Source organism: Trichomycterus rosablanca, chromosome 3 (genome assembly GCF_030014385.1).
Source record: "Trichomycterus rosablanca isolate fTriRos1 chromosome 3, fTriRos1.hap1, whole genome shotgun sequence".
Classification (NCBI taxonomy): Eukaryota; Metazoa; Chordata; class Actinopteri; order Siluriformes; family Trichomycteridae; genus Trichomycterus; species Trichomycterus rosablanca.
This window is the reverse complement of record NC_085990.1, coordinates 28736634-28858529: the sequence shown is the minus strand read 5'-3', so window position 1 is coordinate 28858529 and position 121896 is coordinate 28736634. Positions and strand designations below refer to the sequence as shown.

The 121896-nt window shown below is 38.8% G+C and overlaps 3 protein-coding genes and 1 long non-coding RNA gene across 5 annotated transcripts; 1 reads left to right on the top strand and 3 right to left on the bottom strand.

Annotated features, from left to right (window-relative positions):
- Positions 1-290: 290 nt before the first annotated feature.
- bdh1 (3-hydroxybutyrate dehydrogenase, type 1) lies at positions 291-16779 on the bottom strand. Its single transcript, XM_062992034.1, has 5 exons — positions 16552-16779; positions 14404-14514; positions 8257-8398; positions 7037-7189; positions 291-878 (listed from the first exon to the last, which is right to left on the bottom strand). Exons 1-5 carry the CDS (start codon positions 16765-16767, stop codon positions 412-414), a joined length of 1089 nt encoding a protein of 362 aa, XP_062848104.1. The 5' UTR covers positions 16768-16779; the 3' UTR covers positions 291-411.
- Positions 15659-17267, top strand: LOC134310442 (uncharacterized). Its single transcript, XR_010011308.1, has 3 exons — positions 15659-15733; positions 15922-15994; positions 17178-17267. It is a non-coding gene; the product is annotated as an uncharacterized LOC134310442 (long non-coding RNA).
- An 8623-nt stretch (positions 17268-25890) lies between these two features.
- Positions 25891-83483, bottom strand: gyg1b (glycogenin 1b). Of its 2 annotated transcripts, none has more exons than XM_062991142.1 (7): positions 83360-83483; positions 68342-68477; positions 62689-62863; positions 61841-62003; positions 37869-37995; positions 30811-31033; positions 25891-26818 (listed from the first exon to the last, which is right to left on the bottom strand). In XM_062991142.1, the coding sequence occupies exons 1-7, from the start codon at positions 83364-83366 to the stop codon at positions 26651-26653; spliced, it is 999 nt and encodes a 332-aa protein (XP_062847212.1). In that variant the 5' UTR covers positions 83367-83483; the 3' UTR covers positions 25891-26650. The 2 variants fall into 2 exon arrangements, with proteins under 2 accessions (XP_062847212.1, XP_062847211.1); XM_062991141.1 differs by lacking the exon at positions 83360-83483 and adding an exon at positions 83098-83148.
- Positions 83484-94998: 11515 nt separating this feature from the next.
- On the bottom strand, positions 94999-113682 carry LOC134310439 (carboxypeptidase B-like). Its single transcript, XM_062992033.1, has 11 exons — positions 113618-113682; positions 113457-113532; positions 111600-111724; positions 109900-109999; positions 109711-109812; positions 104010-104114; positions 103523-103633; positions 102941-103031; positions 98889-99091; positions 95933-96017; positions 94999-95244 (listed from the first exon to the last, which is right to left on the bottom strand). Exons 1-11 carry the CDS (start codon positions 113680-113682, stop codon positions 95060-95062), a joined length of 1248 nt encoding a protein of 415 aa, XP_062848103.1. The 3' UTR covers positions 94999-95059.
- Between the last annotated feature and the right edge of the window lie 8214 nt (positions 113683-121896).

Below are 121896 nucleotides of genomic sequence, written 5' to 3'. Positions count from 1 at the left end.
GAGGGGTTGACTTGGCCTCCAAGTTCAGTCAAGCATCTGTGGGATGTGCTGGACAAACAAGTCCGATCCATGGAGGCCCCACCTCACAACTTACAGGAGTTAGAGGATCTGCTGCTAACATCTTGGTGGCAGATACCACAGCACACCTTCAGGGGTCTAAAGGCATCCATGCCTCGATGGGTCAGGGCTGTTTTGGCAGCAAAAGAGGGACCAACACAACATTAGGAAGCTGGTCATAATGTTATGCCTGATCGGTGTATATGGGAGCAGCTAAAAGAAAAAACAATATGTTTTTATTTAAACAATAGTGATTTCAATATGTGTTAATAAACATAGAGATCATATTTGTAAGTTTGACATTTTAACTGTAGTTTTTAACATACAATGTTAAAAAGGAATATGAAATGCTTTTCAGAAATAGAGACGGTCTGAAATGGCTGCTGGGAGATGTGTCATGACCTGCATGCGGATCCACCAGTAAGGCTCCATGGGATTGTAGCGTGTGAATGGATGTTTGGATGTGATGGCATCTGTGATGTCATTCAAAACAGGCATCACATCATGTTCGCCGCTGTTGCAGTAGGACCGCATCAGAGCCATGTGCTGCTCAAAATGAGCCTTCCCATAATCCTCCTGCACCTCTGTGGGCGCCTCCTTCCACAACTTCTCAGCCATGGTAGATACAATGTCACGCGTCAAAATCCCAGTAGCCACGATGAAATTGCCAGGCTCGACAATTGACACTTTGACGCCCCAGGACTTCATCTCGTGTCTGAGACAGTCAGAGAAGGCTTCCACTCCAAACTTGGTGACGCAGTATGGTGAACGCAGAGCATTTCCCATCCGGCCGTACATGCTGGCAATGTTTACCACACGTCCTGTAACAGTAAAGAACAGAGCTGTTGTCAATTTACTTTCCCAAAAGTCAGCTGCATTTAAGATCATGTATAGTCCAAATCATAATTAATTATACAGCTCTTAAACTGCTCCTTAAATTGAGTTGAGAGTCTTTTAGTCCAAAAGTCTTAAGCTGTTACTAGTCAAGTCTAAATTAATTAAACTGCTTTTGCACCTTTCACTGATAAAAGTCTGGATGGTCCTTTTCATCTCTGGCAAAAAGAACTGGATGTCTGTTTGACTCATCTTACCACAGAACACTTTTCCACTGTCTTTTGGACCATCTGAGATGAGCTCGGGCCCAGTGAACTCTGAAGCGTTTCTACATAAAATTAGATGTACAGCTTTCTCTTTTTTTGCTGATGCAGCTGCAAACTGTGTTAAGAAATAATGGTTTTCTGAAGTACTCCAAAACCCTTGTGACTATATTTATCACAGTAGCATGACTAAGCTCTCAGATGTTTGTTTGTTTGTTTATTGGGATTTTAACGTCATGTTTTAGACTTTTGGTGACATTCATGACAGGAATGGTAGTTACTCATTACACAAAGGTTATATCGTACACAGTCCTGGACAATTTAGTGTCTCCAGTCTCACTTGCATGTCTTTGGACTGTGGGAGGAAACCAGAGCACCCGGAGTAAACCCACGCAGACACGGGGAGAACATGCAAACTCCACACAGAAAGGACCCAGACCGGCCCCACCTGGGGATCTAACCCAGGACCTTCTTGCTGTTAGGCGACAGCACTACCCACTGAGCCACCGTGCCGCCCCGAGCTCTCAGATGTCATTGCATGAGAAACAAAGGTCATGCAGATTCAAGACTGGTTCCTAGCTTTGCCCTACACAGACTGAGATCTCTCCATATCTCTTCCTTAATATTTTCACTATGTACAGTAGATGGTGAAAGACTTAGTAATTTGCAATGATTTGTACTGAGAAATGTTCTTTTTTTAAACTGATTGGCAATTTACTCCTGAAATTTGGCTCAAAGTGATGAGCCACAACCCATCATTTCAAAGACTGATCCTTTGGTATATATTTTTTCATACCCAATCATGATTCCCTTACCTGTTCACCTGCATATTATGAAACACTGTAACTTAAATGTTCTATAAATTTTCACTCTTATTTTGCATCTGTTTTAGTATGTATGTTTTAGGCTTTAATTTTAACTGTCTCTATTTACAAAATACATAGAGTGCATGTATAAGGGAAAACATATGGGACATCTTTTCTTTTGACTTTTGTCAGTTGAAGAGACTAGAGAAATAAATCACATACTCTTCTTTTTATTGTGATTTACAAAACGTCCAAACCGGCCTTTTTCAGAAATGGGGTTTGTACATTGTGCCTACTGATTTCAGGAAAGCTGGACCCACCATGACCCTGACCAGGATAAAGCAGTGGTAAACAAAGAAAGATCATCTTCTTTGATCAGGGGTCGCCATGGCAGATAATTCCTCTCTATCTTGCCCTGTCCTGAGCATCCTCCTCTGGCACACCCACCAACTGCATGTCCTTCGTCATCACATCCATAAACCCCCCTTTTAGGCTTTCCTGTCCTCGTCCTGCCTTGATGGCTTCAACCTCAGAACCTTTCTCTCGATATAACACTCATTTATTCTCTACACACGCACATGTCTTAATCTGTCTAATGACAATGAGTACACCAATTTTCACAACAGACAAATTTTTCACCTCTACTACATTGCTGGTGTACACTTCTTTTAATATTACTCCTACCCTATTTCTCCTCCCACCTACACCATGGTAGTACAATATAAACCAATCATCAATGCTCCACTTGGTTCCTTGTACATACAGCGGGGAAAATACGTAAGTATTGAACGCATCAACATTTTTCTCAGTAAATATATTTCTGATGGGACTATTGACATGAAATTTTCACCAGATGTTGGTAACAACCAAGGTAATCCACACATACAAAGCAGTCAAAACAAATAAGTCCAAAAATTAAGTTATGTGTAATAAAGTGAAATGACACAGGGAAAAAGTATTGAACACATGAAGAAAAGGAGGTGCAAAAAGGCATGGAAAGCTAAAACACCAGCTGAAATCTGTCAGTGTTTAGAAAGCTATCCTGCCCCTATCAGTGCAAATTAATATCAGCTGGTTTAGTCCTAATTGATGGCCTACAAAAAGGTTTTTCATTACCAAGGTGTCACACAAGAAGCATCTCATGATGGGTAAAAGCAAAGAGCTCTCTCAAGACCTTTACAACCTTATTGTTGCAAAACATACTGATGGTATGGTTTACAGACGTATTTCTAAACTTCTGAATGTTCCAGTGAGCACCGTTGGGGCCATTATCCGGAAGTGGAAAGAACATAATTTCACCATAAACCGGCCACGACCAGGTGCTCCTCGCAAGATTTCTAACAGAGGAGTCAAAAGAATAATCAGAAGAGTTGTCCAACAGCCAAGGACCACTCGCGGAGAGCTTCAGAAAGACCTGGAATTAGCAGGTACAGTGGTTTCAAAGAAAAGTATAAGTAATGCACTCGACTGCCATGGCCTTTATGCACGCTCACCACGCAAGACTCCATTTCTGAAGAAAAAGCATGTTAAAGTTTGCTACACAGCATTTGGACAGGCCTATAAAATACTGGGAGATTATAGTCTGGTCAGATGAGACCAAAATTGAACTCTTTGGATGTCATAGCACACACCATGTTTGGAGGAGAAAAGGCACTGCACATCACTCCAAAAACACCATACCAACAGTGAAGTTTAGAGGTGGGAACATCATGGTGTGGGGCTGCTTCTCAGCATATAGTGCTGGCAGACTTCATATAATTAAAGAAAGGGTGAATGGAGAAATGTACCGAGACATTCTTGATAAGAATCTGCTGCCATCCACCAGGATGCTGAAGATGAAACGAGGGTGGACATTTCAGCAAGACAATGATCCCAAACACACAGCTAGGAAAACTCTCAAGTGGTTTCAAAGAAAGAAAATAAAGCTGCTAGAATGGCCCAGTCCATCACCTGACTTAAATCCAATTGAAAATCTATGGAAAGAACTGAAAATCAGAGTTCATAGAAGAGGCCCCCGGAACCGTCATGATCTGAAGACAGTTTGTGTGGAAGAATGGGCCAAAATCACACCTGAACAATGCATGCGACTAGTTTCTCCATACAGAAGGCGTCTTGAAGCTGTCATTACCAACAAAGTCTTTTCTACTAAATATTAAATACATTTCAGTAAGTGTGTTCAATACTTTTTCCCTGTGTCATTTTACTTTATTTCACATAACTTAATTAATGGACTTATTTGTTTTGACTTCTTTGTATTTGTGGATTACTTGGGTTGTTACCAACATCTGGTGAAAATTTCATGTCAGTAGTTCCATCAGAAATATATTTACTGTGAAAAATGTTGATGCGTTCAATACTTATTTTCCCCGCTGTATAGTATGTCAAGCCTCCTCCTCTTCATAATATAAGCTGTCTCGCTTTTTTTTTTTTATTACCTGTAAGAGTGCCCATGTTCAATGGTCCAACTCTCACCTCCACCTTCCTACTACCTTCTGTGGTGTAGAACATTGTTTCCCCCTCTCCTTCTCCTTGACCCAACATTGGTATAGTTTCCACCAGTACCCTGCTGACCAGCATTACTAGAGGCAGGCCTTGTTAACCTGGGCCTCAAGTGATCCTGTATGTAAATGTGACTTTTGTTCCCCATATTTGTTTTGGTACAGTTTTTACACAGGATGCCCTTCCTGATGCAACCCTTCCTTATTTACTTAGGCTTGGGACTGGCATTAAGAGTGCACTGATATGTGTATGTCCAATGGCTAGGTTTGGTAAAACATGAAGATAAAATGAATTCGTTTTTTTATGTTTTAAATTGTATTGGGTATGTACAGTACAGTTTAGGACAGGGTTTTTTCCCCCCAAACAACCCACATTTTATCCATGATTATTTACGCGACCCCAGGCAACACAAACAATGCATATTACTTTCTCTGTGCTTTACAAGATGTAACATAAAGGCTCCACAAGGGGGTGTTCGCGTACAAGTTTATTTAATTATTATTATTTTTCTCTGCAACACATTTTTTGCCACCTGAGGGTTTGAAAAATCCTGATTTACGACATACACTATATTGCCAAAAGTATTCGCTCGTCTGCCTTCACACGCATATGAACTTGAGTGACATCCCAATCTTAATCCATAGGGTTTTATATGATGTCGGCCCACCCTTTGCAGCTATAACAGCTTCAACTCTTATGGGAAGGCTTTCCACAAGGTTTAGGAGTGTGTTTATGGGAATTTTTGACCAGTCTTCTGAGCGACCTATTCTTTCACAAATGTTTATAGAAGCAGTCTGCCTTCCTAGGTGCTTGGTTTTATACACCTGTGGCCATGGAAGTGATTGGAACACCTGAATTCAATGATTCAGATGGGTGAGTGATTACTTTTGGCAATAGTGTACGTTTCCAGACTCAGGCCTCCAACAAGTTTGCAACAGAGTGTGTAGTTGTGAACTTAACTGGTAATACATGTAACTGGCAACACTGTACTTTTAAGCATTTAAGGCAAATATTTTCAAAACAGCTTAAGTTAATTACAACCACATTTAAATGGATTGTTGCCAGTGTTTAAATTAAATTTTAAATTTAAATTTAATCAAATACTTATTAGTATGCAGAACACATAATGACTAAAGCAGGACGGGAGGAAGATTATCAAGGATTCACGATTGGTGGTAGAAAAATCAATCATATAAAAAAGTTAAAAGTTATAAAAAAGACAAATGACAAAGTGTGTTGTGCTGGTATGAGTGAATCAGACACAGCAGCGCTGCTGGAGTTTTTAAACACCTCATTGTCACTGCTGGACTGAGAATAGTCCATCAACCAAAAATATATCCAGCCAACAGCGCCCCGTGGGCAGCGTCCTGTGACCACTGATGAAGGTCTAGAAGATGACCAACTCAAACAGCAGCAATAGATGAGCGATCATCTCTGACTTTACATCTACAAGGTGGACCAAGGTAGAAGTGTCTAATAGAGTGGACAGTGAGTGGACACGGTATTTAAAAACTCCAGCAGCGCTGCTATGTCTTATCCACTCATACCAGCACAACACATACTAACACACCACCACCATGTCAGTGTCACTGCAGTGCTGAGAATCATCCACCACCTAAATAATACCTGCTCTGTGGTGGTCCTGACCTTGGAAGAACAGGGTGCAAGAAGGCTAAAAAAGTATGTGGAGACAGATGAACTACAGTCAGTAATTGTAGAACTACAAAGTGCTTCTATATGATAAGTGGAGCTGATAAAATGGACAGTGAGTGTAGAAACAAGGAGGTGGTTTTAATGTTATGGCTGATCAGTGTATAGTCCAAGCAACTGAAGGTTAAGGGCCTTGCTCAAGGGCCCAATAGAGGCAACCTGGCAGTGGTGGGGCTTGAAACAGCGATCTTTTAATTACTAGTCCGATATCTTAACCACTAGGCTACAACTGCCCTTGTGACTTGTCTTTCCAAACAAAGATCAAAGTGCCCAGACTACATTCCTCTCTGTGTTTTCTAATGGATGTAAAAGCTGGAAAATAAAAAGCAGGACTGAACCAATATCAATGCTCTTAAACTTTGGTGGTCTCAAATACTTCTAGTAGAACCTTGGATGGCAAAGAAGACAAACATGGATTTTTGACCAATTTAAATCAAAACGATCAGTCAAAGTCTAGAAGACCAAACTGAAGCTGTCTAATTTTGGACCCACTATGGGAAGAACTAGTTCATTGGAAAATATAATTATGCTCGGAAGCGTTGAAGATAAAAGAGGAAGAGAGCAGCCACGAACAAGATTAATTGGAGGAATAATTAGAGGAATAATAAATGAGCCATTAGGAAGCCTAAGGTTTTTAACAGAAGACTTGATGGTCTGGAGAAATGAATCAATATGATAGACAGCATTTAATAACACACAAATAACATGGGCAGGGTGCCAATCTATATCCAAATTTCAACCACCCCCACCCAATCCCCCCCTCCAGATAAAGCCAATATCGGTGTAGAGTAGACTTGACATTAAAATTTGTTTTTAGAAATTCACAGGCCAACCTACTAATCTATTCTCTTTTAGACTTTGTTTTACCTTTTGCTTTGCGGATAAGAGGCAGAACAGCTTTGGTCACTCGGATGGTTCCCCACAGGTTAACCTCTGCAAGCAGCTTGTATGTCTCCATGGTGGAAAATTCCACCTCTCCAAATGTAGAAATGCCAGCATTATTCACCACAGCCCACAGACCTGCAGGATGATTATGTATTCTCAATTTATCATTTTTACATATACAAATTATACAAATGCATTAATAAGGTTGTGCTAAGGGGTAAAGTTGATGTGAGACAATGTTCATAGTAAGAGGCGTTATATAAATAAGTCTGACTTAACTTGACTGATACACATAACTTGTGCATAATCTACCTCACCATTATTTACTCAGTACCATGTACTAACCAACACTTGTCTCTAGTCTTGTCTTCCTTTATTTATTTTAAGCATTCTCGTATTATTGTAATGTTGTTTACCTGCACTGTACTGTACTGTCTTGCACTTTTTGTTCTATGTTGCACCTTGGACCTGGAGGAATGTTGTTTCGTTTCAATATGTACTTGTATATAGCTGAAATGACAATAAACCTCTCTTGACTCTGAATATTACAAACTTCCTTTTCTTTTGTGGATTTCATTTTATAGCCAATTGTATGAGGACACCCCTCCTATAAAATGAGCTCAGGTGTTTTATCTAAACATAGTATAAAATATTATTGGTGACATACCTGTTTTATCCTTAGCTGGTGTTGATTCAAGACATGATTGTCGCTCTGGTTCATGACTGAGTCGCCAGCAACTCACATTTTGTGGTGCTGTACCTTCTACCACATTCGCCATTTTTAAATGCAATAGAGGGGTGCTCATGTGGCGCTCGTAGTTTCGAATCTTAGCTCTGCTATCAAGCATAATATACATAAACAACGATTGGCTGTTCATACAGGGTGGGAGCCGGACGGGGATTCCTCATAACTGATGCAATTACGACCTCTACTGGCTGATTGATGGTGCCAGCACAGAGACGAGGGATAATGCATTGATCAGGGTGTGGCTCTCCGTACACAAAGCTGATCCGCATATGAACCCGGCTCGTTTTGGAATTCAATATCCAGCAAGATTATTGGCAAGTGTCCACATACTTTTGGCCTAATTGTGCATTAATTAAATAGTAATTTCTAACAGTAGCCAAATCACTAGCATAACGTCTCGTTAATAAGACCAGTATTGCAGAATGAGCACAAACTGCATGGCGTGCTCCCTCACCTTTTTCTGAATCACTCAGGTTGGCCTTGATAAATTCTACAGCTTTGGAGACCTGCTCATCACTGCAAACATCCAGCTGTATCACCTTCAGCTTGTCAGATTGCATGTTCTCCAGCCCCACTGCCCCCTCACCACCCTTGTCCTGCAGATCCAGAGCACCAAGAAAAATAGTCCATGTTTGGCTGTGATAGCAGGAACTGTATACATTAATTCATTTTTTAACTCAAGAAGAAAAAAAAATAGTTTACAGACTTTTCATCAATGTTAAAGGAATGTCCAGTTCCTGGTTATGTCCCTGTTGTGCCATATTTTATACACTTGTTAATTACCATTTAGTTTGTTCCATGATATACACTGATCAGCCATAACATTAAAACCACCTCCTGGTTTCTACACTCACTGTCCATTTTATCAGCTCCACCTACCATATAGAAGCACTTTGTAGTTCTACAATTACTAACTGTAGTTCATCTGTTTTTCTGCATGCTTTTTAGCCCCCTTTCACCCTGTTCTTCAAAGGTCAGGACCCCCACAGGACCACCACAGAGTAGGTGTTATTTAGGTGGTTGATGATTCTTAGCCCTGCAGTGACGCTGACATGGTGGTGGTGTGTTAGTGTGTGTTGTGCTGGTATGAGTGGATCAGACACAGCAGCGCTGCTGGAGTTTTTAAATACCATGTCCATTTACTGTCCACTCTATTAGACACTCCTACCTAATTTGTCCACCTTGTAGATGTAAAGTCAGAGACGATCGCTCATCTATTGCTGCTGTTTGAGTTGGTCATCTTCTAAACTATCCTCAGTCCAGCAGTGACAGTGAGGTGTTTAAAAACTCCATCAGCATTGCTGTGTCCTATCCACTCATACCAGCACAACACACACTAACACACCACCACCATGTCAGTGTCACTGCAGTGCTGAGAATCATCCACCACCTAAATAATACCTGCTCTGTGGCGGTCCTGTGGGGGTCCTGACCATTGAAGAACAGCATGAAAGGGGGCTAACAAAGCATGCAGAGAAACAGATGGACTACAGTCAGTAATTGTAGAACTACAAAGTGCTTCTTTATGGTAAGTGGAGCTATTAAAATGGACAGTGAGTGTAGAAATAAAGAGGTGGTTTTAATGTTATGGCTGATCTGTGTATGTAATGTCCTGGAAATGTTTGTGACTGATACCATTTAACAATGATCCTCATGATACTTTATAAGCTCTTTGTGGACCATGACTTTTGCTGTAAGTCAAAGTAAAACTAAGTAAATGTCAAATCTTACCAGAAGAGCTGAACTTTATATTGGGTTAATGATTAATATACTGGGACTATGATTGGTTAATTCTGACCACAGCCAAACTTATGCAACCACCTTGTTTTAGTTTTTTTTTTTAGTTTTCAATTTAATTGTACATTTTACAGGTCACATTAGATCACATGGAAATACATTTAAAATGATTTATCTTGGTCCCATTTTTTACATCATAAAAATATGGTATTTTAAAAGTGGTGTGTATACTTTTTATATCCATTGTACTTCAATTTTGTCTTGTTAATCGTTCTTATTTATTTAGTAGTTTCATGTTGTGCTTACACCATGGTTATATTTACTGTAAGAAGGGTAGATAATTCTAATGTCAGTCTATCATCCTTGTCAAGTGTTGTTATGTTGTTCTTTAAATGTGCTTTATAATATTGTTTTTTAATAAATAAATAGGGATGTCCCGATCACGTTTTTTGGTTCCCGATCCCGATTATTAATTTTGATCCCGATCCAATACCGAGTCTCAAACCGATACTTGTATTTTCTAGATATTGTCTAGATAAGAACTAGATAATACTGTTCACACAGTGCACACTTCAAGTACATTACAGTTATTCAAATTAATCCAATGTATATGTTTAACAACTGAATAGCTCTGCAGTGCTGTAGGAAAATTGCTTAATGTTGTATTGTATTGCTTAATGTTCTTTTATATTTACAAAATAAAAGTAAACAAACTAAGTGCAGCATTGTAGTAGTAAAACTAGAACACTCAAAATGAAGTGAAGGTTCTTTTTGAGGAAAATCAGCATCTCTGCCGTGTTAGCGGTTCCTCTTTTCATCATATAATAATAAACTTGCTGTATTCGACCGAGTGTTTATTTTTTAGGTGCCATATCAAATTGGTAGTAATTGTAGATCGTTTGGTTAAATGATATCTGGTTTGTTTCTTATGAGCCACCGTACTTGTATGCGTGTTGTAACTGTAACAAACTTTTCTGTGGTTGTATTGTTACAATGGTTTGATGGACATTTCTACACAAAGTGAGTGTGTTTTGACCCTTTGGGGCTTCCATAGTGCATGGGATAGCGTGCTTGGCTAACGCGATGACTAGCTGTCCGCTATTCGGTACCGTAACAGAAGAAGTTAATAAAGTGTTATGCTCCCGACAATTTGTGAATATACCGTGTATTTATTTCTTTATTAAGCAAGTGCATCACTACGACGCTCGGTTACATAACTAAGCCAATCAGAGTGCTTGATACTGAGATGTCAAAGAGACAACATCATGAAGCAATTGTAAACAAAATAGTAAAGGTTGTACATTACAGATTTTGAGCATTTATATTAAAAAATAAACATGTTTAAAAACTGCAGACTGAAAATACATCTAACCCTTAAATCTATGCTCTATCAAGTAATCTACATATCAGTATTAAACCACTTTTCTTTTGTAACGCAGACGTGTTAATAATGTATGGAATGACGTGTATGAAAGCTGTAAAATGTAACATCACTTCATTACTGCATCCCAACTCTCTCACATCTACACTTTACAAAGTCAACTACACTAATGAACAACTTTCTAATGGAGTTTATTTGGTCCAACTTAAAATGTGCAACAGTCTAGATGGCACTTGGAAACCAGAGACTGAACAGTCTACTAAATAAATACACATTTGTTTGATTCATCTATTAATGACGATTATTTTAGAAAAAAAAAACATCTTAGATTTTCTTTAAAGTAAACTATCGATAATTACATTTGATTTCCAATCACTTGCAATGCCTGTTTAAGTCAAAGCTCCTGATTCTCAGTGTTTCACATGACAGTGATTTATATACAGTGTAAGAGACGAAAATCACTGTCAGATGTGTGTAATGCCAGGTCTATGGTCAGTGTAATGGGAGTATGGTTGCCAGACATCTATGTAAGTCATCTCACAGATCAGGGCTCTAGAGTGCGACCAATTTGGTCGCACATGCGACCTAATTTCTCAATGGTGCGACTAAAAAAAATCTCAGGTCGCACTGGTGCGACCAGGCGTCCGAGGGAAAGAAAAAACAACAGACACACATTAGGCCAATATCATGGTCTAAACCAATCAGAGATGGTGAAGGGCGGGACAATATTGTAGCGGTGATATGTAAACAACATTCAGCTCAGCCAATCAGAATGCAGCACCAGGTTTATACACGTGCGTTCGGACGTTCTGCCGTAAGTTTAGTTTTGTATACGAGACTCGCCGGATGTCCCCAGAATGGAAGTTCGGGTTCTGGAGCTCGGCGGTGTAAAGTGTTGTAACGCTCACTTAAGTCCTGACTAAACAGTTAAAGTGACTCGATCCTGTCGTGTGTCTTTATTCCCACACCTCCACCACCGCACAGCAAAAGACCCGCAGCATCCCCACCGGACAGCGGCTAGGTGAGCCGACCCTCTACAGTAGCAAGGGGCTAATGCTAGCGGTAAAGTGCTGCAATAGTGAAAGTAAAAACACGACAATATTTTCGTTAAGTAAAATATAAAAATAACTAAAAGACCAAAATATATTACAATACATGTAGTCAAAATACGCTGTGAGTGCACCGCAAGCGATTTTGGGAATCTGTGTAAAAGATCCAGTAAAGCCGATAATATAATGCACTGCATTTAAGATTACACTCTAACACTCTAGAGCCCCCCCCCCCACACACACAAACATATACATATAATTTTAAATATACACACACATATAAATAGATATACACACATACATACACATTTACTCTATTATTTTTATAATTTTTATAAGTGTGCTATAATTAGTCTGTAATACTATAATTAACTGTAAAGAAGACATTGGCCGGCAATAGTATATTTGTGACTGGTTCTAATACATTTCGAATTGAAAGGCTGAAAAAGCCCAATGCATCTATAAAACACATTACATGCCGCAATAAATGCACTGCCCAAGTGTCCCCCTCTCCCCACTGCCCTTCATTGTCAGGCAGCAGCAAACAGATCATCAGACGAGGCCATGTTGACCAGATTGTTAGTTATTTCCAAGTCAATATTGCCTGTATGGACAGTGATTAAAAAAAAAAAAAAAAAAGTGAACCTGTAAAACTGCGGTGTTAAATGCGATGCGGTCGAAAATTTGGGTGCACCTAACTTTTGTGCTGGTGCACCTAAATAAAAAATGTTAGGTGCACCAGTGCAACCAGTGCAAAACGTTAGTCTAGAGCCCTGCAGATGGTAACAACAAATGAGCTTTAATAACCAAAACTAAAAAATATTAACTACTTTGGAATTAGCTAAACACTTAAAGCAAACATTAAGAAAACGTATTTAATTTAATATAATCCATTGTCATTTTATTTATCACTGTCACTTATCAAACTCACATTTTATTGCAGACTTGGCAACTCTGAATATTTGGAGACACTCACACATGCAGTGATAATGAGCTATTATTGGATATATTTAAACAGACTCACTTGAATACAATTTTAACTAGTAAAAATGTAATTCTTACTAGTAAAAATTTATTTTCTGATATCAAGAATTAAGTTTTTACTAGTAAGAATTCAATTCTTGATATCAAAAATTACATTCTTGATATCAAGAATTGTATTTTTTTATATCAAGAATTGTATATCAAAAATTCATAGTTAAATTTTTGATATCAAGAATTGAATTCTTACTAGTTAAAATTAAATTTTTGATATCAAGAATTGAATTCTTGATATCAAAAATACAATTCTTGATATCAAATATTAAATTTTTACTAGTAAGTAAGAATTCATTTTTTACTAGTAAGAATTTAATTCTTGATATCAAAAATTTAATTTTTTACTAGTAAGAATTTAATTCTTGATATCAAAAATTGAACTCCTGATATCAAGAAAAGGAGGATTAAAAGCTAAAACGGCTAGCCATAGGTCCTGAAGTTTTCATACTCGGATTAAAAGATATTGTTTTGTAAACCGGTGTGATCCTTGACTCACACACCATATAAATAGTAAAATTCTACAGTAATGAACGCAGCTCTGCTCCTACCGCCTCGTGAAACACTCGCATTGCAGACATTACACTTCACTGTTGGACTTGTTTTACTTTCCAATTTAAAGTATTTCCACACAGCGGACATGCTGACGTAAAACAAAGGATCGGGTTTAGGATCGGCCTTAGTAAAGCCGATACCGATCAGTTAAAAAATGCCTTGATCGGCCCCGATTCCGATCTTTGAGATCCCTATAAATAAAGGATTGTTTTCATTTAAGCTTGATTAAAGATTTTTGTCATAGTCTTTGGTATTGCTAGAGATTGTCATTCCTGTCAGTATTTAGTACATTCAGTCAAGTATTCTGCAGGTATCACAAAGTGGGGAATACTCACCCCTTACAAGATATGAATGCATTGTGTGTCCAATGCGGCATCTGGTATAGATCACCTGATCAAATTGTTTCTCTGCTTGTGCATTTTGTTTGTGGAAAATATCAGGACATATTTCATAAGGTTTATTTTCACTTTGTGTGTTGCATTCTCATTAATCTTCTCGGTAACATCTAATTTGTCTATTTTTGTATTTAACTTAGGATCCGGGGGCATTTTATAAGTAAATATTTTAAAAGGTTCTAAAAGGTTTAACATTTTTTTTTATTTTTAGACTACTTTCTTGTGTCATGGGCTAAGAAAAATAATTTCAGGTAGGAATTCTAGTAAATGTTTGTATTATGTAAAACCAATACTGTAATGCAACACCTTCTGTTAAACCACTGTTCTGTTAAACGCTCAAAATATTATGCAACAGTATTGCTAATGTCAGTGAAATATAACACATTGCCCACACTTCCTGCTGTTAAAGAAAAATTGACTCTGTGGCAAGCTGATGTGTAATGCATTACCTTCAGCAGACATCCTGCAAAAACAGTAAAGCCCAGTTTATGTAGGTGCTTGGCTAAAGCATGGCCGAACCCACTGTCACATCCTGTAATTAACACAGCTTTACCCTCCACCTGCAACAGAAAGATTAACAGAATAATACTTTAGATAAGCTCACATTATATTTTTTATAATTCTGTTAGATCACAAAGTCTGACTCGTTTCATGTCTAATAATGATTCTGAACATATTTATCTTTACCCTCACTTAACCTGCATTAAGAATTTTAATGAGCTGTTTAGAGAAGGAGTTCTAACAAAACAGGATTGGGACACCAGTTTTAGTGTACCAGCAACTAATAATAATTATAAGAGGGTTCTTCAAAAAGTTTCCTACACGGTCACCTTCTGATGCATTTTTTCCAGCGTCATACCAACTTTTTAATGTCATCAGCAAAAAATGTTTTTGGATGAGTGTGTAGTCACTGATGCACCGTTGCAATCACATCATCATCACATGGAAATCTTCTTTCCCTTAAAGCTTCTTTGAGCGGTCCAAAAATGGTGGAAATCATATGGCGGACTATAAGCTCTCTCTCAGTCTCTCAGACACGACCAGTTACTACTCCTCCCGGCCTCACCGTTTCCAACAAAAAATTTAAAAGTGCAGAAACTTTTACAAGATCCCTTGTATTTTAATATTACAATTTAAGCAGATCCGTCTTGTTAAGCTGTGTGCTAGAACAGAGCTTTACAAAATCATTGGAAAATGAACCAATCCTTGCAATATTTGCAATTTAGCTTAAGTATTGTTTTGTTGTTTATAATACTGTAAATCAGCAAATGAACTCACAACAAAGATTTCACACAACTAGCAGTTATCGTGGTGAACGTAAATGTAAAGTATTGTAAAATTCTCAAAAGAAATATTGGGATATGCGAAGAAAGAATTTCATTGTACTGTACAACTGTATACGTATATATGACAAATAAAGTATATCTTCTTCTTCATATAAAAATACATTTAAAATGATAAAGTTCCAAATCCATAGCAAATATATTTAACAGCAAAACAGGTATGATTATACCCAAGTAAAAGGAACTACAAATCATTCAACAGTGCCCCCAAAAGTAGAGCTGGGCGGTTCCCGAATCACCCGGGTTAATGATTCGAATCTTCGTACTGAATCAGGAATCACGAGTCCGAAGTCTCAATTAACCCGGATCCTCAATTATCCCGGAGTCCTCTGACTGGCTGTTGCTAAGTACACAAGGCGAGTAAGCAGGCTCACCGGAAACACCGCAGGCTCAGCTGATTTGGCTGAACCGGCTTCACTCCATTCCGTGAATCTAAGTAATGTGTTCGTTATGTGGCTGATTTTAGTAGCAGTAATAGTGTTAGTAGTGGTATAGATTAGTACTGTAGCATATTTTTTGTAAGCAAAACAACAACAAAATATAGTTATATTATTATTAAAATGTAAATGCTTACAGGCCCCCATGGTAATTTATTGACTGTTTGTTTTGGTGCCACTGTGCCAGGTTACCATGGCAGTTTGTTGTTGACCATCCCCCTTGAACCCTTGACCCACTACTATACCCATCTGATTTGTAGGTGAGTCCATAAATCATTACATTTTGTGTGAAACTACAGGGTGTCCCTAAAGTCTGGACACAGACACAGGACTAGTAAACAGAAGGTTCCCGGTTCAAGCCCCGCTACCACCAAGTTGCCACTGTTGGGTCCCTGAGCAAGGTCCTTAACCCTCAATTGCTCATTGTGTAAGTCGCTTTGGATAAAAGCGTCTGCTAAATGCTGAAAATGTTAATGTAAAATACATTTTTAACAACATTTTATATCATTAGAATATTATTTAATAATATATTCAATGTGTTTCCACTATTTGTGATGTAATATGTATGTGTGTGTATTTTAGTAAACATATAGTTAGTAATATTTCCTATGTGTCCAGACTTTAGAGACACCCTGCAGTTCATGCTACACATTAGGTGTAGACAGCAGAAAGTACAGTAACTTACACTGCTACAGCTCTGTACTGACACACATGTTCCCTCACAGTTAAATGAGCTTTGAGAAGCAGCTAGATTAATAATCCAGCAGCAATTTAATTAGGATGAGTGCCCCATTGCAGTGTGATGAATGGTTGTTACCTGTACAGACCCCCGGGGAAGTCTGGGCAGAGCTACATAGAACACGAAGAGCAGGTAGAGCAATGCCAGGCTCTGCGCAGGTCCGGCTTCCTCATTGAAGCCGCAGTACTGCGCTATAAAAGCCACAACCGACGGGAGTCCAAACCCCAAAAACAGCGTGAAACATGCAGAGAACCCCACCAACACCACCGCTTTCATAGACACCCAAGAAGCCATCTTTATCCACGGAGAAGGCTGGACTACAATCGCGTCTCAAACACAGGACCTTCAACTGATATTAGTGCACAGCACAGAGAGATTTATAGACCAGCTAGTGCGGATCTGTAGGGGAGGGAGAAAGGAATAAGACACAGCCCTCATAAAACATATGCACATATGTGGTAAACAAGCGTGTATTCTCACAAACTACCAAGTTTTACCTACATCATGCTTTTTGTGCTTTTAAAATTTTGAATGCAAGAAAAAAAAATGAAAGACCAAAAAGTTGTGGTTCTTTATTCGCACACTCATTCATTATACTTTTACACTTAGGGGCAAATTGTAGTAGTCAGTAGGTCCGTGTAAGCACATGCACAACCAAGGGGAGAACCTACTAGAGTTAAATTCTGTTTTTGTTTTCATTACAGACCAGGAGACAGGAGATGGGCAGTCAATTATGGCAAGACAAAACATTATTTTTTGGCAAACTTATAATAAATAAAAATACTTTAAAAAATATTTAAAAATACTGTTACTGTTTTAATTGTACTTTATACATTTTACTTATAATTATAATAAAGTTTATATATTTTACAGAGTATTTTCATAGGTAATATCTCAAAGTGCTTACAAGAGATGGACAAACACTGAGTGCTTAATGTGTGTAAATTTTTGCAGTGGTGTATAAAGTACTTGAAGGCCATACTTGAGTAAAAGTACAAGTATCTTACCAGAAATTTACTTAGATAGAAGTAAAAGTCACCTTTTCAAATATTACTTGAGTAAAAGTCTAAAAGTATCTGATGTTTAATGTACTTAAGTATTAAAAGTAATTTGATATTAAATGTACTTAAGTATTAAAAGTAGAAGTAAAAGTAAATGCTGTTAGTATAAACTGAAGCGGTCATTTAGAAAAATATAAGATTGTTCTTTTTAGCCTGTAAACCACCTTAACAAGCTTTTTTTCTCCTTCCATCTGAACATGATCTGTGCCAATTTGTGATTATAATCAGCTGTTCACATCACCTATTTGAAATCACGTCATTATTTAGTTGTTTTTTAACCTTATTACGAGGACTAAATTGCCATGTTCCAACTTTTTTTAGAATGTGTTGTCGCTTAAAATGCATGTATGTGTATGTTAAGAATGAAGTTGACCAGACAAAACATGAAATATTTTGGGTTCATAAAAGATGGATTAAGAGTCGATGTAAATGTAAAAAACACTGCATCTATTTTATTTGCATTTTCTATACTGTTCCTAAAACAACTGAATATTGGCAGAATTAATTTAAAAGCAAAACTCAAGCAAGTTTAACAAAACGTGTGGCATTTTTAACCCTTTAATGATCTGCTCAACAATTAGTTTAAATCTAAATAGCTGGGTAAAATAAGCTGTATTTAATAATAATCTTTTTTGGGCTGTATCTACTCCCTGATTGGCATGTGTTAAACTTTTAAAAATATTGGTATTCTTACTTTAAGAAAACACCATTTCTAACTTATGTGTCAACCTGAAGCAGCAGCTGAAAAATCATCCATAAAATGTTGAAAGTTGAGTTCTTGTTGAGACCATTAAAGGGTTAAAGACGTGCTGCATGTTCCTCAGCATCATGAATCTTTCCTCTGTCAGTGTAATACAGAAGTTATCTGAGGAAATATTTGTCTGTAGGTGAGTTTTTAAAAATGATGGGACACATCATGTCTGCACTGAATTAATTACAAACTAATGTAGTGAAACGTTTTATTTGTGGTTCGAATGTAATCGGTAGCTAGATATCTGAACAATGTTAATGCTAATAATAATAATAATAAAAACAATGGTGCTGTGGCTTTACTTTGTTTATCATTCTTAACTTACATCAGTGTGTAGGACGGGGAGATTCTGAAATGCCTATAGTATCTTTGGGTGAACGATGCGCTTTTAGAAAACAATTGCATCTGCGCATTAATGTGTTTAACCGCTGATGTAATTTACAAGCGCAGATTCGCCAAACTAGCTGCAGTCTGTCACACATCTCACATTATTTAGCTAAAACAAATTCTTGTCGTTATATTTTGTAGTAACGAGTAACGAATTCGCATACAGCAAATGTATCGGAGTAAAAGTACTCAGTTTCTTTAGGAAATGTAGTGGAGTAAAAGTGAAAGTTAACGAATTTTTTTATACTCCAGTAAAGTACAGATACTCTAAAAAAGTACTGTAACGAAGTATTATAACGAAGTACTGTAACGAAGTATTATTATAGATGTCTGTTATTATTACTTCGTTACTACACACCACTTTTTGTTACTATTATTCTTATTATTCTTACTCTTCATCTTTGTCTTCTTATTATTACAGACATCTCAAGTGTCCCGGAAGATCCGGGAGTCTCCCGCATATACATAGCGGCTCCGGGGGTACCTCCCTGAAATGAGTTTTTGCAACTTGGGATGTCTGTTATTAGTAGTTGTACTTATTAATTAAGAGCAAGAACAATTGTAGTAGTCCCAGGTTAAATATGGTTGGGGAAAGCCTTTTAAAAATCTACTGCAGGCCAGAACTGGGCCATTATTGGCCCGATAATGGTTGTTCTGGCTAGCAGGTGGTTAAGTGCTGGCTCTGGCAGTCATGGCTGGGATCCGGGCAGCCGTATACGGGCCACATTCATTTTGACACCGGGCCATACATTTTTTGCTAGCTGGGCACGTTTGAACTTAAGTCCCACTTAGCCTGACACTGTGTGGCTTTTTAAAACGTTAATCAGCTAATGTAGCTCACAATGAATTCATGTTTAGCAGGTTACACCTATTGGTGCTGTTGTAGTTTTTGATACTGTATCCTGAATATGTATCTAAATAGTACAAGCTTGACGTGTGGTTCATGTGTTCCATCCTTACAGTGTAAAATGACTTTTAAAAGGTTCTTGAAGGTTTTGGTGTAATGAGGGGTAGGGCTTGGTTTAAAAGTTAACTTGCTGTATAACAAAAATAACTTGCATTTAAGGTTTTTTTAAAGTTATTTTGCAAGCACTCTGTTTCCTCTCGCATTATAAACAATAAGTAAGTTAATACAATGCAATTAATAATAATTGTAACAATTAAATGTTAATAAATTATCAGTAATACACAGTGATGTATAAAGTACCGGAAGGCCATACATGAGTAAAAGTACAAGTATCTTGCCAGAAATTTACTTTGATAGAAGTAAAAGTCACCTTTTACAATATTACTTGAGTAAAAGTCTAAAAGTATCTGATGTTTAATGTACTTAAGTATAAAAAGTAATTTGATATTAAATGTACTTAAGTATTAAAAGTAGAAGTAAAAGTAAATGCTGTTAGTATAAATGGAAGCGGTCATTTTAAATATAAAGATTGTTCTTTTAAGCCTGTAAACAACCTTAACAATTAACCTGTTTTCTTCCTTTCATCTGAACATGATTTGTGCAAATTCATGATCATAATCAACTGTTGACATCACCTGTTTGAAATCATGACATTATTTAGTTTTTTTTTTTTTTACTTATTACTAGCCCTAAATATTCCTGTTCCAACGTTTTTAGAATGCGAGTCGATGTAAATGTAAGAAACACTGCATCTATTTTATTTGCATTTTCTATACTGTCCCATTTTTTTATTTGGATAATATATTCCAATAACAAAAAAATTATTTTGGCATAATTAATTTAAAGCAAAACTCAGGAGAGTTTAACAAAACGTGTGGCACTTTTATCCCTTTAATGATCTGTTCAACCATTAATTTAAATCAAAATATTTGAGTAAAATAAGTAAGTAAAAAGTAAGTAAAAAGCTGTATTTAAATAATATTCTTTGGGGCCATATCTACTCACTGAATGGCATGTGTTAAAGTAACGGAATACTGTACAACAATTTTTTTATATAAATGACAATACAAGTAAATACAGGATACAGCTTTACCCAACCCAACCCCACCCCACCCCACCCCAAACCTAATATCTGCTTATGCCACCATTGGCAGTAACAACTGCAATCAAAAGTTTGCCCTTGCTCACTCCTAGTCACCATCAAAAGCATCACAATGGGCTCGCAGGCATCAGCTATAAACATGATAGCAATTCCAGCAGTAGACTAGCCAGGCAAGTTCCATTTTTCAAAGATTATGCAGATTGGACCTGCTGATATTATCCTGGTAAAAGATACCACATGACTTCATGCAGTCATGTCTTGACAGGTCAGAGCTGTTTTGACAATATACACTGGCTGGCCAAAAAAAAATGTCACACACTCTAATATTTCGTTGGACTGCCTGTAGCTTTAATTAAGGCATGCATTCGCTGTGGCATCGTTTCCACAAGCTTCTGCATGTCATGTCACAACATCTATCTCTGTCCAGAGTTGCATTAATTTTTCCCCAAGATCTTGTATTGATGATGGGAGATTTGGACCACTGCGCAGTCTTCCCCAGCACATCATAAAGATTCTCAATGGGGTTCAGGTCTGGACTCTGTGGTGGCCAATCCATGTGTGAAAATGATGTCTCATGCTCCCTGATTCACTCTTTCACAATTTGAGCCCGATGAATCCTGGCATTGTCATCTTGGAATATGCCCGTGCCATCAGGGAAGAAAAAATCCATTGATGGAATAACCTGGTGGTTCAGTATATTCAGGTAGTCAGCTGACCTCATTCTTTGGGCACATAACGTTGCTGAACCTAGACCTGACCAACTGCAGCGACCCCAGATCATAGCACTGCCCCCACAGGCTTGTACGGTAGGCACTAGGCATGATGGGTGCCGCCTCTCTTCTTACCATGATGCGCCCATCACTCTGGAACAGGGTAAATCTGGACTCATCAGACCACATGACCATTCCATTGCTCCAGAGTCCGATCTTCATGCTCCCTAGCAAATTGAAGCCATTTTTGCCGGTTAGCCTCACTGACAAGTGGTTTTCTTAAGGCTACACAGCTGTTTAGTCCCAATCCCTTAAGTTCCCTTCGCATTGTGCGTGTGGAAATGCTCTTACTTTCACTATTAAACATATCCCGGAGTTCTACTGTAGTTTTTCTACCATTTGATTTCACCAAACGTTTAAGTGATCGCCGATCACGATCATTCAAGATTTTTTTCCGACCACATTCCTTCCTCGAAGATGATGTTTCCCCACTGTCCTTCCACTTTTTAATAATGCGTCGGACAGTTCTTAACCCGATTTTAGTAGTTTCAGCTTCTCCTTAGATGTTTTCTCTGCTTGATGCATGCCAATAATTTGACCCTTCTGAAACAGATTAACATCTTTTCCACGACCATAGGATGTGTCTTTCCACATGGTTTTTAAACAAATGAGAAGCTACTCACTGCATCAGTTAGGGTTAAATAACTTGTTGCCAGCTGAAACATAATCACCCATGCAGTAATTATCCAATAGGAGGCTCTTACCTATTTGCTTAGTTAAATCCAGGTGGTGACCTTTTTTTTGGCCAGGCATTGTATTAGACAAGTGGACCAAATGTTTTGGTGTATCACTGTGTATATGAATTAAAACACCTACCTTTTAGCTATAGCCTACAAAAATACAGTAGTTGTTTTGTTGGTCATCCTTTAGCTATTTATTAGTTATGGTTTCTAACCACAGGAAACTGTTGACTGGCTGTTTTTGGCTGTGCATTCAAGCAAGCTTTATACCACCATGGGCATAGAGGCTACTGCATAGGAAAGAAGACTCTTCTTATTTACACCTTAGCCATAGTGCAACAGATTTTTGCTGATTACATTAAAAAGCAGGAGCAGGGCCTTTTTATTGTGCAGCAGCCTCTAAGACAGAGTAAAGCTCACTTGACTGTTGACAATATCACCTAAATTCAAGCAGCTTCTAATTCATGGCAGACTTGTCTTTAGGTGGTTCCTGAACATCATCTGATCATTCTGACAAATTTTTTTTAAGCACAAACTTTGGGTTTGCCCAGCTTTGGTAAGAGACTAGTTTGCAATTTTAATTTAGTCAAATTCGACTTACTTATATGGGGACATAAGTCACCAGTTGTAATCAAAAGTTGTCTATTTTCAAGTGTGTTGCAGGCATAAGCCTGCTTTAAAGCATGAATAGAATGGTGATGTATTACAGTGGTGATGATTTGGGAACTGAGGACACTAACTGTTGCAGTTTTGCAAGTGAAACATTTCTCCACTCTTGCTTGTTCCAAGACATCAGCTGCTCAACAGTCCGTAGTCACCGTTGTGTGAGTCAACATTTCATGATCCACCATATGTATTCAATAAGAGACAGATCTGAAATGCAGTGCCCACACTCAGTTCCTACAGAGCCACATTGTTAATGTGCAGGCAAGATGCGATTTGGCATTGAATTGTTTGTTTTTTAAATATATATTTCATTAAATATTTTTTTGTTTATTTTTTATGCATTTTCTCCCTTTTCTCCCCCTTTAGGGCGTCTAATTGCCCAATTTGCATCACGCCTCCTCTCTGTCTGTGCCGACCCATGCCCTGAGAGACACACCCTAAGAGCACTCCCTCCTCATCACCGTGCAGGCGCCTCTAATCAGACAGCAGAGGTCGTAACTGCACCATTCTGACACAGAGAGAGAGACCCACTTCCGGCCTTAGTCCCGCCCATCTGAACAACAGGCCAATCGTTGTTCATATAGCCACTCAGCCTCGGTTGGTAAGGCAGAGCTGGATTCGATATGACATACTTGAGATCCAGCTCCGGTTGCAGCGTGTGTTTTTATCGCTGCACCACCTGAGCGGCCTATATTTTATTATTAATATATATTTTTTCCTCCCCTTTTTTTCCTTCCCTTTTAGCACGTCCAGTTGTGTCATGCTTCCTCTCCACCAATGCCGATCCCTGTTCTGATTGAGGAGAACGAAGCTAACCCACGCCCCCTCCGACACGTGGGCAGCATGCTGTATGCATCTTATCATCTATACTTTGACGAGTGCAGTGCAGCTCAGCACTGTGTATGGAGAGACACACCCTGAGAGCACCTTTTTCTCATCTCTGTGCAGGCACCATTAATCAGCCAGCAAAGGTCATAATTGCATTAGTTACGAGAGAGAGACCCCATCCGGCTTAATCCCACCCATATCTGAACAACAGGCCAATCATTGTTCATGTGGCCGCTCAGCCTAGCCAGCAGGCAGAGCTGAGATTCAATACAATGTATTCGAGATCCCAGCTCTGGTTGCAGCGTGTGTTTTTACCACTGTGCCACCTGAGCGGCTGGCATTGTATTGTTGAAATAATCATGGACCTCTCAGAAAAAATGGAAGCATATATCTCTCTTCAAAATCCCGCTTGGCGATACCATTTCTGCACAGAACTGAAACTTATGAAATATTCTGTAAACATTTTCCCTGTCCCAACTTTTTTGTATTGCAGGCATTAGAAAAATTATTTATCTCTACAAAACACAATTATTATTATACAAGTTATTCTGCCAAAATGCTTATTTAACTGACAAAAGTACAAAGAAAGTTTTTTTTTATTGTATTTTTAAAATTGTCCCAACCTTTTTGGAAATAAGGTATGTACATTTGTTTCCTAAACATTGTTTGAAAACTAGTTATGTTTGTCATTTTACAGCACAAAAGACAATGTGATATTAATTTTGTGTATTAAAAATTAAATAAGGCACTTGGGTGGTGCAGTGGTAAATTATGCTAGCCCACTATCGCTTGGATCCAGAGCTTAAATCCCCAGCGGTGCTACACAAATGTTGGTTTTCACAAAGTTTGCTGCTTCAGTTTTCATGGTGGCAATTTGCATTAACTCTAGATCGTTATGAAGAATGATCATATAAATGTCAATAAAGTCACAAAATACGATTCCGAGTCAAGTCAGGAGTCTTTAGGCTAGAGTCAAGTCACGAGTTTTTAGGCTAGCGTCCGAGTCAAGTCACGAGTCAATATAATATACACAAAACATATCTTGGAAATGTAGTGTAGAAATAAACAAATAATATGCAAGTTCAGATAAAAAAACAACAACAGATTAGTGACTGTATTTTGCTTCGTGCCTTTACTTTCCTAGGTACCAGTTAAAAGCTTAAACTGACGTGTTGTTTTCATTGCAAATTACGCACAGCGGCCAAACAGCAAAAAATCCATAATACTGCTTACCTTACCTTGTTCCAAATGTTATTACATTCATAAGCGTGTGTCCCATTAGGAATATAATCCGTTATTTTGTAAATGTGCTTATAATTAAAAACCTCCAAACACTAACTCGTTAGAAAGCCAATCAAGTGTTTTATTGACACATCATCTGTGTGATGCTGCAAACTTAATACATGCAAATAATAGCATTTCTTACTAACAATTAAAATCAGAAGGTGTGATTGGTTCAGAAAGCGGTTCGTACAATCATTAGTGGCAATTCTGTAGGAGAGTTCCATTCACATTATCTGTTACTGTGAAGTGCACTACATAGGGTATTCCACCATTTTAAGTAGGGAGCGACACTTCATCACTATACCGGAAGCTGGCTGTAACATTTACACATTGCGTGCGTTGTGGTTTAAAACAGCCGGAGCGTTATTAGAGAGCAGAAATGACACGATCAAAATTATGTCGGATCAAATATATATGTCGAGTCCCCATCTCTGACATGAGGAGATCGTGCCTCCAAGCACTGATTAGGCAAGAACTGGTTGCCATTAATCATGATTTAGCCCAGAAGCTGATCAAGCATGTCAGGGTGAATTGCAGATATCTTAAAAAGGAGTCTTTCCTTGATGTATTTGTCAATAAAAATAAATAAATAAATAAAAAAAAATAAAAAAAACTTATGAAATGCTTATAATTGTACTTCTGTATACCATAGAAACATCTGACAAAAATATCTAAAAACAGTGAAGCAGCAAACTTTGTGAAAACCAAAATTTGTGTCAGTCTCAAAACATTTGGCCATGACCGTACGGGCATAACTGGAAAAAGGGCCGAGGGATGGTCCTGCGATAGATTGACAGATAGGTGTATTGCTGCATTGAACCCAGTGATTTTTGGGGTAAACAGACCCACTGCAACACTGACCAGGATAAACTGGTGGAAAAACACACATGAAATTAAAAAAATAGAAAACAATAAATAATGCTAGTTGGTCAATTTTAGATCAGCTTAACCCGACAAGCAAACAAGACTCAAAGCATGTAGTAATCTTACCAAATTTTATTTTACAGGTGAAAATGTAAGACAGTGGAAATTAGAGAGGACAACATCATTATGTAAAGTGACATGAGAGATCACCTCACAAGTTTGTCAACATAAAAAAATGCAGGCAATCGCATCGTGCTACACACGCAAGTTCGACAAAATCGAAGAGGTTGGAGTCATTTCCATGATCAGCTTTTCTACAACCTTGTTTGAAGGCAAGAGTTTGGGGGAAAATGCCTACATTTATTGCTAACAAGCTAAATAAAAGGTGCAGGTCTCTACTGAGTGATGAGGTTGATCAGCCTTAGCAGAATTCAAGACAGCTCATGTGTGTGAGATAATAAAATCTACGCCTTCTACATTCAGTGCTCTATGAAGCTTTACAACCTCTGTACACACAAAAAAGATACTTGTTATAGAGAGGGAGAAAAACAAGCAAACGAAAAAGTCCCATTTATAAAAGTCAAACATTTATAAATGAACCAGATATTTCCATGAACCAGTGCGAGTTTGTGACTACTGAAGCAAGCGTGCTTTGTTTTTTGTTGAGTGTTTGCCCATGACAAATAGTCAGTTTCACAGTGGGCAAAAGTCTTAGGGAACACAATTGGTCGCAAAGTTGGCACACAGCATCAACAGTTCTGCATAGCTGAAGTAACCCACTCCAAACGGCACCACATCTGAGGATCTACACCCACATTTAAAGACCTTTACTCTGTGAAACTGTAAATGAGCCCTTTTAAAGGGCCTCCCCTTGGCCTTATTTTAGGAAAGCAGCAAGTTTTTTCTCTATGTTGTCGAAAGAGTCTATTCCCATGTAGTCAGCCTGGCCCTGTTCCCAGCGCTGCTTACGCTCCACTGATGAGAGAGGAGGTGGGGAGAACTGGGCCTGGGGTGTCGTCTGTACCACCTCCTCCTCCTCCTTTTCCTATCAGGATACAAAAAAACAAGTACAGATATTTAACACACGCAGCGCTAAATACAGATGTATTATTTATTTATTTATTTATTAGGATTTTAATGTCATGTTTTACACGCTTGGTTACATTCATGACAGAACAGGTAGTTACAGGTTACACAAGATTCATCAGTTCAAGTCTTTAATGTCATTCACAGTCATGCACAATTTTGTATCTTCAATTCACCTCACTTGCATGTGTTTGGACTGAGGAAAACAGCTCCCGGAGGAAACCCACGCACACATAAAGGACGCAGACCGCTCCACCAGACTGCGAATCGAACCCAGGACCTTCTTGCTGTGAGGTGACCGTGCTACCCACTGAGCCACAGTGCCACCCAATACAGATGTATAAAGCATTATTGGGGCCAGAGGTAGCTCAACAGCATGAGTGACTGGCGGTTTTGAATGTACAGTTAAAGTTTTGCCGATTTCCCCAATTATCACACCCAAATTGAAGTAGGCAGGTATTTCAATGGTCACTTAAATTTACAAGTATGTGCCAGAAAAAAAAGGTGTTCACCATAATAACCTAGCTTTACTACATCCTTTTCAAAAGCTGCAGCTATAGTTCAGTGCATCGTCAAGACTATGTCTAAAATTTGTAAGATGATAACAAACAGGGCTTTGAATCCAGAGATCTGGCAACCCTATTCACCATTCAGCAGGTGCATCCATTCCTTTCACAGGATATTAACTAGCAATTGATAAATTTTTTATAAAGAAACACTCCTACAGTTATAACCCATTAAAATAATGAATTCACTTGTGAATAAGTTGACATGCTATTGTGTATGTTTACTTTTTATACACAGTATTTAGTATGGTAGTATACACTGAGATACAGCACAGTGGTTTAAAAAAAATACAGTCCTTTCTAGCATGTTATCAATATGATCCAACAAGTCATGTTATGTTTAAATATATTGAAAACAGCAGACTTTATGTTAACACTGGGAGAAATAAAAGACATATAACTATGCAAATGAGGAGCAATGTAGAGATAACCAATCATAGCTGGGCACAAAGTTCAATTTTTATTCAGTTTGGTCATATTACTGCCTTCATCACTGAACCCAGCACAAACCCAAACCCAAAGATTTTGAAATGTTTACTCTTACCTGTGTTAAATTCTGCAAAAATAAACAATACATTAAATGTATTCCTTAAGGGCACTTAAGTGGCATTGCAATTTAATACACTAGCCTACCAACTTGGATTGGTGCTCTACAAGCACAATTGGCCATCTCTAAGAGAGGGAAGGCCAGCTTACAATTCACGTCATTGGGAGTTTGATGAAATCTGGTTGAGGCGCCAGTCTGAGCAGTGGAAGAATACTCCAGTGTGGTGTGTTTCTTTACACGTCACAGAAATTCACTGCTAGCAGGTTAAAAGAAGTATCTGATGGCTACATGTGTTCGAGGGGGCGTGTGTCTTATTGTCTAATATGCTGGTGGTTCAGGATTGGACATCTTTAAAATTATGCGTATTAAAATAAATATTTGGCTTATTAAACCAACATATGTTTTCATTATTATAAGAATCAATATGTGGTCAGATTTCTGTCAGCTCAGCTTGTTTCAAATCTGATTAAAAGCAAATTCCCGGAACTGCGACTCGGCCTGATTTGCATCACTGGACTTTGTGGGTTTTGAAGCTTCTGCTAGCAGGCTGAGCACAACTTAAACAGACTGCTTTGATCCTTTTTCTAATAATTTTAGAAGTGTCTGTGGCTTGATCAAAGGCCTTATTGTAAGATACTGGAGCACCCCCATTTGGCTTAAAACACGAACCAAATCTCTATCACAAAGGAGCCCTGTTATGCCACTTCAAGATGGTCCTTTGTGAAAGCCTAGCAAACAGATGTTCATGCTATCAGCTGACATAAAGAGGGTCATATGGAGTCCTAGAGAACTGTAGTATAAACAGTGTCTTAGAATAAAAGGCAAATCATCAAATTAAACCTTGCATACATAGTATCTAACCAGTGTACAGAACACTGTGAACTTTAGAATAACTGAATAGCATATTAGGGCTTTAGGTATACATTTGAGTTAAAGTGTGCAACAAATCAAGAGTTCTTAATACACTTTATCCAGGTACCTCATTACAGTTTAGTTGTGGATTTTTAAAAACATGCTTTTAAAGTTTTTTTTTAAATAATTTAAGCTATTTAATTATTATTAAAGGGATTATTAAACATTTGACTTTAGCCAAATCAAGAGTTAGTTTGATCCCCATAGTAAATGAAGCGTATAATGAAAGAAGTAATGAAATGGTCTTGGTTTTGTCAAGATTTAGCTCTAATGCTACAACGATACAATACTGTTTAGCATTAGACACGTTCGTCTGGGTCCCCCTAAGACAATCGTTTTTTGTCGTCAAATCTGAAACAAGGCCACTAAAACGGTTTACACTGTGGTACTAGTCCTAAACAGTTTTGGAAAACAGAAAAACTTCACCATTAAAGCCCTCATCTTTAACAGTATCACTTAAAATTGATATTTTAATTACTGGTGGGAATTGCATGGGTGATACTTTTAACCAACACTTTACATCAAGTCAGGACATGTCCCTGCATCTACAGTTCAAAAGGTTTCAAGTAATTCGCTTTCCTGTCTTATAGTTTCAGTTTAGGCCTCTGCGTCAACTCTGCCTCATGCTGTCAGTCATAGATTCTCGCTCAAGACCATGGGGACGGTGTCCTGAGTGACCTCCTAAAAAGCCTGCCGGGTAAGATGAGCTGGATCCATTCTACACAGCTCCCAATACTGCTGCTACAATTAAGTTTTTTTATGTAATTTATCCATTCATAATGATCAAAATACCAACAGAGCAGATTTGTTTGATCACCATTCTTAAAAAGAGTTTGCACAACAACAATTTACCAAACCTGTTATGGCCTGTTTCCAAATTTCCAAATCTGACTATTCAAACCACTGGTCCTCAACTACCACGGCCACGGACCGGTATTGGTCTGTATTGGTGCATCATTTATTATCGGGCTGCACAGAAAAAATAAATAATTAGAGATCGCTACAAAAGTAATGAAAAAACTGCTTCCATTTCCAACACACTTCGGGTGTTATTGTCACCCATCACCCCTAGGTGGGAGCGTTTCAATGCAGCGATAAAAGCTCAGCGTTCCCATTGATTTTCCATCATTTGTGAGTAGTACTGTTATTCTATTTTAAATCCCCCCATCCCTGCTGATCCGTTAAATTATATCTTATATGAAACTAGTCCGTGGTGCAAAAAAAAAAAAAAAAAAAAAAAACGGTTGGGGATCGCTGATCTAAATGACTATAATATTTTGGTCGATATACAGTCAGGCTTTCTACTAGGTTATGGTTGTGTTAGTGTGTTTTTAAATAGTGTGTCTTAAATAATATTTTGTCTGTATTGATGCTAAACAACACTGTGCTGCAATATTTATTAACCTGGCTAAAGCGTTTATTAACCTTGCTAAAGTATTTGATTGTCAATTCTCATTAGCAGACACAAAAAAAGGACACAAAATGTTCCAGCAGTACACTTGTTTAAATACATGGGTTGATTGAGCAGCAAGAGATTTTAAATGTAAATATGGATGCCCCTGCTGAAAAGCTGAAATGGTTAGGTTGTAGAATATAAGCAATGAGTCTAACAAGAATAACATGAGTATATTCTGTGCTTTTATATGGGCAAAGTAAACTGGACCAAGGGCTAAATACAGGGGTCCCAGTAACCAAATTATGTTTCTTATTTATTTACATGGCTACCACATTAGATTATTCTCAAATTTTTCATGTGAAATTAGCTAGCCAGTTAAGTGAGCAGACACCTTTTACTCATCTTAAGTAAGGGTGCCAAACATTTCAGAGATGACTTATATAAAGTTACATTTACTAATTATATCACAAGTCGTATTACTTATGTTGCATTACTACTACTAGTTATCCATAACATGATACAAAACTCACCTGACAGCTGGGCTCGAAAAAGTTAAAAGGCTGGTCTTTGTATTCCTCCTTTAGCATAGGTACCACACAGCTGCTATACAGACTCCACCACTGCAGTAGGTAACTGGGGTGTGTGGTACCCTCCTGTACGCCCCCCTTTATTGTACTCTGTTTGGGGTCATATGCATAGTTCCAGGGCTTCATCTTTCCAAGAAAGTGAACCACTTTGGCGTTTGCACCGTACCTGAGAAAAAGATAGAATTACATCCACAAATTCTTAAAATGACATTAACAGACTACATTTGCACATACAGTTGTTTTTTTGTATTTAAAAGTGTTTCTTCCCTTTCTGATTATAAGGGACAGATATTTACCTCCACACTAAACAGACTTAAATAATATTTAATAAAATACATGGTGAACACTAGAAACACCAAATTTATGAAAAAGAATTACAGCATCTTCATCTCTGCTATCTCCAGTTCAGTCTCCTGTCTTGTCAGTGCCACCACCTACAAGCCATAACATAGCAGGCCTCACCACTGTCTTGTAAGCTGTCTCTTTTACTGTGTCATATCCCTCTTATAGCAAGCAACCACTACACACCACCAGCTCTCTTCTTCACCCTTTTACCACACTCGACAGTAAAATGTCTTTCACATCACTGACAGTTTTGGCTCTTTCGTGCAGAACTGAATTAATTTAGCCATATTGTGGGGCTTGTGCTCATTAAGGTCCAACCAAAGCCTCTAAATATCAAGAATTTGACTGTTTGAGGCCACAAAGACAAATTGCAAGTTTTAGATTATGGCCTGATGGCCAGACATTACTCTACTGGATCTTTTGGTAGAATAAAGCAATAAGCCACGAGAGACAGTGCGTTACTGCAATTTTCGTGCGTTCACGTCTTTCCCCATGATAAAATCGTAGCAGTAACGCACCGTCTCGAGTGGCTTATTGCTTTTATAAAACGGCGGTCAACATAAAATATAATAAAATACAACAATGTTCAATTTTTAAATGTTTTATTTACAAAAACACTTACAAAAAGCATTCTTCCGCAAAATCAGGTGATCCACTAACAGTGTTGCTAGGCAACATGAGGGCGAACATAACATTCGCAATAAACATTCCTCCACAAACACTATTACACTATTTCTTGGACGAAACACCCGCTTAATGATTAGGATTACTGTTTATATTAATCTGAAGTAGTACAATAGTACATGCCTTAAAATAGTGTTCAACCAAGTTTGTACTTTTTCTTTTCAGTGGCGTATTAATATGGAATGATGTGAGGTGGTCATAGGTGCGCGTATATCGGGGATTTTACAACGGCTTCAGCCAATAAGATTTTAGGACCGGAACTATCCGTTTTATAATGGCTTTTTGATCATCAACTGTTTTCCCTAAGTATTTTTCTAATGGTAAAATCATGAATGCTGACCCTGTATTACGAATGCTGGAATTCTCCTGTATTATGAATGCTGTAATACTGAGTCTCACTGTAGTTTATTAATGTTTGTTAAACATTACAAATTATGCTGAGAAGAAATTCGAACAGTTGTTATACGTTTTCCAAGAATTAACAAAACAGGTTTATCATTAATAAGAACCAGCTGGATTATGAATTATACTGTCCAAAGTCAAGTGAGTCATCTTTTCACATTTGTGATATTCATGGTAGGAATCGGTGTTTTGTGCTTGTTTTATTGGTCTTATATTATTGATTATTTCTGTATTATCTTTAGTGAGGAGTTCTTTTAATGTTTTGGGCAACTGTTGTCTTTGTATTTCACTGTTGTACTTTGGGCAATAATTCAGGATATGTTTTATGGTGATGGGTGTCTGACATTCTTTGCAAAGTGTGAGGTCCTCTCCTAGTATTAGGTGTTGGTGTGTCAGCCTGGACTGGCAAGTGAGCTTGCTAGGAACCGCACCTTAAAGCTCGACCTTACTTGACCTTTGTTACTGATTACATGGACAAACTATGGTCATTTCTAGCATTCCAGATGAATGAAATTAAATGAAACAACCTTAAGAAATGTAAAACATTAGTCAGTGTAAGAAACACCAGCCTTAAGAGATACAGTATCTGTATCAGTCTACACATCAGTCCCATTGAACACAGTCTATTCATGCTAGCCTATACAACACGAGGGTCAGCTTTACTTTGTGTGCGTGTTGCATACATTCATTTGATGCATGTATGCTGTGTCTGTCTGTCTGTGTCTCAGTAGGTCTTTCTGCATGTCTGTCTCTTTCTCTCTGCCTTCCTGCCTGTCTCTGCCTGTCTGTCTATTTTTTCTGTCTATCTGTCTGTCTCACTCTCTGTCTATCTTTGCCTGTCTGTTGTTATCTATCTCTGTCTGTCTCTCTGTCTGTCTGTCTCAGTATGTCTTTCTGTATGTCTGTCTCTCTCTGCCTTCCTGTCCGTCTCTGCCTGTCTGTCTTTTTCTGTCTCTCTGTCTGTTTCACTCTGTCTGTCTTTGCCTGTCTGTTTTTATCTAGCTTTGTCTGTCTCTGTCTCTCTCTCTCTGTTTGTCTTTCTGTCTGTCTGCCTCTCTCTCTCACACACAGACACACTCACACACACTCACAGCAGGACATGATGTAGGACAGAGTAAAAGGACACACTTTTATACCTGCGGGTTCAGTGGACCTGAACACCACATGTGTAATATAAGTGTGTGTGTGTGTGTGTTTGAAAACGGGTCCCACAGACCCAAACCGCACACAAGGGTTAATTCATGTTGCACCAATTTTTGGTGGGTATTTTTATTACATTTGACAATTGAAATTTGTCAATTTAGTCTTTTTTCATTAGCACAGCAAATACTAGCAATAGGTCAATCAATTACTAACAAAATGTTTCATGTAACAAAATAAAGAATCTGTTGTGGCATGATTTTTTTAAAATTATATATGTTACTGTATGTATTTTTGACTGTGATACAACTAAGCACTCTTTGGGAGTCGGAAAATAGTATTAATTATCATGTTCAAGTGTCTGCATCATTTTGGCCATATAATCCAATTGAATGGCCCATTTCAAAACTCATGTTCCAATTAATTTCCAAAGCATTCAATGTGGTTAAGTTCTGTGCAGGCCAATTACGTTTGTCCACACCAGACTGTGTTTTTATGGATCTTTTTGTGCACCTGTCCCAAATGGTTGCCACACAGTTGGAAGCATAAAGTTTATTTTATTAGTCTTCTAACACACTGATATCAAGACATCTGATACCAAATTATCAACTGGAGAACAGTGTATGAAATCAACAAGCAGTCAACAGTTACATGCTGGACATTCTTCCAACCTTTTGCCAGGCTCCCATTTTAAAATCCATGCCTGTAAGGTATACAATATCCAGATGTGTCATTTAGTTAAGACATGCAATCATTTGACTGACTGAGTGTCTTTTAAACAGAAGTGTTTTAAGCTTTTGATCCTGGTAGTGTTGTTGAGGGGGAGTCCCACTTCCTCATATCCATGGATATTACACAACAAGTCTGAGGTCCTTAATCAGCACCTTTATTTTAGTCTGGTGGAGTCAGTCCTAGATGGCGGATATTTAATCTCCGACTGGTCTCTTACTCCATCTCATCATACATTACAGATATCACTCGACTGGTAACCTGATGTTATTTTGCCATGATGTCACATGACATTCATGTGATCCAGGTTTCATGTAACTTTACACCCTGAGCTGTACAAACTGTGCTTGTAAATACGGTCACAAAATCTACAATACTATAAGAAATGACAGCACTATTAGAAAAGTGGTGACTAAGGTTTCTAATACCATCTATTTATTTATTTATTTATTAGGATTTTAACGTCTTGTTTTACACACTTTGGTTACATTCATGACAGGAAGGTAGTTACACAAGATTCATCAGTTCACAAGTTTAATGTCAAACACAGTCATGGACAATTTTGTATCTTCAATTAACCTCACTTGCATGTTTTTATACTGTGGAAGGAAACCGGAGCTCCAGGAGGAAACCCATGCAGACACAGGGAGAACATGCAAACTACATAGAAAGGATCTGGACTGCTCCATCTTGGGATCGAACCCAGGACCTTCTTGCTGTGAGGCGACAGCACTACCCACTGAGCCTCCGTGTCGCCCTCCAATACCATCTAAATAATAAAGGTTATTCCATTTCAAAATCAACCACTTTGTCCTGGTCAGGATCACAGCAGGTCAGGTTCCATTGGGAAACACTGGTGCAAGGCAGAAATACAGCACCAATCAATGGTAGGCCTTGACCATCCACCTCTCAGACATAGCCAATTGTGTGTGAAGACACCTGTCTGGTTGATGATACCTCTAAGATTCAAACCCACATCTCAGTGGTAGTGGGTTAGCTTAAATGGTTATTTGCACCTCAAATAGCTCTTTAAAATTTGCAGCAAGGACACTGTTTTTGAGTTAATATTCCCAATAATCAACTTCATTTGTATTTTCTAAAGAAACAACACAGTCCTTGTACAATGTTTTAGTGTTTATTTTATTTAACACATTGATTATTCCAATGAGTTACTTTCAAGGCAGAGAAGATAGGTGGGATCTTTTGATCAATTTTGTATTTGTGAGAAAGTTGAGTATAATTTTTGCATTGCTCTGGTTAAGGATCTCTCTCTCTCATTGAGTTGGAAGGGGGTTGCTACAAAAATGCTATGATGTCCAAGGTGGTTGCTAAATGGCTGCTATTGGTTTTCGGGTAGGTCCTAGGCTGATATAAATGGACCCTAGGATGTTGCAACTAATGTGGTGTCCCAAGAATTTGGTTGGTCCGTTGTTTAATGTGGTTGCTTTGGTATTCCAAGCTGTGATTAAGATGTTGCTAATGTACTCACGTTCCTTTTGAAAAGAAACACACTAAGATAAACATTTTTAGGTTCTTAAACTTCTCTCTAGTAGCCATGTCACGGTCAGTCCCGTGGATAACATTTCCCCCTTCTAATGTTTAACCCTGTGCAAACAATGGAAGGTGAGAACCAGCTGATGTTTTTCATTCTTTCTCTCTGGTGGGCATGTTGCTCCAATATATAGCACTGTTCTTTCACAGATAAAGTGAAGCTTGCAGCCAGAAAGTCAATTTAAGAATACTAATATCCTGCTGTTTATCCTGCTTTAAATTTATTGAAAAGTCTTAATAAAACCCAAAGGAAAGATACAACACAGCTGTTATTTGTTTTTTCTTAACAAACACAGTACAGTGGAGCTGAAATCAGCATGAGACAGTAGCTGCAAGACACTCACATAATACGAATGGGTAACCTGATCTACTGGAGATGGTCAGTATGTTTTAGTGCCAAACAGTCATTGCTAATTTGCATAAAATTAAGGGAATATCAGTTTGTTGAAACAACGCTGTGTCAGTTATTGCTGTTAATAACCTAATCACATGCTTCTATATAGCATCTTTTTTTTGTTTGTTTTAGTCAATTACTAGTGTGAATGCAGTGTACTGTAATCGATCACACATGAAAAAAAGCCAAACCTGACATGGAGCAGTGGTCAGTTTTTAGTGTGTGCAGTCATACAGACATGGGTGTAGTCACCTCATGCTGAGCAGAAAGCTGCCTGGATGGTGGTCAGAATTCAAATTCAAAAACCGCAAATGAATAAATATATAAATAAAGGATGGGGTGTCTGGCATGAATTGCACACTACTGGCACACAGGACACAAAGAGGCTTTACAACACAGGACTTAGGGGCTGCTATACAAGGAAAAAAATTATCTAACTCAAATGTGTTTTTGTATATAATCTTTCTGACAAGTAAATAATGGTTGCTCTCTAATGCTATAAAACTGATAGCTCCCACAGAGATGCAAGACATATGCTTCAGTTATTATTTGTTAATTAATAACAGTCAAATGTCAAAATATTCCATAGACACGTCAGTCTGTGCATGCGAATTGCAAAGTTTAAACTAAAATGAGTATTTCTTCAGTTAGTTGGTAATAGGGGTGCAATTCTGTTAATCTTCTTTTTAACCAACACCCTACTGTAATCAGTTGACAGTTAACAGCGTAGAGTCACATTAAAATATACAATAGTGTTTAGTCTGAGTCTTTATCCTTTAATTAATAAAACTGTGAAACGTATCTAGTGTGGCAGTAATGTAGAACAGTTAGGTGAACATAAAACACTAAGCAGAATCAGTTCATCATCAGAATGTAGATTTTATAGGGATGACCAAGAACAGTTTATTATATTCATAATAAAGATGAAGTGACTATATTAAAGATGTTCATACAGGAGCATCATGCAAAATACCCATTTTATTTTTGGAAAATAATAATAATAACCTTACAGATCCATTCATTCACTGTAACATGCATTCAGACTTCATATCGACACTAAAAAGGTTCTCTTAGTTGTTTATTGATTTTTTCCCCCAATTCTCTCCCCGATCTAGTCGTATCCTATTACCCCGATTGAGTTACGCTTCACCTCTACTAAAAAAAACCTCCACTGCTGACTGAGGAGCTTCGCAACTGACACATGCCCCCTTCGACACGTGCGCAGAACCAACTGCCTCTTTTCACCAGCACGAGGAGAATTCGTATGTAGATCAGCCTTGTGCACGGAGAGCCAAACCCTGATCAGCATCATTCCTCTACATTGTGCAGACGCCATCAATCAGCCAATAGAGGTCGTAATTGCACCAGTTATGAGGAACGATGTATTCGAAATCCCAGCTCTGGCTGTTTGTTATTTTAATGTTTAACAGTTCAGTTTATGAATTAAATATATATAACTCCATAAAACCCCACATTTTCTGTTATGATTAAAAAAAGCATCTCAGTGCTGCACACTGAAGATGTGAGGGTTAGTCTCAAATCAACAGTTTAAACTTTCACTGGCTTTCTTCAAATCAAGTATTAGCGTTAACCTGCATCATTAATCAAACAATGATTGTTGATTTGTTGCTTAATTATTAACATATCAAATGGGTAAATGTCCGTTTATGCATTCAAGTGGAAAAATAACAAAAAAGGTTGTAGGTTCTCACTGAAGTGGGCTGTGTTAAGTGATACTGTTAGATGTGGTACTTACTGTTTGAATGCAGGAAGGTAAGTATAAATTGCTATGCTGCTCATGTTGTAGATAAAGGGAAGATGTTTTCTGATATCTGCTGTGGCCCAGTCTTTAAAGAAACCATTTAGGACTCCCTGATCCCCTCCTGCAATAAGAAAGAGCACATATAACCTGTCCTTTTCATGCCACGCTGGCACATCAGTTAATTTAGCCATCATATTTAGATCTTTTACTCATTAGACATTGTTAGTGAAGTGACAATAAGATAACATGATCAACATTTCAATCACCTCTATTATCCGTTCTGCCTCAATATAACCTGCATCCGAAAATACTTGAAACTGTGCCCAATAATGGGGCATATCCAGCACCATACTTCAGCCTCAGCTGCTCGTAAAGTATGTCATTGCTTGGTCAGTGTTGCGAAATGACAAGTCAATCAGAGCCAGTTGTATCATTTTTAGAATCATTAAACACTTACTAAAATCTTATGTTTTCCCTTTGCCAAAAATACAATCAACATGTCAGATCACGCTGATATAATAAATCTAGAACTTCTTTCAAATGTATAAACTCTCAGTGGGTTCTTGTGCTTACAACTGCAGTGGATTGATAAAGTATTCAGCCCCCTAAATTATTTTAGCTCACATTATCTCAGGTTACATATTTTACAAAAATTGTTTTCTCCCCACCCATATTGATCTATAAAAGTGTGCCGTCAAATCGTCAAATGTATAATCCTAAAACCAGCAATGAAAAAAAAATAAAAATTGGATAATAATTTTTTATTTTTATACTGATCTGATTATCCATCCAAAAATAAATAAATAAATAAATAAATAAAAAGATTTTATACTGCCCACTAGTAGGGCTTGGCAGTATGACCAAAAATTTGTATCACTGTATTTTTAAGATTTTGATCATGTTTTTTTTGTATTACTGGGACTTTTTATATGTCTGTGGCTTATTCTAATGTCATAAGTACATAGAATATAAAAGTTTTAATTTCACTTTAAGCTTTAAAATGACAATATATGATGGAATCAGTATAAATACAATTTTCATTGTTTATTTAATATTTAAGTATTGTACAATTACCCTTAGATCTCCCTTTAACAAATAAAACAACGTTTGCAATCTCTACTATACAACTTGACCACTAGTCTGCTGTAGAAAAGTGGACGACTTCAAATATCTCCGCTTCCAGTTTACTTCTAACGATGGTTTAGCAATTGACCCCGTATTTTCACCCCGTAAGACATACCTGGAATCCACCGTTTGAATTATTGCTCTAAAAGCTTCTTTCTCGACTGTATATAGAGGAATATTGTATAATTTGCTGTTTACTGAAGCCTACAGCTGTTGTATTAACTACAACCCCTGGCAAAAATTATGGAATCACCACTCTTGGAAGATGTTCTGTCAATTGTTTAATTTTGTAGAAAAAAAATAAATCACAGACATGCCACAAAACTATCATTTTTCAAAATGTCAACCTTCTGGCATTAAGAAACAATAAAAAAAAAGAAACAAATATAATAGTTGTGGTCAGTCACAATTGCTTTTTTTTTAGATCAAGTAGAGGAAAAAAATATGGAATCACTCAAATCTGAGGAAAAAATTATGGAATCACTCTGTAATTTGCAGTTTAAAAACAAAACATCTGCAGCAGATTAGATTTGCTAATTATTCTTCAGTTTAAAAAGAGTGCTTACACCTCGGAGAGCTGTTGCACAAAGCAGATTGTCATGAATCATGGTTCCAACACAAGATATGTCAGTTGAAACAAATGAGAGGATTATAAAACTCCTTCAAGAAGATAAATCATTGTGGAATGTCGCAAAAGATGTTGGTTGTTCCCAGTAAGCTGTGTTTAAAATCTGGACCAAGTACAAACAAAATGGGAAGGTTGTAAAAGGGAAGCATACTGGTAGACCAAGTAAGACATCAAAGCATCAAGATAGAAAACTTAAAGCAATATGTCTTGAAAACAGAAAATGCACAACAAAACAAATGAGAAACAAGTGGCCGGAAAGTGGAGTCAACGTCTGTGACTGAACTGTAAGAAATCACCTAAAAGAAATGGGATTTACATACAGAGAAGCCAAACAAAAGCCATCATTAACACCTAAAAAGAAAAGAACAAGGTTAAAGTAGGCTAAAGAAAAGCAATCGTGGACTGTGGGTGACTGGATAAAAGTGATCTTCAGTGATGAATCGCGAATCTGCATTGGGCAAGGTGATGATGCTGGAACTTTTGTTTGGTGTCTGTCCAATGAAATTTATGAAGATAACTGCCTAAAGAAAACATGTTAATTTCCACAGTTGTTGATGATATGGGCCTGCATGTCGGGTAAAGGCACAGGGGAGATGGTCTTCAATAAATGCCAAAGTCCACATTGAAATTTTGGACGCTTTTCTTATTCCATCAGTTGAAAGGATGTTTGGTGATGATGACTTCATTTTTCAAGATGATAATGCATCTTGCCATAGGGCAAAGGACGTGAAAACTTTCCTTCAAGAAAACATATAATGTCAATGGCATGGCCTGCAAATAGTCCGGATCTCAATCCACCTGAAAATCTCAGGTGGAAATTGAAGAAAATGGTCAATGACAAGGTTCCAACCTGCAAAGCTGATCTGGCAACAGCAATAAGAGACAGTTGAAGGCAGATTGATGAAGAATACTGTTTGTCATTGATTAACTCCATGCCTCAGAGAGTTTAAAATATTATAAAAGCCAGAGGTGGTGCAACAAAGTAATAATGGTGCAGTGTTTTCTAATGATTCCATAATTTTTTCCTCAGATTTGAGTGATTCCATATTTTTTTCCTCTACTTGATCTAAAAAAAAGCAATTGTGACTGACCACAACTATTATATTTGTTTCTTTTTTTATTGTTTCTTAATGCCAGAGGGTTGACAGTTTGAGAAATGATAGTTTTGTGGCATGTCTGTGATTTATTTTTTTTCTACAAAATTAAACAATTGAAAGAACATCTTCCAAGAGTGGTGATTCCATAATTTTTGCCAGGGGTTGTATGCTATGGTATGGCGGAATTTGAAAAATCCATAAGGTATGAGGAATCAAAGACATTATAGCGAATGTACCATCATACCACCCAGCCCTACCCATTAGTATAAACTAGGTATTTTGAGACACCAACTGTATGTCAATCTCACATGCAATGTTTAATTTGCATTTGTGATCACTTAACTGTCATCTTCTTTAAAAACAAAATCACCTGGCAATATGCTAATAAAATTGCCTATTTTATACAAGTTGCCAACAGTTTACTCTGTTTCCTTCAAAGATGTTCCTCTATTTGGCTGCATTTATTTCAGTCTGTCACCACCATGTTACAACATAGGAATGGTATTAGCCTCATGTTGCCAGTCATTACTCCAAGCAAGCAGCCTGTCATGCCTTCTACTTGACAGTGACCACTCTTGCCACTTTACAGCACTCCAACATAGGGCTTTTATTGCATATATGGTTGTCCAGGGGGTTATTCGATGTCTGATCTCTGGATGTCAGAAGTAGCTTAGAGGTTAAGGTACTGGACTAGTAATAAGAAGGTTGCCAGTTGAAGCCCCACCACCACCACCACCACCACCAAGCTGCCACTGTTGGGCCTCTGAGCAAGGCCCTTAACCCTCAATTGCTTGAATTGTATTCAGTCTCAGTTATAAGCCATTTTAGATAAAAGTGTTTGCTAAATGCTGCAAAACTAAATGTAGGACTTTTGAAGTTCATTTAAAGTGACTGTTGGATACTCACCTCCCTAACCAATGCCCTTCTTGTCCAGATTGCCAGCTCTAGAAAGGACCAAGGTTGTTCCAAGCTTCTTCCAATTAAACTTTACTCAGGCTCTGATCTATGCCTTACAACAGCTTGATCACAGAGATACCATTTTTTTAAACTTCATGGCTTTTTTGCTGACAGTGTAGTGTTAATCAAGGGCCCTTATAGAACCAGGTGTGTGTTCTTCCAAACCATGTTTAATTAATTAACTAGAAACTCCAGAGTCTAAGACATCAGGTATAATTAAAGCAAAAGGGATGCAAATTAAGGTACACAATACGGAGTGCCAGCAAAGAGCCTGAATGAAAGCTGCAATATTTTATTTGCAAATGTAATTTTATTTTCACTTTGACTTACAGGTGATTAAGTGTAGCTTGATAGGTAAAAATGGTAATTAAATTAATGCAAATTTACAACAAAAGTCCTCAAAAAGTCAAGGGATTGGAATACTTTCTGAATACTTTCTTACTCCACTGTAAGTCCACTAAACATGGTGTTACAGAGTTGTGTGGCAGGTATACAAGACACTTCATATCTAAATACTTAATTTTTGCCCTTTAGAGGCTTTCTTTTTCCAAGACCAGTCACTAAAAGCCAGTACTTTCTAAACCAGTGCTCATTCTCTCTGCATAACTGATGTGAATCTGGAGTTTGTCACTGTGATAAAGCTCTGAACAAATCCTAGGAGCAAGACTTCGTTGATAAGCACTCATGAGCACATACACTGCTGATACTATTTAAAAATAGTTACATACATATAGACTTGATCTCTGCACACGTGCTATATAGGGAATCATATTTCTGTTAGAAGTGGCTAGCAACACATTGTGCATGTCATGTACAGCTGTACATTGCTCTTTACTTACACATCCTCCTGAGCAAAGGTTAAATATTTACAGCATGTGCTGCTAAATGATAAAGAGCCAGTACATAGTCCAACAAAAGTGAACAAAACACCTTCATGTTTAAATTAGTTTCCATTTCAAACAACTCTGATTACAAAAACACAACATAAGCACAATTAAATACTTCAATAATAAATAGCATTTTATTTTTGTAAAAATCCTGTTCCTGCATTTGTGCCTGGATTTAAACGCTTTGTTTTATTCCTATACAAATATACAACAGTTTTTTTAAGACAAACTGGCTTGAAATTACTGGGTTATGTATCCCGATCAGGCATAACATAGTGTTGGTCCTCCTTTTGCTTCCAAAACAGCCTTGCAACTGTGATGCACTGTGTATTCTGAAACCTTTCTCTCAGAACCAGCATTAACTTTTTCAGCATTTTGAGCACATTGGATTGATCCACACAGGCCAGCCTTCGCTCCCCACGTGCATCAATGAGCCTTGGCCGCCCATGACCCTGTCGCCGGTTTACCACTGTTCTAATAGATACTGATCATTGCAGACCGGGAACACCCCACAAGAGCTGCAATTTTGGAGATGCTCTGACCCAGTCGTCTAGCCATCACAATTTGGCCCTTGTCGAACTTGCTTAAATCCTTACGCTTGTCCATTGTTCCTGCTTCTAACACATCAACTTTAAGGATAAAATGTTCACTTGCTGTTTAATATCCCACCCACTAACAGGTGCCGTGATGAAGAGATAATCAGTGTTATTCACTTCACCGGTCAGTGGTCATAATGTTATGACTAGTCGGTGTATGTTGTGTTTGTTTTATTTTTGGGAAAAAAGCCTGGTCCCAAGAATCCTTCTAGCACTAAATCCCATGGACAGCTGGGCATATGTTCATTGTTTATTTGCAGAAGCAAATAGTGAACAAGAATGCACTAAGACCTTGCGACATACTGAACTTAAAGAATATGCCTGAAACGTCCTAATGGTTCTAATGTTTTGACTCATCAATGTTGGAAGGGATTTTATATGTTTTCCAGATATAAAGAGACCACTCCAAATTGTTTCATTCTCAGTGTCTGTTGAATCAAACGCAGACACAATCTATTTAATAAGGTACTGACTGATTAAATCATCTGAAAAGACCAAGCTGTGACAAAAATAACTATTGCCAATAATGTGTGTTACATAAAAGTGTGTGACATGAGAGTTACAACAGCACATGAGACTAAGAAATGAAGATACATGAGACATGAGAAATTAAGATACAGACCGACAGATGGCAAAAACAACTATCCACTGAATTAGATGACTGCCAACTTATTGAAATGTCACTCAACAACTGTATGATGACAAAGTGATCTAAATAAAAAAAAAATAAAACAAACAAAAAAAAAAAACGAATGGCAAATGGCAGCTAAGTGTTCCTACAAAAAAAGTCCTTTAGCAATGAGAAGCAAAGAGCGGCCAAGTAAAGGTTTGTTCAAGACCATAAGGATTCAAAATACGGCGTCTTTATTTGGCTATAAATGGACAATATTTCATTTGTAATTTGGGAGAAATTTTGTAGTTCCTCATCAATTTCACTATGCATGAATCTGTGTGTGTGTGTGTGCACATGCATGCCCTAAGTGTTAAAATTACTGATGAACATGCTGTAATTCTGTTTACTGGTAAAGGCTCCTGGCAGGAGTATGTTGGCTTTTGCACTTTTCACAGATAACAGTCTGGATAGTCCTTTTAATCTCTAGCTCAGAAAATGTTGAGAACAACTGTTCCCAAAAACAAGCTGACATGCCCTGTAAACTCTACAGGATTTTACTCCCAAGCCCGCTGGTCCCTACTCCTGATTGGGGAGGACGAGGCTGCTCCACACCCCCTCCGACACGTGCACAGCAATCAAACATCTTATCACCTACACTTGACGAGTGCAGTGCAGTACAGCGCTGGGTATGGAGAGCCACACCCTCTACCACACTCCTTTCCCATCTCCGTGCAGGGGTCGTAATCGCACTAGTCTGAGAGAGAGTCCCCATCCGGCTTAAACCCGCCCCTATCTGAACAACAGGCCAATTGTTGTTCATGTGGCCATTCAGCCTCAGTCGCCACCTGAGCGGCAACTTTACAATCTTGAGTTGAGAAATATTCTTTTTAAACCGATTGACAATTAGTACAGAGTGGTGAGCCACGACCCATGTTGTGGCTCAAAGACTGGGTATAAACGGAGAATCCACCAAGGACTCAATCATGATAGACTATAAACACAATAAAAAGGTGAATTGGTAGGGAGTGAGGCTGACTATAAACCTCTCTTTCTCATCAAGTACATTGGATTTTGTATTTAATTATTTATTTTAACATCATGTTTTACACTTTGGTTACATTCATGACAGAAATTGTAGTTACTCGTTACACAAGATTATCAGTTCACAAGGTCAATGTCAAACACACTCATGGACAATTTTGTATCTCCAATTCACCTCACTTGCATGTTTTTGGACTGTGGGAGGAAACCGGAGCTCCCGGACAAAAACCACGAAGACACAGGCAGAACATGCAAACTGCAAACAGAAAGGACCCGGCCGGCCCACCTGGGGATCGAAACCAGGACCTTCTTGCTGTGAGGAGACAGTGCTACCCACTTAGCCACCGTGCCACCCCACATTGGATTTTGTAAAAATGAACAAATGTTGGACAGCAAAATAATTGGACATAATTTCTTTGTACTTATTTTTTAAAAATGAGAATGAACAAATTCTTGTTTTTACAGCATTTTACCAAAATTTCCCAACCTTTCCAAAGATGGGTTTGTACAATGTCTGGATCTGTTTGTCCCAGCTGAAATATAGTAAATCCCTCAGTGACAGAGACAGTGTGCTGCAGTTTAAAATAGTTATGCTATCAGCAGAGATGAGTCAGAATATCCCCTGGATACAAACATTTGCACAGGTCTCACAGACTTCATTTTGAGAGGGTTAACAAAGCTTTGTAAGAATGTGCCTCGCCCACTGCAGCTTTACCCTGGCACAGGATGAGAGCAAGATCATGTGTACCCATGTAGGAACAAAAAGAAGATTCATTTTTTTCTGGATTTACCTCCTGAATGAAAAGATAAATGTGAATAAAAACTTATTAAATGTTCTTTTAGCACATAACCTGGAATAAAGAAAGCAATCCAGATAGTCATATTCACTTTACAACACCAAAGTTTTCATATAAACACAGCAAAAGCATCATGATGAAGAGAAAACGTCAAAAGGTTAAGCCAGATCACCTCCATCGTTTACCACAGAAAACAATCTAGCTAAAAACACACAACAATTCCAAGCGTCATCCACATGCCATTAGTCTATTTTTGTATCATTCCCACGGGACAAAAATGTAACGGGATCCTTCAAACTCCTGATACAAGCAGCCATATTTAAATCACTAATCTACAACAGCAACAAGTCACAGTACTTATCACAAACAAAATACCAACAGCCAGCTTAAACAGGATCAAGTCCCCATATATGTGGCAAGAAGTCACTTTTGATTTTCAACATGCAATTTGAGTTTCACCCAACTAACACCACTTAGCAACCTAATGAGGCCCTTGGTAAAACCATTCAATGTTGCTGCCAAAAACACAACAATAGAGTTGTTGTAAAAACGGTACAGAAGCAGTGTTGTGGAATGGCATCAAATAAAGTCTGGACTTGTAGTGCTTGGGACTAATTGATTTCTGCAAGACTGACTTTGTTTTGATCAGATTTTAAATCACATTCACCAAAATAACTTATGGGGGGGGGGGGGAATTGCAACGTGAAAATTGCATGATGTGGTTATCTGACCTTGTGTTTACAAAAAGTGTGTGTGTCTGTGTAATTTGTTTATTTATTAAGGTTTTAATGTCATGTTTTACACACTTTGGTTACATTCATGACAGGACGGGTAGATTCTGGTTACACAAGATTCATCAGTTCAAGTCTTATTCTATTCTGTATGATCACTGATATTACCATTAAATCTGCAGGTATATATTTGGTTTATAGTTCATCCAAAGGCAAATAAACTAGGCAAACTAGGCTAGCAAACAAAAATCTGAGAGAAAATGATAACATAAGTGTATCCTCAAACAGACTAAACAAATTAAAATAAAGCACTGAGCTAATTTTACTGATCTTTCAAATAAAAAAAATAACAAAAACCTTTTTATTTATCGTTTACTGATAGACAAACAGGGTGGCACGGTGGCTCAGTGGGTAGCACTGTTGCCTTACAGCATGAAGGTCCTGGGTTTGATCCCCAGGTGGGGCAGTCCGGGTCCTTTCTGTGCAGTGTTTGCAAGTTCTCCCTGTGTCTGTGTGGGTTTCCTCCAGAAGCTCCGGTTTCCTCCCACAGTCCAAAAACTTGCAGTCAGGTTAATTAGACACACTGAATTGCCCTATAGGTAAATGGGTGTGTGTGTGTGTGTGTGTGTGTGTGTGTGTGTGTGTGTGTGTGTGTGTGTGTGTACATATGTCTGTCCTGCGATGGACTGGCGCCCCGTCCAGGGTGGTACTGTGTGCCTTGCGCCCATTGAAAAGCTGGAATAGGCTCCAGCACCCCCCCCAGTCCAGGTCCCATGTTCAAATACCTCCGAGGTGATGTTTCCCAACACTTTAATAGACACTTTTACATGAACTGGGAGCAGCACACATTGCAGATAGTTAATAAAATATATGAATCATTTATGCAGAAATTCATTCTAGGGATTTACATTCTTTTTTTTTTTTTTTTTTTACCTTTCATGGTAAAGGACACAAATACTGTAAACCTTGTGTGTGCTTATGTATTCTGAGGAACTATATTTTGCTGTAGCCATGCTTGTTGACCTTTATCTCTCCTCCCCTTGGTTTCCGCTCACCCCGTATCTTGCCGTGTGTGCAGTGTTTAACTACAGCCAATAAAAACTAGAGATGCATGAGTACCGATACTGGTATCGGGTATTTGCCCGATACCGCACTCATTAACTTGTACTCGTACTCGCAAACGAGGCTCCGATACTAAACATCCGATACCGTGTGCCTAGTGCACGTTGCTGCGTTATGCCTAGTTCACACTACACGATTTTTGCCCTGTTTTTGGGGGCTAGATTTGCCGGCTCGAGAGCAACTCGGCGTTCGCTCAGCGATCAAAACTCGGCTCTCGATCGCCAAGTGTGAACTATCCAACAACTCGATTCGACCAGCTCGCCGAGCGCTCGGTGACCGGATCGAGTTTTCTAGCATGTCAGATATCTGATCCAATAGGTATTGGTATCGGTATCGGCAAGTACAAAAATACATGTTACTTGTACTTGTACTCGGTTGGGATTTTGAGTCTCCGACAGATCCATATATTTAGCATGCTAGATATTTTTCTTGTACCAAGGGTACCAACTTTTTAATAATGTGTTGACTGTCCACAGACTTTTGGCTATATAGTGTATTAGTGAGTATTAGAATATACTGGTATTTAATAAATGTAGAAAGTTTAAAAGCAGAAGCTCAACAGTAAATATTAACCCATCTATACTGATATGGAGTTGCAACTCTGTATTAATGCTAATGATCCAGGATGTGATCCTTGAGTGTTGACTGTCCACAAACTTTTGGCTATATAGTGTATTAGTGAATATTAGAAGATACTGGTGCTTTTAATTAAAGTAGAAAGTTTGGAAGCAAAAGTTCAACAGTAAATATTTGCCCCATTTGAAATTACATGGAGTTGCAACACCTATATTTGGACACCAACTCCATATCAATGATAAGATGCTAATGTGTTAGGTGTCCACATACTTTAGGCTATTTAGTGTATTAGTGAATATTAGAAAATACTGGTGTTTTAAATAGAGGTAAAAGTTTAAAGCAGAAGCTCAACAGTAAATATTAAACCCATCTGAACTGATGTGGAGTTGCAACACTTAACAAAAGGGCACCAACTGCATATCAATGCACACAATCCAGGATGTGATACTAATGTGTTAGGTGTGTCCACATACTTTTGGCTATATAGTACATTATTGAATATCCTGGTATGTTTATATGTAAAAGACTGAGCCCAGCAGTCTGTATCAGGCTGCTCTGTACTAAGGCTGAGCTGAGATGACATCACAGAACTTGTACGGAATTGTGACGCATCACAAGATCCATCTACTGAAACCTCCAGTTTATTTTCCTCATTTACACTCAACACTCGCAGCATTCAGACGCTTCTCTCATCTCTCTGAGCTTTTAGTTTCAAACAACCAACGAATGATGGTCCAGATGTCTTTTCCTGGACCTAACCAGATGCCAGTTGACCGAGATGTCACTGAGCTCATTTCTGCGTTCTCCAGTCTGTCTCTCGATGAGAACACTGTCGAGCTCACTGAGCTCATTTCTGCGTTCTCCAGTCTGTCTCTCGATGAGAACAAAGTCGAGCTCACTGAGCTCATTTCTGCGTTCTCCAGTCTGTCTCTCGATGAGAACAAAGTCGAGCTCACTGAGCTCATTTCTGCGTTCTCCAGTCTGTCTCTCGATTCGACCAGCTCGCCGAGCGCTCGGTGACCGGATCGAGTTTTCTAGCATGTCAGATATCTGATCCAATAGGTATTGGTATCGGTATCGGCAAGTACAAAAATACATGTTACTTGTACTTGTACTCGGTTGGGATTTTGAGTCTCCGACAGATCCATATATTTAGCATGCTAGATATTTTTCTTGAACAGTTCTTGAGCCGTTGATCGAGAGACGATTTTCGAGCCCCAAGAGAATGATTTGCCTCCATTCTGGCGCCTCTTTTGGCCAGATCTGTGTCGGCGAATGAAAATCAAGGCAAAATTATGTAATGTGAACTAGGCATTACTAACATTTACTGAGCCTTGTTGCAGATGTGTTAATACTTCTTAAAATAATAGGTGGCAATGTTCCCTTTTAGTTTTCTTCAACCAGATGCTAAACTGAATTAATTCACTTCTAAAAAGGATACATATAAAATACATAAAAAAAACAATCAAGTTCTGGACATTAGAAAGGGTTCCATAAAGTTGAATCAGTTTACCTGGACACAAGTTTGTTGTAGAGATACGTTCCGCCACTCAACCAGAGTGACTTCTTCAGTCTGAGCTGGTGGTGAATACTCCAACCTTATATGCAGCCGATTTGCATTAAGACTGATCACCGCCCATTGCATAACAATGAAACCGGTGATCAGGTCCATATGCAAATCACAATGACCATTAACTACAATGGTAATGTGTGCCTTTCACACATGATTGGGGTATAGCTCCTATTACGGCATTGTAAGATGGTGAGAGATGTACTCTCAGGCCCCCTCCACGGTTCAGAGATGGTCGTTCCCTCTTCACATAGATGGCCTCTTTGACTCCACGTTCAAACCAGCGTCCCTCCTTGTCAAGGATCTGTACATCTTCATCATTAAATGAGTGGCCGCTGGCTTGCAGGTGGGTGTAAACTGCAGAGTCCTGTCCAGATGAGGTCGATCTTCTATGTTGGGCCATCCTTTTCGCCAGTGGCTGTTTAGTTTCCCCGATGTACAGTTCCAGTCAATCCTCTCGGCACCTAACAGCATACACTCCGTTACTCTGTGTCGAGGAACCCGGTCCTTAGGGTGAACTAATTTCTGGCGAAGCATGTTCTGGGGTTTGAAAGCAACTGAAACACGGTGTTTGGAGAATATCAATCTCAATTGTTCCGATAATACCGCCACATACGGAATCACCACTGGTTTGCGCTGGGTTAGAAAGGGTTGCATGTATAATCATCATACCAACAGTACAGACATGGGAACATCACTGTATGGGGTCCCATTTCTGCAAGTGTTAATGGGGCATTATACGTATTTAAAAAGGTAAAAGCTGGAAAAGTTTGGAATGTGGATAAAGGAAACTGAACAGATCCAAAAACTTTGGTACACATGGGTGTTGATTCTGAGGAAAGTCACATGTTCTAGCATATATTAAAGGAGACATGAATCTAATGTCAATATATACAGATTTTATTTTTCGACTTATGGCACCACACACACACACACACACACACACACAGACAGACACACACACAACATATAGCAACTAAATTTTAATATTAAAAAAAATTGCTAGTCCTTCAACTGGTCCTTCAGGTTAAAACAGGAGACCGATTTCTACACTCAGTGTTAGGCCCCTAATTTGACACAACAGGGTACCAACTTTTTAATAATGTGTTGACTGTCCACAGACTTTTGGCTATATAGTGTATTAGTGAGTATTAGAATATACTGGTATTAAATAAATGTAGAAAGTTTAAAAGCAGAAGCTCAACAGTAAATATTAACCCATCTATACTGATATGGAGTTGCAACTCTGTATTAATGCTAATGATCCAGGATGTGATCCTTGAGTGTTGACTGTCCACAAACTTTTGGCTATATAGTGTATTAGTGAATATTAGAAGATACTGGTGCTTTTAATTAAAGTAGAAAGTTTGGAAGCAAAAGTTCAACAGTAAATATTTGCCCCATTTGAAATTACATGGAGTTGCAACACCTATATTTGGACACCAACTCCATATCAATGATAAGATGCTAATGTGTTAGGTGTCCACATACTTTAGGCTATTTAGTGTATTAGTGAATATTAGAAAATACTGGTGTTTTAAATAGAGGTAAAAGTTTAAAAGCAGAAGCTCAACAGTAAATATTAAACCCATCTGAACTGATGTGGAGTTGCAACACTTAACAAAAGGGCACCAACTGCATATCAATGCACACAATCCAGGATGTGATACTAATGTGTTAGGTGTGTCCACATACTTTTGGCTATATAGTACATTATTGAATATCCTGGTATGTTTATATGTAAAAGACTGAGCCCAGCAGTCTGTATCAGGCTGCTCTGTACTAAGGCTGAGCTGAGATGACATCACAGAACTTGTACGGAATTGTGACGCATCACAAGATCCATCTACTGAAACCTCCAGTTTATTTTCCTCATTTACACTCAACACTCGCAGCATTCAGATGCTTCTCTCATCTCTCTGAGCTTTTAGTTTCAAACAACCAACGAATGATGGTCCAGATGTCTTTTCCTGGACCTAACCAGATGCCAGTTGACCGAGATGTCACTGAGCTCATTTCTGCGTTCTCCAGTCTGTCTCTCGATGAGAACACTGTCGAGCTCACTGAGCTCATTTCTGCGTTCTCCAGTCTGTCTCTCGATGAGAACACTGTCGAGCTCACTGAGCTCATTTCTGCGTTCTCCAATCTGTCTCTCGATGAGAACACTGTCGAGCTCACTGAGCTCATTTCTGCGTTCTCCAGTCTGTCTCTCGATGAGAACACTGTCGAGCTCACTGAGCTCATTTCTGCGTTCTCCTTCTGCGTTCTCCAGTCTGTCTCTCGATGAGAACACTGTCGAGCTCACTGAGCTCATTTCTGCGTTCTCCAATCTGTCTCTCGATGAGAACACTGTCGAGCTCACTGGAGAACGCAGAAGGAGAACGCAGAAATGAGCTCAGTGAGCTCGACAGTGTTCTCATCGAGAGACAGACTGGAGAACGCAGAAGGAGAACGCAGAAATGAGCTCAGTCTGTCTCTCGATGAGAACACTGTCGAGCTCACTGAGCTCATTTCTGCGTTCTCCAGTCTGTCTCTCGATGAGAACACTGTCGAGCTCACTGAGCTCATTTCTGCGTTCTCCTTCTGCGTTCTCCAGTCTGTCTCTCGATGAGAACACTGTCGAGCTCACTGAGCTCATTTCTGCGTTCTCCAATCTGTCTCTCGATGAGAACACTGTCGAGCTCACTGGAGAACGCAGAAGGAGAACGCAGAAATGAGCTCAGTGAGCTCGACAGTGTTCTCATCGAGAGACAGACTGGAGAACGCAGAAGGAGAACGCAGAAATGAGCTCAGTCTGTCTCTCGATGAGAACACTGTCGAGCTCACTGAGCTCATTTCTGCGTTCTCCAGTCTGTCTCTCGATGAGAACACTGTCGAGCTCACTGAGCTCATTTCTGCGTTCTCCAGTCTGCCTCTCGATGAGAACAAAGTCGAGCTCACTGAGCTCATTTCTGCGTTCTCCTTCTGCGTTCTCCAGTCTGTCTCTCAATGAAAACAAAGTCGAGCTCACTGAGCTCATTTCTGCGTTCTCCAGTCTGTCTCGATGAAAAAGTTGAGCCTGTGGAGCTCATCGATCCGGGTGAGCAGACTGAACCCATGGAGGTGATCGAGCAGGGTGAGCAGACTGAACCCATGGAGGTGATCGAGCAGGGTGAGCAGACTGAACCCATGGAGGTGATCGAGCAGGGTGAGCAGACTGAACCCATGGAGGTGATCGAGCAGGGTGAGCAGACTGAACCCATGGAGGTCGATGCTATGCAGGTATCCCTGCCATCCCATTCGCTTCAGTATGAACCCAAGAACGTCGACACTCCACAAGTATCCCTGCCATCCCATTCGCTTCAGTATGAACCCATGAAGTTCGACGGCCCACAAGTATCCCTGCCATCCTGTTCACTCCAGGATGAACTCATGAAGGGCGACGGTCCACAAGTATCCCTGCCATCCTGTTCACTCCAGGATGAACTCATGAAGGGCGACGGTCCACAAGTATCCCTGCCATCCTGTTCACTCCAGGATGAACTCATGAAGGGCGACGGTCAACAAGTATCCCTGCCATCTTGTTCACTCCAGGATGAACTCATGAAGGGCGACGGTCCACAAGTATCCCTGCCATCCTGTTCACTCCAGGATGAACTCATGAAGGGCGACGGTCCACAAGTATCCCTGCCATCTTGTTCACTCCAGGATGAACTCATGAAGGGTGACGGTCCACAAGTATCCCTGCCATCTTGTTCACTCCAGGATGAACTCATGAAGGGCGACGGTCCACAAGTATCCCTGCCATCTTGTTCACTCCAGGATGAACTCATGAAGGGCGACGGTCCACAAGTATCCCTGCCATCCTGTTCACTCCAGGGTGAACTCATGAAGGGCGACGGTCCACAAGTATCCCTGCCATCTTGTTGGCAAGAAAGACGACATGTTATGAGTAAGCTGATCAGAGCCACACCATACCAGTCAAAAAAACCAACCAGTGAAGTGCCTCTGCTTACGACCACCAAAAAGATCTAAGTGGTGAATAAGCAATACTGGACTTCTATTTTTTTGTTTTTGAATTTTGATTTCTTTCTTTAAATTGACTTGAATTAGTTTTTATTTCTGCAACTCCTCAAAATGCAAGTAATGCCTGACGTTTCCATCCAAATGCGTCTCACTGATCTTCTTTTAAAATTCTGCTTAGACTTTAGGCTTCTCCACCTGAAGATCTGATAAACCCCAATACTTGGTAGCTATCTGGCAGAGGGATCCTGAGAAATGAACCGACCAGAGCCAATAAAGTTCACTGAACAAGGCCTAAGTTGGGTCCAAGGCACTCCAGCCTACTCCAACTACTTGTCATTCTGGCTTGCTGTCCAAGAAAAGGCATCCTCTGAGACAAACTGATCAGAGCCTATAGAGCTATAGATATTTATAGTAAGGATAAACTCTTTATAAGATCAATGCTACCGGGTAGTCTATGCTCTCCTGATGATTCCTGCTAGCGTTCCAGGAGAGATACCCTGAAAGCAAACTGATCAGAGCCCTTGGAGATTGATAAACAAGGCAACAAGGATGAACTCCTTTATCAATGCTCCAGAGTAGTCCATTCTCTCTTGGTCATTTCGATTAGGTGTCCAAGAACTTTTTGGAGATCAGTGCTCCAAAGTAGCTCATGCCATCCTGGACGAGCTGACCCTTGGGAACAAACCCAAGAGGTTAATCTTCTCCAGTTCCCCGAAACCCCACAGCGATTTAAGAGCAATACTGTGAATCCTCCACTCTAGAACTCCACAAACAAAGTGAGGAGGTAGAACACATGTACAACAGAAAAAGGTTCATTCTATCATCCTGCGGTTGCAAGTTCAAGCCCTGACGATGCTAGGAGTCAGACGCTGGACAAAGACCCATCAGCCTTTTTGGTGAAAGGGATGGCATTCTCTTCTCCTTTACTAATCGCACTTCACTGATCAATCTTGGACGTCTGTGATCTCATGTACTTGTCCGAGAGCAGTTCACACCCTCAGCCAGGGGTGTTGATCAGCCCGGGCACATGAGACACAGCTCGTGCAAAGATTGGTCAGTGAAGTGTGATTAGGAGACCCGAAAACGTGGAAATCAACCAATGCTCAACCAGGCATCCTGGTCGTTTCAGAGATGTACCCTTATCAGCGAATCGATCATACCACACCACGCTAATCAAAACATCCAATCTCGGTGGCGGTTGCCAATCTTCATCGTAGTGCTGGACAATAATTCGATATCGATATATATCGCGATAGAAAATGTTTCAATAACGGTGATATGATTTTTAAACAAATTCGATCCATATGCATACGTCAGTGCGTGATGACGTACGCCACAGGCATGACGCCAGTGCTCAGCGTCACCGCTCAGATTACACTCCGCTACAACACGGTGGATATTAGCAAAATGAGTTCAACAGCTGTGAGTGAACGAGCATCCACAGTTTAAAAAGAAGCAGTAGAAATAGTTGATGAGAGGAAAAACTATACTCTTTTTTTTTTTTCTGTAGTCTTCAAGCACAATACCTGATGTAGCAAATTCTGCAGCAACTCTAAGTACTTTTGTTCGAAAATGTTTACATACAAATAATAATCAGTCCATGTTGTGGATTAAAGTTGGGACCAGAGGTGGAAAGTAACATTTACAGAGGTGGAATTACATTTACCCGCGTTACTGTAATTGAGTAGTTTTTTTGTGTACTTGTACACAGCCTGTAATTTTACTTTTACTTCGGTATGTTTTGTATTAGGAATTGTAATTCGCTACATTTTAAATAAGATCCGTTACTGAGTAAAATAAAAACGCTAAAGAAATCGCGTCTGGGAAACTACTGCAGTGAATTCTGCGACGGGGAGTCGAATCTTTTGTCTCGGTTCCTTTAAAGAGCCGTATACATACATAACGACTCCCAGAAGCGGTTCCTTTATTTCAGTTTAAAGGGCCGTTCAATAGATTCGAATCATTCTACGACACATCACTAGTGGTTATACAGTTTGAAAAAGTTTTATGGGACTAAAATGACACATTACACATCCCTAAATGTTTTAAATGTTGTATCAACATGTTTCTTCTATTATATTTGAATTAAAAACAACTATTGTGAGATTTATATCCACTTGTCATGTTTGCATTACACAGAAGAGACCTGCTGTTAATAAAGTAACTAAGTAACGTTTACTCTGAGTACATTTTAAATTAGTTACCTTTTACTTGAGTAGATTTTTAGACTAGTAACTTTACTCGTACTTAAGTAAAAATTAATTAAAGTAATAGTACTTTTACTTGAGTACAATATTTTAGTACTCTTTCCACCTCTGGTTAGGACATATGTTAATACATTATATTATATATTGTCAAAGCTTATGTTTATTTGAGAATGATGTCGTGTTTTTGTCTGTATACAAATGCTGAATACAAGTAAAAGCTAATTTATTTGTATTATTATTATTATTATTATTATTTCTAGAATATTATGTAGTTGTAAAGGGTGAGATTTCATAGACTTTGCAAATAAATTTTTTCAGAGGTTTGCAGGTACAGCCTTTCAATGTTGGTGTTCCTGGCAGTGTTTCTGACATTTGTATTATTCATATCGATATCGGAATTATATCGTATCGACCGAAATTAGGAGTTATATCGTGATATAAATTTTAGCCATATCTACCAGTCCTACTTCATCGTCAGGGCTTGAACTTATTTCTGTTGAGCCTTCATGTGTTTTAACTTCTCATCTTGATTATTAACATCATTGGTCTCAGTTTCTAGAATGGAGAACAGGAGAAAATACGCTAGCACACCATCTTTCGGGTTCGCATCTCGGCTCTGCTAACTGTTTACCTCTAGCAGGCATATATTCAGTCGATTATACACCCTCCTTGGACACCGTCGGGGTTCACAACAGCAGATTGGCTACGCTAAATTTGGAGAATAATGGGGTAAAATTTATAAAAAGATAATCCAAAATAAAGATTAAAAAGAACATTTTGATGACCAATTCTGTACTGATTTTTTTTCCCTTTCCTTTTTCTTTCTCTGTCCTTTTTATTTCTCTTTAATCCATACATTTATTCTCTTGAATAAAAGAAATATTGCAGCAGTTCTTTGTCTGATTTTTTTCTTATATGTTAATGGAACTGTGGATGTGCTGTAACAAAAAGGTTAAAATACACTTTCACTTTCAGAGCTTTGTAAACTGGCAGCTATAACTCACTCACACGTTGGGCAATCTGGTGAAGCCGTTCCATGTTTTAAGAAAGTGGCAGGTAAGGATGCTCACGCAGTGCTGCACCAACACTCTTTGTTGAGTCACCAGACAACACTGTGTAGGGAACTTAAATCAATTGTCTAATATACTGTCTAGTGCACTATGTAGGGAACATAAATACATTATCTGATATACAATTTAGTGCACTATTTAGGGAACATAATTGATTATGTAATACACTATCTAGTGCACTATGTAAGGAACACAAATTATCATCTAGTTATACTTTTTTTAGTGCACCATGTAGTGAACATTAATGCGTTATCTAATACACTATCTAGTGCACTATGTAGGGAACATAAATCCGTGATCTGATATACAATCTAGTGCACTAGGTACAAAAACAAATTCATATCTAAAAATACTATCTAGTGCACTATGTAGGGAACATAAATCCGTTATCTGATATACAATTTAGTGTACTATGTAGGGAACCTAAATCCGTTAACTAATACGCTACCTAAAGCATTATGTAAAAAACATAAGTCTACTATCTATTAAAGAACATAAATTCTTTTCTAATATAAAATCTAGTGCACTATGTAGGGAACATAAATCTATTATCTTTCACACTATCTAGTGCACTATGTAGTACACAATAATGTTTTTGTGACGCGATCAGTTAGCTTAGTAGCTCAGTTAGCAGTGGACGATTTACTGAAGACGTGTACTTTGAAATTACACTAAGATTTTTAAAAAATGAAAGAAATGAGAACATGTCAGATCAACACACATTTCCATTCAATCACAATTTCTATTCATGTCAGAGTGAACGTAGATCATCCTTTACTTGCCCTTCAGTGCTGGCACTCATCCAGAGACATGAGCATCTAAGCCTCGCTCTCCCACCAGGTCCCATCATGCCTTGCAAAAGCTTACCTTTTAAACTAGTAAGCACCTCCTGCTTGTGGAGAAGAGATCTTAGTTACTTGTACTGTGCTATACAGAGATAAATGATAATACTGTACAATGGGGGAAACATTTATTTGACCATCTTTGGCTTTAGTGTTTATATATCATAATTCTATCATATTTTTTGGTCAGATGTTTTACCCACACCCATGGCTAATAAGTATATACAGAATCAAATATTAAAATAAATTATATGCTTCCAACTTCATGGAAACTATTTAAGAAAGACACTTTCTTGTTCTAGATGTCTATGATAATGTGTGCAAAGCAAGGTCTATAAAGATATGGTCTGACAAATTTAAAGTGGAGAAACTGTAGTGAGGTTAAGTTCAGGGCTTTGTAAAGATATGAATTGAAGTACCCACTATGAGCTGTGACTTCTCGTCCAACAATGGTAATCTGTGGTCATTTAGAGCTTTTGTGAGGACAGATACTACACACACATGCCATATTAATTTGAATACATTCAAAATGTGATGTCCAAGAAGCTTTCCTTCTTATGTTCAAATAATGAAGGATAAAGGTTGTATTATCTACCTTTATGGCACATTTATGGCACTTAGCAAACACTTCAATTCAAAGCAACTTACAATCGTGACCATATACAATCTAAGCAACTGAGGTTTAAGGGTCTTGCTCAAGAGCCCTACAGTGAAAACCTGCTAGTGGTGGGGCATAAACCAGTGACCTAATTTTCTTATCAGTCCAGTACCTTGACTGCTCAGCTACCACTGCTCTGGTTTTAAGTTATACTAATAAATAAGGTTTCATTATGTTATATATTATATTACACTGATCAGCCACAACATTAAAAACTCCTCCTTGTTTCTACACTCACTGTCCATTTTATCAGCTCCACTTACCATATAGAAGCACTTTATAGTTTTACAATTACTGACAATTCTCTGCATGCTGTTAGCCTCCTTTCATGCTGTTCTTCAATGGTCAGGACTCTCCCAGGACCACCACAGAGCAGGTATTATTTAGGTGGTGGATCATTCTCAGCACTGCAGTGACATTTACGTGGTGGTGGTGGTGGTGTGTTAGTGTGTGTTGTGCTGGTATGAGTGGATCAGACACAGCAGCGCTGCTGGAGTTTTTAAATACTGTGTCCACTCACTATCCACCCTATTAGACATTCCTACCTAGTTGGTCCAACTTGTAGATGTAAAGTCAGAGACGATCGCTCATCTATTGCTGCTGTTTGAGTTGGTCATCTTCTAGACCTTCATCAGTGGTCACAGGCGCTGTGTGCTGGATATATTTTTGGTTGGTGGACTATTCTCAGTCCAGTAGTGATGGTAAGGTGTTTGGATCAGACACAGCAGCGCTGCTGGAGTTTTTACTCATACCAGCACAACACACACACCAACACACCACCACCATGTCAGTGTCACTGCAGTGCTGAGAATGACCCACCACCCAAATAATACCTGCTCTGTAGTGGTCCTGGGAGAGTCCTGACCATTGAAGAACAGGGTGAAAGGGAGCTAACAAAGCATGCAGAGAAACAGATGAACTACAGTCAGTAATTGTAGAACTACAAAGTGCTCCTATATGATAAGTGGAGCTGATCAAATGGACAGTGAGTGTAGAAACAAGTAGAATCAGTTTTAATGATATGGCTGATCGGTGTATGTATACTTTAAAATAAAATTGAAAAAGTTTAGAAATAAATAGTGCAAAAAGCCACAAAATCTCAAAATGTTTATCTATCATGGCAACAGTAACTGTCCAGGTCATGACAACCCAACTTTCTGCATGCAATGTGTTTATTTAAGCAAACTGAACTGGAATACATTTACACGACGAGCATACTGACTCTTTCAGCAAGTGCTTGTAAAAAGGTGTTATAAATACTTCCAAACCAAGGCAACCACACTGATTAAGCCAGATACTAACAGAACAGCATGAAAAGGCTTTTTGTGTGCACATAGCCTCTGTGCCAAATTCTCCATGTGCTGTATGAACTGTTTGGAGAGAGACAGTTGCTGCCTGAGAGATCCAGGTTGTGTAATACACGTAAGGAACACACAACTATAGCCATTTATTAAAGCTGGTGACAGGTATGATTTCCATGTCCTGTCACCATTAGACAGAAAAAAATGCTACAACAGTTTAGAGAAAAGAAGGTCATACTTTTACAGACCAGTTGTAAAAGTCTGTGGAGAAAACAGGCGCCTTCAGGCCAAGAATAGATCTGCAGGGCAAAGATGGCTGTAAGACAAGACTGGTAATGGGCATGAAAAAGCTGGTGAACAAAGAATCGACAGCAGTGTGAACATGTACATACGTACTTCAAAACCCCTAAATGTCAAACAACTTCAAAATACTGAAATGCTTTTGGTTTACACAAAGAGTGCATTGATGGAAAGCCATGCCGGAACTAGCAACAACAATACTGCATATTGACGTAGTGGGTATAATCATACAAGCCGCTTGCACATCCACTCCAACAAACTAAAGCAAGTCAATAGTTAGGAGAACATCTGCTGCAATCAAGTACTTTTTAAGGTTTTTATAGATTTTGTGGTGCAGGAAGTCTAAATTTCTGCATGTATATTAATAAATGTCAATAATCTTAATAGAATAGAATGCCTTTATTTGTCATATATACATATACACGTGTACAGTACAACGAAATTCTCTCTTAGCATATCCCAGCTTGTTTTGGAAGCTGGGGTCAGAGCGCAGGGTCAGCCATTGTATGACGCCCACGAAGCCAAGAGGGTTAACGGCCTTGCTCAAAGAAAGGACACAACAGTGGCTGCCTGGCTGAGCTGGGATTCGAACTCTCAACCGATCAGTTGATAGCCCAAAGACCTACCCACTAGGCCACCACTGCCATAATCAATCACCCAACATCAAGTTATCAAGAGACAATGTGACAGTTTCATTTGGATGTCCAGGAACACACACAAACACACTTTATACACACACACAACCTCCAACTGAGGTTTAAGGGGCTTGCTTAAGGGCCCAACACGGGCAACCTGGCCGTAGGGAGTCTTGAACCAGCACCCTAATAAATTGTAGTCCAGCATTTTAACCACTGAGCCATCACACACACACAAAAGAAATATAATAACCAATAACTGAAAACAGGTTTTGAGCTTTACTTAATAAAAGCCTATTTGGGAGCAATTACAGCTGCAGGGCTTTTTGCAGGCATCTCTACAAGATTTGCACAGCTGGGTTTGGGCAACTGATCCCATCCTTCATAACAGATCATCTCAAGCTCTTTTAGATCGTATGGCTAGCATCTAGTTCTTGAGATGTTTATAACAGTATAAGCCTGGGCTTTGGTTGGATCATTCAAGGAAATTGAAAGACTTGCCCAGAAGGGAACTGAATACTTTCTGAATCCACTGTAGAATAAAAACATGTTTACAAAGGTATACCAAAATATATTGTCAGTATTTATGGGTAAAATATCAGCTACATAGTGATAAGTATTTAAACAACTAATGAAACTGGGTGCATATAAATTTGTATGTATTGGTTTTCACTAACTGACAATTTTAAAATGCTATAGGATCAATTACATATTTTCTTGATTAAATTATGTAGACACCCTGTTTTATTATTGTGTTCAGCCCCATCTATTGCTAACAGGTATAAAACAATTATTTAAAATAAAAAAAGTCTGCTTCTGATTTTGTGGCAACAGCTTTGGAAAGGCCAAATTATGTTCTAGCATGATTAGGCACCATGCACAAAGCTAGGTCCGGTCCAAAAAGACATGGTTTGTGCAATGTGGTCTGGAGGAACTTGAACCTTAACAGTCACAAGTACCCATAAATACACTCCAAAATCTTGTAGTGCCTTTCCAGGAGAGTGAACTTAAAGAAATTCTAAAGTTGCAAAGAAAAAGCAGAACTGGCAACTCCATAATAATGCTCCCAGTTTTGGTACAGGTACAGTTTTTCCTCTTCACACTGGTGCTTTGCATCAATTACTTTACAGATTCCCTCTGTAAAATAGCATAGCGTACCTAGCTAAAAGTTTCAAATAATTCACTCAATGCATATTAATGTTACTCACCATCAAAGCTGCCATGCTCTGTACAGTACTGAAGCAATTTGTTATAGGTCTCATTGGAGGGTTGGAAGACAAACACACCAGAGTTAAAGCAGTCAGGCCAGCCTGGATCAGGAGCTGCTGAAAGTTCCTCCCTGTCAAACAGCTCGTCAATGTTCGTAACCACCTGAACACACAACTCTACATTAATCAACTGGTCATCAATAATACATTTATTTAGTTTTAGACACTGCAAAGTAAAGTGTGGTGCACCACAGGGGTCAGTGTTGGGGCCTCTATTATTTACACTGTACATGCTACTGTTAGTGGAAATTTATGTTTAATTTTTCCTGTTATGCACAGAGCATTATCATACATGAACCCCTAGGTTTGGAATAATCTCCAATCTTCAAGTTCAAATTAAATGCATACTTATTTATTCAGGCTTTTAATTAGTTTTTATAAAACAGTGTTGTGTGCTAAGACTCCAGAACCACCAGGACCAGTTGTGTGTTCTCATAGTCTGTCTCACCTGTTTTGTGATACATTAGGTTACCTGGTTGTACTTCGGGGATTATGGCCATAAAAAATTATTGGTGATCAGGGATGTTGGGTTACTATTATTTTTGTTTGTTTGTTTTAAATCTTTACCAAGGGTGTCAATATTTCTGGTGTCATCTCCAAAGCTAAATCCCACTAAATGCATGCATTTAAACAATCTATATAAAATATAAACTAACTGAAAGTAGTAAAAACACCAATACAAGAATCTGATGCACGTCTTGACAAAGCCCTGTGCCAACCCCCTCCACCCCCAGCTTTCACAGCCATGTTTCATTTTTCCACAGCCATGAGTCACTGCTTAGACTTACCATCGTATCTGCATCCATGAACACACATTTTGAGTAGTGTGTGAGTGTCCAGCAGTAAAGCTTGGTGAATGTTACTCCCAGGTCTGGTCTCTTCATCATAGCTAGGTGTGCCGTGTCCCCACTGTCCAACACATCCACCAGCCTGACTTCATCATACAGTTTCTGAAGCACTGCTCTGTACAGAGATTTAGGTAACTGTTTATTCACAAAGCACTTTAACATTCTATCTTAAGAATAAAAATTAAAATAAATAAACCTCAAGAGAGCTAATCAGAAATGTGTCAGTTCGAAAATGTTGTGCAATAACAAGAGGGTAGTTTCTCATGTTGTTATGTGGATTGCAGCAGATACAATAAGCATAAATAAGGGCTGAATCGTTGTGGCAAGATGACCGGTCACTGATGGTGGGTACTAACAGACCCTGAGAAGGGACAAGACACGAAAAGCTAAAAAGTCCGCTGATGCTAGAGGACATGAGGGATAGGGTGTCCGGTTTTGACAAACAAAAGAGCTACTGTGGCTCAAATTGCAGATCAATTTAATACTGGTGATAAGGTAAATGTGTCTGACACATCACTTTTCTACCAAGATCAATGTTTACCCGTGGAAGAGAAGGCAAAATGATGTGCTGTATAACAATGTGTCTTGGAACATACAGAAGTGCTGTTAATGTCCTGGTACCAGAGATCTTGTGAAGTCTAGGTGGTTGTTCCTAATGTACTGGCTGACACACACCCAAACACATAATTATTATCATTACGATATACTGCTTTTGTTTACCTTGACTAGGCCTAATCTACAACCTCAAATCAAAAGTTGGGACAGTATGGAAAATGCAAAAAAAAAAAAAAAAAAAAAAAAAAAAAAAAACTTTCTTACATTTATTTTGACTTTTATTTGATTGCAGACAGGATGAACCTGAGATATTTCTTGTTTTGTTTGATCAACCTCATTTCATTTATTAATAAACATCCATTCCTGCATTTCAGGTCTGCAACACATTGGACACATGAAACAGTAAAGCATTCACCACTTTGTAATGTTGCCATTCCTTTCCACCACACTTAAAGGACGTTTTGGCACCGAGGATACCAAGTAATTTAATGTTTCAGGTTGACCAGACAAAACATGAAATATCTCAGGTTCAAACGGTCTGCAATGAAATAAGTCATTAATAAATTGTAAGAAACTTACATTTTTATTATTTATTATTTGCATTTTCCATGCTGTCCCAACTTTTTCTGATTTGGGGTTGTAGTCAAGTAGCCTTTGGTAGATGCTCCTTTTATATTCAGTCTTGATGACCCCACCTGTGACCAGTTAAACTGCTAATTGTGGAACCTCCCAGAACAGTGTTTATTGTATAACCTTAGTCTTATCTTGCCTCTATCCGAGCCTCACATTTTATTTATTTACTTTTTTAATATTTACAGATGTCAGTGAACCAAAAGAGATTTAACAAATTACATATTTGTTTTTAATGCATTTAAATTTTTTTTTTTTTTTTTAATCTAGTCGTGTCCAATTACGCTGATTGCGTCCTCTATACTGATTTGACCCTTCACCGCTGACTGATGACGCCTCTCAACTGACATATGCCCCCTCCAGCACATAGTCAGTACATACTGCATTTTTCACCTGCACGACTCGAGTTCATACACTTGACAGGCACTGTGTATGGAGGGCCACACCCCCCATCAGCATTATTCCTCAGCCCTGTGCAGGCGCCATCGGTCAGCCAGCAGGGGCCGCAGTTGCACCAGTTATGAGGACCTATGATCCGACTTTCTTACCCTCTAACCCTGAACAGCCAATCGTTGTTCATGCTGCCGCCCAGCCCAGTCGGAAAGGCAGAGCTGAGATTCGATACGAAGTATTCGAAACCCCAACTCTGGTGCGCTAGCGTACTTTTTACCGCTGCGCCACCTGAGCGGCTTTTAATGCATTTTTAAAAAGTGTCCCAATTTTTCTGGAATTTATTAAAACGAATGACATAGACTTTATGTTATTACTTAATTTATTAGGATTTTAACGCCAGATTTTACACACTTTGGTTACATTCATGACAGGACAGGTGGTTACAGGTTACACAAGACTCATTAGTTCATGTCTTTAATGTCAAACACAGTCATAGACAATTTTGTATCTCCAATTCACCTCACTTGCATGTCTTTGGAGCTTTCAGATGAAACCCACGCAGACACGGGGAGAACATGCAAACACACGGAAAGGACCTGGACCGCCCCACCTGGGGATCGAACCCAGGACCTTCTTACTGTGGGGTGACATTGCTACCCACTTAGCCACCGTGCCCCCTTATAGACTTTATGTAATTACCCTGTCTTGAGAAAATAATTTACAAATATAAGTAACATCAGCTTTACCTGCCAGAGTTTTCAAATAGAGCAAGTTTTCCCAATGAAAGATTATGTCTAAAATATAGTACATTTGTTACGTTAAAACCTAAGATAAAGTAGATTTCTGTTAAAGATTTTAATTACCTTCTTTATGTAAAAATACTACTAAGCTAAAAAATTGGTACAGTTTTGACCAACAAGGGTTTTCCCATGATCAGATTACAGGTTACATGTGCATTTACTCTGTTAATGAACATGAGCTTTGCAACACATTGGAATGAAACACATAATGTAAATGCCACTTCCTATGCATTGCCCAACAGTAAGTTTCATTAACCTTATTGAGAAAATCGATACTGCAGAGCCAGATTTATAGACGGTTAAAAGCAGTTCCCTTACTGTAATGTGCAAAAGCAGCCACTCCCTGCACCTGACAAGTATGCAAAAAGAATTAGTCATTCTCTTGCAAAAAGGCAACATTTAGAAACATCCTATTTACTGTAGAAAAGGGTTGTGCAACTCTTGAGAAAGAAATACCCCAATAAACTTAATAACTGGCTGTGCAGCTTGTAGATGCAACAACTGCAACCAATCACATCTATTAACAGAATATCAGTTTTTATAAGATATGGGGAAAGGGGGAAGGCAAAATTTCTTTACAGAATTGCTTTCATTTAAACACACTGGAGAGCTTTTGAGTGCAAACCTTCTGCTAGGACCAACTCTACTTACAATTTAACTTACAGATGTATAGGTTAAGAGCAGTGTGATTTATTTAGCTCCAAAGTCTTAAATAATTAAGTAATTTGTTGACGATTTCAATATAACTTAAATTGTGACATGTTCTGCCTGATGACACTTTTTGTTTAGCAAAATGAGTTAAATGTTCCATTCAAATGATGTTTTGATTTATTGGGGATCACAGTAATCAAATCTGGATTGTCAAGTCTAACTGAACCAAGAAAATTAATTGAAGTCATTTTTGTTGAATTGTTAACCAAGTACAGAATTAGGAATTAGATTATCCCAGGCTCTTCTCTGGGGCCAGATGGTGTCATTTATGTTTTACGTTTAACAAATTATTAATTTTTTTTAGTGTCTTCTTTTAGTTTAAAAGTATAAAATAACTTTGTATTTTAGTAGATTTAAAATCCTGTGGTATACATCACTGGACTGTATTGCTCTGCAGTGTCACCATTTTACATGTGTAGCTTTGAATGTACTGTACATGTTTAATCTAGTCCTTATTAGGTAAATTATAACAAATAGGAAACATTGTCTTATTTAGTATGCAGACCATGTCCGTGTACAAAATAAAGGGGAAAAAAAAAAAAAAAACATTGAGTCTATTTGTCATGAGTCAATTTAAATGGGTCTTTTATGCAAATGTCATATGAGTGCTGAATAGGGCTGGGTATCGCCACTAATTTCCTGGATCGATTCGATTCCGATTCACAAGGTCCCGATTCGATTCGATCTTCAATCTTCGATTCAATTTCGATTCAACACATTTAGGCATATTTGAGTTACATTAACAGGTTTTGTTTAAATATGTACAGATGTACAGAAAACGAATGTGATAATTGTACAAAGAACAGTCATTATTAAAAATATTTGTTTTTACATAAATAAGTAATCCACAACAAAAAACAGTAACATAAATTTTTTTTTTTTATTATTATTTTATATGTCTGACACGCTACAACAGTGTATGTGTAATGTAAACATACACCTGGCTGTTGCACAGCTTATGCCAAGTTCACACTACACAACTTTCTGATTTGCCGGGTCGCTGTACAGTTCGCACTGCACGACTGATGGGTGATGGGGGGGTTTCACATCTACACCATCTATCACCAGGAGGAATCTCAGATGAGTCTGTCTGGTCTCCCAAACTACGTTTTGTCACAAAAACACACGTGAGAAGTGACGAGGGGTTTAATGAAACCACGTCCTAAAATACACTCCAACAAGTAGCGAGCGATCAAAGTTTGTGCGCTGATGAGCAGCGTAATATCAAAGAGAAAAAAATAAAGAAATCTGAGTGGATTTGGCAACACGACCAACAGGGATTGTTCTGAAGTTGGAGGTTAATAAATATTTCGTTTTGTAGAGAACGATAAGTATATTACGCCCCTGCGCCACTTGTTTACAACCTCTCCCGTGTTTCCCCTCGCTGATTGATTAAGAGCCGAGTTGCTCCCGAGCCGGCAAATCTAGCGCAGACCAGTCGCCGAAAATCAGGGCAGAAATCATGTAGTGTGAACCAGGCATTACTGGAGCTTCTGCCATGCTGAACTGATGTGCAGGTCAGATCTCGTTGCACGAAAAAACTGCGGCTGGTCACGCGAGATTAAAGAAGGTAACAGATTTCCGTGTACACCGTAAAAAGGGGCTCATTTAAAAGATCGATCTCGCGTTTATATTTACATTTACATTTTTAGCATTTAGCAGACGCTCTTATCCAGAGCGACTTACAGAAGTGCTTCTATAGTGAACATTTCATTTCTCAAGTTTAGGAAAACAACAGTCAAAGAACACAAATCTGCTAAAACCTGTTAGAACCAAAGTGCTGCTTTTTTTTTTTTTTTTTTTTTTTTTTTTTTTTTTTTTTTAAATGGAAAAGAATGGAACAAAATGTTAGTAAATAAGTACAAGTCAGCCTAAGTGTTTAGTAAAAAGATGGGTTTTTTATATGAATCGATATCGGATCATTCAAATAAAGATCGATTCGAATCGAAAAATCGATTTTATAAACCCACCCCTAGTGCTGAAGCATCTATTAAAGCTGGAACAGCTGCCAATAAACCCTTAGTGAAATCTAAACAAGCCAGGCACCTCTCTCTATGCATTTGATGATTCCAGGTCCCCCGAAATAGTTTGTTGTAACCATTTTTATATTTAAATATGTGCAATCATTTTGGTATTTTCTTAAATAATATGCACAGTAAAAACTTATTTAAACCAGCCAGTTTAAATAACAATATCCTTATGTTAACTTTAACAGTATGCCTTTATTTCCTACAGTAATATTAGGCTTGTCTGGGACTAGCACTTACAGGATTGTTGAAATTGTAAGTATTAGTTTTGTCAGTGAACAATTTTTTTTGCGGACCAGAAAAATTGATACACTGGGCAGTTAAATTGGTTTGGTTTAACAGAAAAACAAAAACATACTGCTGAGGTCTTTCAAAATTTAGAAAAAGAGCCACTATCAGTCCTGGAATCCTGCTGATAACATTCAGACTTAAAGGATTTTGCCAAATCATTCTGCTGCAAAGAAACGGTAGACGTACCTGGATGGTTCTGACACATGTGGTCCAATAAGCACTGCCAGTTTCTTGGAGGTCTTATGGTTCCTCAAAGATTTCCCCAGCACCATTGCTCCTTTAGCGTAGTTATCATTTGTAGCCAAGGTGACAAATGCCTGGTCTGTAACAAGAGAATGCAACCCCTTAAAATGATGATAATAATACAAACCACATTTTCAGAAGAGTTGGGACAGTTTCTAATAATGCAATAAAAAAACTGAAAACTGTAATTTGTTAAATCACTTCAACATTTCGTTAACTGATAAAAGTACAAAGAACATTTTTTTAGTTTTCACTGACAAACCTAATTGTATTTTAAGCATTTAAAATACAAAAATATGCAACACACTTAAAAAGGCTATACAAGTAACACTGTTCTAAAGAGTTCCACAATTAGCACTAGAAACAGGTGAGGTCATCAAGATTGAGTATAAAAAGAACATCCATTAAAGGCTTAGTCTTTGCAAGCAAGTACAGTCCCCTGACAGAAGTTGTCGCTTATCCATGTTGTGGAAACAAAAGCTTATAACCTGACTTTAAATTCATCCATTGGTTTTAGAAATGACTCATTTGAAAGCTGAAACTCTCCCGAATGAGGTTTAATTTACGAAAATAAATTTGCTTCACTGCAGAAATATTGATCATTTAATGAACACAGAAAGGTCAGATTTTGGCAAGACAAAAGTTGTCACCTTGTCATATAATGCACCCAATCCTAGTTTACAGCCTCACCTGTGCTCACTAATTGATCGGTTAATTAGTGGGTGTGTATAAAAAGAACCCCAGCACCCCAGACCTTCACTTGAACTGCAACTTCACCTCTGACAACATGCCAAAAATCCACCCTGCGACCAAAGCCTTGATTATCAAGAGGCTGAAGACCAGATCCACTGCAGAGGTGGCTGGCACCTTTAATGTGTCTCAGCGTCAAGTACAAAGAATTAAAAAAAGATTTGAAGAGACTGGAGATGTTTTTGACAAGCCCAGGTCCGGCAGACCCCGCAAGACAACTGCTAAGGAGGAACGTTTGTTAATTAGAAAATCCAAAGCCAGCCCCTCTTCCACTGCAGCAGAGCTCCACCAGGCCTGGTCACCTCAAGTCCCTGTGTCAACTAGAACAGTTTGTAGGATTCTGTCTCGAAATGGCCTCCATGGTCGAATCAGTGCCCAGAAGCCAGCACTAAACAAAAGGCAATTAAAAAACCGTGTGGCATTTGCCAAGGCCCACAGCCTGCTAAACGTATGGACGCTGGAAAAGTGGGAGACCTACTGGAGCCCGTATGGATCCAAGATTCACCCAGAAAACTGTTAAGTTTGGTGGTGGAAAGATCATGGTCTGGGGTTACATTCAGTATGGGGGTGTGCGAAACATTTGCAAGGTGGAAGGCAATATCAATAGCCTAAAATATCAAGAAGTATTAGCTACCTCTTACATTCCCAATCATAAAAGGGGTCAAATTTTGCAGCAGGATGGTGCTCCATCTCATACATCCATCTCTACATCAAAGTTCCTCAAGGCGAAGAAGATCAAGGTGCTCCAGGACTGGCCAGCCCAGTCACCAGACATGAACATCATTGAGCATGTTTGGGGTAGGATGAAAGAGGAAGCTTGGAAGACAAAACCAAAGAATCTTGATGAACTCTGGGAGGCATGTAAGACTGCATTCTTTGCTATTCCTGATGACTTCATCAATAAATTGTATGAATCATTGTCGAACCGCATGGATGCAGTCCTTAAAGCTCATGGAAGTCACACAAAATATTAAATATGGCTCTAATAGCACCACAACTTCATTCACCAATGTTATGAAACATATCTTTGTATTTGAAGTAAATTATTTGTTTGATTTTCACATTACTTTCTGTGGGCGACAAAACTTTTGTCTTGCCAAAATCTGACCTTTCTGTGTTCATTAAATGATCAATATTTCTGCAGTGAAGCAAATTTATTTTCGTAAATTAAACCTCATTTGGGAGGGTTTCAGCTTTCATATGAGTCATTTCTAAAACCAATGGATGAATTTAAAGTCAGGTTATAAGCTTTTGTTTCCACAACATGGATAAGCGACAGAACTTCTGTCAGGGACTGTACATGTCGTGGTTCACCACTTTGTGCCTTTATGATATACTGTAGATGATGAAACTGTAGATGATGAAATACCTAATTTCTTTGCAATTTCGAGCTGAGAAACATTGTGAAAGGTCTGCCACTTAGCTCAAAGACAGAGTCAGGGGAAATCTTGGTGCATGAAAACCATAGCATGAATGTCTGTAAATGTCGAACCCTTAGGTGGCATTGCTGAGAAACTGCCATGCTACTATGATGAACATAGCCACAAGGGCTTGGGAGTATTTAGAAGAATATTGTCACTTCACACAGTCTGCCACTGCATCAAGAAATTCAACCTGAAACTGTATTATGCAAAGAGGAAGCCATATATTGATTTTGCATAGAAATGCTGGCCCGATCCTATAGCCAGAGGTCATCTGAGATTGACTGAAAGACTGGAAATGTGTCCTAAGGACGGATGAGTGTCCAAGTTTCAGAATATATATATATATATATATATATATATATATATATATATATATATATATATATATATATATATATATATATATATATATATATATATATATACATACACACACACAGTATATTCATTTACAATTTAGCATAATCAATTTGTCTTCCGCTGCTGGGGATCCTCATCTCTCATTTTTTGCATTTGAGGAGGGTATATGACCGACCCACGCACAGCCCTTAAGGAACCCTTTCTCAACTATTTACTCTCTATCCGCCAATCAGGGTCCTTACACAGCATCTGAAGACCCCGCCCACACATATTCCTGCAGGCACTGTCAATTATGCTGCTAGATGGCGCCCTGCCGACCAGAGGCAACGGCAAGTTTCGAACCGAGGAGTTCAGAATCTCGGCGCTGGTGTGCTAGCGGAATATCCCGCCTTTTTTTTTTTTTTTGGAGAAACAGATGTCAGATTCCACCTGCCACAGACAAAAATCATCCTGAACATCCTGTCTGTTATCAGTGCTAAAACCGGCATCTTTGATGGCATGGGTGATCTATGCGAATGTACCATTGATGCAGAGGCTTATATTGGTGTCAGATTATATTGTATGTCAGCAAGACAATGTCAGGCTTCATTCTGCATGAGTTACAACAGCTTGGCGTCAGAGACAACCCCCCCCAACCCGCCCTACCCGAGGGTGATAAAAAGCTTAGGGAAGGCTTTTCCACAATGTACATGTGAATTTGTGCCGATTCAGTCAAAAGCGCTTTTGTGAAATCAGGCACCAAGGTTGAACGAGTCAGTCTGGCTTGCAATCAATATTTCAGTTTATCCCAAAGGATTTTAATGGGGTTAATGTTAGGGCTTTGTTCAGGTCACTGAAGTTCCTGCACACAAAACTATACTTCATAGACCTTTGTGAAGAGTCAAGATAGCGCCGCAGATGGCGACACTGGTTAGGAGCTCCGTAGTGCTTTGTTTGTTTTTGTTTGTTTGTTATGGCATGTGTGATCCAAACACACTCCAATACAGCGCAGAAGATCTGCTGAACATTAGGCAGCTCATGCCACCAGGTATATTTCCTGATTTTTCATTTTCGGACAGTTTTTTGGACATTTTGGTCAGCGGAGCGGCTGCGCTCCTGAGCAGACGCAGGCGGATACACAGACGTGGGAAGCGCGCCGGAGCGCTCGTCAAACTCCGACAGCGCGGACTTCGTACACCGCTACCCAGCATCCACATGACAAACCTTCGCTCTTTAGGAAATAAAATGGACGAACTTTCACTGTTAAACCGTACCAACAAGGACTTTTCTCTCTCTGCTGTACTGTGCTTCACTGAGACCTGGCTCACTGATTCCGTCCCGGACAGCGCGCTCCACCTGCACGGCTTTCATCTCCACCGAGCGGACCGCAACGCGGAGCTTTCCGGCAAGAAAAAAGGCGGCGGAATTTGCTTTTATATCAACCAAGGCTGGTGTACAGATGTGACAGTGTTAATGAGAACTTGCAGCCCTAATCTGGAATCACTTTTCTTGAACTGTAGACCGTTTTATTGTCCGCGGGAGTTTTCATCAGTTGTGCTTGTTGCTGTTTACATTCCACCTCAAGCGTGCGCGCGCGAGGCACTGAGCGCACTCGCTGATCAGATCCTCAGCGTGGAGCACAAACACACAGACTCTGTTTTCATCATCTTAGGGGACTTTAACAGAGCAAAACTTAACAACGAACTACCTAAATACAGACAGCATGTTACCTGCCCCACCAGGGAGAGCAACATTTTAGATCACTGCTATACTGTATTTAAAGGTGCATACCGCTCTGTCCCTCGTGCAGCACTGGGACTATCTGACCACTGTTTAGTTCATCTTCTCCCGACCTACAGACAGAAGCTCAAGTGTGCCAAACCTGTGGTCAGCACAGTGAAGAAATGGACTAATGAGGCTAAAGAAAGGCTTCAGGACTGCATGGAATTAACAGACTGGTGTGTGTTTGATGATGCCACAAGCAGCCTGGATGAACACACGGACACTGTGACATCTTACATCAGCTTTTGTGAAGACATCTGTGTTCCCACCAGGACTCGCATTAAATATAATAATGACAAGCCCTGGTTTAATGCCAAATTGAAACAGCTGCCGGCGGCGGTCTAAGGAGGTAGCATATAGAAGTGGGGATCGGGCGCTGTACAACCAGGCAAGGAACACCCTAACCAAAGAGATCAAGGCTGCAAAGAAGAACTACTCCAACAAGCTAAGCAGCATGATGTCCACAAATGAGCCATCAACCGCCTGGAGGTGTCTGCAGAACATCACCAGCTACAAAAGGCCACCTACACAGACAATGGGAGATCGTCAACTGGCCGACGACCTTAACAGATTCTACTGCAGGTTTGAACAGCCCAGCAACGAGCTCCCATCCAACACCACTTCACACCCATCTGACTATCAGCCACCCATCCAGCCTGCCCTGAAGATCGGCGAGGAAGACGTGCTGAGACTTTTTAAAAAACAGAAAGTCAAGAAGGCCCCAGGTCCTGATGGAATCTCTCCCTCCTGCCTGAGGACCTGTGCAGACCAGCTTGCACCTGTCTTCACTAAGATCTTCAACAGATCACTGGAGCTGTGTGTGGTTCCATCCTGTTTTAAATGCTCCACAATAATACCCATTCCCAAAAAGGCAACTACCACAGGACTAAATGACTACAGACCTGTTGCCCTGACCTCTGTGGTCATGAAGTCCTTTGAAAGACTGGTTCTCAACCACATTAAGGAAATCACGGACCCCCTGCTAGACCCCCTGCAATTTGCCTATCGGGCCAACCGGTCGGTGGACGATGCAGTGAACATGGGTCTCCACTTCATCCTTCAACACCTTGATCACCCGGGAACTTATGCAAGAATTCTGTTCCTGGACTTCAGCTCAGCCTTCAACACAATTATTCCAGGACAATTACACAGCAAACTGGCTGAACTCAGCGTACCAGCCTCCACCTGCCAGTGGATAACTGACTTTCTTACTGGCAGAAAACAGCAGGTGAGGCTGGGAAAGTGTACTTCAGGGACCAGAACCATCAGCACAGGTGCCCCACAGGGTTGTGTACTCTCCCCACTGCTCTTCTCGCTGTACACAAATGACTGTACCTCCATGGACTCCTCTGTTAAAATCCTGAAGTTTGCAGATGACACTACAGTCATTGGTCTCATCAGTGACAGTAATGAGTCTGCTTATAGACGGGTGGTTGATCAGGTTGTCCTCTGGAGCAGTCAGAACAATCTGGAGCTGAACACAGCAAAAACAGTGGAGATGACCGTGGACTTCAGGAGGAGACCCCCAACCCTGCCAGCACTCACCATCCTAGACAGGACTGTGATGGCTGTGGAGTCCTACAAGTTCCTGGGCACAACGATCTCCAAGGACCTGAAGTGGGACAGCAACATCAACTCCATCATCAAGAGGGCTCAACAGAGGATGTACTTTCTGTACCAGCTGAGGAAGTTCAACCTACCTCAAGAGCTGATGGTTCAGTTCTACACAGCCATCATAGAGTCCATCGTCACCACATCCATCACAGTGTGGGGCAGCGCTATCACAAAACATGACACCAAGAGACTGCAGCGCATCATCAAGTCTGCAGAGAGGACCATCGGTGTAAAGCTGCCCACACTGCTGGACCTGCATGCCTCCAGAACCAGGAAGCGTGCAGAGAAAATCATCACTGACCCGTCTCACCCTGGTCATCACCTGTTTCGGTGCCTTCCATCAGGCCGACGCTTCAGCCACATGAAGACCCGAACGACCAGGCTACAGAGAAGCTTTTATCCAAACTCCATTACGCTCATGAACAATTGAACACTACTGTACTGTTAATACTCGGGACACTTGCACATCAAAAACTACCTATTTCATTTATGTAATGGCATACACAGGATTTTCACCTTTACTTGCATTTCATATTTATATATTTTTATATTTTCTATAGTTTTTATATTGCACAAAACTGCACCTTTTTAAAATTACAATGTAAATTGCACATGCTAAATGTTTACAATGTTTTCTATGTTTACAGGTATGAATGTGTGTGTTAGAGAGAGTGAGCTGTGTGAATAAGATTGTCTGTATTGTATTTTTCGTGCACTGCAAGCATCTGTGTAACCAAAAGCAAATTCCTTGTATGTGTGAGCATACTTGGCCAATAAAGCCCGATTCCGATTCCGATTCCGATTCCGATAGGACAAGAAAAGGCCTTTATCTACTGCAATAAAATTGCTATAGCAATAGGTGTGCCTAAAACACCTGGACTCAACAACTAGGAGTACTGAAAAAAACTGTTTTCCAATACCTAAATAGCACAGAAAATTTGTTTTTCACACAGAAACTAATCTAACCCTAGATTTCTATTTTTGATACTACAGTACAATGTGATTTACTCTTGAGAATTAAGAGGCCCCCTGCTCTCCTTATATAGAGCTAGCCAATGGCTGCAGAGTAGAAAAGGATAATAAAATTATTATTATTTAAATCCAGAGCTCCTCAGACCTAGTAATAAGAGAAAGAAAAGCTTACCTAAAGAAAACACGGTAGTGCTGTCTTCTACAGCCCCCTTCTACTTCTAGGTATTAACCAGTTACAAAAAAGTACTATAATTATGCACTGGTGTACAGTATCATTAATAGACTGTATTTGTACTTGCCATCTTGTTACACAAAATAATTACCTGGACATATTTAGCTTTGGAGACTGTACCTCACACTTACATAATTAAAACCTAGAACTTAGGGGACTGTAAATAAAAGTGATGCCAAAAACATTTATGATACACTGAATAACATTAGGTATAATTCAGCTAATTTGAATAAACAAGCAACTCTGCTCTAAACTTTAGGTTTATACTTTACAGTAGTGTTCGGGGCATAGACAGGCAGAGAAATGCAGTCTAAATAGATTTGGTATCCATTTCTCAAGTCATAAATAACAGTGTGTTTGTAAAACTGAATATTCCAAACATCTGGTTAAAGTTATGGTGGGTACACACACTGCGTACAATGCAGGAATACTGCCAGGACAGAGCATCACAGGGCATCGCAGTCTTTTATTCACTCACACACTTACTCCTGGAGGATCTAAAGTAACCAACTCACCTTCTGCATGTATTGGTAGTTGGATCATATAAAACTCCTGTTTTCTTCCCTCAGTTTCCACCAGAACTTTTCAGACAGACACTGACAGAAAGTTCCCAGAACCCACATGCTGAACCCAAATTCAAAAATGCATATCTATTCCTCCCACTCCGACCCCGAGTAAGGATAAGCGGTGGTAAAACAGATAATGAATACATAAATATTAGGGCTGCCACTAACGACTATTTTTTCTATCGATTAATCTATAGACTTTTATTGATTAGTCGATTAATCCAAACGATTAATTTTCCTAAAAAAAAGTTGTTCAGAATCTCATTTAAGCTTCTTTTATTTTAACAACAAACTGTATAATAATATGGCACAAAACTAAATGTAAACAGGGTTTTTGTCCATATTATTAAATTCTCTAGTGCTCCATATTAAACAAAGTGCAACATGTGTTTATGGCATTCCATACACAAAGCAAAGTGCTTAAACTTATAGCAGAAATAAAAGTCCAATGTACTGTACAATAATGAGGAATACGGTATTCCAAGATCTCCGCGATTAAGAAGCTTAATGAAACAATATAGACATACAACATCGCACTAGTGCTGCTATGGTATACCATCAAAGCTTTGCACAGTGTACAAACCACCTTTTTGTTTTGTGCCAGTTTTAAGTATTCCCAAACTTTTGATGATTTGGGTCTTGGAGAACTTTTAGCTTTGCTTTGAAAGCTATAGAATCGGCCTCTGACTGCTGCAGACGGCATTTTTTAAGACTGCACTTAATGCCAGAAACCAGTGACTGGACCAAATATGACTTAGGTCATGCAAGCAGCAAGTATGAATCATATGAACGGTTATATGAATGGAAACATTGTAGAAATTAAAAAGGATCATTTATAAACATATAGTTTTAAAAACGATACATCGACTTAAAATATTTGCGTCGATGTCATCGACTAGGTCGACCAGTCGTGGCAGCCCTAATAAATATCTATTCCTTATTCCTTAGTCGACCAACTTGGGCCATCAAGGTTACAACCACTTTCACAGTGGTCAGTTTTCTAAGAGATATGGGTCAGAAAGTATCAAACCCATGCAAACTAGGGATGTAACGATTTACCACAATGCAGTTAATAATCTATTTGACAGGTAAAATTAATCGATATTCACCTTAAACAGCAGAAGGCACTGGTCCTATTCACCTCGCCTGGTTCAACGTCACTGGTGCTATACGCCAGGTTGCCAAATTCAGGGATTTTCAGCTAAATTGGGCTTAATTCAAAATTGTTTTGCATAGTTTGTACCTACCTCAGAAATAAAAAGCAATCATTATTTAGATAAATAAAAGATAAGCACAAATACAGCATTTTTTGTTTTTTAAGAGAAATAATAAAAGGAAACGTCTTAATTTGTCTTCAATTTCAGTTTTGGAAAAATCGTATCGTGAACCCAGTATCGTGAATCGCATCGCATCGTGGGTAGAGTGTATCGTTACATCCCTAATGCAAACCATAACAAATGAAACTCTATACAGAATCCAACTATTGTATCAAGTAGTATGTGAGCATAGTACCAATGCTAACGTCTCATCTCCCATCTGGTGCCCCAAAAGCAAGTTTAAAACTGTTAGAATCCAGCCTGGTGCAAAAAGTGTGTTTGTGATGTTCATGCTGGGACTTTAAGTCAATATGCCATGAGAGTCTAAAGGGCATCTTTGATAGTTTGTTGACGTAGTATAGAGAGGTGACCTGACCTAGGCAATGTGGATGTAGTCTCAATGTGTAATTTCTGTTTTTCTATTTTTTTCTGAAACAAAAGAAGCTCTAAAATAAATTTACTGACTTTGAGATGGTCTTCAATGCCTTCCCAGATCACTGCCTTGATCACAGAAAATCTTTACCATAGTGACAGTCCCCACACAGAGATGGATATGAATCCTTATAAAGTAGTTAAAAACAGTCACTAGGTCACAACAACCGAGATCCCAGTTCGAGATGGGGAACAGGAAATGACATCCTTGCTGCCCCAACAGCGACATCTACTCCCTTGTACCTGTACAAATAGTAGGGTCTGATAGGATCCAGAGTTTGCATCCTCAGTGGTGCTATAGGCCTGTCAGGCATCTACATACAGACGTGATTGCCATAATGACTTGGTGGGGCACCGCAAGTAGAGGAAAATGCAACACAGCAAAGCACCTTGACTTTAAAGTGTTTTTTTTTTTTCTTCTACACTTGCATGGGTTTTTTCAGGACACTTCTATTTCATCCCATTTCCCAGACACATGCTGCTTCTCTGTGCCCTTAATGCTTAGTTCACACATTTACATTTTCAGCATTTAGCAGACACTTTTATCCAAAGCGACTTACACACAATGAGCAATTTAGGGTTAAGGGCCTTGCTCGGGGACCCAACAGTGGCAACTTGGTGGTGGCGGGGCTTGAACCGGCAACCTTCTGTTCACTAGTCCAGTAACTTAACCACTGAGCTATCACTGGCCAACACGATTTTAGCCCTGATTTCTCATCCAGACAGGTTTCGGAGGTCGCAGACAGATACACCAGCTGAGAGGCAAATCGTTGCTTGTTCAGGGTTTGAACATCGGCTCTCGATCACCGTGTGCGAATTGTGTTAAATATCTGGACCTGTCTGCAACTCCAAATCCTGTTGTGTGAAAAGTGAAACAACCAGGTTATGACCGGCAGTAAGTGCCGTGTTGAGATACAGCCAATAAAATGCAAGATAAGGAGTGAGGGGGAACCCCAGGAGCTTTAGAAATTTCAACAAGCATGGACAGAGCTATTTGTATACACTGGCATACACACAACGACTTAAAAGCTCACAATTACAAGATATCAAGTTGTGTAGTGAGAACAGTACAGTGACCTGACCACTTTGATAGTCATGTAGTGTGAACTTAGCTTAATGTGAGGGAGTACACTGCACTCAGACCCACTGCACCCCTGACCACGCTAAGGCACTTACGAAATGAATGAAAGCAATGAACTAGGGAAGAGCAAACTAAAAGTCATCGATTATGCTGTTCAAGCTTTTGTGCTGAATATTTAGATAGAGTGGGTGCTGCATAACAGCAGGGTCAACAGCTGAGGGTCTGTAAGGATGTTGTTTGTACCTACATTTGGCTTTCCATTAGGTATGTTTGTTTTCTCCAGTCAACAAAAGGCATATAGAAGGTGAAGTAGCTGCTCTAAATGGCCCTTAGGTGTGTAAGTAAATGTGAGTGTGTCATCCTGTGATGGACTGAGGCCCCTAGACAGTATTCCTACCTTGTTCCCAGTGTTGGCACCAGAAACACTGCGACTTATCACAACAAAGCAGTTTTGTTTGTTTAAATCCTAATGTCATGTCAGCTGCTATGGCTATTATTATGGCTAGCTAATAGACTGTCTTTAAACGTCAAAGTGGCGAGTCACTTTGCTTTCTTTAGAAAGTTTAGCTGCTGGCTCTCTTGGATGTGGTCTAAGGCTAGTTGTACGGGTCCAGCCTTTGCTGTAAAAATGGAGCAGTGGTTTGGATTTTTTATTCCTAGGCTGAACTGGCCGATTGCTATGGCCAACAAAGCAGTTAATAAAACTCAATTAATGTAATTAATGTAGGTAGAACAGAGCTGTAAGCTTTGTTCTTCAGTTCATCACAATATTTTGTTGCTTTTGTTTTAATGAGTTACATTAGTGTGGGTGCTAAATAACAGCAGGGTCCTGAGGAAATTAGTTTGATCCTTGCATCCAGTCGATGTTTGTAATAAGTTAGGCTTGTCCTTTTCCAGTATTTTTATGGATTTTTAACAGATGTTGATTTACAAAAACATGCCAGATGGTGAATTGTTTAGTGCTCTTCGGCACGAGTGTGGATAGGTGAGCGTGTCATGCCCTTTCTGTCCAAACGTTCTCAAATGGAACCCATGCCTTACAGTATTTTTCCTTTTTTTTTTATATTTTATTTATAGTTTTATCAGATTTAAACATGGAACAGAACAATAATACAAATGTGAACAAACACAACCCTATTTACTCCCCACCCACAGACAATTTAACACAGCACTGATAATAACGAAAATTGTAAAATGAGCAAATTCAATAAGAGGAAAAAAAAGTATAATAATAACATAAATAATGTAAAGAAAAAAAAAAAAATTTTATTAAAAAAAATATTTTACTTAAGGTCCCCCTAATCTGTCCAAAAACTTTTTCACAACATTGCAACCGCTCCATCAGGGCCACGTGAGTCATCTCTGATCGCCATCTTTTAAAACACGGGGCAAAAGGAGATTTCCAATTTAGAAGAATGATCTTTTTGGCTGCTACCATACTGGTCATTAGGATCTGTTGATGGGTTTGGGGATATTCCTCCATAGACTCAGAGTACCCACAAATGGCCATGGCTGGATCAGGGTGCACATACTTGTTAAGTAGATCAGAAAGGGATGCAAATATATTAGACTAGAAGTTAGACAGGACCAAAAAAAGATGGTCTAAAGTACCCTCCTCAACTTTACATTTCTCCCACAGCAGGGAAATAGATCCATAGATCTTGCTTAGTTTCGTTTTAGAGTAATGGAGTCTGTGGAGAACCTTAAACTGTAGATACCTTGAGTTACTACTGTAGAACAACGCGCAATTCTGGACAGACCCTCCTCGTATTTTTCCTTTTTAAATAGGATTTTTAACCTATTTTTAAAATGTCAAGACAGAGCAGGGTAAAACAGACAATGAATGAATGATTTCATTCAATTAAGGACAGAGCTTAAGTTTAACTTTCATTTACCACTTCGCTGCAATGACTGCAACAGCAGTCATTCTAAACCGTCTGTATAATGCAATATTAGCTATTAACATTGCTCAGAGGCATTTCAGCCCACTCTTTGTTGCAAAACTGCTTAAATCAGACACACTGCTCATCGCTTTGACTGGGTCACTCTAAAACTTTAATTATGTGTGCCAATCAGCCAGGTGTAAATTGCTTTTATATTTTGGGTTGATTTCCCATGCATCACACCTCAGCTCCAGCTCACAGACAGATGAGCTGACTCTTATTAAGAATCTTCCAGTGGAGAGTAAAATTCATAACTTTCTTAATTAAAAGGTATAGATGAACCAAAGCATCACATATCTTAACATCGCCACATTTTACTATACTAGTGTTCATACTGGGGCTGGTTCGTTATCACTTTTTATGTCCGATACAGATACTGCAAATTGAGTATCTGCCGATACCGATACCAATCCAATACAGTCATTTCTCTTCTCAAACAACTAAGCAGTAATAATACATTACTCAATACGTCTCAATGCACCATGGTTAAACTAGCTATCTAAATAACAATGCTCAGACTGTAAAACAAATATTCTACAGGAATAAATACATCATAGTTATGCAAAACTGCTGATTTTGGCCAATATCAGACCCCTAGTTCTTACTATAAAAAGCTACCTATGCCTTTTGCCTTACATAATACTACTGATAATACTCTGGGGGTCTGACCTTATTTTGAAGCATTTTGAGTTAATCATCCTTATTCCATCCAATTCTAGAATGCATAATTCTCCACTAGCAGCATAGACACTTCAGAACATGATAGTACAACCATCATGCATGACAGGTAGAGTGTTGTTGGGTTGAAATGCCTCAGATTTACTCTTTAAAGTTTTGGTCAAATAATTTAATTTTCTTAATTTGATTCCAAAATCCTTTTTTCCCACCTGTTCAAAAACAAAACTAGCTTTAAATCTTTAAAGTTCTGATTTTGGAGCAGGGCCTTCATGATCTGATGAAGACATAAAACTCATTTGACTTGACAGCATCACCTGATATTCAAATTGACCCGTGTTTGGTTGAAAAACACACAACCAACAAATTAAAAGTTCTTTTCAGAATCAGTAAACAGATTGGTTTCGTCCTTTCCACTTTGGCACTGTTTATTTATTAGGATTTTAGCATCATGTTTTACACACTTTGGTAACATTCATGACAGAAACGTTAGTTACTCATTACACAACATTCATCAGTTCACAAGTTTACTGTCAAACACAGTCATGGACAATTTTGTATCTCCAATTCACCTCACTAGCATGTCTTTGGACTGTGGGAGGAAACCCACACAGACACAGGGAGAACATGCAAACTCCACACAGACCCGGACCGCCCCACCTGGGGATCGAATCCAGGACCTTCTTGCTGTGAGGTGACAGTGCTACCCACTAAGCCACTGTTGCACTAAGCTTGCTCATCAGGGGTTTTTATTCCTGGAATCTGTAAAAAGGTGTCTGTAGTGTCTACATCTAAATAGCTCTATGTACATGGACATTGAAAAGTCACAAAGTGCAATTAATCATAGTTCAGGACAAAAATGCAGATCTTTCACCGATTTAATAAAAGAAAATGTTGCAGAAATGATCATAAAGACATTAATAACACATGCACATCTACAAGTATATGCACATTTTTAAGATTGAGCTGTTGTTTCACAATGTTCTTCACCAAGTTGCTTTCAATGATGCATTTCTATTTGAAAGGTCTCCTTATATTCAAGTTACATATTGCCACTTAACATCACTGATTGGCAAAAACAGCCATATGTCATAATGTGCCAACTTCAGCTGGGTTTATAAATATGACTTCTTAAAAAGAATCTGAATCACCACCACCATAACCAACCACTAATAAAATAGTAGATAAAACACCAAACACCATAACTAGAAGGCAACTACTGAGGTCAATTGGCCTGAACATTTTAACAAATTAGCTTATTTTCTTGTATTATTAAATGACCGCATCTACAAACACATACCAGTACACGTGTTTGCACAATATGTAAGCTTCTTGTGTACGTGCTTAATGAAACGTCTTGTCAGCCTACACACAACAAATCAAACCACATACTTCCCTACTAAACAACATCCGAGAACAATATCTCTACCTGCTGTAACCGGTCTAACCCATAATACTATTCTAGCTACATACCGATCAGTACATGATGAAGTGTGTAGTTTGTAGTACAGTAGTATGTAGTATTTGTACTAAGACACAAGTCATGGACAAATGGTTTCCTGTTTAAGCTTACCTGATCTGCACATATAGCGGAAAGGCCGTGCACGCTGCAACATACCGAAACCACTACAGAAATTCAAAATTATATGGACACTGGCTTTTTAAAACAGTCATGTTTAGCTTACGTAGGTTCAGTGTGCAGAATATGAATCAGTATAATGTAAATAAGCAGCACACACGGAGAAAAACAGTGATCAGCTGTTCCTCTACTGACACACTGTAACCGACATGTAACACAAACACACACACAGAGACTAGTAGTAATGTTCTCTTACCTGCCATGTTTATGTAGTTGAAGTCACTATGCCGCACAGCTCGGACCCTCACACACTCGATGCAGATATTACATTTATGAAAGAGACTTCACAACCGGCCCTGTAGTTTATTTATACATCCACATAGCTCGCTCCCGTCACGTGATTAAAAAGGGGGGCGGCTCGGAAGTGCACGCATACGCCCACTCCACACCATTTAAAAAAAAAAAAATTATTTTAAATAAAGATGTATTTAAGTTTAAATGTGTTTTGTTGGAGGCATATTTTATTTTAATGTTTTTATTAAAATTAATAAATAAACGCCATTCTTTGTGGAGTTTGCATGTTCTCCTTGTGTCCGCGTGGGTTTCCTGTATGTGCTTCAAGTCCAAAGACATGCAGTCAGGCCAATTGGAGCCACTAGAATTTGCCCTACGTGGGAATGTGTGGGTTTGTGTGTGTGTTCTGTGGTGGACTGACAACTAGCCCAGTGTGTTTTCATGGCTATAGCCCAATGAATCAGACCTGATAGATAGTTAAGTAAAGCTATGACTTATGAAATAGTTCAGGAAGAAAAATATATTAAATAAATACACTGTCTGGCCAAAAAAAAGGTCACCAGCTGGATTTAACTAAGCAAATAGGTAAGAGCCTCCCATTGGATAATTACTGCATGGGTGATTATGGTTCAGCTGGCAACAAGTTATTTAACCCTAACTGATGCAGTGAGTAGCTTCTCATTTGTTAAACAACCATGTGGAAAGATCCTGTGGTCGTGGAACAGATGTTAATCTGTTTCAGAAGGGTCAAATTATTGGCATGCATCAAGCAAAGAAAACATCTAAGGAGATTTCTGAAACTACTAAAATCGGGTTAAGAACTGTCCAACGCATTATTAAAAACTCTGTTCCAGAGTGATGGGCACATCAAGAAGAGAGGCGGCTGAAGTGATGCACCCATCATGCCTAGTGCCTACCGTACAAGCCTGTGGGGGCAGTGCTATGATCTGGGGTTGCTGCAGTTGGTCAGGTCTAGCGTTGCATGCGGAGAGACACACCCTAAGGGCACTCTTCCTCATCTCTGTGCAGGCGCCTCTAATTAGCCGGCAGAGAATTGAATGAATGAATGAATGAAGGTGCAGTTCCATGTATATAGTGTATGGTACAAATTAAATATAGATTAAATATTAAATAGGGTAGCTTATAGTGGTTAAGGAACTAAACCAGTAATCAGAAGGTTGCCGGTTCAAGCCCAACCACTGCCAGGTTGCCACTATTGGGCCCTTGAGCAAGAACTTTAACCCTCAATTGCTTAGACCAGGGGTGTCAAACTCACGGCCCGCGGGCCAGATCCGGCCCGCCGCGTCATTTGATCCGGCCCGCGAGAGCTTATACGACTTTGTGATGGTTCGAGTCGTTACAGAGACGCGCTTATAATTTAATGCGCTCCTGCGCCTTTAAGAGACAACGTGACATCGTAGTCATGGCAACTAACTTTAACCTTTGCTAAGAAGCCATGTGACTTTTACGGCAAAAGAACGCGGGGTAGCGTAGTCAGTAATGTAAACAATAATAAATAAATACAAATAATTATATTGCAATATAATACCCAAGCATTGTCTGTAAGTAGTGGCGTTTATATTCTCAGTTGTTAGTAAATGTTTAGTGAGTATATCACAGCGTTTTAGTTACAAATTTACCGTAATTAAATACTGTTGTTACGTTACTATAGCAATTAGTATCTTTACACACAATTTTAACTCCTTATTTTACGTTTGGTTAAATCTCATATTGTACCAGATGTAACACTTGACTACAGCTGTGTGCTTTTACTGTATTAGGTTCTTTATTGTTTTTATTGTTTGTATTTTTACTTCATTTTGATGCACACAGCTGGGGAGCAAATAAAACCGACTGTATTCTGAAGAGAGCTGTCTGTCTGTCTAGCTGAGCAAGGGGGATAAACTATTAGTGAGGGCAGAATGATTGTCTTAAAAATACACTGTAAAATCCTAAATAAACTGCATCTTTCAAAATGCATGCTGATTTTGTGACCTGCAAAGTGACACATCCCGCCAGTAGATGATGTTACACATATTTACACATAATCCCAAAATGTACAAAAAAATAATTAAGAAAATTAAGCATAAGGAGGAAATTTAATGAAAGTGAAAACAAGTTTGTGCTTCAGGAAGAGAAACCGGTGCGTCTCTTGTGTTATGAGGCCGTGTCTGTGGTAAAGTAGAACAATATAAATGCAGAATTCAGCCTCCAAGAAAAACAGCAATGTGACTGCAATCACAGCAGGATACGTTATGGTGGCCCTTTGAGGGCCACCATAATGCTGATGTGGCCCTCGGTGAAAATGAGTTTGACACCCCTGGCTTAGACTGTATACCGTAAGTCGCTTTGGATAAAAGCGTCTGCTAAATTGCGAAAATGTAACTGTAAAATAGTAAAGTGATACAGTGACGAGTATTGCACATTGAATAGGGTCAGTATAGCCATATCTATATAAATCGCCATACATATGCATGTGTATGAATATACAGTACTTAAGTACACATATGGTTTTCCTATTAATAATACTGTAATCGAAGATGTTGGGTTTTCTGATCATAAATCAGTATTTTTTAATATCACATTGCCAATGCCAATGCCAATGTAGCACCAGAGCTACAAGCTGTCGTTATCGGCCTATAAACTCTGCTACAGCAAGCATTTTTTCAGAATCTTTTCTTAAGATGTCCCCTCTAGAGTGCAATGTGCCTCCTTTATCTAATTCAACTGCTGATGAATTGGTCACCATGTTTAACTCCACCTGCTCATCAATCCTTGACTCTGTGGCTCCTTTCACAACCAGACGGGCTAAGGGTAAACCCAATCAGCCATGGGTAAATGATAATATCCGCATCCTTAGAAAAGAGTGTCGGAGTTTTATTCACTACTATTAACTCTGTTCTAAATCCACCAATTTGTTACCCTGTCGAGTCCTCTAAAATTTGTGAGGATTTTTTGCAGTTTTTCATGGGGAAAATTGAGACAATCAAATTAAATATAACACCCTCTAATAATGACCCCCATCCAAATTTGGGGTGTTCGGATAGCTTCTATCTTTTTGAGCCCATCTCTCTTTCTGCATTGAAAGATGTGGTTTTTTGCATGAAACCCACAACCTCTCCTGGTGATATTATCCCCACTTCCCTCCTTATGGAAACATTTGATACAATTGGTCCTACTCTGTTGACTATAATAAATGCCTGTCTATCTTCTGGTACTGTTCCTGTGTGTTTTAAGCATGCTGCTGTGCAGCCCTTACTGAAAAAACATAATCTTAATATCTCTATACTTAATAATTATCGACCAATCTCAAAACTACCCTTCCTTTCTAAAGTATTGGAGAAAGTGGTGCTTTCACAGCTGTGGGCTCATTTGACAAAAAATGACATCTTTGAAATTTTTCAGTCTGGTTTTAAACCTTTTCATAGTACAGAATCAGCCCTCCTAAAGGTGACTAACGACCTGCTGCTTGCTGCAGATGCAGGAAAGTGTGCTATTTTAGTCTTATTAGACCTTACCGCCGCTTTTGATACTGTTGACCACAATTTGCTCATTCAACGTCTTGAGCATGTGGTTGGCCTTAGGGGGGCAGCGCTGAGTTGGTTTAAGTCTTATCTTTGCAATAGGACCTTCTCAGTACATGTCGGTAATTTCTTTTCTTCTGTTTCTACCATTGGCTGTGGGGTTCCTCAAGGATCTATCCTGGGGCCGGTACTGTTTGCTTTATATATGCTTCCTTTGAGGAAAATCATCAGGAAGTATGGTATTCAATTTCATTGTTATGCCGACGATACCCAGCTGTACCTCCCCCTGCGTCCAACCGATTTGTGCTCTTTTAAACGCCTGAAGGAATGCTTGAAAGAGATTAAGTGTTGGTTAGCAAATAGTTTTCTTCAACTGAATGAGGATAAAACAGAAGTTATTCTCTTTGGCTCTCCCAAATATACAGATTCTTTAATAGAAAACATTGGGGAACTATCAGACTATGTGAAATCACAGGTAAAGAATCTTGGGGTAATATTTGATTCTGACCTGAAATTCGATAAACAAATAAACTCTGTTGTTAGAAGCAGCTTTTTTCACCTTAGATCAATTGCTAAGATCAAATCAATTTTGTCACCACAAGACCTGGAAAAGGTAATTCATGCACTTATTTCATGTCACCTAGACTACTGTAACAGTTTGTATATGGGTATAAGTAAGTCCTCATTAGCTCGGTTACAGCTAGTCCAAAATGCAGCGGCACGTCTGCTCACAGGTACAAAGAAGTTTGACCACATTACCCCGGTCCTGGCATCTCTCCATTGGCTTCCTGTAAGCTACAGGATCCAATTTAAAGTTCTTCTGTTTGTTTTTAAGTCCTTATATGGATTGGCGCCATCTTACATAAGAGACTTGCTCCATTTCTATTGTTCTCCTAGATCTCTTAGGTCATCCGTTTAATTGCTCTTGGCTGTGTCACGGTCAAAGCTCAAAGGTGATCGAGCCTTTGCAGTTGCTGCTCCGAGGTTGTGGAACAGTCTACCTTGGGACATTAGGGCCACTTCCTCCATTTCTGTTTTTAAATCTAGACTAAAAATGCACTTCTACCAACTAGCGTTTCCTGGATGAGTGTCATGGTCTGCGTTTCTGTTGTTCTACTGTTTTATCCTTTGTGTTGCTTTTTATATGTGTGTTTTATGTTTCAACATGTACAGCACTTTGGTTGTAAATGTGCTTTATAAATAAATTACTTACTTACTTACTTATATATTCATGTATAAAAACATACATACATGGCTACATGTAGGGCCCTCAGTTCTTAGCTATCATCTGCTGTCCTTGAATGCTGGAGTTGTTCTGTCCTGGGCTGCACCCTGGACTCGGTGGAAGCAGTGGGGGAGAGAAGGATGATGACCAAGCTGTCATCCTTAATGAAGAACACTGATCACCCGCTGCATGAAACTGTGGCTGCACTGGGCAGCTCCTTTAGCGACAGGCTTCTTCACCCGCGTTGCTCAAAGGAGAGATATCGCAGCTCCTTTCTTCCTTCTGCTGTCAGGCTATACAACCAGCACCGCCCCAAACGTAGACAATTACCATCACAATAATTCACTTGGTTTTTAGTACAATAATCCACTTGGTTTTTAGTACTTCTCTGTGCAATTACTTGTAAATTATGTGCAATACTTGCTGTACCTGCTGTACTTTGTGCAATATTTTTTAATAACTGTGCATTTGGTTAACTTCATCTATAAATACTGTTTATATTTTTGAAATTTTTACTTTTATAATTTTTTTGTAACTTTGCACTTTACTGCTGTACTTTGTGCAATATTTCTAATAACTGCAATATTTGGTTAACTTCCTCTATAAATACTGTTTATATTTTTGTAATTTTTACATATTCTTACTATTTAGTATATGTGTACATACATGTAAACATTTTGTAATTTTCTATTTTTTGTATTCTTGAAAGCTGCTGTAACTCTACAAATTTCCCCCTGTGGGATAATAAAAGGCTTATCTTATCTTATGATTATGGTGTCATCTAGAGGTCAAATTTGTGAACTACACGTTTCTATAATAAACTGATTTAACGGGAACGTCTTTCTTTCTTTCTTTCTTTCTTTCTTTCTTTCTTTCTTTCTTTCTTTCTTTCTTATTTTTATTGTTGTAGTTGTTGTAATTATTATTGTTATCAATATTATTTGGATCTCTGCATGTTATAACAGAGAAAGCTTCGAAGTGTGTGTACATTGGGCATCACATGATGTGCAGATGGTGCACATCAGCCTAACACCTTCTGTCTCTCACACCCACCCACTCATATACTGTGTATTCACTCACTCATACTGGGCTACTTCCAGGACTCAGGATAGAGTGAAAACAGGCTTGTGGTAAAACTGCACAATAAATCATTACTGTCACACTACAGTCCTATTTCATCCTAAACTACAAACTAAGTCAAACACAAAAACATTTAATGTCATGCCAACCCCTGCACTATCATTTGTTATCTAATATCGAATACTACACATCTGTGTTACCTGTAAAGTTTTGACATTAAATAAAATAGTTCAGGTGGTTATTTGAGCTATTTAGCTAAGTGGATATTTGCTACAACAGTGTGGTTTTGTAGATAGAGTGTATGTGCTTGACAGGCCTGTCTGTAGTTCAAATGTCTTCTATTAAAAATGTATGGCTATTTATGAAGAGGAGAAACAGACAACAATATAATTCATAGGAAAGGTAATACAGTGGTAAACAAGCCTCTGTTGCAGACAAATTATTCTAAATGTGTGTACACTGATCAGCCATAACATTAAAACCTCATCCTTGTTTCTGCACTTACTGTCCATCTTATTAGCTCCACTTACCATATAGAAGCACGTTGTAGTTCTACAATTACTGACTGTAGTTCATCTATTTCTCTACATACCTTTTTCCCTGTTTTCGCACCCTGTTCTTTAATGGTCAGGATCCCCACAGGACCACCACAGAGCAGGTATTATTTAGGTGGTGGATGATTCTCAGCACTGCAGTGACAATGACGTGGTGGTGGTGTGTTAGTGTGTGTTGTGCTGGTATGAGTGGATCAGACACAGCAGCACTGCTGGAGTTTTTAAATACCGTGTCCATTCACCGTCCACTCTATTAGACACTCCTACCTAGTTGGTCCACCTTGTAAATGTAAAGTCAGAAACGATCGCTCATCTATTGCTGCTGTTTGAGTTGGTCATCTTCTAGAACTTCATCAGTGGTCACAGGACGCTGCTCACAGGGCACTGTTGGCTGGATATTTTTGGTTGGTGGACTATTCTCAGTCCAGCAATGACAGTGAGGTGTTTATAAAACTCCATCAGCGCTACTGTGTCTGAACCAGCTATTTTGTCGTCGGACAGATGTAGCTCCCCAGCAAGCAGGATGACCCCCAGATATGACACAGTAGGAAGGCATCAGAGAAAGTTGCTCAAAGACACTTTAAAACCACCAACCATACTATAGTGGCCCATCAGGTACTACAGGAGCATTTGTTTTAATAAAATATATAAGCATATAAGCATATATATATATATATATATATATATATATATATATATATATATATCAGCTCTTACCATATAGAAGCACTTTGTAGTTCTACAATTACTGACTGTAGTCCATCGGTTTCTTGATGTACTTTTTTTTTTTTTTAGCTTTCACCCTGTTCTTCAATGATCAGGACCCCCACAGGACCACCACAGAGCAGGTATTATTTGGGTGGTGGATCATTCTCAACACTGCAGTGACAATGACATGGTGGTGGTGTGTTAGTGTGTGTTGTGCTGGTATGAGTAGATCAGACACAGTAATGGATATTTTTGGTTGGTGTACTATTCTCGGTCCAGCAGTGACAGTGAAGTGTTTAAAAACTCCAGCAGCGCTGCTGTGTCTTAACCACTCATACCAGCACAACACACACTAACACACCACCACCATGTCAGTGTCACTGACATGGTGTCACTTACTTGGGTTGGGGTGGTACCACGTCACTTCCGGTGGTACGCACGCTGAGACGCTAGCCTAGTTGTTTGTTTGTAGCCTTTAGCTAAATAACTTTTTATATACGTATGTTTTAAACATATAATTTATACGTTAATCTTCCGTGTGTTGTTGATTTAGTTTTATTTTGTTTATCGTAAAAAAGCGCTTGTGTTTACTAACGTGAATTAGTGCTGTGTTGGAAACTAGGAAACTTCTGCTACCGGCATCCGAACGTGTTTGTTTTTTGTACTTCAGCGCATAAACATCTTAATTATCCAGAATTAAAACCGTTTTCGGTCCGCACGAAGCGCGTTTGTGTTTGGTTGCTTGTGTTTGGTTGTGTTCTGTATTTCAGCTCTTAAAACACCTCTGTTTTGTGGGGAGTTATAACCGTTTCTGTTCGTAGGAAGCGCGTTTATTTGTTTTGTACACCAGCGCATAACACCGTTCTCCTTTAGAATTACAGCCGCTTTTGTCCGAACGAAGCGCGTTTGTGTTGGTTTGGTTGGTGGTTTTTGTATTCCAGCTCATCATCGCCTGTTTCATCCGGAATTAAAGCCGTTCTTCTGTGACTACCAGCAGAAGCGCCGGTGAAGCCAACATAAACATCATCTCCAATTCATCTTGTAAAGCTAAGTATATTTCTTTGTTATTATGGCCCCAGTAGGAGCGCTGTATCCATGTTCCGAGTGTAATATGTTCAGTTATTCCTTCTCCGTGTTTAGTGATAACTTTACATGTGATAAGTGTAGATTAGTTGTTAGTCTGACGAAGAAGATCTCAGTGTTAGAAGGGCGCATTCGGGCGTTAGAACAGACTACTACTAGTGAGTGCTTAGATTCAGCTGTAGCAGTCCCGAATGCCAGCAGTTCAGGTGTAGAACCCCAGACTCCGGCATTAGAGCCCTCACAGCAGGGCGACTGGGTGACGTCTCGGCGACATAGTCGTAGGGCAAAGCACCGACCATCTCAGTTGCACGTGTCCAACAGGTTTTCCCCACTCAGTGAGCCACCCGCTGAGAAGCCTGTTAATGTAAGTGCTCTGGTTATAGGAGATTCTCAGCTCCGACACGTGCGTATTGCAACCCCCATAGAGACACCAGCAACCACAGTCACTTGTATTCCGGGGGCCAGGGCGCCTGACATCAGAGCAAATCTGAAAGTGCTGGCTAATGCTAATCGTAGATTTTCGAAGATTGTTATCCACGTCGGCACTAATGATGTTCGTTTACGGCAGTCTGAGGTTACTAAGAGTAATGTTAAAGAGGTGTGTGAGTTAGCTAGGTCGATGTCTGAGGCAGTAGTGTGCTCTGGCCCCTTACCGATTCGACCCAGTGGCGAAACCTACAGCAGGTTGTTGTCGCTGAACCGCTGGATGTCTAAATGGTGCTCAGAAAACTGCATTGATTTTGTAGATAATTGGTCCACTTTTGAGGGAAGGCCTGGTCTTTTGAAGCGGGATGGTGTCCACCCCACGTGGGAGGGTGCTGCTCGCATTTCTTGCAGCATAGGTGACAGGCTTTACCACCGCGTTAGTGTAGCGGCAGATAGTGTTAAATGACTATCCAGAGCCAAGACCAGGCAGCAGACTAACAGGCCTAACCAACTGTCTGCGAGTCGCCATCGGACGTCACCCGGAATCCTTAGGTCACAAACCTGTTTACCCGCCGAGGTTAAGGATTAAAGTCGAGACTGCCGGGACAACGATGCTGCTCCTGTCAGATGTGACTGGTCTGGAGTAATTGCAACGACAAGAAATCACTACAGACTTTATTGAAGACTAGAGCGGATAACAACTCTATTATTATTTAATTGTTTATTTATCTATTTATTACCAGTTATGACTTTTAGATCATTTAATTCTGTGTTTGTATGATTTGTGTAAATCGTGTATTTATTTAAAGTATCCTCCAGGCCACCCAAGAAGGATGGGCCCTGCTGAGTCTGGTTCCTCTCAAGGTTTCTTCCTGTAATTTTCAGGGAGTTTTTCCTTGCCACAGTCGCCCTCGGCTTGCTCAACAGGGGTTTTTGTATCTGTTGGTCCTGGATTTTGTAAAGTTGCTTTGAGACAATGTATATTGTAAAAAGCGCTATATAAATAAAGTTGACTTGACTTGACACTGCAGTGCTGAGAATGATTCACCACCTAAATTATACCTGCTCTGTGGTGGTCCTGATCATTGAAGAACAGGGTGAAAGCTAAAAAAAAAGTATGTAAAGAAACAGATGGACTACAGTCAGTAACTGTAGAACTACAAAGTGCATCTATATGGTAAGTGGAGCTGATAAAATGAACAGTGAGTGTAGAAACAAGGAGGTGGTTTTAATATATATACATATACAGTATATATACAGTATATATACAGTATATATACTGTATATATATATATATATATATATATATATATATATATATATATATATATATATACAGTGTATCACAAAAGTGAGTACACCCCTCACATTTCTGCAAATATTTTATTATATCTTTTCATGGGACGACACTATAGACATGAAACTTGGATATAACTTAGAGTAGTCAGTGTACAGCTTGTATAGCAGTGTAGATTTACTATCTTCTGAAAATAACTCAACACACAGCCATTAATGTCTAAATGGCTGGCAACATAAGTGAGTACACCCCACAGTGAACATGTCCAAATTGTGCCCAAAGTGTCAATATTTTGTGTGACCACCATTATTATCCAGCACTGCCTTAACCCTCCTGGGCATGGAATTCACCAGAGCTGCACAGGTTGCTACTGGAATCCTCTTCCACTCCTCCATGATGACATCACGGAGCTGGTGGATGTTAGACACCTTGAACTCCTCCACCTTCCACTTGAGGATGCGCCACAGGTGCTCAATTGGGTTTAGTCCATCACCTTTACCTTCAGTTTTCGAAGGGAGGGGATCATGCTCTGTTTCAGAATGTCACAGTACATGTTGGAATTCATGTTTCCCTCAATGAACTGCAGCTCCCCAGTGCCAGCAACACTCATGCAGCCCAAGACCATGATGCTACCACCACCATGCTTGACTGTAGGCAAGATACAGTTGTCTTGGTACTTCTCACCAGGGCACCGCCACACATGCTGGACACCATCTGAGCCAAACAAGTTTATCTTGGTCTCGTCAGACCACAGGGCATTCCAGTAATCCATGTTCTTGGACTGCTTGTCTTCAGCAAACTGTTTGCGGGCTTTCTTGTGCGTCAGCTTCCTTCTGGGATGACGACCATGCAGACCGAGTTGATGCAGTGTGCGGCGTATGGTCTGAGCACTGACAGGCTGACCTCCCACGTCTTCAACCTCTGCAGCAATGCTGGCAGCACTCATGTGTCTATTTTTTAAAGCCAACCTCTGGATATGACGCCGAACACGTGGACTCAACTTCTTTGGTCGACCCTGGCGAAGCCTGTTCCGAGTGGAACCTGTCCTGGAAAACCGCTGTATGACCTTGGCCACCATGCTGTAGCTCAGTTTCAGGGTGTTAGCAATCTTCTTATAGCCCAGGCCATCTTTGTGGAGAGCAACAATTCTATTTCTCACATCCTCAGAGAGTTCTTTGCCATGAGGTGCCATGTTGAATATCCAGTGGCCAGTATGAGAGAATTGTACCCAAAACACCAAATTTAACAGCCCTGCTCCCCATTTACACCTGGGACCTTGACACATGACACCAGGGAGGGACAACGACACATTTGGGCACAATTTGGACATGTTCACTGTGGGGTGTACTCACTTATGTTGCCAGCTATTTAGACATTAATGGCTGTGTGTTGAGTTATTTTCAGAAGACAGTAAATCTACACTGCTATACAAGCTGTACACTGACTACTCTAAGTTATATCCAAGTTTCATGTCTATAGTGTTGATCCATGAAAAGATATAATGAAATATTTGCAGAAATGTGAGGGGTGTACTCACTTTTGTGATACACTGTGTATATACTGTATATATATACAGTATATATATATATATATATATATATATATATATATATATATATATATATATATACTAAACATACAGGTATATACAAAAATTACAAAGCAACTTTGACTTAACATTATTTTATTGTTTTCACTAATCATTCTAACACACGCTCGTTTTCCATTTCTAAAAATATGAGAACTTTCTTTAAGGTGCTTCCTCTTACAGCTTGTTCAGCACATAGGTAGCAATGTACTTGACAGCCAGCATGGTCTCCTTACAGGTTTGTTGGATCTGAGACTCCGGTAGCAGGAACCCGTAAAGGCCAGTATCACGCAACTCGAATGTGTATGAATACTTCACTCCCAGATCATACGCCCAATCATCAGATCCACCAGAGGCAGGGTCTACACAAAAACACACATGGGTGATGAAGCATATGATGTGTTGATTGACTGGATATGATGATATCACATTGCAGGCTATCCTTATGCAAGCTGTCAATCAAGTCTGTACAGCCACCACTAAAATAGCTCAAGCTCTGCCTAAACCTGATTGGTTTGTAAAGTTGTCTTTCAACCATTAGAGCTAATTGCAAATCTGCCAGTGACATGTATATTTGAATTTTGTGGAACCAATGACACAATAACTCAACATCAGAACTAGTTAGAAGGTAAATAATTGGTATGGTTATAGTAAACATCTTTTGCCGCAGTAGTAGTGGCATTTCACACCTGAAGTCTTATTTATAATCACTGAAACTTTGGATTTACAAAGAAAATTCAAAAACTGCCAAGTTATATTTTTCTTCTTTATTTAAACGTGGAAAAGTATCATTATGGGTGTTTTCTGTAACATTATTTTTTCTTCTAATTGTTTTTCTGACCTAATTAGTATTTTGATTTAATAAGTTTTTTTTTTAATTTGTGTTATCTAATTTGTATTGTAATGAATTTCTTGTTTACTATTTGTTTTGCACTTTAAGGCTAATGACCAAAAAATCATAAAAACATTCATGATATACACAAATCTGATCTCTGTGATTAGTAGGATCAGTAGGTTGAATCATTAGTTGAATCAGTAGGTAATACTTACAGATGGTCGTGGCTCCGGGGCCGATATTATAGGGTGTACCATACAGACTTTGTAACGCCTCCGATGCTCCCTTTGCCACACTCATCTTAAATACACAAACACAGACCCAAAGGTAAAAGTTTTACATAAGGTTTAAAACACTTAGATAAGTACATTGTCAAACATTGTGTTTAGATTTAAAGTAGAGGTAGAGCAATGTGTTATAAAGCTAAACTCTATGTACTTATGTTATGTTCTATGTAAGTTAAGTAGTGTTATTTGTCTTTGTTCTGTATTTACTGTTCAGATGTTTATGTGTAAATTTAGTTACCCCGTCTACGTGTTTTTTTTTAGCCTCTACTGTTTTAAACCCACCCTCTGATTCACATCAGTGAGCGATTCTGTTCAATGAAAAGAGCAGATTGATTCCTTCTGCTTGGTTCTTGCCTGTGCTGATGCCACATGTCGGTGTCGATGGTGGTTGGGGTTGGGTACCGAGCGGTTTGCCTGCCCAGCCCAGGGCCGCTGGAGTAAGCTCTCCTTAGCCAGCAAGCCAGCCAACTGTAATGACGGCGCATACCTGGCAGCAGCTGGTCGCTGAGCTGCAGGGGCCGATAAAGCGAGATGACCGGCAATGGAGGCTGGGCCAATGCCCCTGTCATGCTATAATGGCAGCAAGGCATGGGAGTTCTATGATGTGCAACTTTTGCTGATGGTGCTGAGGATCCTGTGGTGGCTGGTTGGTGACTACCTGTCCGTTGGAAGAGCCGAACACTCAGTGCCAGTGCATACAAGAAGAACCACAGGAGCCACAAGCGCTGCACTCAAGCGACACAACAGTGATGATGACGTTCGGAATTAGCAGCAAAGGATCTGACACTGAGACAGCAACGAAGGTTTTGTAAGTCTACTGGATGGAAGCCGTTGATGTGTGTGCGCAACTGCATGACTCTATGGAGCAAGGACTTTGTTGACTACAGCAGTTTGGAACCAGCACATGCCGAAAGCAGGTCATGAGGCAGAGTGTCTAGGTTTGGCTGAGCAATGACTGACGAAGGCGATGTCTGCCATGAGTGTTTTGTTATTAGTGTTATTAGGTGCACCATACCACTTCAATAAATGAGCTCCTTCATTTCAAGACTTATGACGTTCATTTAAATGATCCTTTTAAAAAACAACAGACACCTTATAAACCTCTATAAGCAAACCGATACAATATGTCATTTGATATTTCAGCTCTATTACTGTCTTTTAAATACATTTATAAATTTTAATTAATGTTAATGTAAGAAATTTTTTTACTTAAGTGTATCTCTCGAGTCGGGTACCCTTTACATTCTCCAAAAGTACTTCAAAGATTTTCAGTTAAAATATATGTGAGAAACCCATATCTGGGTTTTCAAGGTAATATCTAGAGGTTTACTTTGGATTAGGTGTGTGTGTGTGTGTGTGTGTGTGTCTGTGTGTGTGTGGAGGTGCACTAGTTAGTGCGCTCTCAGTCCTTGTCGCAAGCTGAAGAAAAAATAAGGAAAGGCATATGTAGCTCATTGTCTGTATTCATTTATTCACTTATTGTTTGTTTTGCCACTGCTGTATCATGGTCAGGTAGAGGTGGGTCCGAATCCTGTCTGGTCCAAAGTCCAGGAATATGTTAAGAATTGTCATTTAATAAAATTGTAGCTTTTCTCTAATTAAATTTCCATTTTACTGATTATGTTAAATATATTAATTTCACAACTATAAATCCATACCATATTAAAATGTTAATTGTTTCTTCAACACTGTGATAATTTTCTACCCCATCATACTGAGTTCAACCCTGCTGTTTGATAGGTTTTATTCATACTTTGATGATAGGAGGACATACAAGGTTCATGTTTGTTAAGCTGTGATGAAATGCATATCACCTGCTTTGGCAGACAAATTGTATAAAGAATTCTACATAGACCAAATGATCCTAAACAAGAGACATCTCATAATTAAGGTTTTACAAGAATTTAGTCTAATAATTAAAATCATGTTCACACCTGGTCCAAACTGTCTGTTACAGGGTTGGTTTTAAAACACATTTTAGTGTGAAAGAAATGCCTAATAATGACTGGGATTTCATGCCTGAGCTGGGAAATGCATTTTCTCAAAGATTTAACTAATCAATAACCACTAATCAAAACCATTAGATGAAATTATTAAAACACAATTGAGGTTTTTTGAATCATACACTTGTATCTGATAAGTGACGTCGACAAATATTAAAGTCACAAATTCAACACAAACGAGACACTGCAAGCAACACCCACGCAAACACAAGTATGAACAAGCTGCAACGAATTAGCGCCATCACGCGGCGGGACGTTTGAACTACGATTTCAACAACACGATCATTTTAATTTGTTTATGTTTTGTTTTATTGGATTTGCTTTATTAAATGGATTATTGTTTGTTATTTTTAAAATTTATTTATGTTAATTAATTTCCATGCTGTTTTAGGCCTGTAGTTGTACAGTGTCCTTCTGTTTCCTGAAAGGCGGTTATAAATAAAAATGTATTTTTATATTATTATTGTTTTTTAAAGCTTTTAAATGATTTCATACATCACATTATTTTATATATTTTAACGTTTATTTTATGTGATTTTGCATGTTTTTATTGTTTTAGCTGATTTATTTATTTGTATAGGTTGAAATTTTTTTTTGCTGATATTAATCTGTATGTGTTTGTGTTTGTGTGTGTGTGTGTGTGTGTGTGTGTGCGTGTGTGTGTGTGTGAATGCTAATACTTTAACCAGCAGATGTGCAACCTGCATTAAAGGTGACAGATAATGCATGTAAAAATGTATCACTTAACCTGTATTTCCGGATTGACTACTTCCACTAATTTCAAAAATACAGGTGCACCTGGAGAGCTAAAACCTGACTGAGGTCTTTAACATTAGTCTACCATTATGAGTGTATAAATGTTAGAATGTGTGAAGCATTACCAGTTCAGCATTGTCCAAGGCCAGGTCATATTTGTAGGAGTAGGGGAAAAGGAGCAGCTGGGAGTACGAGTGGATTGTGATGTAGGCTTTAAGGATGGACTTGTTTTTCCGGATGAAGTTTGCCACATTCTTCACCTCAATCTCAGACTCAGCCGAAATGCCACAGTATACATCACTGCATGGGTTAGTGGATGCTCCCAAAGCTGTGGATGTACAAGAGACAACAATCAATGTCAATTAATTACTACTACAGGGTTTACTACTACGATCACAATACTACTACAACTAATATTACTACTACTACTATACTATCACTGCTGCTACTACTACTACTACTCATTTTCCTACTACTGTTACTACAGGGGTTGGACAAAATAACTGAAACACCTGTCATTTTAGTGTGGGAGGTTTCATGGCTAAATTGGACCAGTCTGGTGGCCAATCTTCATTAATTGCACATTGCACCAGTAAGAGCAGAGTGTGAAGGTTCAATTAGCAGGGTAAGAGCACAGTTTTGCTCAAAATATTGCAATGCACACAACATTATGGGTGACATACCAGAGTTCAAAAGAGGACAAATTGTTGGTGCACGTCTTGCTGGCGCATCTGTGACCAAGACAGCAAGTCTTTGTGATGTATCAAGAGCCACGGTATCCAGGGTAATGTCAGCATACCACCAAGAAGGACAAACCACATCCAACAGGATTAACTGTGGACGCAAGAGGAAGCTGTCTGAAAGGGATGTTCGGGTGCTAACCCGGATTGTATCCAAAAAACATAAAACCACGGCTGCCCAAATCACGGCAGAATTAAATGTGCACCTCAACTCTCCTGTTTCCACCAGAACTGTCCGTCGGGAGCTCCACAGGGTCAATATACACGGCCGGGCTGCTATAGCCAAACCTTTGGTCACTCGTGCCAATGCCAAACGTCGGTTTCAATGGTGCAAGGAGCGCAAATCTTGGGCTGTGGACAATGTGAAACATGTATTGTTCTCTGATGAGTCCACCTTTACTGTTTTCCCCACATCCGGGAGAGTTACGGTGTGGAGAAGCCCCAAAGAAGCGTACCACCCAGACTGTTGCATGCCCAGAGTGAAGCATGGGGGTGGATCAGTGATGGTTTGGGCTGCCATATCATGGCATTCCCTTGGCCCAATACTTGTGCTAGATGGGCGCGTCACTGCCAAGGACTACCGAACCATTCTGGAGGACCATGTGCATCCAATGGCGGTGCCGTGTATCAGGATGACAATGCACCAATACACACAGCAAGACTGGTGAAAGATTGGTTTGATGAACATGAAAGTGAAGTTAAACATCTCCCATGGCCTGCACAGTCACCAGATCAAAATATTATTGAGCCACTTTGGGGTGTTTTGGAGAAGCGAGTCAGGAAACGTTTTCCTCCACCAGCATCACGTAGTGACCTGGCCACTATCCTGCAAGAAGAATGGCTTAAAATCCCTCTGACCACTGTGCAGGACTTGTATATGTCATTTCCAAGACGAATTGACGCTGTATTGGCCGCAAAAGGAGGCCCTACACCATACTAATAAATTATTGTGGTCTAAAACCAGGTGTTTCAGTTATTTTGTCCAACCCCTGTACTTCTATCACTGCTACTACCACCACTAATGTTGCTACTTCTATTACTACTGCTACCAGGACAGTGGAAGCTTAGTGGGTAGAACTTTGGGCTTTCAGAAAGTTGTAACATTGAATCCTGTAAAATGGCCCTGTGCTCTGATACTAGCTTCCAAACAAGCCAGGATATTCATTTATTCATTTGTTTGATCCTTTTACTGCTTTATCCTATTAAGGGTCGCAGTGGGTCTGATTTACTGGGTGAAAGGCAGGAAACACCCCGGACAGGTCGCCGGACAGGGCAAACACACACACACACCACTCATACCTAGGAGAACTTCGGGAAAAACATGCAAACTCCACACAGACTGATTCACCTGATTTTTCCTGAATGTTTTTTTTCACCTGTATCATGACTTCAACTTGCAACTATTTTTTTATTTGCACCTTTAATATCTTGTATAACCCCAGCAAAATTGGGTACAGCTGTTACTAATATTTTATTCATGCTAAACAACTACTTTTTTAAACACTTTGAACATACAGTAAAGTCATTTAAGTATGATTCAAAAAATGAGGAGGACCTATAATAAGCTGAATTGACAGCATCATGACATGAATTGCATAATCAGAGGCTTGTTTGCTACATGCAACATGAGACAGAGGGCACTGGAGAAAGCTTGCCCATGTGTGCAGCCCACCATCACAAAGCGATGACGGTGTAGTGATGTGCAAAAAACTGAAGTGGACATTTGCCCCAAAAGCATATTAATTGATTAAAACAAAACTGGTAAACACTTACAGTGGGGGAAATAAGTATTTGATCCCCTGCTGATTTTGTAAGTTTACCCCCTTACAAAGACTTGAACAGTCTATAATTTTTATGGAAGGTTTATTTTAACAGAGAGAGACAGAATATCAACAAAAAATCCAGAAAAAAAACATTAAATAAAAGTTATAAATGAATTTGTATTTAATTAAGGGAAATAAGTATTTGATCCCCTACCAACCAGCAAAAATTCTGACCCCCACAGACCGGTTATGTGCCCAAGAGGCACACAAATTAGTCCTGTCCCTGTATAAAAGACTCCTGTCACAGAATCAGTTTCTTCTGTACAAATCTCTCAACCACCATGGGCAAGACCAAAGAGCTATCAAAGGACGTCAGGGACAAGATTGTAGACCTGCACAAGGCTGGAATTGGCTACAAGACCATCAGCAAGAAGCTTGGTGAGAAAGAGACCACTGTTGGCACGATAATTCGAAAATGGAAGAAATACAAGATCACAGTCAATCACCCTCACTCTGGAGCTCCATGCAAGATCTCACCTGGTGGGGTAAGAATGATTCTGAGAAAGGTGAGGTCAGTCCAGAATTACACGGGAGGAGCTTGTATGACCCCGAGAACACCATCCCCACTGGGCATTTCTTTGCCTCCAAACACGGTGAGTGGAGTTGATGCCAAAGAGCTCAATTTTGGTCTCATCTGACCATATCACATTCTCCCAAGCTTTCTCTGAATCATTCAGGTGTTCATTGGCAAACTTCAGACGGGCCTGTACATGAGCCTTCTTGAGCAGAGGGACTTTGCGGGCACTGCAGGATCTCAATCCATTACGGCGAAGTGTGTTACTAATGGTTTTCTTGGTGACTGTGCTCCCAGCTCCCTTGAGATCATTGACAAGCTCCTCCCGTGTAATTCTGGACTGACTCACCTTTCTCAGAATCATTCTTACCCCACCAGGTGAGATCTTGCATGGAGCTCCAGAGTGAGGGTGATTGACTGTGATCTTGTATTTCTTCCATTTTCGAATTATCGCACCAACAGTGGTCTCTTTCTCACCAAGCTTCTTGCTGATGGTCTTGTAGCCCATTCCAGCCTTGTGCAGGTCTACAATCTTGTCCCTGACGTCCTTTGATAGCTCTTTGGTCTTGCCCATGGTGGTCGAGAGATTTGAACGGAAGAAACTGATTCTGTGACAGGAGTCTTTTATACAGGGACAGGACTAATTTGTGTGCCTTTTGTGCACATAACCGGTCTGTGGGGGTCAGAATTATTGCTGGTTGGTAGGGGATCAAATACTTATTTCCCTTAATTAAATACAAATTAATTTATAACTTTTATTTAATGTTTTTTTTCTGGATTTTTTGTTGATATTCTGTCTCTCTCTGTTAAAATAAACCTTCCATAAAAATTATAGACTGTTCAAGTCTTTGTAAGGGGGTACACTTACAAAATCAGCAGGGGATCAAATACTTATTTCCCCCACTGTACTTTCCCTCACTGTACTTACAATACTTGCTACATTAAATGTATAAACAGTGTTGGCCAAGTGGTCAAGGCTCTGGTCTAAGTAAATTTGACAAATAAATGTTTAAGACTCTTTTTCCTTGAATAATTAGTCTGTTGGGTTCTGATAATCTGTACATCATTGGTGCATTGTTGGACTGAAATGAATTACTCACTGCACCATCCAGCATTGAAGTTTCGGTTGGGGTCAGCACCAATACATCTGGTGCCGGTTCTGACAGAGCGTGTCTTCCTCCACATCCTATCCTGCATAATCCATCACATTAAAATGTAAAACATGCAACTATGCCAAGAGTATAATGCATTTCACATGGATGGTATAGCATGCTAGCTACTGAAACTAGCTGGTGTTTAAATAACACATCACAGTTGATGCAAATAATGGGTTGTTATTGAATTATCAATGGTTTAATCATGTTGTAATCATACTTTCAGACTAGCAGTAGGTTTTAAGAAAATAATACTGTAAAGTAGTTGACTAATTGTGACATGTCAGTGTTAAGAATTTTTTGTTACTCTACAATACTACATTTATTTTCTTTGTTCATTTGCTGTATAATTCATCTGATAAAGACATAAAGCAAATCTAGCTTTGCAGAAATGTTTAGTTTTAAAAATTCTCAATTTTGGGAGTTCAGTGTTTCTGATTGCAACTGTAACTAGGGATAATTAATAAAAAAAACAGTTTTTTGTGGACCCTAGCAGTTGATAAGGTATATGGTAAATTAGATACATACCGTCTTCCAGCTATACTCGTAACCATCCACATTAAATACAGGCAGCACAAAGACATCCATTGTGTCCAGCAGTTTGGTCATCTGAGCGTTGGTTCCATAAGTGGACACAGCCTAACCAAAAAATACATTATAGTATTACAGATTACAAACAAATAATAATAATAACAATAATAATAAAAATAATAATAATAATAATAATAAAATAACAATAATAATAATAATAATAAAATAATAATAATAATAATAAAATAACAATAATAATAATAATAATAAAATAACAACAACAATAATAATAATAATAATAATAATAATAATAATAACAATAATAATAATAAAATAACAATAATTTCAGGTCCATTGTCTTGTACAGACTATACTTTTGAGTTTATACAAAAAGCAGTAATTGTAGCTTAATCTAAATATCAACCATTCGAGTGTTAAATCAGGTTTGTTAAAATATGTTAGTGAGGAATGCAGTTGGCTTTACCTCTTTGACAAACCACTGGCAGTAAACTGGGGAGATCCACTCTCTGGCGTGGATGCCACAGTCCATGAAGATGGCAGGTTTGGTGATGCCAGTATTCTTTCCGATCTGTAAAACAGAGACAGATTTAGCATTCAATGTTTTCAAACGCCAGAATACCGGCTCAGCAGTTTTATCAAGTGACTGCTGTTAATCTATTTAATATAAGGTGCTGTAAAACACTCCTTTTAAATATAGTAATGTCATTAGTATTTCACATAATATTGGATTAATGGTTTATTTCTTTAATAAATGGTAATCTGTAATCATAACACAGTACAGAAGATTCACTGTGTTGTATAGAAATTAGGGCTGTCGTTATTTGCGTTAATTAACGTGATTAACGTGTTAAAATTTTAATCACAAAATAAATCGATTTTTATTGGGCTATGTTTGTGTCACTTTAACCATACGTCACTGTGGTAATGTGCGCTGCTTTAACACAGCGACATTGTGTTTATACTGTATACCGATAACACCGGTCTTTTTCCAGTTTGCAGTCGTTACAAATTACTCGAGCTGCTGCTACATATTGCGAAATGTAGGCAAGCCCGGAGTGGCTAATTGGGAGATTCGGTTGGATTCCTGATGGGTCGGCTCATGTCAATCTCAAGTTTGGGCCGGTTGGGAAAAATAATTTTGACACTTATCTGTCACTTATCTAATCTTATTCTTGCATTCATTCTCCATTCGTCTGACAGCGCAGCCCCTACACCGTAGTACATTAGATGGTGTACATTAGATTCACCTTCTGTGAATCCTCATTCTCTCTCTGTACAATTTACTGGTAGTCATCTTTCCACTTTTTCTACTGTTAATGAGGGTTATGTCAGTCAGCTCATTTTAAACTCAAGAGCCACTACATGTCAGTTAGACCCCATCCCAACACAATGGGTGAAATCTTGCCTTCCTGCTATCTGTCCCCTTATTACAAAGGCCATAAATGCATCACTCACTTCAGGATTGGTTTCAGCGTGTTTGAAGCTGGCAGCTGTTACTCCTGTGTTAAAAAAACCTGGCTTAGATCCTGACAACTTTGCTAACTTTAGGCCAATCTCTAATCTTCCTTTTTTGGCCAAATTGTTAGAGCGAACTGTTGCTTCTCAGCTAAATGATCACCTGGAATCAAATGAACTGTTTGAAGTGTTCCAGTCTGGTTTCAGGAAGAACCATAGTACGGAAACAGCATTAGTTAAGGTGGTGAATGATTTGCTATTAGCTGCTGACCAGGGGATGCTGAATGTGTTGATTCTATTAGATCTTACTGCTGCTTTTGATACGGTTTGCCATACCTTGCTACTTACTAGGCTTGCAACATTGATTGGCATCAACGGCACTGCTTTTAATTGGTTCCAATCTTACCTTACAGATAGGCAGCAGTTTGTTTCGGTTGGGAGATTTCGGTCTGATCCGTGTGTGTTGTCCCGTGGTGTCCCTCAGGGTTCAGTGCTTGGCCCCTTGCTCTTTTTATTGTATATGCTCCCTCTGGGTAACATAATTAGAAGGCATGGGCTCCAGTTTCACTGTTTTGCAGATGATGTTCAAATTTACATCTACACCAAACCATCTCATACTCTTCCTCCCACTGTACTAATCGAATGTCTGACTGATGTACGGGCCTGGATGAGTGAAAACTTCCTGAGCCTAAATAGCACTAAATCTGAGGCCATACTGATTTCCTCACCTGCGACTGTCAGGAAGCTCAGTAACATTCATTTTTCTATACCGGGTTTTGTTACTTCTTCCTCTGCTCAGGTTCGAAATCTGGGTGTCATTCTGGACACAACACTGTCATTTGAGCCTCACATCAAAAATATATGCAAAACCGCCTTTTACCATCTTAAGAACATTTCAAGAATTCGCCCTTTTCTTTCTTTTACTGCTGCTGAGACTATTATTCATGCATTTGTGACATCCCGTATCGATTATTGTAATGCAATGTTATATGGTCTCCCTAACCGGCTTTTAAACAGATTATTAACTCTGCAGCCAGGGTGCTGACCCGTAAAAGATCTGGGGAACATATTACACCTGTGCTGAGGGATCTTCACTGGCTTCCAGTACAGTTTAGAGTGCATTATAAAATACTGGTGCTTGTCTATAAGTCTCTCCATGGCCTCACCCCCACATACTTGACTTACTTCAGAGCTATGTTCCGTCACGCACTTTACGCTCCTCAAATTTGCATCTCCTAGCAGTTCCATCTGCAAAATTACGTTCTGTAGGTGACAGAGCTTTTAGTGTTGCTGGCCCTAAACTCTGGAATGAACTCCCACTACAGATACGTACCTGTCATTCATTGTCATTATTCAAAGTTAGTCTCAAAACACATCTCTATCAGTTAACTTATGAGTGAGCAATCGCTTAATCATTTATTTAGTGTTTTATTTTCATCTTACATTTTCATTGTTTTGTTTTAATTTTTGTCTTATCTTGTATTTTATTCTACTTTTATACCATTACTATCCTAATCATGACATTATTATCTATTTTATTTACATGCACATTACTGTTTTATGTTGATGCTCTCTGTAATTTGTATTGTTTTTTATTGTACAGTGGCCTTGGGTCTCGTGAAAGGCGCTTTATAAATAAAATGTATTATTATTATTATTATGGGTTCTACCATCTGAGGGAATCCCCCCCCCCCCACATGTTTAAGTTGGTTTGGCCCATGAGGCGTCTTTTCTGGAACGCCGGTGTTACAGTAAATATAGCAACAGAACAGAATAGCGCAAGTCGGTGGTGATGGAGGGCAGGAAGAGACCAGGTGGAGCCGAAAAGTCCAGGTAAAAAAAAAAAAAAGAAAGGCAATGGAAGAAGATGCTGACAAATGTGCCAAATTAACAGACATGTTTTCCAGATGACAGACCCCATGCGGCCGGTATTGCGCAACATAGCCAAGTCAACTTAGTGTAGTTTATTTTGTTGAACCCAATACACAGCATTAATCACAAATATCCAGTTTCAAGCTGAAATTAATAAACATAATTTGAAGTGTGATATATTAAATAGCCTAACTCATTAATGGAATGTTTTTTTTCCGACACTACTGTACTGTAGTTATTTAAACTAAGATAGTTATTAGTAATGTCAAATATAACGTAGAGAATATACATGATATATGTTAAATTGTTCAGACATTCAGAAAGATGTCAGCACGATAGCCTATTTTATTTTAACAAATGAAGACAAATAGCCTAAATCACTATCAATTTTACACCATCATAATAAAGGCTAAATTGTTAAAAAAAACAAAAAAACTTTAAGCATGTTATGTTATTCAGCAAAACAGGCCTCAGAGCAGCAGATAAGCCATGTCTCATGTCTATAGACAATGACACTGTTATTAAAAAAGTGCACTGCTTAGGAGGCTTTTGATGCTGTAGGTAGCCACTAAATAGTGAAGCTACTTAAGAGTTTAGTGTAAACCTAACAATAGAGCACCTCTCTGTTAAAAAGACAAATGCAATTTTAATTTTTATTTCAACTTATTCCTCATTTACAAATGTAAATACTTTTTCATCTTATCACATTTTTTACCTTTTAAATCTTTATCTGATTTAAATTTGAATTAAACATGTCGTTCTACATGACGTTATACTTGTTGCATGTAGAAATGGTTTATTGTAGTACCCTGAGCGCCTGTCTCCAGTGGCACGGTTATGAACAGGAAAAGATCCTCACTTTTGCCAGATAATGTGAACAGACTTGTCAATTTAAATAACTTGCTGAAAGATGGGTAACTGTTAAGAACTCTATATAGGCATTGGCTGGCTTTCTAAAGATAATTTAGATTTAATAATTTTAGCATAATTTTATTAATTTTTTTATTGGTTTTGGTTTTTATGTTCTTGCAATAAAAATGTGCATAACTGTTCAAATTTTGCTTAGTTATTTTTGCACGCAATTAATCACGTTTAATTTGGTTCTTTAATCGTGATTAATCTCAATTAAAAAATTTAATCGTGTGACAGCCCTAATATAAATATTTATATGTAGCAAGAAATATGATTCATATGAAGACATCAAGACAAAAACATCCTAAAATATTATATAAAAACCTCATCATGTAAATATAATGTAAAAATAAATACTTAAATATAAGAATTTTGGTTGGCCAATGACACCACTAAAATTTGAACCTGGAACCCACAGTGGTGAATAGAAAAATAGACCACATATAGACAAAATATTATATATATTTATCAAAGTCACACATATTACAGTTATTTGCATTCCTATGTTTAGACCTTTATGCAATCTTTCTTGTCAAAGTAAGAGCACATATGCCTTTCATTGATAAGTGATTAAAGCAAGGATCCTCACCTCACAGCTTTTCAATAAGGATTTAGGTAAATGGACAGAAAATGCTGTGACAAAAGCTTGGTCTGTGCTTACTAAACTGTTTTTGTGTAGAATTTGTCTTCTTTGTGATCTATGTTTTGGATTCTTGTACTGCTAAAAGATCCAGCCACAACCCAGTTTCAGCTTCTTGAAATAGTTCTCTGAAATGGGTTGTCACCATTCAGGTGCAGTTTAAATTCAGGTTTGAACACTTAATGACCCCAGACTGTTACCGTCTTTTACAAATTTCAGTCATTAGATTCAAGATGCAAAGAACCGAATTATTTTTTGTTGCACTGCAAAACTAGGTGACGTCAAGGTAATTTAATATTACAATCACAGATAATGTGTTTCTGAATATAAATTTAAATGTAAACATGTGATATAGATGTACACTGGATGTACCACCCAACACAGGTCTGCAGTGTTAAAAGCTGCTCGTACCTTGGTACCTTGTAACTTTTGACATCCCCTAAACTCCAAATCTTTAAAAACTTGACACACTTCGTGGAGAAATTTGTACCCTTAAACTCAACTTTTTCACTTAAGCTCAATGTGTTCAGCTTTTTAAAAATGTATTTATTTAACTTGGCTTGAGCGCTGCGGTAAAACATCATCAAAGTGCGAATATGAGACGAGTCTGCATTTGTGTGGAATAACAGTCAAATTCACTCTGAAAGCTTCCACATGTGTCTGTGTTTAGCTGGATGTCCCTCCTGTTTTACTTTTAAACTTGTGTTATAGCTCGGGGTTCTGAGAAATGTTGAGAATCAGCTTTTCAGAGTCTAAAACGCTAGTCTAAAACCAGTTGACGTCGAGTTTCAAGGTACCACTGTATTTATATAAAGTACTGTATTTTACACAAAGAGCAATTAAGAGCACTTAACAAAGTAGTATTTTAAATCATACATAAAAGCTGATTATTAAAATAAGCTTATAAGTCCTGATTAATTAATTAATCTAATTGTGAGGCATTAACCGCTCACACTTAAAGCGTAAGTCTGCTTTTTTGTGCTTAGTGTTTATTTGAGGCTTGGTTGTCTAAGAGTCCTGCTAGGCTTATACCGCTGGAGCACATCAGTTCATATATAGCTGAATGTGTGTCGCAGTAGTTAACTGTGCTAGCCCACTAGTGCTGGGATCTGGGGTTCAAATCCCTAGTGGTGCTACTGGACGGACAGCTGTTGACATGTCAAATTATTGATGTACAGTGAATAAAAAGGTTCTACTCCTTTAATGTGATATGTAATGTGTTGTAAATTTGTGCACATTTGGTGTGACAGCTATTCCAATAGTAAAAGTGCAAAGATGATCTCACCTTGAGTAGGTACATGGATCGCCCTTCGTATGTCTTTCCAATGACCGTGCTGCTAACCAGTGCAGGGTTGGCTAAAGTGATGGAGCTGATCCAGGTCTCAATCTGTCACATCATTAAGAAATCAAACCACACATATACAAACACATCTGGAAAAAAAAACATCTGAAAACAGAAAGTGTAAATTCTCACCGTTGACCATCTGTTGTACTTGGTGTAGCTGTGAGCAATGACCTGCGCCCTAGTGTTAGTCTGAGCATCCACAGAACTCTGAAGGTCCTTAATTATCACCCTGTATTGCAGGAACATCCTCAATATAGCATGCATGTAGCATTTTTATATACAGTTCCTGTACACACAACTTCATACTCATAATCATAAAACCCTTTTGAAGTAGATTTTGTAGTGTTTTTAGGGACATTGTCATCCTGCAAACCAATAATTGCACTTAATTGCACACAAGATGTGTGCTTGTATTATTATGAATTCCTTATTGAGCTCAACAGTTGGCAGAAGACATTGCTTCAATTAAATTCAGGTTGGAGAAAGTTCATTTAAAGGTTGATAATATATATTTTTTTTGCTTAAGGGTCCAGGATTTACTGTATGTTTTTACACATTGGCTTTCGATAGAAAAAAGCTCTTCTGTGGATTCCAGCTTGTGAAGCTTACAGTTTTGCTGACAATGGGTCAAGGTGTTGCCCATTTAATTTTGTGATTATTTTAAGGCATTTAGTAAATATACTGTAACCATATCCTTGTACTAAATGTTGATTGTTTATTTATTTATTAACGTCATGTTTACACTTTTACATTCATGGTTACATTCATGACAGAACAGGTAGTTACTCTTTATACAAGATTCAAGTTTTTAATGTCAAACACAGTCATGGACTGTCTGTCTTTGGACTGTGGGAGGAAACCAGAGCTCCCAGAGGAAACCCATGAAGACACAGGGAGAACATGCAAACTCCACACAGAAAGGACCCGGACTACTCCACCTGGGAATCAAACCCAGGACCTTCTAGTTGCGAGGTGTGGTGTTACAATAAGCCATAAACAACTGATGGGAACACTGATGAATCTAGAGCTAGTGAGTGGAGTACATTTTCACATCAGTATATTGGGGAATATACAGTATTTCTAATATAACTGAACATTTGTGTGTGTGTGTGTGTTTGACTTAGATCTATGACTTACAACCACTGTTCCATTAAATTTGTTTTTACCCAACTGTAGGAACAGTATTGAGTTCCCATACAGAGCTGCATCACAAACAAAAAGTCACACTATGCTTTATGCAAATATGAATCCCCACTCGTATCAGTGCCTCAACCAGTTTCAGGGACTGCATATCATTTATGCCCCATCTAACCTTCCCTCCCTGAGACACAGCTAATTTTGTTTGCAGGCTGGCTGAGATTTGAGCTTGACAGCTCAAACACTCTGCAGCTGTAAGCAAGCGTATTTAACTGTTGCACCACCTGAGTGCTTAGTTTAGTTTAGTCTTTAGTTTAAAAACACAGTGTGTTAGCAGTATTAGTACAGTGTGTTTTAGTGTAGTTTGTATTGATATACTATTGAAATGTATGTATGTATTCCTAAGTTTACACCACACAGAAACTGTCCTGCACATTTCTTGAGGTTCTCATCTTAGAAAATTAGTTAAATTAAAGTAAATGAATAATGTTAATAATTTGAGATTAGTAAGAAAAAAACATAAAATGTGAAGTTCATCTTTAATAGCTTTATGTAACATTGCCATTGTTGTTGTTCTGACTAGTGTGAAAGGTGTAGCTTTAAATACCAGTGACTATTAGTGACAATTTTAATAAGGTTTTTCAAGTCCAACATGCCAAATACTGTAGATTGGTATTTCTTGCAGTACTTACTTATATTGCATGCCCCTCTGCCACAACCTAAGTGAGATCATGTCAGTGTAAGAAGCTGGAACATGGATATCAACATCAGAGTTAACCACGACCAGGTCAGCACTAGCAGGACTCCAGAAGTCTATCTACAGAAAAAAAAACACCCACATACTAATGTTTAAGGTTCAAATACTGGCTCTGCCAAGCTGACGTTGCGTTTTTAGGCAAGTCCTTTAGCACTTTCTACTCCAAGGGATCAGTATAATGGCAGAGGTTGGGTCTGACATCAACTTTACTTAAGCAGACACTTGTTATCCAAAGTGATTTACATTTGTGACTGGATACATTGCAAACAACTGAGGGTTAAAAAGTCTGGCTTAATGAGTCCAAATCTGGCAACAACATATGCAAAGAAATAAATGTCATTGTATTGTAAACCTGCATATACTGTATGTACAGTCTACATAAGAATAAAGGCATTAAGAATATTTTATTATCTCAACACCTTTCATTTTAGAATGTAAAAGTTGTAGCTTTCAGTTAATGGCACATACATAGTCCTGTATTTTAAATACTTAAATAAACAAGTAGGCAATTTGTCACAGGCTGGTAACTGCCTTGTGACAGAGGCGCTAGGTGTAACCCTGAACCTGCAATATTAAAGGTACAAACTCAATCACAGAAGGCTTAACTAATGCAGGACAATACCAAGCCACAACAAAAGAAAGAAAAATAATGCCTGAATAAATGAACGAGTATAGTATGTTATGAAGTATCAAACTGATTAAAAAGGCTATGGACATTTTTTGAGCTGAGAAAGAGGCCCTGGGTCTCAGGGACATAACATGAGGGCTAAAATGCAGTATATACTATTTATTCATTTATTTACCATTGTATCATGGCCAGAGAGATAGCATCAACAGAAAACCATTGTAACTTAACCAAGGCAAGAATACACCGACCAGGCATAACATTATGACCGTTGACAGGTGACGTGAATAACACTGATTATCTCTTCATCATGGCACCTGTTCGTGGGTGGGATATATTAGGCAGCAAGTGAACATTTTATCCTCAAAGTTGATGTGTTAGAAGCAGGAAAATGGGCAAGAGTAAGGATCTGAGCCAGTTTGACAAGGGCCAGATTGTGATGACTAGACGACTGGGTCAGAGCATCTCCAAAACTGCAGCTCTTGTGGGGTGTTTCAAGTCTGCAGTGGTCAGTATTCATCAAAAGTGGTCCAAAGAAGGAACAGTGGAAAACCGGCGACAGGGTCATCAGCGGCCAAAGCTCATTGATGCACGTGGGGAGTGAAGGCTGGCCCGTGGGGTACAATCCCACAGACGAGCTACTGTAGCTCAAATTGCTGAAGAGGTTAATGCTGGTTCTAATAGAAAGGTGTCAGAATACACAGTGCATCACAGTTGCAGGCCTGTTTTGGCAGCAGAAGGAGTACCAACACAATATTAGGAAGGTGGTCATAATGTTATGCCTAATCGGTGTACATCATGGACATAATTCATATAAGTACAGCATGCACTCACACATTAATCCACTTATCACACATGTGGACAATATTTAGAGTAATTAGTCATTTTCTGCATGATTTTGTATAGTGGGTGCAAACAGAAACCTGGAGAAAGCCCAGGCAGACATGGGTAGAATGTGCAAAAGTCTTTATAGACAATGTCCAGATAGACATTGTAATTAGGTAATTAGGTATTTTCCCACTTTTCTACATGTGCTTAAGATGCAACAGACATAATTTAAACTTATTACTGACTGCTAATTAATGATCAGATCTTAAAAGTGTATATTTAAACAGTTATTCAATGTGACATTGCAGAATAGGTTTATTTTATTATAAATCAGTGTACCTTTATGGTTTCACTCAGTCTCTTAATAAATGACACATCTTCATCACTCATGGGCTTCAGGCGGAAAACTTGATTCCTGCAAAAATAGTACGATGCAAGTTTTTTGATAGCCATTGTTTGGTCAATGTTGTGTCTCTAAAAAAAAAATGTAGGAAGATTACCCGTCATATCGAACTGGCTCACAGAGAGCTACTGCTACTAGTCCCAATAGCAAAAGCATCCTCATGGTTCCTGATCAACTGTGATGGGGAAAGTTCTCTTGCTGCCTTTATAAAGCTGAGTCCTCAGGAGCTGTCCAACCCTTAATATCAATATTGTAGAGTTTGGTCATTCAATAATTAACTTAATTATTTACATTTAGTTATGTATTATTTACTTATTAATTATTTACATTTATATACAGGTGTATAAAACCAAACCTAGGCATGCAGACTGCTTCTACAAACTTTTGTGAAAGAATGGGTCACTCTCAGGAGCTCAGTGAATTCCAGCATGGTACAATGATAGGATGCCACCTGTGTATTTCAAGTCCAGTCATGAAATTTCCTGGCTTCTAAATATTCCACAGTCAACTGTCAGTGGTATTATAACAAAGTGGAAGCAATTGGGAACGACAGCAACTCGGCCACGAAGTGGTAGGCCACGTAAAATAAAAGCTGTTATAGCTGCAAAGGGTGGCTGGCATCATATTAAACCCTATGGATTAAGAATGGAATGTCACTCAAGTTCATATGCGTGTGAAGGCAGACAAGCAAATACTTTTGGCAATATAGTGTATTTGCAAAGGTCCAAGCTTATTTCAGCAAGACAATTCCCCCATTCTGTAAATGCACACTAGCATTGCTTTATAGAAACAAAGTATGTACGCTTGGCTGGCATGGCTGCAGTCTAAATCTTTTTTCTATGAAAAATGTATGGCGCATCATGAGAAGAAGAATCAGACAATGGTGACCAACTACAACTAACCAGTTAAAGTCTCATATTAAAAGCAATAATGGGCCAAAATTCCACTTTCAAAACGGCAACAATTAATATTCTCAGTTTCCAAACTATTAAAAGGTGTAATTAATAAAAAAAAGGATGCCAGTTTCTTTGTTTTGGTCAACATTAACCTATTTTCAGGGCAGTGCAACAGTTCGGGTCACATTTGGAACCACTCTTGATCAACAAGCTGCCCCAAAGGCGGTGTGATGACCCATTTCTGGAGCAGTCCCCATGTAGTGGAACCATGCTGGGTGCGGGCTGGGCCAGCTGATGACAGTGGACTTACATTTACATTTTATGCTTATTATTTCTCAGATTAGAAAATTGCAATAGATAACCTCTGGGCATTTGAAAGTCTACCTGGTGAAAACGTTAATGTAAGCAATAACAGTAACAATAAATCAATAAATACACAAATTAATTAAAGAGTTGCAAGCAGCAAATACACATTTACATTATACAGTGATGTTGGTGATGTTGATGTTGGTGATAGTGATGTTGGCTGGTGCATTAAACGTTAATAATGTGGATGTTGATTAAGTCTGGAATAAAAGCTGAATCCAATCCAACAGCTAATATCATATGATTTCTATGAGGACAGTAAGCACCATTTAATTTTTCTTTACAAGAATGAAACTGTAGCTTTTGACTGTGTAATGTATTTATATATATATATATTATTATTATTATTTTTTTTTTAATCTATTGCAGTGCTTCGGCCACCCAGCCAATCATGTCATAATGCTGTAATACTTTTTTTAAATAAAATATTTAAATGTAAAATTTTTAATTATTCATTGTAAAACTTACCTTAGACTCGATCAGTTGTAGTGTGTTATCAAAAGAACAGGTTTAGAAGTCTACATGAAGCTATGACTGATGTACAGCCCAGTTACATTTACAACACTACATAATAGTTAGTTTCTAGGCAGGTGACCCATTCCTGGAAGAAGCTTGTTGAAGTGTTTAAATGCCTGTATAATTGCAAAAGTGTTGCTGTTAAGTAAATCTTGTAGTCAGTGATGTATTTAGGTTACATCCCTACATTTAAAGGAAACATTTTAATCTTGTTTTCTTTAGGCTGCTTTTAATAATCTTTTTTTTTAAACTACAACATTTTGTAATTAACATTTAACATATAGTTGGGGAAATAAGTATTTTTTTTCCCCCTTACAAAGACTTGAACAATCTATAATTTTTATGGAAGGTTTATTTTAACAGAGAGACAGAATATCAAGAAAAAATCCAGAAAAAAAACATTAAATAAAGGTTATAAATTAATTTGTATTTAATTAAGGGAAATATTTTATAGTCTTTTATACAGGGACAGGACTAATTTGTGTGCCTCATGGGCACATAACCGGTCTGTGGGGGTCAGAATTCTTGCTGGTTGGTAGGGGATCAAATACTTATTTCCCTTAATTAAATACAAATTAATTTATAACTTTTATTTAATGTTTTTTTTCTGGATTTTTTGTTGACATTCTGTCTCTCTCTGTTAAAATAAACCTTCCATAAAAATTATAGACTGTTCAAGTCTTTGTAAGGGGGTAAACTTACAAAATCAGCAGGGGATCAAATACTTATTTCCCCCACTGTATGTATTTTATGATTCTAGGTGATCACAGTACATGAATAACCCTCAGCATTGCTTTTAATATGTTAACTCAGTGCGAAAAAAAGAGTAGAAATAATCCCAATACTGTAATTATCACCTTTTGTTCTTTGGTTTTCTGCTTTATAGCTGTAAGTACTGTATTTGCCTTAAACCTAAATCAAGCAGTAGAGGCCAAGCAAATAGGACACATCAACTGCAAGTTTAAAGTTACAGCATGACTAACAGTGAAGAACAACCTACAGTTTTGAAACTTTTTATTTTGTACTAAATGTCTCAAACCATTGGAGAATTAAAAACAGATTGACGTCTGGTGGCTTGCAGGTACTATAGCAGCATTAAGATGGAAAAAAAATCCTATTTCATCTCAGACTCAATCAAAGCTCAGCTAACTACACGACTTTCAAGGTGTTCAGATCACTGTACTGTTCACACTACACAACTCTATCACTTGTTATGAGGAGTCTTTTAAGTCGTTGTGGTTTTTACACTACACAAATGATTGGCGATAGGGGGTCACACTACACGATCTATCGACAGGAGGAATCACAGACGAGTCTATCTGGTCTCTCAAACTACGTTTTGTCATGAAAACACATGTGACAAGGGGTTTAATTCTACCATGTCCAAAAATGCACGTCAGAATGAAGCGAGCGATCAAAGTTGTTTGTGTGCTGATGTGCAGCTATGTGACCAGCAGGGATTGTCTGTTCTGCAGAGAGTTGGAAGTCAAATAAATATTTTTTGCAATGCAGTGTTGGTATTATGGTTTGGCATGGATGATAAGTCACAAATACTGAAAAGCTTGTGTGTGCCAATGTATTCTGATAGAAACTATACTATGCACCTGTTCCACATATGTACAACTCCTCTCCCCCTTCTGTATCTTGCATTCACAACAATCACAACCTGATCGCAACACCTTTCACACTACGTGATTTTGAGTCGCCAACAGGTCCAGATATTTAACATGCTAGATATTTTTCAGCCACATCTACAGTAGTTGGCAAGCGAAAATCAGGGCAAAAATCATGTAGTGTGAACTAAACATAAGGCGTTTATTTATGGTTCATGTGGTTTAACAGGAAGAGCAGGTTTCAAAATGGTGTGCTGACACCTTAATGCTCTCATACCTTCCTATGATTATGATAATTAATTCTATACATTCACAGACGGTGAAGACTCAGCATTTACTCTCACTGTCAAACTCCAAAGTAATAGAATTCTAACAGAATTCAATTCACTTCATCTCTTTAGTATGAATGCCACAGTCTATGAAGATGGAAGGTGAGGTGGAGCCAGTATACTTTCCAATCTGTGGAACACAGCACAGAATATCAGATTTAAAGTAAAAACTAACAGACTAACTTAGCTGAAGTGAGACACTTTTCTCGTTAATATATTTAGCATATTACTGCATTGATCAGTGGTAAATTACTCTAGCCCACTACTGCAGGGATTCAGGGTTTGAATCTCCAGTACAGAACTAATTGGCATTGACTGTGTTCGTGCAATGAATTGGTGTCCTGTCAGGGGTGTGTTATTGCATTGCCTCAAGGGATTCCACGGAAACTGTGAATCTGTCCAAGATAAAGCCACACAAACCTGAATTTCAGTAATTTAAGTAAGGGCAGTATGTACAATGCCAAAATCAATAAATAAAATAAAAATAAAATAATGAATGAATAAATAAATAGAGAGAAAATGAACACACATTGTGTATAAGAAAAGAACATAGCAATAAAGTTTACATTTTATAATTCCCAATAAAGAAGTCATTAAGTTTAACCAGCATTTTAAAAATCCCAGCAACACTGCTGCACCTGTTACACGCATTCCTCAATGACATGCACTAACCATACCATGTGAGTGTCATTGCAGTGCTGAGAATGGTTTATCACCCAAACACCAGAGGGAGTTCTGTAACTGGTAAAGTGCTTGGCCGGAATAAGTAACCTTTTTAGTCATTATAACCTAACTCAGGTACAACCAATCATCTTCCAGATCATACGGCAGGCTAACTGGCCCACACCTGTGATCAATTGTAGTGGTTTTAATTACTTTAAAATAAACCCAGATGTTCCTTTTTTATGCATTTTCTCCCCATTTTCCTCTCGATTTAGTGCACTCAATTTGTCTTCCGCTGCTGAGGGATACCTGATTACATCCGAGCAAAGCACGTACCTGTACACGCCTCTTCCGACATGTGCGCAGCCCTCCTCTTCCCGCCCCTGCATTCTGCACAGGCGTCTCTTCCACCAATCAGGGTCCTTACACAGCGTATAAAGATCCCACCCACACATAGTCCGGTCCCCCCTGCGAATACAGTGGCCAATTAGTATCTGCTGCAGGCACTGCCAATTATGCCCGCTAGATGGTGCCCAGCCGACCGGTGGCAATGCTGAGTTTCGAACCGAGGAGTTCAGAATCTTGGCACTGGTGTGCTAGCGGAATATCCCGCTGCACCACCTGGGCACCTAACCCAGATGTTCATTGAGGAATCCACTAACAATAGTGCATGGTAACACAAAAATTCACTATTGTTGTGAAGGTACTTTCAAAAGGAACCCTATGAGTATCGTTCAAAGCATTATTAAGAAGTAGAAAGTGTATGGCACCACCAACACCTTGCCAAGATTGGGCTGTCCCTCTAGTGCCCTCACATTGCCTATTTGAATGCAAATTCTTTATATAATTAGAATGCAAATGCTATATTCTGACAATTGCTAATTATGTAAGGAGTTTATGTTTATTCATGTACACATGTAAAATTGAAACTATATGTAAAGTGCAGTGTGTGTTGCAGGGTTGCATGTCATGTAGCTCAGATAGCTGTTGGGGATTAAAACTCTTCTGTCTTGATGGGGCATCTGCTACAACATACAAATGGTTATGGTCAGCATAGACTCTTACAGACAAGCTGCCAGACCACATTTACACCTTAAAATACTGCAAGACAATTATGAGAGCTAATGCTTCTTGAGAAAATAAGAAAAAGGATACTCGACACTCATCTTGTAAAGGTAAGTTTCCAGTTTCAGGTGCACTGGCATCAACATGCAGCTCATGTCAGAAATGTCAGAAGCTAAAACAGGTGTGCTACATAAAAGAGCTCGAGTTAAAAGCATGTTCACGATGTCCTGTCCTTTTTGAGCAGATTGGTCAACAACGCTAGCAAACTTTTTACAGAACTCACAATAAAAGTCAGCCATTCCTAAAAATGTCAAGAACTAGTGATAGGCACAGGAAATCCTTAATCTTAGCCTCAAGAGGGCACACTTCACCTTGGCCAACTAGTTTTCCCAAATAAAATACTTGAGCTTTGCCATACTCACACTTGACAAGGTTCTGATTGTTTTCATATGTTTACATGTTTACAAGTCTGTGAATAGAATACCCAGCATCCAAGCACACTTCACAATCGCTCACATTAGCTAAGCCTTTACACATCAGTCTTCGGAAGCTGGCAGGCATGTTTCATAACCAAAATGCCATTACTGAGTACTGTAAAAAGGAATAACAAAAGCAGACATTTCAGCAGCAGAAGTCAAAATAACTTGATAATATACCTTTAACAAATCTAGTAATGAATTTGGTGGCACCAACTCTTAAAACAACTTTAAAACAGTTCTCCATTCTAGGTGAAAGAAAATGAATCAGTTTTGGTAATGAAAATGATCTTCCTATAGTCTTTACAAAATCTACTGGTGCCATCAGGTTTATGTACCAGCAAGCAAGGAACAGTCTAAGAGCTGCCACTAGGTATGGCTAAATTGTTCTCTAGAAGATCTGTCACTTTGCTGTTGCTTCATGTGATTAACATGGACATCTAATGGACATCTATTTTCCCTTAAAATCACAAAATTGGGCAGACGTAAACAAATTTCTCTTCTCACAGCTATCTAAGACAGAATCAAATAGATTCTTCCATTTATCTAACTGCAAACAACAAAAAATAAACTCTCTCGTCGCAATCTCTCCCTGAATCCAGATAGTAGGTACAAAGCATTTATTTAAATGTCTGATACAAATATTTATAATGCGGCCTGAGATTCAGGGTGATAAGCACTAGGCTGATAATCGGAAGGTTGCTGATTCAAGCCCCATTACTGCCAAGTAGCCACTGGTAAGCCCCTGAGCAAGGCCCTCGATTCCTCAAACTGTGTTCAGTCACAATTGTAAGTTGTTTAGGATAAAAGCATTTGCTTAATGCCGCAGATGTAAATGTACTGTACTCAGATGAGTCCACATTTCTACTTGTTTTCATGAACACCAGATCTCCAGAAGTTATCAATGGCTGATGTTATTAGCAAAAGGTGAAAATCCAAAATCTGTCATGTTATGGGCATGCATCATTTCCCATGGCATGGACGACTTGCCTATGTTTGAAGGTACATAGACATGCCAGGCTACAATTCTGCATGCACTAAAACAATGTGGCTTCAGAGTGTTCATTTCTGTCTCCTATTGAAAATCAAGGGTGCATCATGAAGAGGAGAATCTACAACCACTGACTGTTGAGCAGCTGAGAACTTGTATCAGGTAAGAAAAGAAAAATAATCCACATTCAAAACAGTTAGCATACAAAGTTTTAAATAATAAAAATATGTCCATAGTAGAAAAGGTAATGTAACACAGTGCTAAACATGCCTACTTTTTTTTTTTTATGTGTCATTTTTTTAATTGTTTGAATGTAAATTTCTTTAATGTCTAATTTTAACATTTTATAATTAGATTTTATATTTTTTATGTTCCCCAGTTATATTCTTTTTATCCTAGAGTGTAGGAAGATTACCCCTAATAGAGGATCGGCTAACAAAGAGCTTCTACTATCTGTCCCAAGTAAAGAAGGGTCTTCATAGTTTCAGCTGTGATAGAGTATGTTCCGTTACTGCCTTTGGGGAGGGGGTTATATGGGTTATATCCTTCTGAGACCCAGAAGAAAAAAAGTTTACAGTACCTAAACGTTTAATTTTATGTGTTCAGCGTCCTCTGCTTCCTTATGAAACACTGTGATGAAGTAAAGGAGTCTTCACTCATCACCAATACTTTTCTTATCTGCTTCACCCAGGAGAACAAACATTACAATGTATTTGTGAGGTTATATATAACTTGTGTACATAACGCAGGTCCTATTGGAGTGGAGGTGCTGCTGAGCGGGGAGCCAGAAGGATCCACTGCGATCTTGGAAGGGGAAAACTCAGCAGGAGCAAACCTGTTGGAAGAAATTTGGATTAAGTAAGGAACAAGCTCACTTATTGGTAACAAAAGACCAGACGGCCATGTAACATGAACATATCTGTGATGTACAGTGTATCACAAAAGTGAGTACACCCCTCACATTTCTGCAAATATTTCATTATATCTTTTCATGGGACAACACTATAGACATGAAACTTGGATATAACTTAGAGTAGTCAGTGTACAGCTTGTATAGCAGTGTAGATTTACTGTCTTCTGAAAATAACTCAACACACAGCCATTAATGTCTAAATAGCTGGCAACATAAGTGAGTACACCCCACAGTGAACATGTCCAAATTGTACCCAAATGTGTCGTTGTCCCTCCCTGGTGTCATGTGTCAAGGTCCCAGGTGTGAATGGGGAGCAGGGCTGTTAAATTTGGTGTTTTGGGTACAATTCCCTCATACTGGCCACTGGATATTCAACATGGCACCTCATGGCAAAGAACTCTCTGAGGATGTGAGAAATAGAATTGTTGCTCTCCACAAAGATGGCCTGGGCTATAAGAAGATTGCTAACACCCTGAAACTGAGCTACAGCATGGTGGCCAAGGTCATACAGCGGTTTTCCAGGACAGGTTCCACTCGGAACAGGCTTC

Excerpts from the sequence above, each read along its gene's own strand:
- bdh1 (XM_062992034.1), bottom strand. The coding sequence starts at position 16,767 with ATGGCTTCTTGGGTGTCTATGAAAGCGGTGGTGTTGGTGGGGTTCTCT. Across the intron at positions 8,399-14,403 it reads TTGCAGGATGTCTGCTGAAG|GACAAGGGTGGTGAGGGGGC; the intron begins GTAATGCATTAC and ends CTGGATCTGCAG. Across the intron at positions 879-7,036 it reads TCTTATCCGCAAAGCAAAAG|GACGTGTGGTAAACATTGCC; the intron begins GTAAAACAAAGT and ends TTACTGTTACAG.
- gyg1b (XM_062991141.1), bottom strand. The coding sequence starts at position 83,140 with ATGTTGCAGCGTGCACGGCCTTTCCGCTATATGTGCAGATCAG. Across the intron at positions 62,864-68,341 it reads CATGTGTCAGAACCATCCAG|AGCAGTGCTTCAGAAACTGT; the intron begins GTACGTCTACCG and ends ATCTCTGTACAG. Across the intron at positions 37,996-61,840 it reads AGAGCATGGCAGCTTTGATG|GAGGGGATCAGGGAGTCCTA; the intron begins GTGAGTAACATT and ends TTCTTATTGCAG.
- LOC134310439 (XM_062992033.1), bottom strand. The coding sequence starts at position 113,682 with ATGAGGATGCTTTTGCTATTGGGACTAGTAGCAGTAGCTCTCTGTGAG. Across the intron at positions 96,018-98,888 it reads CCTTGGACAATGCTGAACTG|ATGAGTGTGGCAAAGGGAGC; the intron begins GTAATGCTTCAC and ends TGTGTATTTAAG. Across the intron at positions 95,245-95,932 it reads CCCCGGAGCCACGACCATCT|ACCCTGCCTCTGGTGGATCT; the intron begins GTAAGTATTACC and ends GTTTTTGTGTAG.